At 38.2% G+C, this 144,179-nt stretch overlaps 3 protein-coding genes and 2 pseudogenes across 3 annotated transcripts; 3 read left to right on the forward strand and 2 right to left on the reverse strand.

Annotated features, from left to right (window-relative positions):
- Positions 1 to 11,596: 11,596 nt before the first annotated feature.
- On the reverse strand, positions 11,597 to 12,146 carry LOC100726614 (zinc finger protein 706-like; annotated as a pseudogene).
- Positions 12,147 to 13,774: 1,628 nt separating this feature from the next.
- Positions 13,775 to 42,866, forward strand: Fndc7 (fibronectin type III domain containing 7). Its single transcript, XM_023561250.2, has 13 exons — positions 13,775 to 13,955; positions 14,425 to 14,443; positions 19,107 to 19,361; positions 20,185 to 20,445; positions 23,708 to 23,965; positions 26,502 to 26,756; positions 28,318 to 28,575; positions 29,158 to 29,412; positions 30,648 to 30,902; positions 32,680 to 32,940; positions 35,619 to 35,648; positions 41,934 to 42,000; positions 42,087 to 42,866. The coding sequence occupies exons 1-12, from the start codon at positions 13,872 to 13,874 to the stop codon at positions 41,960 to 41,962; spliced, it is 2,220 nt and encodes a 739-aa protein (XP_023417018.2). The 5' UTR covers positions 13,775 to 13,871; the 3' UTR covers positions 41,963 to 42,000; positions 42,087 to 42,866.
- A 2,610-nt stretch (positions 42,867 to 45,476) lies between these two features.
- Stxbp3 (syntaxin binding protein 3) lies at positions 45,477 to 95,803 on the forward strand. Its single transcript, XM_003479191.5, has 19 exons — positions 45,477 to 45,619; positions 57,383 to 57,432; positions 57,992 to 58,073; positions 61,167 to 61,243; positions 67,791 to 67,869; positions 69,410 to 69,510; positions 74,608 to 74,762; positions 76,729 to 76,819; positions 80,267 to 80,391; positions 82,467 to 82,562; positions 82,855 to 82,912; positions 84,771 to 84,836; positions 85,437 to 85,517; positions 87,120 to 87,258; positions 87,545 to 87,651; positions 87,940 to 88,032; positions 88,774 to 88,859; positions 93,917 to 94,068; positions 95,103 to 95,803. Exons 1-19 carry the CDS (start codon positions 45,571 to 45,573, stop codon positions 95,195 to 95,197), a joined length of 1,782 nt encoding a protein of 593 aa, XP_003479239.2. The 5' UTR covers positions 45,477 to 45,570; the 3' UTR covers positions 95,198 to 95,803.
- On the forward strand, positions 52,464 to 52,563 carry LOC111754305 (U6 spliceosomal RNA; annotated as a pseudogene).
- Positions 95,804 to 100,713: 4,910 nt separating the features above from the next.
- Aknad1 (AKNA domain containing 1) lies at positions 100,714 to 143,232 on the reverse strand. The gene is made up of 14 exons (XM_063255310.1): positions 142,960 to 143,232; positions 137,964 to 139,060; positions 135,906 to 135,945; positions 135,604 to 135,752; positions 135,423 to 135,485; positions 130,373 to 130,506; positions 125,650 to 125,806; positions 112,155 to 112,246; positions 108,999 to 109,096; positions 106,087 to 106,206; positions 105,895 to 105,999; positions 103,939 to 104,020; positions 102,493 to 102,613; positions 100,714 to 101,743 (listed from the first exon to the last, which is right to left on the reverse strand). Exons 2-14 carry the CDS (start codon positions 138,945 to 138,947, stop codon positions 101,612 to 101,614), a joined length of 2,277 nt encoding a protein of 758 aa, XP_063111380.1. The 5' UTR covers positions 138,948 to 139,060; positions 142,960 to 143,232; the 3' UTR covers positions 100,714 to 101,611.
- Between the last annotated feature and the right edge of the window lie 947 nt (positions 143,233 to 144,179).

The raw sequence follows: 144,179 nt of genomic DNA on the forward strand, positions 1-144,179 counted from the left end.
CTGAAATTGTTCAATAAATTCATTACCTAGATTACCTAAATTACTACCCAAAATTACCACATAAAAATTGATATTTGCCAGGAATGTTGTTTATGTCATAATAATTTTCTTAACTCATTTTTTAAAAGTCATTGCACTGGACCATTGTTTCTCCCTCTTTTTTTTTTAAATTTTATTTAAAGAAAGACCAAATAAAACAGGTAGAAATAATACATACTTTCAAAGAAAAAATAAACAGTAAGAAATCACTAGTTCATGATTACATATTGCCCTCTTACAAATAGTTGTTCAAGAGCATGGTGGCTCCGGTCTGTAATCCCAGCACTCGAGAGGCAGGAGGATCATTGAGTTCCAGACCAGCCTAGGTTACAAAGTGAGCACATGAAATGAAAAAAACATATAAGACCATTGTATAAGGAGTTCTACCATAGTTCCTGTGTTGTCTCTTGTTATCTTCAATAGCATTGTCTATATCATCAGACATAGTATAATTGAATATAGTAGTACATAGCAATATTAATAAACACAAAACTTCGTAGATAGTGTAAAACTTCAAAAACAGGTAATAGTCAAACCAGAATGGGTATCATAGTGAATCTTGTCCTCTTCAGAATAGTTGCCTGTATTCTCAGACTTGATACTCTCAGTCATAACAGTTTTGAATAAAAATCAAACCAAACAGCAATCAAACAAACCAGATTTAACTAAGAGTAGTCATGATAAAACAGTATAAGTTTTACAGGGCTCCAGATTAAGTTAATAGGAAATTAAAGATGATTACTCTACTATATCCTGTTGTTTTTGGGATAGCTGTCTGTGTCCTCAGATCTAGTGCAAGTAGACAAACTGAGACCGAATAAAATCTATCTAAGCAGAGCAGTGTGAGTAATATGGGTTTTAAATTCTGATACACTATTAACAATATCCTCTGCCATCTTTTTTAAGACTATTCCTCCCCTTTCACTCCCCCAGAGTACAATGTGAATTTTTGGGTCTCACTAACACCCTCAGTTTTTAGATTGGGGGGGGGCAACCTGCCATTTACCTGAGTGGTTCCAAACCTTCTCCCTCCTGGACTTGAATCTCTAGTTGTATTCCTTTACCTATTAAAACTATCTTTCCAACCTATCTTCAGGTACTGGTTGAGTTGCCCCTATTACTCTCTGGTTCCCTGTCACATAAAACGTTGTTTTCTCATATTTGATTTTCGGTCCATAAACCCTTTTTCAGGTCAATTATATTTCCTATAAAGAGCATCTCAGTGGACCCTGCCTCGTGATCTACTCTGCCTGTGCTTCTCTTTTTTTTCTTTTTCTTTTAGTGTACCAAGGCCATCTATATTAGAGATTATAGCCAATCTTCTCTTCCTCATTTCTGTTGTGCTCTTTTTCTGCCATTAGTTGTCTGCTTTTCTTTTTCATTCCACTTTCTGCTCCACTCATTGAGGCCTTTCTGCCACGGTTCCTGGAATCCTGGTACTTTTCTTTCTCTTTAGAATGTCCTTCAGTATTCTCTGTAGAGCTGGATTGGTGGTTGTGAATTCCCCCAGATCTCTTTGTCTTGGAATCATCTTGTTTCTCCATTAATATCTAGAGACAGTTTTTCAGGGTACACCAATCTGGGGTGGAGGTTATTTTCTTTCAGGGCTTGGAATACTTCGTTCCAAGCTCTTCTTGTTTTGATGGTCTGTGTCGAGAAGTCTGCCATGAAATTGATGGGTTTTCCTTTATAGGTGATCTGTTTCTTTTCTCTGATGGCTTTAAATATTCTGTTCTTATACCAAATTTCTGGGATCTTGATTATTATATGCCTGGGTATAGCTCTGTTTTGGTTGTAGGTGGTTGGAGTTCTGTATGCCTCATACATCTGAATATCATTTCCTTTTCCTATGCTTGGGAAGTTTTCCTTAATTATTTCTGTGAATAGCCCTTGTAGTTCCTTTGTTTGTACTCCTGCTTCTTCATTCATATTCTTTATTCTTAAGTTATAGATCCTCTTGTTGTCTTCTAGCCTTTGTATTGCTACTGCTTGTTTCCTTGTTATTTTTAAGAAATTTTTCCTTTCACAATCACACATTGCAAGCCTGTCTTCCAGTTTGGATAATCTATCCTTAGTTTTTTTCAAGCAGTTTTGCCAGCTTTCAATGGAGTTTTTAATTTTCTGGTAATCTCTTTGAACCTGCTTTATGTATCTTATGTTTTCTTTATATTCTTCATTAAACATTTCTCTCCTTTTTTTGTGTGCTCCTCCATTCTTCTGTCTGTGTCTTCTTGAGAGGTGCTTAGCATTTCTTTTATTAATCTACTTATATCTTGCTTTACTTGGTCAAATATTTCACTTTTGAACTCGTCTATGAGTCCCAAAGATATCTCTTTGTGTCCATTGATGCCTTGTCTGATATTGTGTGTTTGTTGTCCTCAATCTCTTTTGTATTTATGTCTCCTGGATCAATGTTCTCAAGGTTGGGGGCTGGGGATTTTTTGTTGTTGTTGTTGCTTCCTCTTCTCATGTTTTTGGTTTCTTCCATACAGGCATATAGAGGCGGTCCCAGTTCCTTTCCTTATTGGTTATGGTTCTTCTGAAGTGCACTGGCTAGGTAATTCTGCCCACTCCAATGTGTTATTGAAGTGCAAACAGGGGCAGCATATGCTGGTTCCTCCCCTCCAGATCAGTCAACCTGCTGAGGCCCTTACTGTGTTAATGTGAGCCGCTCATAGGGAATTGGTTTGAGACAACTTATCGGGTCTCAGCCAGAGGCGTGACCCAGGCCAAGATACCCCACCAATCTATTCTGGGAAGGGAACAACTGACTGAAGTCACTGCTTTCCTTGTTCTTGCCAGTCGTGCCCAATTCCAAAATGTCATTCCATTGGTGACCCTTTCCCGTGCAAGGGTTTTATTCCCGGCACTCACTGCAGATCAATGCAGGTCCCTTGCTGGCTCCGTTCTCCGTTGGGCTTGCCAACCTCCAACTTCAGTGCAACTGCAATTCAGGGCAACTGCAGTTCCAGCAAGTCAAAGCAGTGGGAATTCAGACACACAAGAGCACGGAATCTTAGCTGCCTTAATAGTAGCCCCAGGACTGCATGTTTGACTGTTTCTATTCACTTTAGTTTCTTCCTGCATTGAGAGGATCTATCTCCTGTCTGGGACACTCCACGATGTGTTATTTTGGTATCTGAGTTGTCTGTCTCAGGGAGCCTCTGTATTCTGCTCTTATCTATCCGCCATCTTTACTGGAACTCCTCTTTCTTAAACTTTCTACCATACTTCCTTTAAAATTCATGTCATCTGATTATACTATCTACCATCTCTTGATTGTTCATCTCATCCATAGACCTTGGGAGATCCTCCCCTAGTACTTCAAATACTTACAGAATTTAATGGCCTTGCTGTAATAGGGGTCCTCAGTGTTGCCCAAAGGCCATGTATTGAAGGCTTAGTGCTTAGTCGCTGGTGCTACTGGGAGATGGTGGAACTTTTAGAAAGAGAGGTACAGGGAGAGGAAGTTTGGTTACTAGTTCTATTCCCTTGAAGGGAACCCAAAGGTACCCAACCACTTCCTGTTTCTTTGTTTACCTCTGCATAAAATGAACAGTTCTGCTTTATTACATATATCCCACTATGATCTACTTCTTCACAGATCCTGTATTAGTCAGATTTCCTGGTGGACACTACCAGGAAAGGAGGAAAGGTTTAAGTGGGAAAATTCTGTTCACAGTCATCTGGCCATAAGATGGGAATGTCATGGTAGAAGGACATGCTAGAGCAAAGCTGCTTAGTTCCTGGCACCTGGAGAGCATACCAGGGGAACAGCACCAGAGGAGAACAGGCAAGCGACCACATCATATATAGTACCCAAGAAAGGATATGCCCCCTTGGCCTACCAAACACACCAGGGAGTGTGTTTTAATGACCAACTAGGCATTTATTAATCTGATGAAGTTCAAAAATATGGATTAACAGTCACAGACCCAAAGGTAACTGGCCCAAGAGACCATGGACAGAAGCCTCTGAAAGTATGAACCAAAATACACTTGTCTTCATTTTTTTTATTTAACTGCTATTGTTCCTGTTCTAACATCCTGTTCAGCAGTTCTTAGAGTCCCCTAGGTCCTTCAGTCTGTTACCCTTCCAAGCTTTTCACTCTCCTCTGCAGTGAGATGCCTCATCTTGTTATTTCTCACTTCATTTTCATTACCAAATAATACAAATCAGTTCTTTAATAAACATCTCAACCTCCTTGCTGTGGTCTCTCTGTAGCATACTTGACTAATTATACACAAATCCAAGTGAAATACAACTCATCCTACTCTTAGTTTCCCCAGCAATGACTAAACATGATGAGAGAAAAGATCACTACATTGCTTGTAAAGGGAATAATCTAACAGGAAGAGATAACAATCATAAATATATACGCACTAAATATCAGTGCACCCAACTATATAAAACAAATATTAGTGGAAAAAATCAAATAAGCACTAATATAATTGCACTGGAAGATATCAATACTCTATTGTCACAAATAGATGAACTAGGTAAAATATTAGCAATGAAATATTAGAACTGAACCAAATTTTTGAACAAATGGACGTATTGATGTCCACAGAGTGTTCCATCCCACAACATCAAAAGTCACATTATTTTCAGCTGCACTTGGGGTAATCTCCAAAATAGACCATATACTAGCTCACAGAACATGCTTCAGTAAATGCAAAGGAATTGCAATGTTCCCATTTATACTATCAGAGCACAGAACAATGAAATTGGAAATCACTGTCAAAGGAACCACAATAACTTCATACACACATGAAAATTAAATAACACCCTCTTTAACAACCTATGGGCCACAGATGAAATTAGAGAAGAAATTATGCAGTTTCTACAATTAATAATGCCAATACAGCATACCAGAACTTATAGACACAATGAAAGCAGTCTTATGAAGGAAATTCATTATGGTGAATACCCATATCAGGAAAACAGAATAAGCTAAAATAAACATTTTATGTTGAACCTCAAACTTGTAGAGAAAAAAAAAAAAAGCAAGTCAAGCCCAAAGCTCATCACAGGGAGGAAATTATTAAGATCAGAGCAGAAGGGCTGGGGATTTAGCTTAGCAGCATAAATGCCTGCCTTGCAAGCAGGCAGTCGTGAGTTTGATCCCTGGTATTGATAAAAACGAAAAAGACCAAAAAAAAAATAATAAAAGATCAGAGCAGAAATCAATTCAATGAAGACTAAAAAATCATACAAAGAACCAATGAATTGAACAGTTGGTTCATTGAAAGATTAAATAAAATTGACAAACCAATAGCCAACCTTATCAAATAAAGGAAAAATTTAAATCTATCTAATTAGAAATGAAAAGGGTAAAATAACAATGCAACCCTTAAAAGTCCAGAAGATCATTTATACCTACTTTGAGAAATTGTATTCTAATAAAATAAAAAATGAAATAGATAGATCCCACATGAATTAGCAAAGCTGAATCAAAAACATATAAAAGTTCTAAATAAACCAATATCGATCAATGAAATTGGAGATGTAATTAAAACCCTGCCAACAAAGAAAAGTCCAGGCCCTGATTCACTGCTGAATTCTACGAGAAATTTAGTGACACCTAGTACTGCTACTTCTCAAACTCTTTAATGAAGTTGAAAGGGAAGCAATACTCCCAAATTCATTTCTGGAAGCAAGCATTATTCTGACACTAAAACCAGAGAAGGACTCAACCAAGGAGAACTACTGTCCATCCTTCCCAATGAACATAGATGTAAAAATCCTCAATAAGATACTGGCAAACAGAATTCAACAATTCATCAATAATATTATACACCATGACTAAGTGTGATCCATCTCAGAGATGCAGGAATGGTTCAACATATGTAAATCAATAAATGTAATACACTATATTAACAGAGCCAAGAACAAAAACTGTATGATCATCTCAATAGACGCAGAAATACTTTTTGACAAAGGTCAACACTCGTTCATTAAAAAACCCTGTAGAAAATGGAGTAAATGTTTTTTTAACATCAATTTCATAAAAGCCATCTATGACAAACTGACAGCCAACATATACCCATAAAACTTGAAAACTGAAAGTTTTCGTTCTAAACTCTGGAACAAGACAAAGATATTCACACTGTCACTATTCTTATTTAATATAGTTCTGGAAACATTAGCCATAGCAATTAGACAAGAGAAATAAACAAAAGAAATAAGGATAAGAAAGAAGTCAAATTATTATTTGCAGATGACATGATACGTTACATGAAAGACCCCAAAAACTGCATCAGAACAATTCTAGATTTAATAAGCAAATTCAGTAGCATAGTATGTACAAAGTCAACACTCACATAGAAACCAAAAAGTAAAAGAAACAGAGAGAGAAAAAAAAAAAGAAAAAGAGAAAGACCTAGGAATAAATCTAATGAAGAAAGTAAAAGACCTCCACTGAAAACTATAGCACTCTGAAAAGGGAGATTGAAGAGGATATCAAAAAATAGGCATACTTTACTCTTGTGTAGAAAGAACCAATATAGTGAAATGGCCATACTTCCAAATGATTATACATATTTAATGCAATCATAATCAAAATACCAATAGCTACATCACAGAGTTAGAGACAACAATCGTAAAATTCATTTGGAATCAGAAGAGACCTAAAATAGCAAAAGTGATCTGGGCAACAAGGGCAAGGCAGGGGCCGTCACAGTTCCTGAATTGAAATTATACTGCAGAGCTACTGTGATTTTAAAAGAGACAGAGAGAGAGAGAGAGAGGAAGGAAGGAAGGAAGGAAGGAAGGAAGGAAGGAAGGAAAAAAGAGAAAGAAAGAAAGAACAAATGAACGAACCAGCAAGGTACTGGAAAAAAAAAAAAAAAAACCAGACCCAAGGATCAATGGCACAGATTAGAAGATGCAGAAACAACTCCAAACACACTCATTTACCTTATCTTTGACAAAAGGGACAAACACATTCACTGGAAGAAAGATAGCCTCTTTCATAAATGGTGCTGGAAAAACTGACTTTTCACATGCCATACTTTTCAAGTTGTACTAAAGTCCATATGGATCAAAGATCTAAATACTAAAACAGAAACACTAAATCTGCTGGAAAATAGAATAGGTAGAACTTTTGAAGACACTGATATAGGTAGTTTTTATGAACAAAACCCCGACTGCACAGGAACTATCACAAAAAATCACCAACTGGGATCTCATCTTATTAAAAAACTTTTTCATAGCAAGAAAAACTGGTAACAGAGTGAAGAGACTACCCACAGTGTGGGGAAAATATTTTGCCAGCTATTCCTCAAAGGACCACTATGTAGAATATACAAAAAAAAAAAAAAAAAAAAAAGCCTCCAAAAAAATCAGACCTTCAAATTTAAAGACCCAATCCAAAAATGAACAGACACTTCTCAGATGAAAAAGTAGAAATGACAGTGTTCAACATCACTGATTATTTGAGAAATTTTAAATTAAAACAATGCTGAGGCTCCATCCAGCCCCAGAAAGAATGGCTATTATCAAGAAATCACCCAATATCAAATGTTGGCAAGGTTGTGGGGAAAGGAACCCTTCCCCACTGTTGGCGGGGAAACAGACTGGTGCAGACTGGTGCATCCACTCTGGAAATCAGTGTGGGGATTCCTCAAAAACTAAAACTAGAGGTTTCACTTGATCCAGCTGTTTCCCTTCTTGATGTCTTCCCAAAAGAATTAAAAGCATTGTACCACAGCGATACAGGCACACCCATGCTTATAATAGCACAGTTTTTAACAGCTAAATCCTGGAAACCACCCAAATGCCTATAACTGGTGAAAGATAAAGATGTGTTTGTTTGTTTTTTTTTTAAACAATGGAGTACTACTCTTCCATAAAGAAGGATTATCTTGAGACATTTCTAGCTAAATAGATGCACTTTGAGGACATATTCTTAAGTGAAATAAACCTGACATATATGTCTAACTACCAAAGTTTCTCTGGTGTGAGAAACTGAAAGTGTAAGTAAGGACCAAAATACATCATAGATATTGTGAAACAGGAAGAAAATGTTCAAATGGGAAGGGGAACTAGGGATGGGGGAGGGAGAAAGAAGGAAGGAAAAAAATTATGAGAAAAGAAGGAAAAACTGGAAACAGCTTTTGTAAGTGGAGAGGGGAGGCGAGGTTGAAGGAGGGGCAGGGGAGTGGGAAAAAGAATCAAGCTGTGTCATGGACAGGTACAAATTCCCAACGATCAATGTGATCATTATGTATGTACCAATACGTGTAATTAATTTAAAAAAAGAAAATGGGCATATAAGGATTAAATTAAAGAGGAACTAGATTTTCTCTAAACCCAAATGACTGTATTTTGAGAACTGTCCTCAGTAGATGCTATCCCGTCTCAGAAGTGCCAGGTTAGTAGCATCCCGCCCCTAGCAAGGGTCACAAGGCCTTCCTATACCTCCCTGTTCCTGAAGCAAGGTCTTGCTGACCTCAGACCAGGTTGGGGGGTAGGGGTAGTCAAGTAGCCGGCCCCCCACAATCTATCACGTTGCCTGGCCCCAACATGCACCATGCAGCTCGTCCCTCCAGAGCTGTCAGAATTCAGACAAGGAGCACGGAGATTCTTTCATCCTCCAGTCACTGGACATGGCTACTCCACGTAGGGAGTGTGACCCAGTACGAAGCACGCATCAGCCAAGGGCAAGTCAGAGAGAGACTCAGGGGGAGCTGGCACCTACGGGCTCTCCTTGCAGCGGGGGTGAGGAGCTCACACTGTTGCAACCAAGCCTTTTCTCTCTCAGGCCCTTTGTCCTTCTTCTTCCTCTGCCTGGCATGTTCCTTTCTTAGATTTCCAAAGGACAGACTTCCTCCCTTCCTGGAGGCCTGCGTTAAAGCATCTAGTTCCCAGATAAGTCTCCCCTGACTGCTGTATACAGAGTAGCACTCTGTTCTTTAGTACTCTCTTCTGTTACTCTGCTGGGTTTGTGTGTGTGTGTGGGGGGGGGGTTTCCATAATATCTTGCAACTTGATATATTTCATCACTGTTCTGCTTATTTTGGTCTTACTCTACTAGAGTTTATACTCCATTAGTGCAGGGCCCTGATTTATTTAGGATTGTACCTCAGTGACTAGAATGCTCTTTGGTATACAATAGAGAAACCCAATATACATTCACTGAATGTAGCAAAATGCCTTGAATATATATTGAACTCAAAGGTAGCTGGGTGGTTTAATGGAAGTTTAAGAGTTTGGGGGTTAGACTGATTATTTAAATCACCTTTATGTATAACTGATGTGAAATAAATCACACCTATTTAAGATGAACTAAGTGTGTTTTGACATAGGTATATATTCAGGAAATCATCACCATGATTCAGATAATGAACATACCTCCCATACCTAAGTGTTTCCTGTTATACTTTTAGAATCTCTTTCTCCCACCCTTCCCATCTCCAGGCAACCATTGATTTGCTTTCTGTTTTTAGAGTAGTTTGCATTTTCTAGAAGCATGCCATCTGTATTCTTTTCTTACTTTTTTTCATTTCTTTTTTTACTCTTTCTTTCTTTGTTTCTTTCTTCTTTGAATATAGCTTCTTTCATTGAGTACCATTATTTTGAGACTCATCCATGTTGTTATATATGTGATAGTTCATTCCCATTTTTTTGCTGAGAAGTATTTCATCTGTTTATCATTCATCTTGGTGGATGAACATTTGGTTTGCCTATAGTTTGGGAATTAAAATAATATAACTGAATATTTATGTATGTTTTTGTATGAACACATCTTTTCTTTCTTTCTTTCTTTTTCTTTTTTGTGTGTGTGTTTAAGAGACAGATTTAGTAGGCTGACATAAACCCAAGAAGGTCCCTCTTTCGAAACATCTTACTATTAAGGTTATTTTGTCAAGTGGTTTGTCAGATTCATTAGAAGTGCTCTTAAATTGAAGTATGTCCCAAGCAAATGAACTACAAAAGCTATTCAGAGAAATAATCCAGGAGAATTTCCCTAATTTAGCAAAAGGTAAAGATACTCAGATGTATGAGGCATACAGGACCCCAGCCACCTACAACCCAAACAGAGCTACACCCAGGCATATAATAATCAAAATTCCAGAAATCCAATATAAGAACAGAATATTAAAAGCTGTCAGAGACAAGAAACAGATCACTTACAAGGGAACACCCATCAGAATTACAGCAGACTTCTCGGCACAAACCATCAAATCACAAAGAACGTAGGGGGGAATAATTCAAGCTTTGAAAGATAACAACCTCCAGCCAAGATTGAGATATCCTGCACAACTGTCCCTAGAAATTGATGGAAAAACAAGGTGCTTCCAGGATAAAGAGGAACTAGGGGATTTGCAACTGCCAATTCAACTCTACAGAGAATACTGCAGGATAGTCTAAAAAAGGAAAATACCAAGACTTCAGAAACAGTGGCAGAGAGGCCACAATGAATGGAGTAGAAAGCAAAATGAAGAAGACAAACTGACTACTAATGACAGAAAAAGAGCTCAACAGAAATGAGGCAGAGATGGTTAGATGGTAGGAACAGCTATTTTGGAGAAAACAAGACATCATAATAGCTAGTGCTGATTTAAAATCATCTTGTTTTGAAGTCTTATCAAGCTTTTTTTCTTCTGTCTCCATCAGTCTTAACAGGTTGTATCTTATTGGATTTTATCATATGTGATAATATAAACAAAAACTTTTATAGACAAGGAGATTATACAGAAACCATTGTTCATTTTGTGTTAGTTGATTCTAAATACCCTGTAATACTATCATTTCCTTGAACGGTTTTACATTGTCTTGATATGTTTGATGCTACAGTATACGAAGTTATACTCAAAGACTTCAAGGAAAGAGACACTTATGGTAACTACTTTTATGTCGGGATTATCTTGTGGTGAAACACTATTTTGCTTAAATGGTTATGTTTTGACCTGCACTGTTTTGTTGTTATGCCCTCTTTTATGTCAATATCCTTTCTTTATTATTTACTTTTTTATTTTTATCCTTTTAATTAAGGGAAAAATAAATTTAAAAAATAGCAGGATATATTATAGTAACCCACATTGATTTCCTATTAACTTGATTTGAAACCCTGTATTGCTCTCATCATCTTGTTTTGACTGATTTTCCTCTGTTTTGCTTGATAGCACCAAGTTCGAAAGTATAGGCAACAACTATGAAGACAATAAGATTCATTATGACGCCCAATCTGGTTGACTATTACCTTCTTTTGAAGTCCTGTAATGTCTCCAATGTTTTGGTTGTATTGATTTTGTTCTTTACAGTTTTGTTTAATTTTATTATAACTGATGATATAGGCAATTCTTTTTAAGATAGCAAGAGGCATTATGGTAACCATTGTTGATCACCTTGTATTTTGTTTTTACATTATGTATTCTGTCCATCCTATGTCCATCCTTTTGATTTGACTGACTCTGTCCTGTTATGTCACATTTGGTCTTACTCTCTTCAAAAAAAAGTAATAAGAACAGTGGGAGTAATAAAACCCAAAATGTATAATTGTCATTGTAAAAGAGAGGAAAAGAAAGTGCTCTAAAGGACATAACTGCATGTATTTTTTTGTTGTAAAATCAAAGTACTACTTTATTAAATGAGTTATTTTACATGATATGAACATCAATATAATTACAATTGTAAAAAATTTTTTTGTAACAAGGATGGGCTGATTTTCGGATTTCCAAATCAGAGTCAACTATACATTTACACAGAAGTGTCTGCTTGAAGCCCAAAAGGGAACAGCATAAAAATGAGTGTTTCTGTAGCCCCTTTATTTTTGCTAATCAACAGTTTGTTAGAAAAGCAGCTGCAGGTTTGTTACCTGAGGTCTGAGACAGTAGAACAGTCAAAGGTGTCATGAATTCACCTGTAAACAACTCTATGCTTGCACATCAGCCAATTCTGGAGAAAGTGGGATCTTAGGATGCTTGCTCTCAAAGTGCTGCTTGAAGGTCTTAGGGTCTGGCATTTGTGTCCTACAGACAGTGCAGGTGTATATTAAGGCAGCTTGGCAGCAGCCTTCTGATCATGCCCTTGCTTCTTCTTTTGTCCAGCCTGATTTTGGCATTTTTCTGCTGAGACTGAATCTTCTGCTGTTCGCGAGCCATATCCAGGCCGGGACAGTCTTGCGGGAGGGGGGGGGGGTGCCGTGCAGCGCCAGATGACCAGGAGGTCACGGAAGAAGGAAGGGGTGAGCGCCCAGCACCGCTTCGGCCTCCTTCACCCTTCGAGAAGGGGAAAGAGAGCCGAGAGCACAACAGCCCGCGCCTCACACACCTGCTGCCACAGTCGCGCGCCAACTGCATGTATACTTAAGTGTATAAGATAGGTAACCATATTACTGAGTTTTGTTGGATCATTGAACAGAACTGTTTGCAGTCTCACTGTTTGAATGTCCACTCTATATGCTTTAATTTTGTAACTTGAACAACTATTTCTAAGATGACAATATGTAATCTATTAACTAGTGACTTCCTACTGTTTATTTTTTCTGAAATTCTGTATAACTTGTTCCCTTTTCTGTTTTTTTTTTCTTTTTTCTCCTTAAATAAAATTTTTTTAAAAATTGAAGTATCTGCCCTTTCTATGTGTGTAGTTTGTGCATGTGAAGTTGTTCTTGCAGTGGTTCTCAGTTTTCTTATGCTCTACACTCATTCAATTTTGAACATTATATCCTAAGTCATAAGTGGGTTTTCCTGTGTACAATTCATTCTCTTTTTGTTCAGCTCACTCGTGATTTTTTGCTTTTGCTTCTTGCCCCAGGATTTGCCTTTATAATGATTCTTACTTGTTCACTAAAGGGCTGGGCCAAAAGTAGGCAGAATCTATTGAGATCATAATTAAGAATTTAATAGCAGACTTTGATTTTCAGAGAATATAAATTCCTTTACAGCCTGCAGGTCTGATATTTTATTTTTGGCTACTTGATTTTCAATCACATTGTCATTATGCCTTTATAAAAGCTTTATTATATTTTTTACATTGTACTAATAGTTGGAAGACTTGGTGTCTAGTCCAGGTTATACTTAGTTTCTTCAGGGTGCTCTTGAACTCACTGTATAGTGTAGCCTTGCCTCAAACTCATCACAATCTTCCTGCCTCGGCCTCCTATGTACTGGGATTACAGGCGTATGCCACCATGCCTGCCTTATGATCCATTTTAATTATTACTGTTTTGTTTTGGGGGGACACAGTTTCACTATTGCAGTTCAGACTGGCCTTGAACTCACTTTGTAGCCCAAACTGGTCTTGAACTCACAAGGATCCTCCCACCTTAGCCTCCTGAATGCTGGGATTACAGCCATGTGCCACCACGCCCAGCTTTTGATTAAATTTTTTTGATTATATTTTTTTACTACTGTATCTCCATATGTGGAACAGGCTGTTATGGACCCAGGTGGTTTTCCTGCCTCATCTTCCCAAGTAGCTAGGATGACAAGTATGTGCCACTGTGGCTAGTTTAATTCCTAAATATGAAGTAAAAACTGGATCAAAGTTCATTTTTTAATTTTGCTTTTTTTGGTGCTGGCAATCGAACCAGAGCCTCAAACATGCTCCCGAATTGTTCCAGCATCATTTGTTGAAAAGGTCTATCCTTCTCCTGTGATTACCTTTCCACCCTTGCTGAAAGCCAATCTGTTTGGCATGGCTTTCTTCAACTCTCTCTTTTTTTTTTTTTCCCATTCTTTGCCGGTCTTTCAATGCGCCTAGTTACAGGTCAGCTTCATACCAAAGTGGAAGAGCAACCCTGCAGCGTCCCTCCCAGGATCACAGCGGCTCCAGCGCTGCCCTCAGGGGTCCAGGTGGACACGAAACACTTGGTTTGGTGCCACATGAGTGTTATGCCCACCAGAATGGCCAGAGAACCTGAGAGAGGTTTGTCTTTGATTGGATTTGTTCTCGTCTGTCTTAAAACGGTGAGTTCACCTTTCCAACCAACCCACAACTATTTAGGGAAGAAAGGAGGCACATTCATTATCTTTCACTTTTTTGTGGGAGGTAAGAGGGCTAGAAATCAAAATACTTTAGGATCATATCAAGATTATATATGTTTGCATGTCTGAACTGTGATATACTAGAACAATGTTATTATTATATTTAAGAACAAAGATTTCTGAAAAATCTGTCACTGACTTCTGACCTAGTTCAATAAGCAGATTCAAAGGGAAAAAATGCAATAGTAATGTGATCTGTCTCCAGCCTCTAAATTCTATTTAGGATTGCTTTGTGGCAGGCTCGAGTGCTGGGAAATGAGTCGTGCAGAAAAATACTTGGGTGAAATCAAAGATCAGTCACATTTTGTGTAGAAGTATCTGATAAATTTAATATTGCTCTGATATTCTGTTTTTCCCTATGATTCTAATTTTCTTAATTTTTCCGTTTCAGGTTGTTTCAGCCAAAACAGGTAAAACTTTCTGACATGCAACTTTTCTGTCCTCATATTTGATTTTAGTTGCTATTGTTAATTCATGGGGCTACTCAGAAATATAAAGGCTGTAGTAGGGAGAAAAAATCATTTTCCAAGCATTTACAGCGAGTGCTAACCTTTGTGTCAGGTGTTGGGGAGACAATAACTGGTACAACAAATAAATGTATCAAACTTAAAAGACAATGTTATTGTTAAGTATTGTGATGTGTCAAGTCACACAGCAATACAGTTTTTTCATACATACTTATAAGCAACATATTACAATAGTAGCCATTCTAGTCAAAGAAAAATCTTATATGTCTAATTTGTATAAATTTTCTTCTTTGTCTTGTAGGAAATTAGAGGAGAAAATTAGAATTTTAAAATTATTCTCTATTTCAAAGGAAATTTACTGCTCCTAAAATTGCATGCTTATAATGTAGATGTTTGGGAGACTAAAGGAGGAGGAAAGTTTGGGGTCAGCCTGGGCAATACCGAAAGACTCTCAAAAGCAACAGTAACAATGATGATTCAAAAGATAGGCAATGATGAGTCAAAGCTGGAAAGGGCTTTCTTTTAAAAAGATTTGATCACTATTATTAATGAATGACTGAAGGCAAAAATAATTTCTCTAGAATCTTCTGCCAGCTCATATATTCTAGAAATTTTAGTCCCAGGATAGATATTTATGCTTAGAGGTATAGATTACCTATAGAACCATATAATATCAACTATTTCAACAATAAACTCTGAAGTGATTCAACACTGTCACAACAAAGGATATAATGTCATGACAATTTTAAAATTTGGTATAAATATACAGCTGAGCTATGAAATTTCATAAAATCCTTGGATATACAATACAGTTGGTTTTTAAAAATTATTATTTCTTGCTCTATTCTTATTCATTTACCTTTTTCTTTCTTTCTTTTTTTATTTTTTATTTTTATTTTTTGAGTGGAGGTTAGGTAGGATCTTGCTATATAGTTCAGGCTGACCTTGAACTCATTATGTTAGCTGAGATTGGCCTCAAACTGCAGCTGATTTTCCTGCCTCAGCCTCCAGAGTGCTGGGAATTACAGGTATGGGTCGTCATGCCTGGCTCTTATTTACCTTATTAAGAGATCTTCAGGTCTGACCAAGAAACTATGGGAAGGACTGCTTGGCTGTATTCAAAGTGATTTAGTTTATTTTTTTGCAGTACTAGGCATTGGACTCAGGGGCTTAAGTGTGCTATGTTACCACTAAGCCAACTCTTCCTAAATTTTCCAGGTTCTTCTTGAACTTGTGATCATCCTGTCAAGCATCCCAAGTAGCTGGAATTACATAATTCTAGTAGCAATTCCAGTAGCTGGAATATGCCACTGAATTTGGCTTATGTTATATCTTTATGTCGTTTAAGATGAACTCTCACCATATTGCCCAGGCTGGCTTTGAACTCTCAGGCTCAAGTGAGGCTCTCTCCTAAACCTCCTGGGTGACTTAACTTCTAAATGATTTTTAAAATGACTGGCTCTTAGTTAACTGGCTTTTAGCTTTGTTGTCTCTTCCAAGGTCCCTGAACACTCAGGACACAGTCCTAAGAACAGTCCTCCTTTGAGTTCCTATAGCATCGACCCTTTGGAGATGAGAGAAAAGAGAAGGTCACAGTGAGATACAGAGGATTCTGTTATTGACTCATCCTGGTTTTTCAGCAAATGTGATCTGTGTGATTTATACTGTACAGAAGGCTTTATCTTGGACGTGTGTGTTTAGACTGCTTTTGAGCCTTGGCATGAGATGTTTATGCATAGCTGGCCTTTGGGGTTTTGTGCTAGTTTAGATCTCTGAGCTGGTAGAATGCACAGATGCTGAGAGCCAAAAGGTTTTATTTCTGGCTGATCTGAGTGGTCAGATGCACATCAAGGGAATAACATTTTCTCTTCCATCAATCTGGTCAGACAGTGTGTTAAGCATAGGAATAAGAAAAGTGAGAAGGAGCTGGTGCTACTTTATAAGCCTAATGTTTGTCACTCAAGCCTGTCCCTCTGCCCCTCACTTTCAAACGGGCGAGTGTAGAGAGTGGGACTCTGATACTTTCCATCAGCCTCCCCCAGTCTTTACTAATGATACACTAATGTCCCCAGGGGTTGGGGCTGTAGCTCAATGGCTAAGTGCTTACCTAGCATCATGAGGCTGGTCCCACCTCTCATTTTGGCCCCCACAAGTGAGCCTCAGACTCACTCAGACCTCAGTGTGTGGCCCCACCACTTTCTCCTTACCTCAGATCACCAGCTGCTGACACACTCGAGTTCTCCCACTTAGACCCTGCCTCTCACCTCACATTTCCCCTGCCCCAGGGAGCTGGTGACATGGGTTGTCATATCCTACAGAGAAGTAGAATTTACATCTGCTTTCCTGGTTGATGCTGGTCAGAGCCTGTGGGAGCCAAATGTAAAACAGGCATCCTGACTTTTTCTCCAATCTATGCCAAGGCTGGACTTGAACTTGTGATCCTCCTACCTCTGTCTCACAAGTAGCTGAGGTTACAGATGTACACCATCATGGCTATCTCACACACACTTTCAATGTGCATTGCATACGTTATTTCACTTAATCTTTAGAATAATCCTAAAATATAGATATTTTATATTTCAAAGTAAATCCTAAAATGGAGATATTATTAATATTCCACATTTCTCAAATAATGAAGCAGACTAAAAAAGGCTAAAATTTTGCACATGTTCACATACCAAGGTGAAAAAAACAGAGTTGGGGCTCAAACCTAGAGTTCCTGAATCCAAACTCTTTGCTGTTTTTCATCATATGACCCTGAGTTTCATTCTGCAGATGCTGGCTCCTGGTATGACTCCTAGCAAATGTGCCACTCCTGAGTCAGTTCCTTAGAATGATTGTAGGACAAGTTGCATGGCATTCTCAAGTGCTGTGACAGGCCTGAGGCAAGATAGTCTGTGACCTGCTAACCCTTTAGGCCCACTCCAGGAATGCACTGTCAGGCCTGTCGTGTACTGTGTGTAGCTGATTTGTTTATCATTTTCTCAAGAAGTTAGTCCATTATAGTAAAACAGGACTGGCTGTCACAGGAGATACTATCAATGAGGGGGGACAAAGGCAACAGGAGTTGAGAGACATCAGAAAATTAGTACATAGGAAAAATGATTGGGACAGCAGAGACGGGATATATGGGTAGGAAGAAAGGGTAAACCCCTCCTAGGCGTTCTAGTCTGCAAGGACCAAAAGAGGACATAGGCCCTTCCTGCAGAATCAGCTTCCACTGGCAAATGGCTATCTCAGGTCTGTATCTTCAGCCAGCATATAACCCTCATGATTTTCTTTTGATGGTAAAAGAGACATTCCTGGATGATGTTCCAGGAATATCTGGCCACCACACAGTGGAGACTTTGTTCATTTTTGCAGCATGTTTATTTCTGATAGGCTGCCAAAGCCAACTCTCTGGGCTATTGGTACAGAAAGAGAAGGTTTTCTGTATTATGCACCAGGGATTAGGCTGGAGGAAAGGAGAGTATTTATTCTGTATTTATTCTTTCTTATAGTTTATAGTTTTGCTTGTTTATTTTGCTCTTTAGCTTTACTTTGGCATATAGTGATTTTGCCCATCAAATGGCCAAGTGCCAGTCTAAAAAACTGTCTTTGAGACAGGTCTTACTGTGTTACATAGGCTGCTCTTGAACCCATTGCTCTCCAGCAGTCCTCCTGCCTTACCCTCCCAAGCAGCTGGAATGATAGGTACATGGTGCTTTTCATCCCTTCCATCCTGCATTCAAGACATTTTCAAGTCTGTATGTCTATGAAGCAGTAAATTTAATTATCATGCTGTGCTTCCACCCCATACCCTAAACCTACGAATGCTTTGTATAAACTCATGACCTAAATATTCATATCCCTATGACAAACCATCGCCAAGTACACAGGAAAGAGAGACCATAATATCTCATTCTTATCCTGAGGCACATGTTTGGATAGGAAAGAGAATAGCATTTATTTTTATTTTATAGATAGAAACCTAAAAATTGTCCCATTCCAATAATAAAATGTAGTATGGAGCAAGTATAACAAAGGACTGAATTCTCCTTCCTTCCTCCATTTGATTAAATCCCATTTGGGAAAAGTGCAAAGTACTTGAGAGAGTGACCACAGCGACTGGGGCGGTAGAGAGAGGTGGGTCCACTTGGAAGCTGCACAGCCAGTTTAGGGACGGAGCTGACATCCGTGGAAAAGCAGCCTGGGAAATGTGCGGACTGCCAAACTAGAGTAGAATCCTCTGGAATAAGGCTCCTTTGGTTATTCTCTCCCTCCTCTTGAAGTTCTTTCCTGTAATTACTTCCCATTCTCATTTAAAAGTACAAAAAGTGCAAAAGACCCCACAGGTAAATTGGAAAACCCTCTGAAATCTCATCACTGCCTAGGAGGCTTGAGCTTCCAGCTCTCTTCTGAAAAACAACTGTACCTGCTCTCTCTCTCTCTCTCTCTCTCTCTCTCTCTCTCTCTCTCTCTCTCTCTCTCTCTGTCTCTCTCTCTGTCTCTCTCTCCCTGGGAAATGAGGACACAGCTTATGCCTAAAGGATGGCACAAAAATGATTTTGTTTGCAGAGGAAAATAATTAAAGAAGTAACATTCACCACTTCAAAATTTCTTTCAGCTCCTGAAACACCTACTATTGATCAGGCATATTCAAAAATCAGCAACAGTATCACTGTAGAATGGGCTACAGTGCCAGGGGCCACCAGTTACCTGCTCAGAGCTGAAGATGGGGATACAGTCATTGAAACCATGGTGGCCAGTTCACCAGGCACTGTGACGGGCCTGAAGGCTGCAACCTTGTATCAAATCACCATCAGATCCATCAGTGCTACTGGGAGAAGCCAGGCATCACCGCCAAAGCAGGCAAAAACAGGTAGCTAGGCATTCGTCTTCTGTGACCTGGACCATTTACACTGGTGCTACAAAGGAATAATGTAACTGTAAGTGCTATAGTTAAGGGCTCAGAAATGAAAATAATCAGATGATGTTTTGTGGCAGCTCAGACATCTGAAGAATAGGTTGGTGTTTAAATGCCTGATGCTTGACTTCAGAAAATAAAGCCCCCTTCTGTGCATTTTTAAAAGCATTCCTGTGCAGGCTGAAAGAGGGAGGTAGGAGGATTACAAGTTCAAACCCCGCCAGGACCATAACGTAAGACTGTCTCAAGGGAAAAAAAGTATATCTTCTTTTAAATCTCTGAAAAGGAGGAATTTTAAATCATATCAAATAAAGGACACATAGAAAGACTTTTACTGCTATTTGATTACCTAGCACACATTAACAAACAAAAGCATTTAGAATTTATAATCAATATTCATTACATTGATTTGACAAAGTTGAACTTAGACATTTCTGATAAATTATATACACATTAAAAAAGAATACTCCATCATTCCTCCCATTGATTTATATTATTACAGGGATATTTTATCTAATTTATGACTGATTTGCAGTTCAAAGTGGTACCTATTATTTGAACCTGCCCCATTTCTCTGCCACATTACTTATGATTAGTACACATTTAAATAGCAATTATTTAATGGAATCCTGCCAAGAATCCTTTTACAAAGCCAGTAGCTATTTCACAATATGGATAATCAATCTCAATTTACTTATTGCTAAATACTTTGAATTATCCTCCGCTGGGCTTTTGTGACACATTTTTTGGTCTTTGTTTCACTTTGTTGTTTTTTTAGTGTTGGCGGCACCAATTCTAGAAGTAAGCTCTCCAAGCCCAGATTCCATCCTTGTGCAGTGGGAAGCTGTGTATATGGCAATTGGATTTTCCGTGTCCATTATGCAAGCCAATGGCTTGGGTAAAATTTGGAAAGAGAATACTACAAACACTTCCTTGACCTTCAGCAATTTAAATGCTGGGACTCTCTACACCATAAAGGCCTATGCATGGAATGCCAAGGGGATCCCAGGTGATGACTCCACCTGTAATCAGAGAACAAGTAAGGAGTTCTTGTCTCAGCCTCAAATAATCTCATTTTTGATTAATGAGGAAATTGTGCATTGCAGCTACCAAGAGCAACATTAAGTGATAAGTACAGAGCAGCTGGCAGCAGCTGTTTTTAAATTTATTATGAAGTTATTTATAGTGTGTTGACTCTTCCTTCTCAGCAGTTTAAATGCTTACTGCATGGATAAAGAAACGCAGTGAGAATACATAGAGATCTGCATGTTTTCCTCTGATCTCCAACTCATCCGCAGCATGAGCATTCGATATCACACAAAAGGAGGTTTACCCAGCACCCCTAGTCTCTTGTTACATTCAGGCCAATTGTCCAAACAAAAAGCATTGGGCCTAACCAGAATTTATTCATCCCAGAGACATTTAATGAGTGTGCCCCAACTCGAGGCCAGTACTATTCCAAAGGTACCACAGCAAACAAGAGCGAGTTTCTCAGTCCTGGTGCTTTATGCTGTGATGGGAATCAATGTTTTAGATTATTTCTCAAAGGCCTTAACTTCGACCTAAGGCTGACATAGGGCTTCCCAACCCTTCTCCAGTCACAGCATGTGCTTTATCACCATCTCAACCCCAGGAGCCCCCTGAACAGGGGATCCCACTGCATAATAACTGACTTCCAAACTGAGCTGCTAAAATGAGCCAAAAGAAAGGCGATGGCATGGAAGCTTTTCCTTCTCTTGAATAAATTGTCCCCTACAGGCAATATGATCTAAACAGAGACCAAACTCTCACCAACTAAATTAACCAGATTAGCTGTTTTAACTATTAGAAAGGACAAAGGAAAAGGTGGGAAGAAATCAGAAATATTCCCTTCAACTTTCGCTGTTTGGAGAAGAATGGAAACCCCATTGCCTACGGGCCAAGGCAGAAATACATGGAGAGGAATTTGCCTTGCATAGTGTTTCTATGGGGAAAAACTATAGCAAGTAGCTATGGTGATTTGTCATATGGGTTTGAAAAGTTGGAGTGTCTGTGACAAACCAGGCAGCCTGGGTCATTTCCTCAGTTCTCTCTCTCCCTCTCTTTCTGCTTCTCTGTCTCCCTCCCACATGCATCTTCCCACCAGTATTTGTTGAGGGGCTACTTTGTGCTATGCATAATTTATCTGATAGGAATACAAATTCAAATAAAAAATGATACCTACCCACAAAGAACTGATCATGTTGAAGGGTGCATAAATCATTGATCACAGTTCTGTGTAAAAGTGCTTTGATGTAGCTGTACAGGCAGAGTGAGATACACAGGCTGGTGCGTGGACAGTGGATTGGACACAGAGAGCCGTCTGGTTCCCTGGAGTCTTTCTTTTCTTTTGTATCTCAGTGTTTTCAAACTTAGAGTTTGGATGTAGCCTCTGTCCTGGTTTGCCTGGGCTGCTGAACAAAGCATCGAAAGTTGGGTAGCTTTAAAGAACAGAAACTGATGGCTCACAGTTGTGAAACTACGTGAGTCTGAAATCTAGGTGTTGGAAGCACTGGTTGCATCTGAGGGTTATGGAAGGAGGAACTGTTTAGGCATTTCTGCTGAGCCTGTAGGTGACTACATTTATGTTCATATGACATTTCCTCTGTACTTGTATGTCAGTGTCTACTTTTTTATTTTTATAAACACATCTTAATGAATAACATCTGCTATGACGCCATTTCCAGATAAGGTCACACTCTGAGTGTCCTAAGGGTTAAGACTTCAACATATAAGTTTATGACAGTCTTCCCATATTCTACTTATTTTTCCTAGTTCTCCCAGGCTAGGAAATATAAGTTGTCTTAAAATACTGTAGGCGACTCTTGCCAGCCGAGGGCTGAGCAATATTCCCAAGCAGACCTGCCTCTATAAACAAGCTGACCATGCAGTGAAGGAAGGAGCCTGCCAACAAGGCCCAGAAAAGAAATACATCTGGTGCTTCCCTTGCAGAGCATTGGTTGAGTCCCACTGTCCTCAGCCAGGGCCTTTCCTGTGTCCTAGTTGTGTTCAGAGGATGCTATCTCTGCTCAGAGGCTGTCCGAGCCACTTCCAATGGTTGCTGCATGCTCTTCACTAGAGCAGAAGTTCCAAAAGAGAACTGAGGCCAGTATTTCCTCAGCTCAGAGAACATCTCAAATGTTTTTGTTTTGTATTTTGAGGCCAGGTTACACTATTAAATCTAGGCCTGCCTTGAACTTGCTGTGGAACCCAAGGCTGGCTTCAAACTTTTAGTTCTCCTGCCTCAGCCTCCTGAGTGCTGAGTAGAATTCTATGTGGAATTACGGAAGTATATCACCAAGCTTTTTGAATGGGATAACACTGAAGAAATCCAGACATATTTTATAGGAATGAGAAGGAAATGTTATACAGACACAAAGGCTACCTTGATAGGTGATCATTATACTTGATGACTTGAGGCCCATCTTTCTTTTTTTCTTTTTTTCTTCCTTGTTTCCTTTCAAAAAAATACTGGAGACTGAACCCAGGACCTCTATCCTGAGCTACATCTTCAGCTCTTTTATTATTTTGATATTAGGTTATGCCAAGGTGCTAAATTGTCCAGGCTGCACTTGAATTTGTGATTGTCTTGCCTCAGCCTCCCAAGGGTTCTGGGATTACACGCATGTGTCACCATACCCAGCTTTTTCATTCTTTTTGATTAGAATGGAGAGCAATTTTGTTCCGCCAGAAGCAATTATGACTTAAAAGCTATTACAGTAAAGTCTTAGCAGCAGTTAAATATAAAGAAGAGATACGTTTAGCTTCATTAATCAATAATAGAGAAAACATTTGACTCATAGTATAATAATATGATCATATGGCCCTTTTGGTTTATTCATTTATTTTTTTACTTGTTTTTTTGGGGGCTGCTGAGGATCCAACTCAGAGCCTTGTGATGCATAAGCACTTGATTTACCATTCATAGCCCCCTGGTAACTTTGTTTCATTCTTCATTCATTTGTTAAATGCTATATTCATTCATGTGTGCATATAAAATATGTGCCTTACACTGATTCTACTGCATTCATTTTATAGGTGAGAAAGTAACAAGTTGACCAACTGATATGACCAAGGTCACATAGATTAAGGGTTTGCATTGTTAATGGGAGATGCGTTGCAAGCTCCTTAAGACCCTGTATCCCAATCATACTCTTTGAGCACTTACATTTATCTAACTACTCTATAAGAGCACTTTGCCCTCTGAGCTCCTTAACATTGTTTAGCTAAATCTTACTTAGGTTCTTTACTATAAAATGTTAATTTTTTTCTCCAAAACATAGGTCCTCATGCCCCTGCCAACATTCAAGTCTCTTTCGACAGTGGGGCTCTGAAGGCATCGATTTCATGGACACCAACGGAAGGAGCTTTCAACTATACCGCAATGGCTTTGAGTGACTCTTCCGAGCTTAGCTGTAGTACAACTGTCAGTTCCTGCAGCATCTCTTCTCTCCAGTGTGGCGCTGAGTACCTGATTTCCGTTTTAGCAAGTAATAATGCCGGATTTAGCAAGTCTTCTTCAACACAGAGCCTAAAGACTGGTATGTTTCTGCAAGGTTGGCAAGTCAAAGTGCCAACCATAAGGAAAACAGGTTTTCCCAGTGTTTCACAACATTCTGCAAACAGTGAAAAGTAAAGCTGTGTTGAAATGAATGTGTTGAATTGGACATTCTCGTGAGTTTAAATATTGATAAGGAAACCTAGATGTCATGTACTGAGAAGCACAGATTCTGTATTTGAAAATTAGGGGCTGGAGGTTTAGCTTAGGGGTTAGGGGTTTAGCTTAGCAGCACAAACACCTGCTTGGTAGGTGTGAGGTTGTGAGTTCAATCCTCAGTACCAAAAAAAAAAAAAAAAAAAAAAAAAAAAAAAAAAAAAAAAAGAAAGAAAAAGAAAAGAAAAGCAAGCAAGAAAGAAATTAGGAGTTCTGGCTCTTATTCTAGATTGCTTTTTAGTTTTTTTCTTTTTTCTTTATAAAGTTAAGACAACTCTAAGATCCAATTGGAGTCATACATAGCTCTAACTATGCAGTACAGACAACCTCCTCTTCTTGACCTCATGTTTTATGACAAAGACTTGGTGGAAACTATTTTTTAAAATAAAGATGGAATACTTCTAGTTCCAAATGTATTCAGATATTTTCCTATTTAAAGACATAAAGATACACATATGTGGAAGTTTATTCCTATATTTAAAAGTGTTTATGTATTTTGGGAATTAAAACTAGTGTTATATAAAGACCTACTTTGTCTAAGACATTAATATATATATTCTTCAATTCTATGACAACTTAATGAAGTGGTCTCTATTATGTCCCTTTTCAGATAAGAAAATCAAAGCTCAGAGGTTAAATAATGGTTTCAAGGACATTTCAATGAGAAATGGATTCAAGCTCAGATTTATCTGATTTTAACCTTCTAAACCAAAGAAAATGTAATAATGTTCACTTATCCAAAAGTCATAATTATACCATTCTAAGTTAAAAGGCTTCTGAGCAAGGAGGAAAGAGTTATCACTAAGCTTGTGTACTCTATTCCATAGACAGAAACAAACAGCAACAAAAACAAAGTCAACCCCCCAGACCCATGATTTCTTCGTGTTACAAAAATTGTAGTGATTTGGCTTCTCTTTTGACAACTACAATTTAATGTGAATGGCACATATGCATTGGTTATGAGGATAGCATCAAAGAAGAAATAAGAAACACTTTCAAAAGCACAGCAGTTTTGAATTAGTTATTTAATACAGAAGAGGACCACCTGGTATTCTTAATTATTAGATGCACTTTTAAAAGATCTGGAGAGCTTTTATTAAATCTTGATACCTAGGTATCTTAGTTACCTTTCTCATGCTGAGACAAAATACCCGACACCCAAAGTTAAAATGAGAAAGGCTTATTTAGCTCTTAGTTTGTAGAGGTTTCAGTCCATAACCAGCTGGCTCCAAGGCAAGGTAGGGCGGCAGATGGGCAGATAGGCAGAAAGGAAACAGTTTACGGTGGGCAGAAGGCAACAGCAAGCAAGAGACAAGACAAACTTTTTCTGTCGCTAATACTGGATGTCTACAGGGATTAGGGTGGTGCTAAATCAGTCAGTGGACTGATTTAGTAATCACCCACCCTTAATCCTAGCACCCTTATCCTAGCATTGAATCTTAAATCAATCACATACTTTAGATTCAACCACCTCTAAAAAAGCCCCACCTATGACTGTATGAGGTTTTGCAGGGACATCTAGACACAAGCCATAACACCAACACCAGGTGCCACCTAAAACCAGTTGAGCTGAAACTACTGGTAATAGAGTCTGGATATGACTATTTTGTGAAAACTCCCCAGTTGATTCTAACGTGCAGTCAGGGCTAAATCCTATTGACTAGCCCTGTGCACTTATCTGTCCAAGAGGTACACTGTAGTTCGTTGTATATAATATAATCAGTCTTTACTTTGAGAATAACTTTGATTTATTAATAGAAAAATTATTTTAGAAAGTGCTGTGGTTTCCAGAGGCCCAGAAATATGTAATATATTAGGAAGATTTCCATTAGAGATGACTAAATTTTTAAAAGCATAGAGCAGGCTGGGCGTAGAGCACTTGCGTCACTTCCAGAGATGAAAGGAGTTGTTGGAAGGCTTAACAAAACGTTAATAGAAAGCACAATGAGTAGCTACATTTTTATCTCCAAAACATAACTTCTGGGGTATTTTCTATTTCACTCACTTCAAATTGGCTGCATCTCTGAGTGAGGTCAAATGTTTCAACAAATACTCTAAGAATGAAAATCTCCATAACTTAAAATGACTAAAAATCTCTGATGGCTCATTTTAAATATTGCTCCAATCAGAAAATGTGGCTAGGTCCCTGGAGTTTGTTATGGTGCTTAGGCCCTACAGCACATACTTGGTTCTGTAAAGAAAATTTTCTAATTTTTCTGGTGCATAGTTTTGAGTGTTGTACATCAAATTTAATCTATAACAAAACTCAGAGTTGCTGATTTGGATTGTCTTGAAATCTTGAATAATTGCAAAGAAATCTGTTGCAATAGCCTTACAGCTGCTTGTTATTCATCATTTCCTAGTTGCTTGTGCACCTGGAAGAGTGACAATCCAAGAAGATCCCCCTGGCCATCTGTCTGTGGCTTGGTCAAATGTTGATCTGGGTGATTACTATGTGGCTTTTGTAAAGAGTGATGATGGCTTGGAAGTACACTGCAATACATCCCTCACCCAGTGCAATTTCTTATCTGAGTGTGGTTTCACTTATTTTATTAGTGTTTTTGCCTATAACAAGGCAGGACAAAGTCCTTTGGGTGATGTATTCAATTATACCACAGGTAAGTCACATCTGATGCTTGAAAAGGTAGTTTCTAGTTCACTAAAGTCAGCAGCAGAAAGTGGATCATTTATTTTACGTACTGATTCACCACCTGGAAGTCATTGTAGGGCCAGGAAAACAAAGTGAATGTTTTGTCCCATGTGCTTTGACTAAGAAAAGTTGGCTTTGTGGATGTGGGCTTAGAAGACTATAAGGTTAAAAAGTGAAAAGAGAGAAAGGAATGCAGCTGTTCCACCCTGCTCTAAAAAACTGAACCTTTCAGAAATGTCTACTCAGTGTTCAGGTCTCTGGTAGCTTCTGAAGGGGATGCAAACTCTTCGTTTTAGGGCTTCACTTGTTACCGGTGACTAGAGAGACAGACACAGCGGCCAAGATGCAATATAATTTGAGAGTTTTAAATTAGGACATGTGGGTTGAAATCTTAACTTGACCACTAACTCATTCATACAATGGGGAAATGGTATCTTCCTTGCTGCTTAATATCCCCCACTACCAAAGGGACAAAAATAACATAAATGTGAAAAGTTCTTTGTAAATGATAAAACAGAATTCAAAAATAAATTCTTTTTGAGACAGGGTCTCACTAGGCAGGATGGCCTTGAACTTACTGTGCAGACTGGGCTGGCCTTGAACTTGCAGTAATTGTCCTGGCTCAACCTCTTGAGTGCCGAGATTACAGGCGTGCACTACCATGCCTAGATTCAAATATTTTAACATGACTTTTACCATTACTGTCACCATCTCCTGGGTTTAAGTCTTGTATTAGCAGGGATTATGTTTTCTTTATCTCTTTGTTATCAGTGTTTATTATAGTGTGATCAGCTTGTAAGAGATATTTGAGTTTTGAAGAATGAATAATGCCTTAAAATTTACAAGAAGAATAATACAATTATATAAAGATACTAGCTGGATTATAATGAATTTTACCAGGTTGGGCTCTAAATAACTGGTTCTTTTGGAATTTGGAGTAAGAGACTATCAATAAAATCTCAAGAACAGAGGGGAACCTTCCAGAGGGAGTGGCCTTGAACTAGCATTAAAGAATGGGTGGAATGTAGGTGGAACAGGATATCATTTAGAAATCCCAAACTGAGTTAGACATTTATCAGTGATATTCTATGATCTACTAATACAATTATATCCCCCAATGTACCTCTGCTTTATCTGATTTAGTGTCTGGAAAGACTGATAGAATCTGAAAAAGTGGACTAAGTTTGACTGTGTCAGGTAGAATAAGGGAAAGACTCTTAGTAGAGTCTTCTAGGCCTAGAGAAGCAGGAGCACAGGTGAGGTAGGGGATTGAGAAGTCTGACCTGGCAGGAGTGGAAAAAGCACAGCTGAACATTACAGCTTGCATGCTTGAATGTCATGTGAGGACTTATCCCCTGTGCAGTGAGGATTACACCCCATTTGAAATGGAACAGAGCTGGAAGAGGCTCCTTGCAGTAGTTTGAGAAGACAGTGGCAGAGGCTCTGGCCATGGGAAGGTCAGGACTCAATGAACCCTTCTGATGGCATTGCTCTTATACTGACTTTGGTTCTCTCTGCTCTGCTTTCAGCTCCCTGTTGTCCCAGTGATATTAACCCCGTGTTGGTGTCTAGTGACAGAGTGGAGATCATCTGGTCTCCTGTCCGTGGGGCCGAATTCTATGAAACCAAGGCCATAGCTGGGTACAGTGTGGTAGAGTGCAATGACACCGCTCCTGCTTGCACCCTCTCGGCTCTGGAGTGTGACACCAAGTACAATGTCACAGTGTATTCATTCAGTGAAGTCCAGAGCAGCAACATGTCATGCACCTCCCGCTTTATCACTACAGGTACTATAGTGTAGCTAGGCTTTCTTGCACTGGTGTCTGAATGATTCCCCTCCTCCCCACCCTGCTATGTGCTTCAGGTCCAGCCTACAACAAGACTTAGAAAAAGTTTAAATTCCATTAACTGCTCTGCGGGGACCAATATAACAGAGCCTCTGTTATACTGAGGAGAGGCAGAAGGCAAGGTGGAAGAAAAAGATGGAATGAAAGAAAACCAAAAAGAGGACCATGGGGAAGGGGAAAGTTTTGTTAGCAAGTGCCTGAGCCATTTGGTTCTTTTTATCGTTGAGGAACTTGCCTGTACACACCATGAAAGTGTGCAAATAATGTTTGCCTCAGTTAGTTTTTCCTTTGAGTGAAAAATGCTCTTAAATATTTTCCAGATAGTTCAACAATGCAGAAATCTAACACCCTGTTTCAGTGTCAACAGTTTTCTGCACAGAGGCTCTATGAATTTGGCTCACAAGCATGGGCCGGTCAAAAACTATGGTGATCTTATTTGGGGGAAAATGAGTTTTACATTGAATGGTACAGATCACAGTTTTTTGTCTCAAGCTGTTTCAAGTAATAACTTAAATCTCTTAGCTCCTTGCAGTCCTGAGATAAAAAATATTTCCATGGATGCATTCTCCACAATTAATGTGCGCTGGCAAGCCACTAATGATGATGCCATCTACACAGTGACTGCCCAGGGGGAGAGGGGGCTCTATCGGTGCAGCAGCAAGGGAGAGGCCTGTACGATGGGGGGCCTGCCCTGCGGCTCAGTGTTCTCTGTCACCGCTGTGGCTGAAACAGAGATCGGACGGAGCCTGCCCAGCTACAGTGTGCCCCTGGAGACAGGTATGTAGCAACCACCAGCCTGAACGCTGATTACCCTGGGACCTTAGGAATCACTTTAAGACAGAAGCTTTATTTAATCTACCTAGGTGTATCAGAAATACAGTAAGCATGAGAGTCTTCTAAAAAGCCCAGGTCTTAGAAAACAGAACTTTCAACATTTTACAAGTTCTGTAAAAAGATCACCAAAAGACTCTTCTATGTGTTACACTGGCATCAGAGGACTCTGCAAAAGCATTTGGTAGAGTTTATATTCTCCCATGATACGATCTATCCAAACAGCTAATAAGTAAATCAAATGAGATGATTTATTATCTCTTTGACTCAGCCTGTTCATATCTTCCTCTAAAAAGTGCTGTCTAGTTTTCAGGCACTTAATCAATAAGTAGAGGATAGGTACTCACTGGGTGTTTGTATTAAGGTAACTAATGCTGCAAACTGTTCAGTGAAGTGCTTGGTGAGTAGTGAGAGATTCACCAATAAAACTCACTGCTTTAGAGCCTTGTGTGTAAATGAAATTTAGCAAATTACTTTATTTCTTTGGACATTATTTTCTTGTATGTATAACAATAGATGACATTTTGGGTTGCAAAAATTAAAGCACCAAAAAAAAAAAAAAAAAGCAGCAGAATAGAGAAGATGCTAAATACACACAAAGGTTCTAAATATCCTACATCCTATAAAAGAATTCCTAGAAAATTGAGGTGACTGTGGTTCTTAGAGGGCTAAGAAATCAAGCTTTTTTTAGCTCAGCGGCATAAGCACCTGCCTTGCAAGCAGGCGGTCCTGAGTTCGATCCCTGGTACCGATTTAAAAAAAAAAAAGAAATCAAGCTTTTATAGCAGTAGTATATGATGAAATTCTCCACAAAAGCAAAATATATTTTATTGAGAATGCTATTAAATATTATTGAGAGAGGAGATTAATGCAACCATTACTTTAAAATTTACCAACTGGAATTGTTCAAGTTGGGGTACAACAAAGGATTTCTTTCTTATTCTGAAAGAAAATAAATTAGGGAGTTTCACGACCTGTTAGTGCACTCTGGTTCTTGGTGAGATATTTACTGTTTAGTTGATGTAATAAGAGTCATGAACAAAGACAATTTTTGATTAACAATAGACAATATGAGAAATTTAGAATATTGGATAAAATACAGGCAAAATATCTTCTTGGTTGTTTTTCACAGATAATTTCAGTAGAAATAAAGTTCCACGTTTTCTTTTTTCTCATTCAAGTGCCATGCTGTCCTGCCGGTCTGACAATAACTCAGGTCACCCAGTCGGTAATCAATGTGAGCTGGACTTTTGATACAGTGGCGCAAACCTATGTGACAGTTCTGGAGTCACACATTGGACAGTCTAAGTGTCACACCCATCAGAGTCACTGTCTCCTGGGATGTATCACATGTGGCATCAACTACACGGTGGCATTAAAAGCAATTAGTGCCTCTGGGTTGACTTCAGACTGCACCTACCAAACTTACTTCTCTAGTAAGTGCATTCTTAACTCTAGTACTAGAGTACAAGAGATGACTCAGTTATTCGAAGTCCAGGCACAACTTCTCCTCATTCAACAAGATGCTGCCACTCCATGCAGCTTGCATTGTAAGTGTATGTTTTCTAAAATGTTTACGATGTCCACCTGACTTTGAACCTGAACCCTTCAGAAAGTAGGTTCTGCCTGTTGGTAGTTGGTAAATTACCTTCCCTGGTAACAAGTTTCAGGCATTTGCTATGGTGTATTTTTATGCAACATAGAGACCTGCAGCACTCAGCCCAGTGGTTTTCAGAGACACTGGATCATCCATTCTATTTGGTTTCCATTGTTTTCTTCTAATATTATTACTATGCCACCATTTCTCTCTTTTCCAAGCCTTTCCAGCTCCTTCTATGGTTTCTTATTTCAACAGGCTGAGAAAACAAAGGTGTCTGTCTTTGACGGTGTTGTATCTTGCTTTTCAGAGATCAAACCATTAGAAGATGACAAGGGGAAGTAAAAAAGGTGCAGAGCTAGCAAATAATATCCCTCTTGGGTGATTCTAACCTATTAAAGTGGCTGCTTCCAGTTTTTTGAAAAAAAAAAAAAAAAACTGTTGAGAGTGCTTGTCAGGTTTAAGGAGAAAGAGTACAGTGATGGTTTGTATTTCTGCCCAGGGCAAGGGATGGAAGGCTGAAATATAATTTTGTCATGCTGGGGAGAGGATAAAAAGTTTTCAGCTGCGAGTCTAAGTTAGAAATGGCTTCTTATAAACTGTGCTGCCCTATTTTCCACAATTCTGTCTCCTCCTCGGTAAGAAAAAACAGAGATAATAATAGCTTTCTAGCCTATCTTTCAAAGTTGATTTTGGAATTAAAATAAGTTATAATGTAAGAGCATTTGTCATGTGCCACACATATATAAGGTGGTTTATATTTTCTTTTGACCCATTCCATTAAATTTGCTGCCTAAACTCTCACCTTGATATCAGGCTCTAGGAATATGGCCCATTGCTTTTTTGTGTGTGTGGTGATCCTCCTGCCTCAGCCTCCTGAGTACCAGGATTACAGGTGTGCACCCACCCCTGCTTATCTAGACATCTAAATTTTTAAAAGAATATATCAAATAATAATTTGAAAACTTTGAGGTCAATAACAATTTTTTTTTAAAAAGTTATACAACAGCATCTGTATTTTAGTTATGAGAACTTCACCATTTGGTGCCTTGCACTTGTCACTTAATGCTTGACACATAATGCCTACTCAAGGTACTTAGAAAGAGGTCCCATAAAAGTACCTGATCAGCTAGCATGGGTGAAGGATTGAGCAAGCAACATGGCCACCAGCCTGTCATGGAAATGGCTGCTCCGAAGGCATCAGGCTGCTCAGCTGAGGAAAATTATTTCCAATTACAGCTGAGTTCAATAAATTATATTTAAACTTAACTCCACTAAGATTTAAATGAAACTGTGGCATTCTGAGGGGTCTTGACAGGATCTCATGCATCTGACTCATAGTCTGAGTCATACACAATACAGGAGCTCTGCCAAGTGTGGAAATTTGTGAATCACCATTCTATATTAAAAAGCCCCACCCCATACCACCCTCACACATGGATTTCTGATTCTTCGGCACAGCATGGAAAAAACTTGAACTTCCCACAAATCTTTCTCTACTCTGACCAGTAACTAGTTATACCATTAGAATAGCTTATTTGTATTTTTTTCCCTCTGTAATAACCAAGGCCATGATGTGAGATGCTGGAATAAGAGATTCTGTCTTTGTCCTCCAGGTGCCTGCTGCCCTTTGGGGGTGAAGTTATATAGGTTGGGCTCTAATGGCATCCGGATCCACTGGCAAGTCTCCAGAGGCTCTGCCAATTACAGCACTGACCTCTATGGCTCCAAAGGCATCTTCACCTGTGCCCCAAGGGCTGGTCTCAGTTTCTGCGATGTCACTGAGATACCCTGTGGGGATGTGTATACTGTGATGGTCTCACCAGTTGCTGAAACAGGACTGAAGCTTGCTTTCTGTCCAAAAAAAATATATTCAGGTAAAACAAGTTATGATCCTTTACTTAAAACTAACCTTCAACTCAGATCTGTGAATTAAGACTCAGGGAAGCCATACTTACTTACTATGTGTGAAATTTCTATATGTTGCCAGGCACCCCAAATTTCTTTGTAAATGTGATGCTTTGTTATTATTTAGTTAGCAAGTATTCTTCTCTTCCCTTTCCTTTTCTTCTCCTTGGGAAAAGGACCAAATATTTGCTGCTATTTACCATGTAATGGTAAACCAAATCATAAATGATTGGAGATTTTGAGACAGACTTTTGACATAGTCTTAGAAATAATGCTAGACACCATGGAAAACTGAACGTTAAGAGACTTGTGATTCATTTGCACAGATTGGGAATTATGAATGAGGAAAATTTAGAGAGTCAGAAAAACTGAATTTATAAGTCATAAACTAGGTTTGGAAATGTGAATGGGCAGAAGAGCTGTGATCACAAAACATGGCTGGCAGCAATGCCATCTCTTCAGAGTTAGTAGAAAACTACAATTTTACTCTGTGTTCTATCCCAATACCCTCTGCTACACTGCCCAGGACATAAATAATAATTTTCATTTGTTTCTAAAAAGAAAGGAAAGAGATGACAGAGCCCTAGAAGTTTGTAAGCAAATACAGGAAGAACAAATGATTCACAAACTTTTACTGATAGCCAGAATGCATAATTTCCAACTAAATACAGGGGATGAGAGGTTCAAGTTGGCTTTGATGATGGAACAAGGCTAGCTCCTCCTAGAAGAACATTTTCATTGTCCTTGCATGTCATGCTCTGATTCTTTGTTGTCTTATTATCTTGTCTACAAGACAAGCTGACTCAAAGCATAGTCCTATGGGAAGAGACAGGAGCATGCTCGTAAGGTGAGGATGAGCTCTTGGGAAGAGGAGCCTATAGCTATTAATAATAATTTATTACATTTGCATAATATGTCACTATTTATCAGGTGTTTTCATATTCCATATCTCATTAAATGTTCAAAGTAACCCCAAGAAGTAGATTCAAAAGATTTTGTTATCTTCAGTTTAAAAATGAGGAAACTTGGAACAGAGGCTTCCAAATCTCTCTTTGCAAACTTGTCTTTTTGTTTGGGGTTTTGAAACTTTTTTCAAAATCGGGATCTTACAATGTCACCCAGACTGGCTCTGAATTCCTGGGCTCAAGCGAGCCTCCTCCCTCTTCCTTCTCCTCCTGAGTAGCTTGGACTACAGAAGTCTCTGGTCCAGTTGTTTTACTTTTATACTTCAATATCTTTAAAAGTTTCCCATTGCTTCACAGAATAAAATCCAGGCCTCTGATCATAGTATTCAAGGTGTCTTACCTTCTACCATCTGTGCATCTGCACCTGTACCATCCAATACAAATTTAACACGGGCTATGTATGAAAATTTAAAATTTTCAAGCAGCCAAATTAAAAATGTAAAAAGAAATAGGTGAGATTAACTTAGTAATATATTTTAGTTAAACCAATACACTTAAAAATATTATCACTAATAATCAGTTTACAAGTTAAGATACATTGCATTTTTTATACTAAGTCTTTGAAATTTATTATGCATTTTATACTTGCAATACATCTCAGTTCAGACTAGCCACATTTATTGGGCTCAGTATCTTTGTGTGTCAAGTGGCTACAGCATTGGATAGTAAAATAGTCCCCTCCTCTGGTCTCGTGGCATGGAACCATTCACACACACCTGCCCCAGCCATACATACAAACCACATTGTATCATATTTCTGGGCAAATGTATTACCTTTTTCTCTGCCTGACATTCTATCCCACTTCTACCAAGCAAACTCCACCTGCCCAAATCCCCCCTCATCTGTGAAGCCTTCTCTTTTTCTCATAAGCTAAATTAGCCCTCTCCTCCTCCATTTACAACCTCATGGCATCCTTACCTTTACCACAACATATTATTGTGAATTGAACATGTTCCATCTCCTCGGATAAGTGACTCTATCTCTGATTATCATTTATTTAGCTTCTAAATGTGACCAACATGTTTTAAATTTAACAAATAACCAAATGAGTTTAAGTGCCAGTGATCACACAGTTAAGTGAACAATGCAAATATTTTATTTTGTTTTTATTTTTCCTTTGTGCTTTAAGGTCACAATTCAACCTTTAGAGAGTCATTCCACTGATAGCTTGTTTGTCACTAGAAGTCTTGGTGGGTTGGCACTCTGATACTCTTTGATGGGGGTGACATCTCAAGCTTGCAGTTATTTTGTTTCAGGATTAAGTATCTAGGCTTGAATTTATAATACACAATTGCTTAGTCTCCCCTGTAAAAACTATGACTTTGCCAGAAGTGTTTTGTTTGTTTCAATGTTGGTGAACAGGGATTCTCTATTCAATTATAGTGAATATTGATTGAATGCTATGTGTCAGTGCTAACCTATGAGTGTTACACGTATTAATCCTTTTAAGCCGTATAACAAACATACATACGAGGTGGCATACTTACCACTTCACAGATAAAACTGAGGCACAATGAAGTGACTAGAGTTCAAGGTCCCAGCACTAATAGGTATCTCCTCTTATCCCCCAAATTTGTTCTTATTTATTCTTTGCTTCACTTTCCTTTTATTTTCTGTTATATCTTTACCATTTTAAAACATCAATAAGTATATTTTCAGTGCTTGTATTTTTTTTATTACAGTAACATGTTCTGGAAGTACACTTGGAGTGGGTAAGTCATTTTTTCATGGTTAAAGTGGTAAAGAATTTTCATTGTTCAATTCTGGAGCTTCTTAACAAAGTCAGGTTGAATACTGATTCTGCAATTAGTCAGAAAGGCAAAGGATTTCTCTTTTTGATACAAGGGCATTCCTGTCCCATACATTTTTCTCCTCTTTCCTACTGGCACCCTCAGATTCCACTGCCTGATAGGGATTCCTTGGGATTCTGAAATCTTTTTAGTCTTTTGGCGTCAGAAGATGGAATTTAAATTTACAGAAAAATGTAAATATTTTCAGAAGAGGCATTCCTTAATCCCTCCTACTTCAGAAAGTTGTTTCCAACAGTGGAGAACTTAAAATTAACCAATGCCTGCATTCTGTCCCTGGAAAATCTGATTAACTGGTCCAAGGTAAAGTCATCAGGATTTTTCTTTTATCCAGTTCTGGGAACTGAGACCCAAGTCTCTCCACCACTGATCTACATTTCCAGACCCTTTTAACTTTTGAGACAGAGTCTCACTAAATTTTCCAGGCTAGAATCAAATTTGTGACCATCTTGCCTCAGCTTGCCAGAATGCCAGGATTACAGGTATGTGTCACCATGCCTCACCAAGTATCAGGATTTTTAAAAGCTTCTCAGGTGACTTTATAAGGCCGCCAAGGCTGAGTATTCTGGAGTGGGACTTCTAAAACATTTTGCTCCTTTGAACCAGTCATGCCTTGTTAAAACTAAACTCTGCTTTGGTAGGTATGGCAAAGCTTGAGATAGTATTTCTAGCAAGGTCCAAGCAGTGCTGGTGATGCTGAGGCTACTGCTCTGACCATACTTTTAGTAGTCAGGTGCAAGAGAGAATCTCTTAGTCTGCTAAGAGCAACAATGTTGACTTCTGGTGAATATACCCAGAAGGGGAAGAGGGGTGCCGAAGGGAATGAAAATAACCCTCAGTGTCTGCTCAGTTTTGCTTAGGCTGATCCTGCTTAGACTCTTGGTTGCTCCCATGGAGATGATTTTTGGGCCAGGCAAAGGAGATGACCAGGAAGTAGCATAAGCACTTCATGAAGAATCCTTGTCACACTACTGTAGGAAACAGTGTGGTTCAAAGCCTTAGCAAACCCCCCAGAGAATATGATCAACCCCAAACTACAGAACTCCCCCTGCTCCTAGGCAGACAAGGCTGATTTCAGAAGGCATTAGTGGAGCTGAAGCCTTCCGGCCAGCAGACCCCAACTGCCAGCCTCCTGTGGGGGTCAGCTCCCCACCCAGTGACTCTTCAGTGACAGGGCTTGGGTCTGGGGTCCATCCCCAGTCTGTCCCCTGGGTTCCTTTCTTCTCCTAGTCCACTGCTTCTCTAAACACAGCAGGGCACATACTTTCCAATCCCTGCTCTAACCCCCACCTACAGGTCTAAAATAAGCGCAATCTCCATTCATGTTTCAAGAGTTTTTATTTCCTATGACTACAGGAAAACAGACGTGGCATAGTGAAAACAAACTGAGGAAACTTCTAATTGTATAAAAAATTGCTTTAGGAGCTGGGATTGCAGCTTACTCAGATGTTCAAGACTTTGTGGTTGAACCCCTGTACCACCACCACCAAAAGAAAAATGAGCTATTGTTAAAAATCTCCCAAAGTTCTAGTGACTTTGAGCCCTGATCATCAGGGAAATGAACATAGATTTATATATGTGTTCTTAGGAACTATTTTTAGTATTACATTTGTTTTCTCTTGTAGTACTAAGACTGAACGCAGAGATACTCTACCACTGAGATAAATCCTCAGCCCTTTTATTTTTCCATTTTGAGAGGTCTTGCTAAGGTACCTAGGTTAACCTTGAACTTGTGATTCTCCTGCCTCAGTCTCCTGAATAGCCTGGATTATATGTTTGCACCACCTTGTTCAGTTTATGGCTGGTTTTTTTTTCTTTTTTTTTTTAATTATATTTAAGGAGAAAAAGAAAAAAAAAGCAGCAAAAGGTACAAGTTATACAGAATTTCAGAAAAAAAATAAACAGTAGGAAATCACTAATGTATTATATATAGTCATCTTAAAAATATTTGTTCAAGTTACAAAATTAAAGCATATAAAGTGGACATTCAAACAGTGAGACTGCAAACAGTTCTGTTCAATGATCCAACAAAACTCAGTAATATCATTGTCTATCTTATATACTTAAATATACATGCACTTATACCATTTAGAGCACTTTCTTTTCCTCTCTTTTGTACAATGACTATTACACTTTTTGGGTCTTATTACTCCCACACTTCTTATTACTTTTTTGGAAGAGAGTAAAACCAAATGTGACATAACAGAACAGAGTCGGTCGAATCAAAAGGGTGGACATAATAGATAATGTAGAAACATAATACAAGGTGATCAACAATGGTTACCATAATGTCTCCTGCTATCTCTAATAGAATTGCCTATATCATCAGTTATAATAAAATTGAACAAAACAGTAAAGAATGAAACCAACAGAACCAAAACATTGGAGACATTACAGGTCTTCAAAAGTAGATAATAGTCAACCAGAATAGGCATCATAATGAAGTATGAAGTATCACTATCTTCACAGCTGTTGCCTAAACTTTCAAACCTGGTACTATCAGGCAAAACAGAATAGAGGAACATCAGTCAAAACAAGATGGTGAAAGCAATACAGGGCTTCAAATCAAGTTAATAGAAAATCAAAGTGGGGTACTATAATATATCCTGCTATTTTTTATTTATTTTTCCCTTAATTAAAAAGTAAATAATAAAATGGAGATTGAGATAAAAGAGGGCATAACAACAAAACAGCGCAGATCAAAACATAACCATTTAAGCAAAATAGTGTTTCCCTACCTCTTCTTTTATGTTCTTTATTCTTAAGTTATAGATCCTCTTATCATCTTCTAGTCTTTGTATTATTGCTGTTTGTTTCTTTGTTATTTTTAAGAAGTTTTTCATTTCATGCTCCCATATTACAAATCTGCCCTCCAGTTCAGATAATCTATCTTTAGATTCTTTCAAGCTGTTATGCCAGTTTTCGATAGAGCTTTTAGTTTCCTGGTAATCTCTTTGAACTTGCTTCACATATTCTATGTTTTCTCTATTTTCTCCATCAAACAATTCTGCCCTTTTTTTCTGTTCACCCATTCCACCATCTGTTTTTTCTTGGGTAGTGCTTAGCATTTCTCTAACTATTCTGCTTATGTCTTGCTTCAGATCATTAATAACTTCATTCCTGAACTCGTCTAGGAGGCTCTGGAGATAGCGCTTTATTTCTATTGGTGCTGTGTCTGCTATTGCCTGTTTCTCAGGATTGGGGGCCGAGGGGCCTTTCTTGTTGCTCCCTCTTCCCATATTCTTTGTTCCTTAAATACAAGCGTATATAGGAGGCCCAGCTTCCTTCCCTGTTGGCCACAGTCTGTTTGAATTGTGCCGGCTAGGTGTTCCTCCCCACCACAGCACACCAGGGAGTTACGGACCAGGCAGTCTATGTGGGGCCCGCCCCTCCAGGTCAATCTACCGAAGGCTTCACTGTTAGGGTGCACCTCCAGGCACTGGGACCTGGGTTGTGCTAGCCTACTGGGTCTCAGCCAGCAGCATCACATAAGCTAGGCACTGCTCACCAATCCCACTTGAGAGGGGGATATGTGACTGAGGTCACTACAGCGCCCTGTTCCGGCAAGTCTGCCCAGTCCCAGAATGTCCTCTGTTGGAGCCTCCTAGACCGTGGAAGAGTCCCAGTTTCCCTCACTCACTGCAGGTCAATGCACAGCTCCCCACCCATCCCACTCTCAACTCCGTTGACCGATTCCTGTTCTCAGAGCTTTCGCGCATCTCTCTCCCTGCCGAGCTGATTCAGACACAGCAGTGGCGGCAGGAAACCCAAATTGCGTCTTCCAATGGCGCAGGCTCCAGCTTCCACGCTGAGGCGTTATCTGTTCCTGTTATAGCACCAGGATTGCATTCCCAGTTGGATTCTCTCAGCCCAGTTCGTTCTTGGGTCAGCAGGGTATATCTATTCTCGCTTAGGATTCCTCACTCCGCACCATTCCTGGATTCTAAGCTGGGTCTCTCAGAGAGCTTCGGTAGCTGCTGCTATCTGTCTGCCATGTTCTTCCGGAAGTCAGTTTATGGTTGTTTTAAATAGGTCTTCACTAGAGGTAGAGCGAAAGGGGAGAAATGTCTTTGGGAGCTTTCAGCAAAAGAGGGGTAGTACATTATTTATTGATCTCTCTTTTTTTGTTAGAAGAGTTGCAATATTTTTCTTTCTTTCTTTCTTTTGTTTTGTTTTGTTTTGTTTTGGTACTGGGGATCCAACTCATCACCTTGTGCTTGCCAGGCAAGTGCTTGTGCCACTGAGCTAAATCCCCAACCTAAGCAATGCTTTAAATAAATTAAAAATAAAACAAAACAAGCTGGAAAACTATTGTTTCCAGATCTTTCTACTTAACTGCATCACCAGATAGCCTGTTAAAAAGATGCAATCTCAGGCCCTAGCATTACCTACAAAATCCTTAAGTAATTTGCATGTGTTCAGCTGTGTGAAGCCTTTCTTAGGTAGTGCTTCTCAAATGTTAGTGTATGTCAGAACCTCCTGAAAATTAATTAAAGAATACAGAGGCCCAGGCCATATCCTGCCACAGTGCTTCTGTGTCTTTCTATCAGGTTTGTGAGTGATTCTGATGTACAAAATGTTTGAGAAGTCTGCCTCAGGTCTCCATTTTCCCTGTTCTGTCTTTTTTGGGTTGCAGTTTATCCTCGCTCTTCCCTTCTTTAATCAGCCTCTGTCCAACGAGATACTTTAAAGAAATCCTGCAAGATTCACAAAAACAAAGCACTCCAGGTCACTTGAGGGCCTCTATAGTCTTGCAGAAATCATTATATATAGGAGGAAGTTCTAAATTGTTGTTACCAATTTCAGCATCTCCTTCCAATACACAGCACAAGTCAAATCAGGACCCCTGCTGACATGGGACTTAAAGGTATGCTCAGGGGAGCCTTAGAAATCTTGCTAGCCTAAGGCTTTTGGTCTTCCTTGACCATTGCATTATCCTAGACTTGCTACCTGCATGAACTTTCTAAAAATTAGATCTAAATTCAAATACTGATGATATCATTTGCTCTTAGCTAAATTATCTCAATTCTAGGCCTAAGTTTCCTCATCTGAAAACTGGAATACTAATCATTCCATAAAATGTAATGAGGATTAAGTGGTCACAATGACAGGCCCATAACAAGTAGTAAATTCATTGTAAGTGGTAGTTATTAATTGAGGATAAATTTAATTTCATTGCATAGTCATATCATGTACCATTTATTTGCTTTTTAATATGCTACTTCTATTAAAGGTATTTACATTTTAGCTCCAACTTTCTTTTTTTTTTTTTTTTTTTTTTTTTTTTTTTTGTCTTTTTCTTTTTTATCCAGTACCGGGGATCGAACTCACAACCACACACTTGCAAGGCAGGTGCTTATGTCACTGAGCTAAATCCCCAGCTCCTGTTCTAACTTTCATAATACTATAATTCATTAGTTCTCAAGTGTGGTCTTAGGGCTAACAGCATCAGCATCATTTGGGAACCACTTAGAAATACAATTTCTGGGACTCCACCAAAAACTTACTGCTGACTCAGAAATTCTGGAGATGGGCCTGGTCACCTTTGTTTTAACAAGTCCTCCAAGTGACACAAATACACTCTGAAGTTTGAAAACCATAGCTCTAATTCAGAAAAGCTACTTCAAAGCTGGAGACTGGATATAGGTTGTAAAGAAGAGGAAATCAGTCTATCTGAGGTGATGAGTGGAGGGGTTTGTGTCTGATTTCACTCCATGGGGCATCCTTCACCTTCAACATCCAGTCTGTTTCTTATCTGCATATCCCAGGGAACTTTGAGGGAATTTTCTCTCTGAAATTTCCTTGGCAGACAATTTTATGTTTCCCCTAAACAACTTCCTGAATTAATGAAATGTTGGAGCTCCATGAGGAACACAGCAAGTTGCCCTGTGGATGGAAAGGCAAGTTTCCTGTCCTGAGTCAGTAGTCAGAGTTCAGATGCTCCTTTGGAGGATTCATTTCATGAAGCAGGAGAAGGATCACCCTGGTTAGTTGAAAACTGCTGGTCAGTTTGAACAGTTTCCCTTTACACAGTTCAGATTATTTCAGTTTCCTTATTACTTGTGCAAAATACTGTATTTCAAACCAACACACTAATAAAATCTCAGTGACATTTCTCTGCTTTTAGGTTAAGAAAATGTTTGCATATTTAATTCATCTTGCTCTATTTTCCTTCCCCTGTCTTTCCAGTGATTTACAGAGGGAAGAGTAATGCATAATGATACAGCAAGTCCCAGATAAAAGCAGACTTGATCAAGTAAGTAGTAGTAATGTAATTGATTTTGTGTGATTCCACAGTAATTTTTGCCTTTGTTTTAAAATTTCTTCCCATTTCTTTTGCAGACTTGTCTCAGTTATCAGTGAGTAGATATAAAAAAATCTATTAGAATATAAAAATCCCTATAAGATAGCAAAGATTCCTTTGCCCTTGAGGAGAGCAACTAACTGACTGTCGCTCCTGAGGGCAAGATCAGGTGTGTTACCACCTGCCAAGAAGTTGAAGCTCGGCTGCAGAGAAGACTCAAGAGAAATGAATCAGAAAATCCTCTGGAAGAAAGCAGAGCCTGGAAGCAGAATAACTCTGCTTAGCAGAAATTCCAAGATTTCACATCCAGAAACACTAGTCTTCAATGCATCTACTTCATGAGTATTTCATTAACATCAGCACTTGCTGTGCAGCCCACTAGCCTTTCAAGCCTGGATGTGTGCACTTCCAGAGAAGTCAAGCCAATCTCAGGAGGGCAGTGCAAAGCCGAGACACACCTCTACTAGGACTTCAGCTTAGGTCAGACAGCAGCAGCTGTCAGGGCAACCTGTGGTAACAAATGGTTGTTCGTTGCAAGTTAGGGGGGAAGCTGAGCTGCTTGCAGGGTTTGGGGAGCCAAAGTGACACACGATTTGACATCTAAGGGAGTGTCTGGAAAAGCTTTGCTAGAAGGGTTGCAGTTGTGCTTTCTGGGTGAGCAAAAATGTCAGATGGAGGGACAGCCAAAGGTGAGAGTTGAGCTGTGACAGAGGAGAGGGACTTCGATCTTGTCAGTTGTGTTCACACATCCCCATTTACACTGTACCGCTTTTTTCATCTTTGGAGAGAAAAGGCAATGGTATATAACATAAATCTGTTGTACTGAGAAAAGTGTTTGTCCTTTTTTTGTTGTTCTTTTTTTTTTTTTTTTTTTGGTCTTTTTTCCTTTTTATCAGTACCGGGGATCGAACTCCTGACTGCCTGCTTTCAAGGCAGGCACTTATGCCACTGAACTAAATCCCCAGCCCCCAGTGTTTCTCCTTTTAATGTTCTTTTTAACCCAATTAAAAATAGTTTGAGCAGGACTTTTGTAACACACACACACACACACACACACAGACCTATGGTGTTTACTCCACCCAATGCATGGCTTTGAAACCTGGAATATCTTTGGTTAAGAACAACTATAAAATGCTGCCCACTGGAAATTGCAGCATGGAGTTAGATTGGAGATTGGCATGGAGGTTGGCTAAACTTATGTTTTCTTTCCTTTTTTGAGATAATTTAAAATACTCTTCTCCAAGAAAGAAGGTAATGTGTCACTGATAGATTTTCCCTGAAGTATCTGTACTTGAAGATGAACCAAAGACACGATCCCTAAAAGTACAATTGATGTGCACAAGAGCACACACAGAGAAAGCCTGTGTTTCATTCTCTTTTATTCCTAAACACTGGTGACTGAACAGGAGTTTGGTTGGGCTAGATGTATCAGCATCACTTGGAAGTACCGATTCTTTTTTTTCTTTTTTTTTGGAACGGGTCTTACTATGCAGTTCAGGCTGGCCTCAAGCTCACTTTGTAGCCCAGGCTGGTCTCGAACTGGCAACAATCCTCCCTCCCGAGTGCTGGGATTACAGGCGTGAGCCATCACGCCTGGCTTGGAAGTACTGATTCTTCATGTAGATTCCTCAGCAGACCAAATTCAACAGGCCTGGGAATCTATGTTTTTAACAAGTGATTTTGGCAGGTAGCCACATTTGGGAACTTTTTTCCTTCAAAGCTGGGTTTTGAACTCAGGGCCTTATACATATTAAGCAAGTGCTCAAACACTGAACTGCATCCCTACCCCAGGTTTGGGAACTGTCAAGGATTTGCCTCCTTAAGCTATTCCTTGAAACACAGTTTCAAGGTGGGACACTAAGAAGCTATAGGCTTGAGGTCATGAGGAAGGATTGGTGAGATCCAGAGGGTTCAGAAAAAGTCCATGCCCACTGAGGGCCTCCCTGATGATATAGAACTTGGCTTGCATCATGGGGAGTTATGGGGGCCTGTGTGAGACTACATGCTGAGCTCAGTTGCTAGCAAGGTGTGCCCTCTAAATGGAGTTGTGATCATGTCCAATTGGGACAGCCAAAGAAAACAGGCAAAGACCAAATAGAAGGCTAGGATCTTTGGTCCCAGAGGGACTATCTGCTTAGGCGTCTAAAGGTGAACTACTTTGGTCCATATTCTATAGAAGACAACACAGTCTATGTTGCACGAAGATAAAACTAATTTAGTTAACATGATTCAAAACTGAAAAGCGAAAATAATTTAAAGTACATTTAAGGAAAGACAAGGCCCTAGCTTCTATTTCCACATAAACCTCAAGCAAAAAAAAAAAAAAAAAAAAAAAAAACTATTCATTCCAATTTTATGATTGTTTTTATTCTCCAGTCTCCTTTTCTTTCCTAAAAATTGCAAGTCATCACACAAATTAATTGCTCCACTGCTTTCTGTGTGGGCCACTAACTGTGCATCCTTGGCAATTAGTGTAGCTGCATTAAATCTATTTGCTTTGAGGACAATGAGATAATCCAACCTGTATAGTGATGGCAAATTATAAGCATTCAATAAGTATAGATATTATTAGCAGTAGTGGTTACTAACCATTTACACTGTATGTCCAACTCGAAATTAAAACTATTGCTTCTTTGCAAACCCCTCTAGGAATGTCTACTTTTTGCCAAAGTACCCAATGATCATCTCTTAGGGCTGTCAGCAACTAAACTGATCTAATTTATAATTGATACACTTTCAACTCCCCAAATCGTTGCTTCAATCAAGTCTCAGCTCAAAGCAACACCTCTGTTAATCAGCTTTCAACAATAATTTTGTATCTAAAGCATTGATAGCCTGTTTTATGTTTGTTGCACACACGTTAAATGATAGCTTTCTGGCTATTTTATATTGTATTCACAAGGCATTCACTTTTTAAACCGATGTTTGGCTACCTACAGCATGCCAGCAATTGTTTTTTATTAATTGGACTATGAATTCTTCTGGGAAAAAGGTGTCTCTCATTTCTGAGTTTCCTAAAAGCTCAGCACACAATTCTAGGGATACTAAAGGATACGTCCTAGTTATACGTAATTATTGTGTTCTTGAAAAATGAGTAAAATTTTTTGTGGGAAGGTAGATTTTCCATCTAACGGTTGAGGAACCTACAGAGTGAAGTCTATTATAGATCCTTCGCAAAGCATTCTTTTGTAAAGCGAAGGCTCCTGGCTTTCTCTTGTGTCAATTCATAATTTCGCCAATTGTGCCAGTTCACAACCTGTTGCCCATCTTCGCTTTCCGATGCAAAAGGACTTCGAAACTCCGGCTGCGGTACCCTCCTACAAGGGGTAGCCCTCATCCTCATTAATATTCCGCCTGCACTGCGCAGCCTCCGTCCAGGCGTGGGCGGTGATCCCCGCGGTGACGCACGTGACGTCACCAGAGGGCGAGGTCGGCAGGGGGCGGGGCCTCCAAGTACCACTTTCCGGGCCAAAGTAGGTTGCGAGTGGGAGGCGGTGGCTGCTGTCCTGTAGATCTGGGAAGATGGCGCCGTCGGTGACGGAGCGGGGGCTGAAGAGCGTGGTGTGGCAGAGTGAGTGCGGTGGGGTTAGGGGCTGAGAGGAAAGACTAGAAGGCCACCGCGTCGGGCCTTGTTTTCCCGCTCCAGTCCAGCAGCCTCTCGGGGAGCCACCACAGCACTTGTTGCTCTGGGACCCGCGTCCCTCTTAGAACTCCTTCCTGCTTCCCTACTCAGCTCTGTTTCTTGCCAGCATCGGGGGTGGGCGGGGCGCGACCCGTCTGAGCCTTCTCGCTGGGGTCCGGCACCCGCTTGCCCCGCGGAAGCCCCGCGTGGGCGAGTTGCACTGGGCGTGCGCTGTCTTGCGGCTCCTGCGCCCTTGCTCCGCGCTCGCCTGGCTCCGCCAGTCCGGGATGTCTCCCACCCGGGACAATCTGAGCTTTGTGTTGCTCTGTCCTGCCTCCTTTCGCACACTTGTGTCCAGAGGCAGCTTATTCATGTATTGGGGAGGAATTTACTACCAAAGTACCCTTTAAAAAAAAAAAAAAACTTTACTGTTAAACAGGTTTCTGTTCTCTTATTTCTGGAGATGCTTACATGCTAAAAACTGCATGCTGTGACAGCTCCGAGCATAGCCAGAGCAAAGCTAACCTTCACTTTTCCCTTACACGCGGGCCACTCCCTGCTGAAAAATCACACTATTTGTTGGTTACTGATGTTCTGCCATATCCTCCACGATTTTCATAAAAATTACTCCAGACCTACGCCTGGCAGATTAGGGACGGAATGAAACCACCCAACAGGAAGAACCAACATTGTTTGGCATTGCTGTGTTGAAAGTAATTATGGTCTAGTAGTAGAAAAGGAGTAACATCTAATTAGTGTTTCTTACTCCAACTTGTTGAACAAAGAACAGAAATGATTTAGTTAACACAGTTCAAGGAGTTATGGAGTTCTCGTGCATAAAATTAAAAATCCAGATTAGTAGCTGGGATATTGGTTATCATATAGCAGACCCTAAATAGTATAAATAATTGTATAGTGTTTAAAAAGATGAAAAAATAAAGAGAAACATCAAATTATGTTATTAAAAATAACTTTAAAGTCAACATTTGTTTTTCAAGATCACAGTAGTTGGTTTTTTTAATGACAGTATTAGCATAGATTTATACATTCACTCCTAAACATTTTATTTGTAAAGTCTCACTGTACAGTATTGCTAGGCTGATCTTGAACTTGTGATCTTTCAACATTCCTGGTAATTGGGATTATAGGCCTCTATCCCCCACCGTGGTTTGCAGGTGTTTAAAATCGTAGTGACATATAAATACATGGGTATGAAAATGGACAGCACATTGTAATGTATAAATAATTTTCAAGATAAACATGGTGTTTCAGCATTTATCAGGGAAAAAGAGGTTGACAGTAATGCCAGTCTTGACAGCATGGAAACTAGGTGAAAGGAAGAGTGAACAGATAATAAAGTACTTCCTTGTGCTGTTAATTTGAGGTAAAGTGTTCGGATGGAGTGTAAGATAGAGACACTGAGTGGAAAGAAAAAGAAGGTTGTAAAGTGGTTCTTTGAAACTTTGTGTAAGTAGGAACATAACCAAAAGACAAGATGGTAATAACTCAACGTTTATTGATAAAGCATATATATTGAGAAAAGGGAGCCTCTGAGTTCTGTTAACAAAATAAGAAAAATCCGAAAGAAATGTAAAGGGAATCTTCTGAGATAACACAATCATATATTGCTGGGTTGAGGATACAGTACAGTTAAGTGAAGATAGCTAATTCAAGAATCTTGAGTTTACCTAGAAAATGTGGAAAGTAGGGGTTTTTTGTTTTTTGTTTGTTTTTGGTACCAGGGATTGAACTCATACTGTGAGCTTGCAAAGTAGGCACTTGTGCCACTGAGCTAAATCCCCAGCCCTGGTACACTATTTTTGAACATTTATTCTATGCCAAACACTTCTTTGCATACATTAAAATTCATGAGAATTAGTGTTTCTGTTTCATAGATAATTTAAACTGATAAAGCTATTGGCATAATATTATTCATATAGCCAAAAAGAAATTTACTCAAAATGACCAAGGACTGATGAATGAATTAAAGCAGTAAGAAGAAATAAAATACTGATAGCATTGCTGAATCTTAAAAACAATATGTTAAGTAGTAGGAGCTACAAAAAGAACACATTTTATGACTCCATTTATATGAAATGTTCAGAATAAACAGATCAGAAAAAAAGTAGATTCAGTGGATGCTTATATCTGGAGGGGAAATTGGAGGAGTGGAGTTTGTTTTTTAAGTAATGAAGATATTTTCAGAATGATTTTGATAATATGTTTGACTTCAAATATAATGGAAACCATTCAATTGTAACTTTTACATAGGTAAATTATATAGTATGCAAATTATATCTTTCTAATGCTGTTAAATTAACTTTAAAAACAGCTATTTAATTGAGATCTAGGAATTACACTCAGCTTTTTTTTTTTAACTACAGAGTTCATGTTTGACCTGTCAGTGGCTTCTCCCCTTAAAGCTTAGTGAAAGGTCTTATTTTATGTTCATCTTATTGTAGTACCTTCATAGCTGAGCCTCTGAGCTCTTGCTTTTTCCCATTCCAGCAAATAGTTGCCAGAATAATTTTTGTATAATAGTATGTGCCGTGATCGGGTGCTTCTTTTGCTTATAGACCTGCAGAGACCTCTAATTGTCTAAAGTTAATTTCAGGGTTTGTTTTTGGTTGTTGTTGTTGTTTTGGTATCGGGAAATGAATTTGCCACCTCACACTTGCTGGGCAGACTCTTGTGCCACTGAGCTGTATCTCCAGATTACTTTTGAAGATCTGTAATCTGGCCCCAATCTGCCTTGTTATTCTTACCTACTTTCACCAGCATAATCTTGATTCTTCTATCTTGTCCATTCTGTTTAGTCATCTTGCAATCTTTTGACTCCATATCTTATCATGATGGTCCATGGCTCTGTCTAGATGCTTCACTTTCCCTGTTCTTCACCTATCCGTTTTAGCCACCCTTTAAGTCAACTTAAATGCATTAACACTTTCATAATGGCTTCTCATTTTTCCTAGCTTCTAAGTTTTCTGTAGCTTTTAATATACTCTTCTTGGATGGCACTTCTTACTACTTTCTGCCTTGATAAATTTCTTGAAGGTAGGTACACTGTTGTTTTACAAGGCTTTAAATTCCTAACAGGCTCCAGGGCAGTGGTGGCAACCTATGGCATGTGTGTTACTGTTTTTCTTGTAAGACAAAAGATGTTAATACATGAATTATTTTTTTTAAATTTTATTTTGAAAGTATAAAACAGAACAAGTCAGAATAAAGCCAACTAAGATTGCACAGTGAAATTGGTACAGAACTGCACAGCAGGTTACCAGGATAACAGTAATAGGTATCACAGTATATTTTGTTATCTTTATAATAGTTGTTCTTTCAATCACGTATATCAAAATGAGATGAAAGGTAGAACACTATAGAACTTACCAAAACAAAATATTGAATAGAGCAGTACCATTAACCAGAAAAGAGCAAAACAGTAATAAAAATATTTGCCTTCAAAGAAATGGTAGAACGAAGTCCCCCTTATTTGCTATGGTCAACCTCCCAGGAGAGGCTCAGATTTCTGGTTCCCATTTGCTAATGGGCGGTGCGGGGGGGGGGGGGGGGAGAAGGAGGATAGGGGAAGTGGGATATTTGACTATAGGCCATGCAGGTTCACTATTGCTTAGGAGGGAGGTAGGATGGACATTTGGTTTCACAGCGTCCTCATTTCCAACATGGCTTGGATCTCAGGAGCTGCTGCAGGTTCTCCCCCTGGAAGGGGTGCAGTCAACTAGACCACTGCCGCTTACCAGGGAGGGGAGGTGCTGGCTTGGCTTCCAAGAGTCCTAAGTTCCAACATGGCATGGATCTCAGGAGACATTGCTGGTTCTCCCCCTGGAAGGGCTGCAGTCTGCCACACTGCCTCTGCTTACCAGGAAGGGGAGGTGCTTGCTTGGCTTCCCAGAGTCCTAAGTTCCAACATGGCGTGGATCTCAGGAGACACTGCTGGTTCTCCCCCTGGAAGGGCTGCAGTCTCCATGAATTATTTTCTAAAATAAAACAGTGGGTATTCAGGTTTAATTGCAATGGTGGTACTTTGTGATAAGTAAGTGGGTTTTAAGTTGCAGTTTGGGACACTGCCCTATGGGAATGTGAGGGATAACAATGAGTTCTAAAAATAATTGACTCAGTTTTGTAGTTTTTGCCTACTTTTTACTAACCCCATTTGTCCAATATGATTGAATTCTTAGAGTAATACAACAGTAGGAGACAAATTCTCACCTCCTTCAAGTTTAAATTGAAGTGAGGAGTAACCGAAAATTAACAAGTAAAAAATAAACAAGCATGATTATTTCAGTCAGTGGTAAGAAGGGAAGAGAGGCTACTCTAGATATGTGGGTTAGGAAAGGTTTGTCTGAGTAGGTGACATTTGAGTTGTAACCTAGAACTTGAGAAGGCTTTAGCCTTTAGAGACCGTCTGAACCCCCTCAACACCTTTTTTATTTTTTTAAACAGTCTCACTGTGTGGCCTGGACTGGTCTCAATTCACAGCAGTCCTCCTGCCTTGGTCTCTCCAGTGCTGGATTAAAATCATGTGCCACCACCCCTGACTTGAAACCCCCCCCCCTTTTTTTTAAATTAGATTGTCCTGGTACCCTTCAGCTCTACATAATGATCACATTGATCATATTTATACCTGTACATGATATACCTTGTTTGGTATTTCCCCCCGACTTTCCTCTACCCTCCCTTCATCTCCTCCTCTCCTTCCCAATTACAAAGCTTTGTTTCCACGGAAAACCTCTTTTAAAAAAACATTGCAGTGTTTTGAGTGTGAAAAGCAAGATTTTGTTTATAAAACTAATTCCCATATTTAAAAATTAATGAAAGTTTCTAGTGCATATTTGGCACTTTTGCTACAGGAGAATGGTTATAAAAATAACTGGTAAAAGATTTTTTAAACTTTTTGATAAAATTTATTTTAAAACCAAACATGGCAAAACAAAAGTAACTATCTATAAAGTGAGTTCAACAAACTGGTAACATTTCTGTTTCTTATTCATGATCTTATTCAGTAGTTTATTTTGTTTCATGTATAATCAGTAGTCCATGTAAGATCTAATTTGTATTTGTCACATGTTTTAAAGGAATTTTCAGAGCATATAAAACTGGGTAAAAAAATTAAAAGTAACTAGAATATGCTTATTTGAGCCCATTGTTTACATATTAAATTATGGTTTTTTCCTTTTTTCACATCTTTCCTCCTAATGCTTATATAGATCCCAACTTTTAGTATTACTATTTATCATTCTGTATTTTCCATACACATACATATGCCCCTAGTACTGGATTGAATGCTGGCCCTCATGCATGGAGGCAGGTGCTATAGCGCTGAGCTATATTCTCAACCCTTTTTATTGTGAGACAGGCTTTACCTAAATTGCCCAGGCTGGCTTTGAACATTCCTGCCTCAACCTTAAGACCACTGGATTATAGATTTGTGCTACCTTGCCCAGTTATGTGTGGTTTTTTTTTTTTAGACAACTAAATGTTGCAACAGTATTTTCCCTGTTCATTCAAAATCTTTGCAATTAACTTTTGTGTGTGTGTGTGGTACTGAGGATTGAATACAAGGTCTTTGTACTGCAGTAAATTCCCAGAACATTTTAATATTTGTATGTATATACATACATATCTATTGTGTTTATGTATATGTATAAATATCTATTTATATATAGATATGTGTGTATATATACATATGTATCTATATATGTATGTGTATTTTATATATGTACTGTGTTATATATATATATATATACTTTTTTTTTAACTTTAAGGCATGGTCTTGCAAACTTGGCCAGATTGGGCTTGAATTTGCAGTTCTCTTGCCTCATTCTTCCAAAGTGCTGGACTATAGTCTTGTGCCACTACACCCAGCTGTAATTAACATTTTAAACTACTTTCTAGAACCTTAATGTGGCAGCAAATTTTGATGCCAGAAGAGAATAATCCTCCTCCCTGCCTTTCTTTATAGAGACAACCACTTGTAGGTTTTCTAAAATACAAGCTTGCACAAAATTGTTTGTTTTGGTTTTAGTCAGTTATCTTTTTGTGTGTTTTCATTCTGGTCACTTCCTCTTTTAAATTTAGTTTGTTGAGTAATTTATTTTTAGATTTTTATTTTTATTTATTTTTTTTATCAGTACCAGGGATCGAACTCATGACCATGCACTTGTAAGGCAGGCGCTTATGCCACTGAGCTAAATCCCCAGCCTCTATTTTTAGATTTTTAAACAGTCATTCACTTTTGAATATCTATCCTATTCTTTGACCTCCTAGAAATCACAATAAGGTCAAACAGATGCACAAGTAGTAAATGCTGGATTAGCACTATGAAAAATTTTATGGTAGAAGAGAGGAAAAAAGAAATACTTCCTATCTGAGAATAGAACAGGGAAGACCCAAAAGAGCATTTAAGATGATGCTTGAAAGACAGTAGTATTTTGCCAAGCAGGAGACTTCTGGGCCAAATCCCAAAGGTGACAGAATATTTGACTGTTTATAAAAAGGGAACCAGGACAAAGAAGAATGTGGACAGTTCTTTTTGAGTGAGTACAGAGTAATGTTCCTGGGGATAGTAGGGCGTACAAAAATGTAGGTTGGAGCCAGTTATGAAGGGCCCTGAGTGCTGTGCAAAGTAGTTTGGATATTCTGGGCAATGGAGAGTCATTAAAGATAATTTGTTCCTCTCCTTTTCAAACAATAGTCACCAGGAGTTTTGGCACTCTGTTAATGCCATAAATGAAGCGATTTTCTGGCTCTTAGTTTGAAGGGAAATGACTTACACTTGCTTCAACAGCACATACACAAAAATTTAAACAATACTGAGAAAATTAGCACGCCCTCTGCACAAGAATGAAATGACTCTTAAAATTAAGTATAATGATGAAATATGTTAATGCTAAATGTACAACTGGATGATTATTGTTTTTTGAGAGAATCTTGCCGCATAGTTTAGGTCGGCCTTAAATTCCCTCTGTAGCTCAGACTTGTCTCAAACTTGTGGTGACCCAACTGCCTCAGCCTCCCCTGTGCATGCCACCACGCCCAGCCAGTCTTCTACTTTCAGGACATACCAGTTGAGACTAGCTACATTTCAAGTGCTCAGTAACTGTGTGCCAAGTTTCTGTCAGCTAGGACAGTGCATGTACTATAACATTTTGAAGACTGTGGTGAGTTTGCTTGTCTGTTCAGGGACTTCTCATCAATACGTTCCATCATAATTTTTTTTTTTTTTTTTTTTTTTTTTTTGTCTTTTTGAGACATGATCTTGCTAGAGTTCAGGCTGGTCTGGAACTTGCACCAGTCCTCTTGCCTCAGCTTTCCAAGTGCTGGGATTTATAGGTGCACCACCATGCCTGCCTGTTAATTTCTTAAGAGAAGGATACAAATAAGTCTTGTAAGAACAAGTAAAATTATACTTAGGTTCTTTGAGTTATAAGGAATGAAGTTACCTTAAAGGAGGAAGCAGCATACTATTTCAATTTCTGAACTTTGTGTGAAACAATGTTTCCCTGTAGAGATTAGAAATCAGTGTGTTGAAAGATATTATGGTTGAAAGATATTATGGTTAAGTATTTTAAGTTTTTAATCATTTCTATAAAATTATAATCTTCCTAGCAAACAATATATAGCCATCTTAATTAGTATTTGCACTAATTCATATCTTCCCAACTACAATAAAACCTTCCAGGTAAGTGTCCGGTCTCTGAACTGGACCCTGCCCACCTAGGAGAGAAAAAACTCACCAAACAGATCTCTTTTTCACACCTGGGGGAGCCAGATAATAAAAAGGAAGTTGGCAGCTTCCTCATGCAGCTCAACAGTCTTGCAGCGGTCCCCACACAGTTCAACCTCCAGATAGCTGGTTCCACAAAAACCACGAGACATGCTGTGCTTGCCAGCACCCCCTGTACCCAACACCTCCCTATCACCACCCTATCACTTATAACCTTAGACCCTCTACTCAGAGACCCCAAATTTTGCACCCCCTTGGAAATACTTTCTTCCCCTGCCTAAACTCCCCTGTAAAAATTTGCCCTTACCCCTTGCTCAGGGCCAAGTCTTTTGGCCCAGCCGCACTCAGTCTGCAATTAAGTCCTAGCATATTGCTTGAACCTCGCCTGTGTCAGTGGTCTCATTGTGCCTCGGTTTACCTAACAATGTTTTATGATGAGTATTAGTAACTAAAATACTTTTAACTTCTAACAGCAAATATGTGGTTTTTTCCCCCTCATACCAACCAATTATGCAACTCTGGACACCAACAAGAATATCTTGCAGTTAAGTTCAATTCTGACACTACCTCGTGTCACTTAACTAGTGTTAGCTAGTTTTGGTCTCAGTCCTACAAGGCTATCCTCGTGCCAGTAGCAAGTATCAGGTTTGTTTCCCAGGTTACTCACATTTTTCTCAGTCTTGGCTACAAAATTGGGTTTGCACAATCCACTTTTAGATTCAATAATTTATTAGAATGGTTCACAAACTAGAAAACACTTTATTTAATGTAACCAGTTAATTGTAATGGATACAAATGAACGTGCAGATGAAGAAATATGTAAGATAAGGCCTAGAATGGACTGGTGCACAGGAATTGTCACCTCCACAGAGTTGGGCGCCCTATGCCCCCTGCATAGTTCACCCAACTGAGCTGCTCTTCATATTCTCCCTTAGTGAGTTTTTTAAGGTTTCATTGTGTTGGTGTCATTGATTAAATCATTGGCCACTGATAACTGGACTCCATCTCTGTCCCTCTTCCCTCTCTTTGTGGTGACCAGAAGCTAGCTCGGTGTCCTCTCTCCAAAAATCGTGTCATTAGTGCACTGTAGTCACTGTGTCACTCAGGAGATTCCAAGGATTTTAGAAGCCTGTGTATGAGGAACGAGGAAAAAAGATTTAAAATATTTTTATTATACTAATTACACCCTCTGTTAGAAGAATAAAGCCTGAGGCAAGAGGATTGTGAGTTCTTAAACTACATAGGAAACCAAAACAAAAACAAAAACAAAAACAAAACTGTCATTTTTTTTATCATGATGTCGAAAACTTAATGGTAAATTTCCCAAAAATGTTAGTATAAATAGAAAGCCAGATGTGGTAGTGCATGCTTGTAATCTCAGGGCTCAGGAGGGTGAGGCAGGAGGAGTGCTGTGAGCTTGAGGCCAACCTGGGCTACACGGTAAATTCAAGGCTAGGCTGAAATACATAGCAAGACCCTGTCTCCAAAAAAGAAATTAAGAAATAGAGAAGCTTAAACAAATCATACACTGCCGCATTAACAAGGATTAATGAAAGAAAATACTGTAAATGGTAGTTTAATTCTATTTTATGTATTATATACTATATATTCAAAATTAATTGAACATTAATAAAATGTTATATATGGGAGATCATCTCATAAAGTGGAACAGATATTTGTATGCATTGCCTACATCTGTTTTTTTTTTCTTTGCCCTGATAGTTAAGGATTGAACGCAGAATATTAAATACTAAACTATATCTTCAGCCCTTTTTTTATTTTTTGAGACTGGGCCTTGCCAAGTTGTTACGCTTGAACTTTGAGTTCTCTTGTCTCAGCCTCCCAGAGTGCTGGGACTACAGACATGCACCATCACACTTGGCCCTTCATGTACTCTTTACTACATAAGAGAAAGATTTTGTTAATCCCTAGTCCACTGAAGCAATTTAAATATTTAATTTTGAAAATCAGTGCAAAGAACACATTAATATTTATTATAAACCAAGACTAAATATTCACAGCTGGTGTGTTAGCCTACAACTGTAATCCTAATACTTGAGAGGCTGAGGCAGAAGAACTGCTGTGAATTCAAGGCCAGTGTAGGCTACATAGTGAATTCAAGGCCAGCCTGGACTGAATAGTGAAACCCTGACTCAAAAAGCAAAACAAAACAAATAACAACAAAACCCCAAAAATAAAAAAGTAAAAAGAAATATAATGTTATAAATCAGGATAAAATGTTTATGCAAATCGGTCAAAAGCAACATAACATTGAGCTCCTTAACTTTTCAGAGGTTTTTAAAAGAATATTTTTATTTAAAAATGTTTTGTTTGTTTGCTACTGGGAATCAAACTGATGACCTTACATTTGACAGGCAGGTGCTGTGCTGCTGAGCTACACTGCCAGCCCTATTTAAATTCTTTTTTAATTTTTACTAGTACATGTTTGCAGTACATAATTACATTTACTGTAGGGAGTTGGTTCATGTACATAGCGCATCTCAATCTTTTTTCCCCTACCCTCTTAAAAAAATTCCTTGCCAGCATCAGATTCATTAATTTATTAGTCTTTATATACAGTTATTTATCATATGTATGTATTGCTGTCTCAGAAGTAGTTATTCAGGTTACAAAATCAGAGCAATAAAATGAACAATTGAACAGTGACAGCACGAACTGTTCTGTTTGATGAACTATCAGAGACTCAGTATGGTTACCTGTCTTGCACACTTAATCATATATTCAGTTATGTGTTTACCTGCAGGTTGTTCTTTCCTTTCCAGCGCACAACTAGTGATTGTTTCTTAATGTTATTTTTTTGAAATTCTGTATCATTTCTACCTTTTTTTTTAAAATAAAAAATTACTGTATGTACAGATTAATAGCCAGACTAACAGGCCAAAAACAAAAGCAAGGTATACTTTTTCTGGATTTTTTGTTTGTTTGTCTGTGTTTGTTTTTTGGGGTTTTTTTGGTTTTTTTTTTTTTTTTTTTGGTCTTTTGAAACAAGGTCTTGGTACATAGTCAAGGCTGGCCTCGAACTTGTGCGTGGCCCTCTTCCTGCCTCAGCCTACCAAGTGCTAGAATTGCCACCACGCTGGATTACAATAACTTTTCCTATTGTCTGTCTTTTACTTTGTAGTTTATTTATATATTGGGTTTCTTAAAAAGAGAAACCATGCATTATTAAAGTTTGTAAGACTAATTTACTTCATGTAGTAATGTATTATGGTCTCAGGATGCATCCATTTTTCTACACATGACTCAAGTTTATCCTTTATGGCAAAGAAGTACTCCATTGTGTATAATATATGAGTGTTTTCTTTTTTTTTTGTACCAGGGATCAAACTCACAACCTCATGCTTGCCAAACAGGTGCTTACATCACTGAGCTAAATTCCTAGCCCTCCACTGTGTGTAAATACCACATTTTGTTTTTCATCTGTTGTAGGCTGCTTCCAAGATTTAGCTATTATGAATTGTATTACTATAAACATGAACATGCATACGTGACTGTGATACAATGCCTTTAACTCTTTTGTCTTTCCAAAGATTTTTTTCATCTTGTTTATTGAGGATTTAAGTGAAATTGAAAAAACCAGATAAGATTATACTTTCAGAAATATTTTTCAGTATGTGTTCATGCACTAAATATATGATCCCTTTTTGTGATGCTCTTATCTCAAATTTAAAAATATAAGAAATGTCATATACATGTACTTACTCCTCACAAGTAATAATCATTGTGTACTGCAAACATGTACCAATGAAAAATTACAGTTTAAATGTACTACATAGGTTAGGTATTAAAGGTAAATTTTTATTCCAGGTTTAGTAGATACATATGCTTTTATGTGATTTAACAAATGTTCAAATTGGGATTTTCCTCAGCTACTTTGAATCTTCTGAGTAGTATACTACATTTATGTTTATTGAGATTCCTAAATAATTTCTTTTCTTTTTAAACAGAGATAAAAACAACAGTGTTTGATGACTGCAAGAAGGAAGGCGAATGGAAGGTAGAATTGCATACTTTGCTCTTCCGTTGAGGAGTGCAGTACATTGTTCTTACAATATTTCTATAAGAGTATAGGATCTGGAAGCACACTGTTCACCTTCAAATCCTAAGTTCACCACTTAGTAGTTGTAGCTTCTTTTGCAAGTTTCATGATCTTTTCTCTAGCTCTGTTTCTTTATCTATAAAATAAGGGTAATAATAACTCCTATGATAGTTGTAAATATTAAGTACAAATTGCTTGAACCAATAATTCTGTAAATGGTGATTTATAATTTTAAGAAAATTTGATATTACACATAAGGTGTATTTTAAATGGACAGCCTCTAATTCAAAATAGAAATTTTCTATTTGCTTACTTAGATACAATACCATATTATGTCTGTTGAGAAAAATAAATGAAAGATAAAAGATGAGCAGATATTATTTCACCTTCTGTCTTGATATTTTAATTTCATGTTATGAAAGAGTTAGAAATTTGAGTTGATTTGAGGGCTGATATTCTTTTACATATTCTTGACAACTGCCTGCTTATATGTTTCTTTATTGGTATTTATTTTAAGATAATGCTTTTGGATGAATTTACTACTAAGCTTTTGGCATCATGTTGTAAAATGACAGATCTTCTAGACGAGGGAATCACTGGTAAGTGTTACTAATTTTTCTCATGAATATTTTTTTATTCTGACCCAGAAGGTTTTTGAAATATTCGGAAATTTCCAGGCTGATGGTATATGCCTGTACTACCATCTCCCCTCGGGAGACTGAGGCAGGAGTATCACCAAAAGTTCAAGGCCATCTCAGGCTACACAGTGATTTCAAAGCCAATCTTAAATATATAGTAAGACCTTCTCAGAACCAAAGAAACAAACAAACAAATTTAGGTAGTAGTTGTCTTAGTCACTTTTCTTGTCACTGAGACTCAGTATGTGTTGCCCACAACTTAGGGGAGAAGCTTATTTTGGTTCTGTTTTAGTCTGTAGTGGTCTATCTCCAAAGCAGCAAAGTGTGGCAGAGGGGTGTGGCCATAGGAAGCAGAGGGAGTCAAGGAAGGAACAAAAATAGGTGAGAATGCTCTTCTAGGTCACCCTCAGTGACCTGCCTCTTTAGACCATGTCCCACTTCCTAATGTCACATTTACCTATAGACTCATTAGTGGGCTGACCCACTGATGATGATGAGTTTGGTGAGTGTGGTGACCATGATACAGTCACCTTCCAAAGCTCCGCCCGTGATTGCATGAGGCTTTGCGGGGACGTGCAGATATAAACCATAACAGTTGTTTCTTAGGTGATATTTTTCTTATGGCTCTAGTTACAGCACTTAGATTTGATACTGTTCTTTCTCTGTGAATCCCCAGAAAAGCTTTTCTAAGTTAGATTTTTGCCAAGGTAAGACATATAATTAAGGGCCCCATCCAAGACTGAGTCAATTGTTTTGTTGTGGTTCTTCTTTAATTTTTTATTATTACATTTACTACTAAGAGTTTTGTATATTGAAACTTCATCTCAGTGTTCTGATGTTTGTAATTCTTTCCTTTTTTTTCCCCCTTGTGTGTTCGTGTGTGTGTGTGTGTGTGTGTGTGTGTGATACTGGGATCAAATCCAAGACCTCATCTAGGCAAGTGTTCTACAATTTATGGTTAAATTTCCAGTCATTGTGGTTTTCTTGAGTTGCTTTTAAATAGATATTAAGATGTCTTAAAATCAACATTTGTACATAATGTATTTAAAAATATGTAATACTGATCTCGTAAGTTTCTTTATTAGCTACATTGTGTTTAAATCAGTTCTAGTATAAAAATTCAAAATACAGTTCTCAAAAAAATGATGATGCCACAAGAAGTTAATTACACTTATGAGATAGTAATTTGCATCACTTTTTGAGGAAAATAACTTATACTTAATCATATTATCCTTAACTTCATTATCTATTAACTCACTTACTTAAGTTTGTTCTCCATAACAACCCTAAAAAGCTGCACCAAGGAAGCAGACTCAATGGAAATATAATTTTCTTTAATATTTTGTATCCTAATATATGTACCCACCATCGCTCCTAACTTACAGACAGTCTGACCATATGATATTTATAAAAAACTAATCTCAAAAAAAAAAAACTAATCTCTACTGTATATTCAATTTGTGGTCTTTATAACTCTCAGAGAGAAAAGCTCTTAACTAGAAATTAGAAGATTAAAGCATTTCTTTTCTACTACTGTCTTGTGTAATTGGAAAATACAGTGAATATTTAAATTTAAAAATATTTGTTACAGTAAAAGATACATTGCCATTAATCCCCCTGAAAATACTCCCACCCACACACTTTGAGCACACTTATCTCATTATTCTTGCCATTTTCTGAAGCAGTTTTGGAAATCCCCTTAAATGAATGTTTTTACAAGATGTAAAAAATTCAAAGAAACCTGCCACTGAGTGCCATCCAACAGAAAGTCAGATTTGTAATATTGTGTTGTGTCCCATTTTCCTTTACTTTTTTTTTTTTTTTTTTTTTTGTACCAGGAATTGAACTTGAGACCTTGCACTTGCCAGGCTGGCACTATGCTGTTGAGCTATATTCCCGGCCCTGTCCCATCTACCTTTTTTATTGGTTCTGGTGACTTCTGACTCTTTCCCAAATTCAAAAGTGACAGTGAAAGGCAGACATCATGAATCAATTCAGAACATCGAGGCAACCCAACAGCATAACCAAAGATAAAAGGCATCCATAAAACTGCCTGAAAATGTCATAAGAACAATGGGATTAAGTGTGTTATAAGTGGTAATGGGAGGAGTATTTTGAGAGAGATTAAAATGGCAATGGGTCTTCTAATGTAATTTTAAAAAATTTAAACATTCATCATATTTGTTGGTGATAGCTCATAGATAAGGGTACTAGTCACTTTGCTGTTGGTAGGACAGAATACCTCTAACCCACCACTTACATGAGGAGAGGTTTATTTTGGTTCATAGTTTTTAGAGGATTTAGTCCATGACTGGTTTAGCTCCAAGGGCAGGTGAGGGCATGGCAGAGGACAGCAGCTCACTCCATGGCACCCAGGAAACACAGAAGGGAGGAACAAGGGTCAAGAATATACCTTCCAAGGCTGGGCATGGTGGCACACCCTGTAATTCCAGCACTCTGTGGCAAGAGGATTGTTTGAGTTGTAGGCCAGCCTGGGCTATATAGTGAGTTCAAAGCCAGCCTCAACTACATAGTGAGACCCTGTCTCAAAAAAAAAAAAAGATTTCAACTCTGGAGTTAGATCTGGGTAGGAAGCCTGCCTATTGTACTTTCCTGTGTGATTAAGCAAGTTAATAAGCTCCTTTCAACCTTAGTTTCTTCATTTCTCACAGTAGTATTACAGTGTAGCTGGTATCATATTTGCTATTAGTAGAATTATTTTTAAATGTTTAAATTATTTTTATATGTTCTAATTTTTAATATATTTTTGGGGTTTCTTCATGGCACATAGATTGCTTGTCTTGGTAACTTACCTATGAAATGACCACTTTGTGTTTTTTTTCTCATCATGAGAATGCAGCGTGGCCTACGATTTAGCTTCATATTTTCAGTATTTTTTAACTTATCAAGTGAAAACAAAATGTTCAATCCAATATGTAGATGTGTTTTCTTGTTATTGTAAATATAAAGTGCAGTAAAATTTATTTAATGATATTTTTCATATGTATAATATTTGATTATATAAAAAGACTCATACTTCCTTTCTTTTGTTAGTTGTAGAGAATATTTATAAGAACCGTGAACCTGTCAGACAAATGAAAGCACTTTATTTTATTTCTCCAACATCAAAAGTGAGTATTACATAGTGAAAGTGATCCAAATATGTTATATACATGTATGAATATACCAAAACAAAACTCAGTATTGTGTATAACTAATACATGCTAAGACAAACAAAAGTACTTTGAACTTTTAAAAACTGAATCTTTGAGCTGGGATAAAACTCAGTGGTAGAAAGCACACTTAGCATGTACAAGCCTCTGAGCTCAGCACCCCCTCAATTGTATTCTTCACATTTTTTCCACCATTGCTATGATTTGCTAATAGAAAATTCAGTATTATAAAATACCCTTTATTAGGAAAATATTACCATAAAGTACTTTGCTTAAGAAAGATTTTTCTGGTAGAAGATTGTTTCATTTCTGTTCCTTCCAAAGAGTAAATGAAAGATTTCCTTTCTTTTTCATATATGAAAGCAGAATTTGACTGTATAAAACGATAGTTTCTTTTCATAATTTGTTATTCATGTAATTTCTACTGAACCATAACTTTTACAGAGATAGAAATGGCAATAAGCTTGCTGTGGTAGAACATGCTTAGAATCCCATGTTTTTCAGAGACTGACACAGACGCTTCACAAATTTAAGGCCAGCCTGCACAATTTAGCAAGACAGTAGTCAACGTAAAATTTTTTTTTAAAGTTTTTTAAATTTTATTTAAAGGAAGACTAAACAAAACAGAAAATGGGTAGAAATAATACATACGTTCAGAGAAAAAAATAAACAGTAAGAAATCACTATTTGTCCTTTTACAAATAGTTGTTCAGGGTACAAAGGTGGAACATATAAAGTGGGAATTCAGACAGCGAGACTGCAAACAGTTCTGTTCAACTATCTAACAAAAACTTAGTAATATGGTTGTCAATCCTATACACTTAAACATGCATGCAGTTATCCATTTCTTCATTTATGGTTGATTTTTTTTTTAATTGGTACTGGGGATCGAACTCACGACTGCCTGCTTGTAAGGCAGGTGCTTATGCCACTGAGCTAAATCCCCAGCCCTATTTCTTCATTTATGTTGAGATTAAACAAACTAATGCAGGCTAAAGTCATTCTGAACAAAGAATAATAGTATTGCTGGATTTCACATCATGGCACTCCGGGATCAGCACTGGGTACTGTAGTGTGTGTGTGTGTGTGTGTGTGTGTGTTTTAAAGAAAGACTAAACAAAACAGAAAATGGGTGGAAATAATACATACTTTCAAAGAAAAAAAACAGTAAGAAATCACTAGTTGATGATTACAGGTTGTCCTCTTACAAATAGTTATTTAAGATACTAAAGTAGAGCATATAGAGTAGGGATTCAGAGACTTCAAGCAGTTCTGTTCAACTATCCAACAAAACTTAGAAATATGATTATTAATCCTATACACTTAAACATACATGCAGTTATCCATATCTTCAATTACGTTGAGATTAACCCAAGCAGGCTAATATCACTCTGAACAAAGAATAATACTATTGCTTGGTTTCACATTATGACCCTCCAGGATCAGCACTGGGTATTTTACTGTCTCTTTTTCTTCAGAGTATCTGTTCATTTCATCATGTGTCATAAGATCAGTTCTCACAAACTGTTGATAGATTCTATACATGCATGAGAGTCTTAATATGTATTTCTATCCTTTCTATATTAGAGGGAGAAACAAAACAAAGCAAGACAAAACAAAACATAGTCCTATAAACACATGAAACAAAAAAGACATATAAGACCATTGTACAAGGTGTTCTACCATAGTTCCTCTGCTGTCTCTTGTTATCTCTAATACAGTTGGCTATATCATCAGACATAGTATAATTGAATATATCAGTACATAACAGTATTAATAAAAATAACTTTGTATATAGTATAAAACTTCAAAAACAGGCAGTTATCAAACAAGAATGTGTATCATAGTCTTGTTACCTTCAGTGTAGTTGCCGATACTCTCAGACTTGATACTATCAATCATATCAGTTTTGAATAAAATCTGTCAATACCAAATAGCAATCAAAACAAACCAGATTTAACTAAGATCAGTCATGATAAAACAGTATAAGTCATACAGGGCTCCAGATTAAGATAATAGGAAATTAAAGATGATTACTTTGCTATATTCTGATGTTTTTGGGATAGCTGTCTATACCCTCAAATCTAATGCAAGTAGACAAACTGGGACAGAATAAAATATATCTAAGCAGAGGGGTGTGAGTAATGTGGGTTTTAAATCCTGATACACTATTAACAATATCTTCTGCCATCTTTTTTAAGACTCTCCCTTCCCTTTCACTTCCCCAGGGTACACTATGCATTTTTGGGTCTGACCAAGACCCTTGGTTTTAAATTGGGGGCGGGGTAACCTGCCATTTACCTAAGTGGTTCCAAATCTTCTCTCTCCTGCACTTGATCTCTAATTGTATTCCTTTACCTATTAAAGCCTATTCACAAATACTGGTCTAGTTGCCTCTATTACTCTCTGGTTCTCTGTCACATAGGCATTGTTTTCTCATATTTGATATTCAGTCCATGTTCTCTTTTTCATGTTAATTATATTTCCTATAAATAGCATCTTGGTGTACCCTACCTCCTGATCTACTCCATGTGTGGTTCTTTTTTTTTTTTAATTTAGTGTATCAAGGCCATTTATATTAGAGATTATAACCAACCTTCTCTGCCTCATTTCTGTTATGCTCTTTTTTTGCCATCAGTTGTCTGCTTATCTTCTTCATTCTGTTTTCTGCTCCATTCATTGAGGCATCTCTGCCACTGTTGCTGGAATCCTAGTACTTTTCTCTCTCTAGAATGCCCTGCAGTATTTTCTGTAGAGTTGGATTGGTGGTTGCAGATTTCCCAAGTTCCTCTTTGTCTTGGAAGCATTTTGTTTCTCCATTAATTTCTAGAGACAGTTTAGCAGGATATATCAATCTGGGTTGGAGGTTATTTTCTTTCAAGTCTTGGAATATTTCGCTCCAGGCTCTTCTTGACTTGATGGTTTGTGTCGAGAAGTCTGCCGTTTTTCCGATGGGCCTTCCTTTATAGGTTATCTGGTTCTTGTCTCTAACAGCTTTTAATATTCTGTTCTTATATTGAATTTCTGGGATCTTGATTATTATATGGCTGGAGTTCTGTATGCCTCATACATCAGAATAACATTTCCTTTTCCTATGTTTGGGAAGTTTTCCTTAATTATTTCTGTGAATAGCCTTTGTAGTTCCTTTGTTTGTACCCCTGCTTCTTGATTCACATTCTTTATTCTCAAGTTATAGATCTTCTTGTCATCTTCTAGCCTTTGTATTGTTACTGCTTGTTTCCTTGTTGTTTTTAAAAAGGTTTTCCTTTCATAATCCCACATTGCAAAACTGTCCTCCAGTTTGGATAATCTATCCTTAGCTTCTTTCAAGCAGATTTGCCATCTTTCCATAGAGATTTTAATTTCCTGGTAATCTCTTTGAATCTGCTTCATGTATTCTTTATATTCTTCTTCAAATGGTTCTCTCCTTTTTGTTCCTCCCTTCTTCCATCTGTGTCTACTTGAGGAGTGCTTAGCATCTCTTTTATTAATCTTACATCTTGCTTTACTTGGCTAAATATTTCAGTTTTGAACTCATCTATGAGGTCCCGAAGATATCTCTTTATGTCCACTGGTGCTGTGTCTGATACTGCATGTTTGCTGTTCTCATTCTCCTTTGTATTTACCTGTCTTGGGTCAATGTTCTCAGGGTTGGGATGTGCGGACTTTTTGTTGTTGCTTCCTCTTTCCATCTTTTTTGTGTCTTCCAGGACGCCCCAGTTTCTTTCTTTGTTGGTTACAATTCTTCTGAAGCACGCTGGCTAGCTGATCCTTTCCACTGCAGTGTGCTAGTGAGTTGCAAACATGGACAGCATATGTTGGCCCCTCCCCTCTGGATCAGTCAAGCTGCTGAAGCCTTCACTGTATTACTGTGCACTGCCTCCCCTCCGGGTCAGTCAAACCTCTGAGGCTTCACTGTGTTAGTGTGCATTGCCACAATAGGGAATTAATTTCGGATAACCTATTGGGTCTCAGCCAGGTCTCGTGATCCAGGACTAGCTTGTTCCACCAATCTTGTTCAGGAAGGGAACAACTGACTGAAGTCACTGCTGCCTCTTGTACTTGCCAGTCCTGCCCAGTCCCAGAATGTTGTTCCCTGGAGTCCCCCTTCCTGTGGAATGGCTCCATTCCCGTCACTCACCACAGGTCGATGCAGGCTCCCCGTCAGCTCAGCTCTCCGTTCAGCTCTCTGTTCGACTGGCCAACCTCCGCTCTCAGTGTGACTGGGCCTCCAGTGAGTCGAAGCAGTGGGCCCTCGGTGGCTTGGCAACTCACTTGCTGTGGAGGGAGCGCTGAACCTTTAGCTGTCCCAATAATAGCACCAGGACTGTATTTTTGATTTGTTCTTCTCACCTTAGTTTCTTCTTAGGACAAGAGAATTCATCTCCTTCTGTTCAGGGCTCCCCATACTGTATTATGTTGAATTCTAAGTTGACTATTTCAGGGAGCCTCTGCAGCTAGCTCTCATCTATCTGCCATCTTTGCTCTGCTTCCTCTTTTGATTACTGATGTATCCCCTGTGGTTAGAATGGTACTTGTTCCAAAAGATATTGAAGAGCTGCTTGGAGCAGATAGCCAGCATACCTCAGAGCTCCAAAGTAAAATTTTTAAAAGGGGCTGGTGATACAGCTCATTGGTAGAGTGCTTTCCTATCATGCTTGAAGCCCTGGGTTCAATCTCCAGTACTACCAAGGGTGGGGGGTGAGGAGTTAAAAGAAATAGCCCTGATCCTTTCTTTATCTTAGTGATTTCCTCAGTGTACATATATATATATATAGGTGCATGTGGATATATACATGTGTTTGTTTTCATGTTAAAGGAATGTCTTCAGTTTATAATCTGTTACAAGATTTAACAAATTAAATTGAGGCAAAGTGAGACCCAAACAAAGCATCAGAGTCCTTTAGTCTGTACAGTATCTGAGAATGCATTTTCTATACCTTCTTTTGCTCATTCTTATATAGAATATAATTTGGCAATCTCAGTTCCATTTTACTTCTAATTCTAGCAATAGTAGGAAAAAAAACCCCAAATATTTACTATTTACTCTTTACATATTAGCTGCTGTGACAAAGAGCTTTATCCATGATACAATTCCATAAGAGAAAATCCATGATTGGAAAAAATACAAAGGAAAAGCACCATTCTTCACCTAGTAAATTGGCGTAAGAATTTTACATATATAATATGTTAGGCACATATATATCACATATTAGCTATTTTAGCTGTCAGTGGGTAATGGAGCAGAAAATGCCATATATTGCCATAGCTAAAAGCTGGATACAAAATTGTGCACTTAGTAAAGCAGGAAAGGCTTCAGAGAAAATGACACCTGAATGTGATTCCCTCTTACAGACAACTCACTCCACTTTCTCTTCCTGTCCAGTCAATTGCCACCTAGTCCTATGGGCCCCTGTGTGCAGATGAGGCTTTGGGGTCCTTAGGAGCACTGTGAAGAAACATGGCATGAGATTTGTATCCTCATTGGTTAGGAGAGCACTTGGAAAATAGCATCAGAGTTCCCAGATAAGAATCCTAAAGCAACAGATTTTGGGAAATGTTTACTGAGGGAAATCTGTGAATGCCAAAGGAGAGATCAATTGATATCTCAAAAAGACCCTTGGGCTTTATTTACTTGGCTTTAGTGGTTTTGCCTGCAGGAAGGGAAACCTCTTGTGGAGCTACCTCTGGTTCAGATATTATAGCATCTGAGCCTAAGCTTCAAGTGACTTGACAAAGAGAAGCAGCCACACAGCTAAATAGGTCCCACTGTCAGAGAAAGTTCAGTGAAGTGAAGAAAACATCTAGCTAGCAAAATAGAACTGCTTAAAAAGAATGCCAACTTGAACAGAAAAATAAATAGTACACATACAGAGAGTTTAGTATGGCACCAAAAGCAGTTTTTAAAGCACATAGTGTGATTTATTAATTAATTGGAGAAGCTAATTACCATTTGAATTTGAATTAGTGTCTCAGAAAATCAAAATAGAGTATCTCAAAGTAAAAAGAAAAAATCTTGGAAATCTTGGAGAGGCTTGTAAGATAGAGACGTGATCTACAGAAATATAGTTCTAGGATTTCCAGAAGAATAAAAAGGAACAAATAGTGGAGAACTAATAATTAAAGTCATTGTTCTTTATTTTTGCATCCAGGTGATTATTTTCAAAACTGCCATGGGGAAGCATGTAGCAGCACCATATTACCTGCTTTTCCTCCTTGAAGTCATCCAAGCTTAGTGTCTTTTGTTCTAATCCCTTGACAGTTTTAGCTCCTAGTTTGTGGTCATTCTTTTTAATACTTCTCCAGTCATAAGTCTTGGTGATTTATTATTCATGTGAATGATACTTTCAGCATCCTGGCACCTTTAAAAATTGTTTATAACTTAAATTTCTAGCCAGTAAGGTTTTATTTTATCATTGAAATAAAATGATTTTAATTATTTCAAAAGCTAGTGTATTTCAATTAGTATTTTTAATAAGTATACTAACATCTAACCTTTTTTAAGTCTATAGATTGTTTCTTGCGAGATTTTGCAAGTAAATCAGAGAACAAATATAAAGCTGCATATATATACTTCACTGACTGTAAGTTTCTTTTTAAAATTTATTACTTCACTGTTTAAAGTCCTATTGCCTGTAAAATACTTTTTTTTATTATAATAATATCTGAGTATTAGTGATTTTATATTTATCATTTGTTGGCTAGAGTTAGGTTAGAATTAGGTTAGAATCTAAAAATGTAAAATTATACACATCTTAATTTATGTTATGGTGTTAGAAATTAAAGGAAACCTGCCCCAACTAGTTTCAAAAGACAGTAACTTTTTTTAATATATGAAGTAAGCGACTGATAGAGAGGGCCAATCCTTAAGTTCCATGTTAGAGGCAGGAGGAATTATTTTTAATCAAAGTTTCAATTGAGGATTCAATTAAATGTAAAAATAAGAGCCTCTAGGAAGGCACTAAGGAAAACAGCCATCTATTTGGCAAATACTAAAGAGAAAATCTGTCGTCTTTCTCTTAACGTGCAGGGTGTTCAAACAGCAGCTAATCTAAAGAATTACAGGGGCTGGGAATTTAGCTCAGTGGCATAAGCACCTGCCTTGCAAGCAGGCGGTCTTGAGTTCGATCCCCAGTACCGATAAAAAAAGAAAAAAAATAGATCGAAGAATTACAGAGATATCCAGAGACACAGTTTTGTTTATGTTATAATGCATTATATCATTGTATTTTTAAAATAAAATACCATTTATCTAAGTAAGTCTTGGTCTCTGGTATTAAACTACTCACTCTAGTATATTTTCCCTGCTTATTTATCTTATGCCTAATAGTAGTCTGTATTAAAAAGTTCATACCATAAGTATGTGGCATTTAAGTAACATTAAACAGAACTTTGTGTTTATGGAGTTGATAGAATGTAATGAATGTAAAGTCTTTTCTCATTTAAAGACTCTTGATGCTAAAGAACATCATGGTAGAAGACATTGGGAATCAGTGGTTGAATTTGTTGTCAGCCTGAACAATTAATAGCTGATATTCCAGAATAGATCTAATGGAGCTATAAGCACTTGAGTGAAGGGGGAGGAAACCCAGGCACTATATTCTAGAATCTCCTAGTTTAGAGTCAAACTTTTTTAATGTTAGAAAAGGTTCCATTATTTAGAGAATAATTACTAGTCAATATGATATGGTAGATTACTTAGTAAAAGACTTGGAAAAGTAGTGTAGATTTTATCTTTTTCATTTTCATTTTTATCAGTACCAGGGATCAAACTCACGACTGCCTGCTTGCAAGGCAGTTTCTTATGCCGCTGAGCTAAATCCCCAGGCCCCAGTAGTGTAGATTTTAAGAAATTCCTTAATGCTACAGTTGATTAAATCATGAGTTTGGATATGATTTCCTTTCTAACAATTTCAGTTTGCTGAGTTAGCAGATCTCTAAGGAAAATATACTTGAGGTTATAGTGGATATAAAGGGGGAAAATGAAATTTCTGTTATAGTTCTTTTGACTTCAATTTATTAGTCTATAACCCAAAGAACAATTTGTATTTATCTCTGGCCTCATAGTAAATTACTTTGTAAAAACCAGTAATTAATAAAAATGTTGCTTTTTTTCTCTCCCAGTTTGTCCTGATTTACTCTTTAACAAAATTAAGACATCTTGCTCCAAGTCAGTAAGAAGATGTAAAGAAATAAATATTTCCTTCATTCCACTTGAATCTCAGGTACTTTCTATTTTTATTTTAATTTTAATTCATGATGGATTTTCAAATATGGTTTTATGGGGCTGGGCATAAGTAGATAAGTGCCTGCCTTGCAAGCAAGCGGTCGTGAGTTCGATCCCTGGTACCGATTTTTAAAAAAAATGGTTTTTTTTTGTGTGTATGGTTTTACACATTTGTTAGGCATATCCTAGATTGTTTTATATGTATTTGGTAGATTTTTTTGGTAGATTTTCTTTATGTAATCCACAAATGAACTGTTGAGATTTGTTGTGCTCTATATTCAGTTTGGATTCCAACATTTTATAGAATTGAAATAGTTCAGCATTGTTTGGAACTGTGATATTTTGGGGATAGAAAGATCCTATATAAAGGATTTCTTTTTATATTTCTTGCAAAAAATGATGAAGGGAGAAATATGAGCAAAACACTGAAATACAACATTAACAATGAGCTTATATTTCATATTTGCCACTAAGTCATCTATTTGTCAAGTTAGAACACTACTAGATTTTTTTTTTTTTTTGTCTTTTTCCTTTTTATCGGTACCAGGGATCAAACTCACGACTGTCTGCTTACAAGGCAGGCGCTTATGCGGCTGAGCTAAATCCCCAGCCCCCAGAACACTACTAGATTATGAAATCAAGAAATTTGTGAGCATAATCTTTGTTAGATAGTGTTAAAAGTAGTTTTAGCTGGCTTTTGTATCTATTCATGATTTTAAAACAAATGTTCTTTAATAACCATTCAATACAATATTATATAAATTATTTTAATATATAAAGTTGAAAGATTTTCATGTTTTGGCTTTGAAACAGTTGATGATAGCAGTAATCACTATTGTAATAAATTGTTTGTTAGATACTTTTTTGGGTGCTTTACATAACTGTGGTCCTTTAACCCTGACTAGAGCCCTGTAAATAGTTCCTCTGTTTCTGTTTTAAAAATTGGAAATTAAATATGTGAGTAACTGATCCCAAATCACACAGCAGCGCACTGTTGAGATTTGTTGTGCTCTATACTCAGTTTGGATTCTAACATTTTATAGAACTGAAATAGTTCAGCATTGTTTGGAACTGTGAGGCTAATATTTTGGGGATAGAAAGATCCTATACAAAGGATTTCTTTTTTATATTTCTTGCAAAAAATAATTCTAATCCATCCAAATTGTAAGATTTGAGATAACTGTTTAACATTAAAATTTCCCAAAAGATTCCTTTAGATTTATTCCTTTAATATATCATATAAAAATGTATAAAGTAAAAATGAGCTTTCTAAAATCATGTGGGGTAAAAAACAGTAGCATGATAAATGTTACATTTTCAAGACATCTTGCTTCCCATCAAGTTAGTATAGTTTTAGTTCCAGAATTCAGTGAAATTATGTAACTGTTACAATTGGGGATATTTTGTGTGATACCTAATTCGATGAGTAACTTCTCTTTGAATACTATATATAAAGAAATTTTGAAAATTTTCATTTTTCCATCTATGAAACATAACCATTTAAGGTCCTATTTTTTTTCCCTAAGTTTGTTTTTATTTTGGTGCCGGGAATTGAACTCATGACCTTGCGCTTGCCTGGCAGGGCACACCACTGAACTAAACCCCCGGCCCTACGTCTTTTTCACTTTATTTCCTTAGTAAACATCCTAAGATAGTTTAGTTTACAAGTTTAACTGTTTTGGAGAAATTACAGTGAAAATATGTTGGATTTTTGTTTGCATGTAAACACAAATGAAATACTACTTTGAACTCTCAGCAGAAGCCTCATGACCATTATCAAGATGATATTCAGAGAACATTGCTAGATTCATAGTAGTCTACTGTGGAGTAATGTGCTACCCTCATCTGAGTATTATAAAAGATACAATATATCTACAGATTTTGAAAAACATTATTTAAGATTAGGTTCAACTGCGACCAACAGAAAAAACATAAATTTTCAGTTACAAAAAATTTTTTTTGGTACCAGGAATCAAATTCAGGACCTCATGCTTGCCAGTTAGGCCCTGCACCCCTGAGCCATATCCCCAGCCTCTTTTTTTGTCTTTTTGAGACAGGGTTTCACTGTGTAGTTTAGGCTGGCCTCGAACTTGCAGCAATCCTGGCTTAGCCTCCCGAACGCTGGGATTACAGGCTTGCATTATCACATTTAGCAGTTACAAAAATTTAAACAAGAAAGTTTATTTCTTGCTAATATGAAACAAGTCAGGAAATAAGGCACATAACTTATGTGCTGGTACTCCAAACTTGTCAGGAGCCTAATCTAGGCAAGGCCTTCCTGATCCAATATAACTGTAGAATTATTATATTTTCACTTAAAGTAGTGAGATGAACAGAGTGAAAAAATAAAGAATTTTAATTTATATTTTGTTAGCTAAAATTTAGTCTACACGTAAGTGCATGAGAAACTAGGAAATGTAGTCTTGTCACAGGGCATAACATGGCCATTCCCCCAGTGAATTGACATACAGTTACTGAAAAATAATGCACTTATTTTTTTGTTGGGGAAACATTATACAGTTTGCCACAAAAAGATTATTTCTTATTAGGAAATGAGAAAACATTTAAAGAATGGATAGAATTTCATAAGGTAGTAATGAAGAAAGCAAGAGCGTTCTAAGAATTTAAATGCAAAGATACGAAAGCAGAGAAAGATAGGAGAACAGCAAAAATATGAGCTATAAGGCATGATGGCAAATAGATAAGGGCCTCAGGTTAGGCTTCAGATCCAGCCAGGAGTAATGCCCCCGCCCAAAAAAAGCTGGTATAAAGAAAACTTACGGGGCTGGTCCTAAAATCCTAAAGGAAAATTAAGTCCTAGCAATCAAGAAATCACTGAGGTGAAATTAGTAGTCAGGGATGCTAGTATTTCAAAGAAGCAAAATTGGAAATTTAACATATTTAAAAGTTAAATGGAAAGGAAGAATATTGACTCATTTCTTATGATTTCATAAGTCAAGAGATTAAAGAAAGATCTCTCCCTCTCCTCTCTTTGAGAGGGTTTAATGTAAGTAATGTTACCATGTGTACATTAAGACACTCAAGATGGAAAACACTCAAGAATATGAAGGAGGGTACTTTAAAAAAATCTAAGTAGAGATAGCGTGAAACTAGCTATAGGTTAGCATGTAGAGTAGAGGGAATGTGGAGCTAATTGTGGGTCATAGAGATGGAGAAATATGATAGCAGTCTAAAAGCACCGTGATGGTTTCAGTGGTGGTGGTGTAAAGTGGAGAGGAGGAAGAGGGAAGGAAAGGGAAAAGTGCTAGTGTAGGATGCATTGAAGTATTAGATGACTTAGATTAATTTAAACTTGTAAGAACTCCCCTGCCCCTCATCTCAATGAATTTGTAACAGATATCATCTGTTGTGATTTGGCTGGAATTTTGTTATATCTTTGCCTGCATACTGGGGCTGAAGCTGAGGAGTGGTCTGGGATATAGCAGAGGGAAAAGAGAAAATGCTTTAGCCACACAATGGTTTTGTGGTGATGGTGGTGGTGGGTTTTTTGTTTTTCTTTTGTTTTCAGCATGGGGTTGTCTTGGTTACTTTTCTCATTGCTGAAACAAAGTGCTCAATGTTCAAAATCAAGAGTAGGAAAGATTTGTTTGCCTCACACTTTATAGAGCTTCCAGTTCAGAGTTGGCTGGCTCCAGGGCAGAGTGGCATGGGAGAGGGACATCACAGAGGAGAAAGAGGTCATAGCAGGCAGATGGCAGCAGGCAGCAAGCAGCAGTGACAAGCAACAGCCTTCTGTCTGTCTGTTGAATTTTATCAAGGCTATTCCTGTTAGGGCAGGTAGCACGCACACCCTTAACGTAGCATCATACTGTGAAATCAATCCCACTGTCACATAGTTTACCTCAGCGTCACACACCTTAGATCTAGCACTTCTGAAATCTACTTACCTATGATTGCCTGAGGCCATGAGTTAAATCTAGATACAAGCTGTAACAAGCAAATGTTCTACTACTGAATTGTATCCTCAGCCCTATACAGTGTTTCTTAAATCCTTGTGTGTAAGTAGCACATGTGTTTTCTATCCATATTCCAATTACCTGTGGATGGGAAAAATAGTCCCATAGGGAAAAACTTGTAAGGTAGAGCAGTAAATATATTAGAGCAAATAATACCTATATACAATGGGATAATATACTATGAAAAAGTTGGGTGCTTCCTGGCAATTAATACAGCAACCTTGCCTTGGAGCAGCACAGAAATAAATGAATTGGCCACAGCTAATTCTCAGCCTATGTTCAGGCTGCTGCTGTTGTTGATGATAGTTTATGTTCAGAGAAATGAATGAGTTTGTGTGAAAGAAAATATAAAGAAGTTTATTCAGAATTCATTACTTAAACTGTGATATTTTATTACTTAACTACTTTTGTGCTTATGTTATCCTCGGTTGAGAGGGATTAGTATTATTTTTAAAACCCAAAACTTAGTTTAATAGGGAACTCTCAACACTATTTAGTGAGTTGCTTCTTTTGTATCCTTCAGATAACACAGTAACAAAAGCCTCTAACTCAGTTCCCTGTACATAAGTAAATGAAAGAATTTTAGTCAACCAAATGAATGAAGATTTTGATGGTAGTCGTCATTGTATTTATGGTTAAGACTTGTACCTGATACAACAACATACCATTTTGAGAAATGTATCTTTAAGGACATGAAGTGTCTATGCTAAAGAATTGAAAATACTTAATAGTGATAAACTTCTAGGTTTAATGATCTAAGCCAGTTTTGGCTTTATGGTAATTTCTGCCAAGTGTTACATTTTTGACTACCTCAGATTCCTACATCTGTTGCATAGGTAGTGAAAAGCAAACAGTACAATCTGTTTATGGTACAAGAATTGAAGGAGAAAGATAGACTAATCAGGAAAGGAGAGTGAAAAAAGGAATAAAGGATGAAGTCCAAATAGCAGAGGAAAAAGATTTGATTATGGCAAACACACAATTGTTTCAGGAAATAGCATAATTAAATTAGTGCAAGTCCTTTTTCTTTAATGTCTCAAATCATAGCTGCATATTACTAGGTGTATTTTTTAAATTAGTTCTCTAGATTGACAGTAACTTTTTTTGGCCTCACTTAGGTGTATACTCTTAATGTACCAGATGCATTCTATTACTGCTATAGTCCAGTCCCTGGGAATGACAATGGAAAAGACTCCATCATGGAAGCAATGGCTGAGCAGATAGTCACAGTATGTGCTACTTTGGATGAAAATCCTGGAGTACGATATAAAAGGTAAGACACGGTAGTGCATCTAGGCTGTAGGCAGTGATATCTCTGTGCTTTTTTGTTTTGATTTGTAAAACACACTTTCCTCATACAATTATGCTGCTTTCTGTATAGGAGATTTAAAATTAAGGCTTAAATTCCAGATTAAATATTTCTGTTACTGAATTTTAGAGTTTAAATGTGATACCAGTCACATAGTTCCCCCCCACCCACCCAAGGAATACTTTAGAGGAAATGTCTCTGTTATGTAAGGAATACAGTCTTGTACTTACTGTTTCCCATTAAATTTCCACCAAATTTAAACTATCTGGATACTTCTTTATAGAGTCTAAGTATCTAGGGCCATTGTGGGGTTGTTTGTTTTCTTTTGAGACAGGGTCTTGCTGTGTAGACTAGGCTGGCCTTGAACTCACCATGTAGCTCAGGCTGGCCTCCAAACTCTTGGCATTTTTTTCTGCCTCACCCTCCCCAAGTGCTAAGGTTACAGATATGTACCACCATGCCCAGCCATTCAGTGGCCATTCTTACTGAATTTTAGAATTTTTTTTATTCTTGATCTTACCAAGGATCAAGACGCAATAGAATTTTTTTTAAAGAAATATAGTTTAACTTTCATACTATATATTTTTATTTGTTTACTTCTTTTTGAAAATGAAGTTTTCTGTAAAGTTGACTAAAGTAAAGTCATTTTCCAAAATGAGTACCTGTTTAACCTAACCAGGATAAAATAAATAGAACCTTAACAGCATCTTGTCAGCAACTTGAACACTGAGATTTCGTCTTAGCCCAGAAAGAATGGCCACCAGCAAGAAATCAAATAACAAATGCTGATGAGGCTTCAGAGAAAACATACATTTTTGGTGGGGATGTAAATTAATGTAACCACTGTGGAAATTGGGTAAAGATTCCTTAAAATCTAAAGCTAGAAATTCCATTTGACCCAACTACTTCCCTTCTAGGTACCCTGCTTAAAGAGTTTGGTAGCAGCCACAATTCATAATAGCTAAGCCTTGGAAGAAGCCAGTACATCCATTAATAGATGAATGGATAAAGAAAATTTACACAGAGAAGTACTCCTCTACCATAAGGAATAAACTTTTGTCATTTTCAGGAAAATGACTGCATTTTGAAACCATAATTTAAGTGGAATAAATCAGATACAAAGCTTAAATATCACATAGTATCTCTTATATGAGAAACCCAAACTACAAGTAAAGAGCCAAATACACAACAGATAATAGGAAGCAGGAACTTAGATCTTGTTCAGATGGGAAGGGGACCAAGAGATGGAGGGTAGGGAGTGGAAGGAAAGGAAGGAGAATGGAAAAAACTCAGATGTGTATGTACCAACACCCCATAAGGAATGTAATCATCTACTGCAAACATGTACTCATAATAAATGAGAACAAAGAAAAAACCTATAGACCAAAAAAAGGGCGGGGGGCTGTTAAAGACATCATATTACAGGGATACATGCATACCCATGTTTGTAGCAGCCACATTTCATCATAGCTAAATCTTGGAAGCAGCCTATATGTCCCATCAACATATGAATGGATAAAGCAAATGTTGTACTGATACGTAATAGAGTATTACTCTGCCACTGAAAAGGATAAATTTGATTTGTAGGAAAATGGATGCATCTTGGGACTACAATGTTAAAGTGAAACCCAAAGTATAAATAAATAGTAAAACAAAAGATATATAACAGGAAACAGAAAGACAGATCTTTTGCAAAAGGGAAGAGAACTGAGATGGAGAGCAGGAACGGAAAGATGTATAAAAATTAAGATAGGTTATATACATGAACCTACTCCCCATGTAATCATTATATATTGCAAAGATGCACGAATAAAAATTAAAATTTAAATTTTTTTTTCATTTTATAAATAAGTTGTGTGGTTTAGCCTTACAATTCAACTTTATGATATTGAAAGAAAGATAATTGTTTAAATATATTTTCCATTTTTAGTAAGCCTCTAGATAATGCCAGTAAGCTTGCACAGCTGGTTGAAAAAAAACTTGAAGACTACTACAAGACTGATGAAAAGAGCCTAATAAAGGTAATATATAGGGGCTGGGGATTTAGCTCAGTGGCATAAGCGCCTGTCTTGCAAGCAGGCAGTCGTGAGTTCGATCCTTGGTACCAGTAAAAAGGAAAAAGACCAAAAAAAAAAAAAAAGAAAGGTAATATATAAAAGGCAAATGACTGCACATAAAGTCTTGTTTTTATAAGCCAAAACAGTTTATTGATTCATTTTTTAGGATTGATGTGGTAATCATTAACATAAACCTCCAACACTGATTTGAGAACCATTAATGTAAACATTAGTGAAAATCTTAGGAAGCAGTGTGTAGTCTTTAAGCATTGGTGTCCATATCTTAACTCTGCCATGTAATTCATAGTTATATTAATTTGGGCAAATAATATAAATTCCACCTAAATATTCTTTTATATAAAATAGGGATAGTAAGAGGGTATGTATTTTATAAGTTATTGAGAGGGTTAAATGGGTTAATATTTATAAAGTCCTTGGAATAATCATTTCCACTGAGTTAATATTTAATAAATGTCAGACTTCCTGCTGTTACTCACTGTAACCTTGAGTTTTTTTCACCTATGAATATAGATAAAATCATAAGTACCTTTATATAGGAGTTTAATAAATGATGACTGTTAACATTTTATAAGGTAATATAATGTAATTGGAGATTAAAGTTGGCCTGGGGAATACCAGCTTATAGGGTGGCGAGAGAACAAAAAGCCTGAGGACACTGACAGAGGTGGTACCAGAGGACTGGGAAACCATACTACAGTAGCTGGAAAACGGCAGGAAGAAACTGCCCATAGTTCAGAAGAAGAAGCTACCAATTGTAGTGCTGTGTAAGTGCAGTGAGAGAATAGACTGAGCGCAGTTGGGAGCATAAGCTGGAGCTTGGAAGGTGCCCTGGAGGAAGAGGAGGTCCTTGAGCTTCAAGAAACATTGTAACACAGAGCTCATTTTAGTAGCACATATACTGAAATTAGGACAATACAGAGAGTAGCACGGCCCCTGTACATCAGTTACACAAGCCTAAATATTACAGTTTTTCATATATGAGAGACCCAAAGTATAAATAAAGAGCAAAATAAAGGATGGATAACAGGTATCAGGAAGATAATCTTTTACAAATGGGAAAAGACCTAGAGATGGGGGTAGAGAGGGAAGAGGAAGGAGAAGTAGAAAGAATTAAGATGTTTTATGTTTGTGTACCATGTCCCTATGATGAATGTAGTCGCCATATACTGAAAATGTGCTAATGAAATTTTGTGTAAAAAATTATGATAAAAGAGGGAGTTGGTTGCTTATGTAATAGGCTTCTTTGGATAGAGGTATAGAAAAGAGGAAAAATTTACTGTTAGAAAGCTTCACAGGAATGAAAAGAAAAAAGAAACTGCATCAGAATAAAGGATTTTAGTTTAGATGCTATGTTACTTTAAAAGTTAACATTTCTGTATTGGAGGTATAACCAAAGCTGTTGTTCTGGTCTATTCTGTGAAGATCGAATAGTTAAATGTACATAGCAACTAAGTAAATGAAAGGAAAAGATATACACTCATTATGTTAGTAAATACCTGTTCAGTCCTTCTCAATTTCAAGAGACAAACCACAAACTCCACAAAAAAGCAACCTTGGCTTTTCTTTCTGCCTAGGAAATTGTGCTGCCTTCAAACGCTTGATGTGTGTTTTTCTTTAAAAGGCCTGATAGGGGCTGGGGATTTAGCTCAGCAGCATAAGCGCCTGCCTTGCAAGCAGGCAGTTATGAGTTTGAGCCCTGGTACCGATAAAAAAGGAAAAAGACAAAAAAAAAAAAAAATCACTTAAAAGGCCTGATAAAATGTCATGTTTTGAAGCCTTTTTCAAAGGCTTTCCTGACTTGGGATAACAGATACTTCTCCCTACATGCAGGCATTAAGTTCCAAGCTCTGATACAGCACTTACGTTTCACAATCTTTTTCCTGTCTATATTTCTGAAGACTCATAGGTCACATATATTGTGGGCTCTCAGTATGGTTTTTTATCTTAATTGACATCAGTATAATTTTAAAATAGCACAGAGGTGAAAAACACAAGTATTCACCTAAAGTAAACTTGAGTTTGAAATTCCATTCTGCCATTTACTACCTATAAAGTACTTAATTTCAAACCTTAATACCCTGAATATCATATATAATACCTGCCGCACCCTAAAATAATAACAGGAATTAAATGAAAAGTTATATGTGTACTTGTCATATAGCAAAATGTTTAATTACAGTGACACATAAAAACCCATGTTTATAGCAACTGTAACTCATAATAGCTAAATTTTGGTTTAGGGTCTTTGTTTTGTTTTTAGTTTTTTTGTACCAGGGATCAAACTCAGGACCTTGCACTTGCCAGGCAGATGCTTATGCTGCTGAGCTATATCCCCAGTCATAACAACAAATTTTGGAAGCAGCCTATATATCTATCAACTGATGAATGGATAAAATAAATGTTGTACACTGTGGAGTATTACTCTTGTCATAAAGAAAAATACACTTGAGTCATTTTCTGGAAAATGGAGATACCTTGAGACCATAATGTTAAGTGAAGTAAATCTGACACACAAGCCTAGGAATCCATGGTTCCTCTTATATGAGAAGCCCAGTGAAGCTGAGTGTAGTACACGCCTGTAATCCCAGAACTCAGAAGGCTGAGTCAGGAAGATCACTGTGAGTTCAAGGCCAGAGTGGGCTACAAAGTGAGTCCAAGGCCAGCCTGAACTGCATAGCGAAACTGTCTCTAAAAGATAAAAATAAATGAGTAAAAGAAACCCAATTATAAATAAAGAACAAAATAAAAGATAACAGGAAATAGAAATCTTAAGTGGAAAGAAAATCAAGACATGGGAGAAAGAGAGAGAAAGGAGATGAAAAAAAGAATTAAGATTGTTATGTACACATGGACCAACTCCATATGAGGAGTGAGAACATTATGTACTGCAAATACTAGTAGAAAATTTTTTAAATGTCTAGCATAGAAGGCTCAAGTGGTACCTGCTGTGTATAGCATATATCAGTTTTAGTGTTCATAGAGTTGAATTCATAACAGAATAGACAGTACAAGCCAATTGTTACTTTTTAAAAGGAAAAAGTAAGAATATTATTAATTACAGCTCCTTAATGTAAATATGAAAGTGTTTAGTTATACACTCTTGATTTTTGCCTCAGTGTACCTTTAAGATTTTCCTATTTTAATGTAACTTCACATTGTAAAGGAAATTAACTATTCTGTTGTGTTTTTAGTGAGGAAATAGATACAAATTTAAGAAAAATCTCCTTTTTTTGTCTTTTCCCTTTTTTATCCGTACCGGGGATCGAACTCATGACTGCCTGCCTGCAAGGCAGGCGCTTATACTGAAATCTCCTTTTCTAAGATAACAAAAATGTGTTCACAGAAAAAAATTGAAGTTTCTTAAGCTAATGTTTTTCCTTATTATTCTAGGGTAAAACTCATTCCCAGCTCTTAATAATTGATCGTGGCTTTGATCCTATATCCACTGTCCTACATGAACTGACTTTTCAGGCAATGGCATATGATCTACTACCAATTGAGAATGACACATACAAGTAAGTGTAACTTGAAGGATATATAAATTCCTTGTACCACACATGAAGAAAGAATAGACACAGTTTTACCATTTTGGTACTTATTAACTACATCTTGATATAAATATACTCACTTTAAAGCTAATGTCAAATAAAAAGCTAAATGAAATAACTTTTCTATAAAAGAATCATTTTACTTACCTTTGTGTATCATATATATATTATATATGTACTAATTAAATGTTTTTCAATATCATGTTCACTAAATCCAAATTGACGTTTTTCAGAAAGCTAAGATTTATTGCTTGAGCACAGTAGTAAAAATGAAAATTAACTTCTGAAATTTTATGTTTAGCTATGCTTAATGTGATAGTTCTAAAACAATATGCAATGTTTAACAATTTTTTTTTTTTTTTACTTTTTTTTTTTTTTTTGTCCTTTTCTTTTTTATCAGTACCGGGGATCGAACTCATGACCACACACTTGCAAGGCAGGCGCTTATGCCACTGAGCTAAATCCCTAGCCCCATTATTTAATATTTCTTAAACCAAATATTGTTAAAATAATTTTGTATATTGTATTTTCATTTGCACTTTCGTTGTATACTGTTTTCTGAGTTATTTTTTATACTCACATTAATTAGTGACATAAGGTATATCGCTATTTTTCTAACATAATGTTCTAAAAATTACATTTTGAATTTCCAGGAACAATGATATTTATCTCTATTATCTTTTAGGTATATAAACCTGCAGTGCTCAAGAGATGTAGGAAAAAATTAATAAACAGTAAAGAATTTGTCCTAGACTACAGATAAAAGTTTTAGACATTTTGAACCTAGCATTTTAAAAATGTATCTCCCTAGGCTTATTGGCAAGAAAAGCAAGGTTTAACTTTTTAAAAGTGAGAGACTTACTAAAAATTAAAAAATTAAGTTAGCCATACTCCCTTTCCTGGAATAAAAAAAGTCAGGGTAAAACTTAGATGGGAGCACAATTTCCTTAATTCCTTGTACTCTATCACAGTTTTTTTTTTTTCTGTCATAGTTTTTTAATATGAGATGATTTAAAAATAAAGTGTTTCAGTTCCTTCTATGTTAATCTAAAAGTCAACTTTTTATTTTTGTTTTATTTATTTATTTATTTTGATACAGAGTCTCACTGTGCAGTTCAGGCTGGCCTTGAACTCACTTTTTAGCCCAGCCTCAGTCTCCTGAAAGCTGGGATTACAGGCATGTACCACAGGGCCTGGCCCTAAAAGTCGCTTCTTGACAGTTCCTTCTTAATATGTTCCCACCAATTTGAATCACTGATGGAACATGTGTGACTGGCCCATTGGAAGGCTTATCCCACGTGATGGGACTGTCCCATGCCCCCTTCTGGGACAGTCCCATGCCCCCTGCAGGGACAGTCCCATGCCCCCTGCTGGGACAGTCATACAGGTACCACTGATGGTTTAGAGCTCCGTGGCTGTGAGGCATACAAATTACAGCCTGCGGTGAATGTGTTGATCCTTTATTCTCAGTGCAAACTCAGCCAGTTGTCTACTGGATAATACTACTTGGAAAGCCGGAAGAACATTGTTCTCAGGTCTGTGTGTCCAGATCTGAGGTCCAGATAACATCCTTTGAACCGCTCCAATTATAGTCTTCTATAGCAGCAGTCTTGCAGTTTATTCAGACCCAGAATTTTCGTCATCTCCTCTCTCATATCTTACTGCCAATCAAGTCTAAAATCATTGGATTCATTCATAAGTCTTTATAGATGTATTTTCAAAATATAACCAGAATCCAAACTAGTCCAAGTCAGTATAATTTATTATTTGGTTCATTGCAATAGACTTCTAGCTGATCTCCACTGCTTCTTCATTCTTTGGGATCTCTTTAGTCTCCCCTCAACATAGCCAAAAAAAAAAAAAAAAAAAGGCATTGGTAAGACCTTGGTCAATTTTAATCACTGCTTTTTCAGAATTACTGGGGTTTTTGTTTTTGTTTTGTTTTGTTTGCAGTTTCTTTTTCAGAATTATGGAATGTAAAAATGTTACTTCCACTTTTGGAGGAAGAAATCTGAAAGTTTTATGCATCTGTCTATTTGTAGGTATAAAACAGATGGAAAAGAAAAGGAGGCAATCCTTGAAGAAGATGATGACCTCTGGGTCAGAATCCGGCATCGGCATATTGCGGTTGTGTTAGAGTACGTGAAACCTTTTTAAATTTTGGTCCATATTTTTAGGGTATTAAGTGTTATATTTTATAACCTCAAAATAGTTTTTGTAAAAGAATTGTGTTTAGCCGGGTGTGGTGGTGCACTTCCATAATCCTAGCACTTGGGAGGCTGAGGAAGGAGAATTGCTTGCAAGTTTAAGACCAGCCTGGGCTACAAAGTGAGCCCAAGGCCATCCTGAACTGTGTAACAAGACTCTGTCTCATAAAGGCAAAAAAAAGAGAAAGAATTATATTTAAAGAATTCTTTTACAATTTGACAGAGAAATTCCAAAGCTTATGAAGGAAATTTCATCAACAAAGAAGGCAACAGAAGGAAAGGTAAGAGCCTTACCTAATTTTCAAAATAATGATAAAGATGAATTTTAAATTTTGTTGCCAATTTTTATTACATTTAACTTTCCATTTTGGAAACATTCTTCACCAAAGTAAAGAAAATAAATGTACCCATCATCTCATTTCAAAAATTAGAAACATTTTGTTAGTCTTCCTTCATTAAGGTTTCTTTTAGAAAGCTATTTAAAATCTTTTTAAAGCATATTTTATCAGTGTGTTGTTGGTATTTTTTATAAGGAAATAATGTATGTAAGTAAAGCATACAAATCTTAAATGTATACTGGTTAGTTTTTCTTATTTATGCACTTACGGGACCACCAACTAAATCAAGATACAGAATATTTCCCTCATTCCAAAAAGTTTCTTATCCTTTCCCAGTCATTGCCATCCTGCTAGAAGTGAACTCTTGTTCTGATTTCTGTCATCATATATTGCTTTTGTTTGTACTTGAATTTCATATAAATCAAATCTTGTGCTATATGGTTGCCTCCTTCACTCAACACTAGAATTTTTGAGCTTTGCCAGTGTCACATATTTCAGTAGGCTTTTTTTTTTGTTCATTTTTGTGTAGTAGTAATATTATGTTTATACTGTCTTGTGTTACCTAACAACAGGATATGTTCTGAGAAGTGTGTCATTAGGTGATTTTGTCGTGGTAACATTACTATATAGAGTGTGTTCACATAGACTGATGCAGCTGTAGTGTTGTGAGATGGTATGATCTTATGGGCTACCATAGTATATGTGGTCCATTGTTGACTGTAACATTGTTTAATGCAGTACATGACTGTACTACAACCTATGCATCTTTTCGTTTTTTATGGATATTTTTGTTCATGGTTTTTAATGGACACATGCATTCTTTTGTAGATATATTGCAAGTAGAATTGGGTTACAAAACAGGATTGCATTTATCTTTAGTGGGTAAAGCCTTAAGTTCTACAAAGTGTTTGAAATGATTTTCACTTCTGTGTTTTCATTTTGTGAGGTGGTATCTTACTGTTTTTAAATTTTCTGTCTTGATTTTCATACTATCCAGTATATGAGTTATTTTATCTTCTATAAGAAGTCTTTGCTTACCCCAAGATCATTAATATATTCTTCTAGGTTTTCTTCTAGAAGTGTGATCATTTTAGCTTTTACATTTATGTCTGTAATTCACTTAAATTTTGGCTTACAGTATGAAGAGTACACATTTATTTTAATTTTATATAAACACCCAGTTACTCAAGAACTATTTATTGAAAAGACCATCTTTTTACCACTGAGAGGTGGTAATGTATTTGTTGTTAATCAGGTGACTATAAATGCTTGGGTCTACTTCTGGATTTCTTTTCCTGGTCAATTTGTTGATTCTGGTGTCTTTTCGAGATGGGGTCTCACTATGTAGTTAAGGCAGCCTTGAACTCACTCTGAAGCCTAGGCTGGCCTCAAACTCACATTGATCCTCTTGCACTGGCCTGAGTATCACTATGTCCAATTACCACACCTATCTTAATTAGTATACTTTGTGTTAGTTTTGAAATTTGGCAGCATAACTTTTCCAACTTTGTCCTTTAAGATTGGATCACCTTCTATGCTTTCCTTCCCTCAGAGCTGTTTTTATCCATTGCCTGACAGCTATTGTCCAATTTTATTTTTGTTTATGGAGGAGCAATAATTTTGATATTAGTTACTTTATGGTGACTGACATTAGAAACCTCGTAGTATTTTCTTTTAAAAATTTGCCAAAAGTTAAAAGTTAACTGTGATAATGTTTAAAATTCTGGAATTAAAAGGTTATAACAAAATTATAGAATAACAGAATCATAAGTTTGTTTGACATATTTTTTATTTTTCCTAGATATCACTTAGTGCTCTTACCCAACTGATGAAAAAGATGCCCCATTTCCGTAAACAGATTACTAAGGTAAGCAATGTTGTATATAATATGATTTATTTGTAGTTTATTGATCTATCCAATCCTATAGTTAGGCTTAGCAATAAATTTCATGGAGTACTTGTTAGTTGTCCTCTTAAACTTTATAGCTGAGAAATATCCCAAATATGTGAGCTTCCAGTAACTTTTTGTACATCATCATCTAGTTTTATTCAAATCTAGATTTATTCTTGAACTTCTTGATCATTGTTTTAACAACTGAACACAATAATTTTAAGTTTTACCAACCTCACAGGAATATTCAACTCTAGATTGACCAATAGTTGTTACTCTACGTGCGTCTTTAAATTGTTTTGGACTAGAGGTTTAGCTCAGCAGTATAAGTGCCTGCTTGACAAACGTGAGGTCATGAGTTTGATCCCTGGCACCAAAAATAAATAAATAAACTTAACAGCATTTAAGCTCTGTGGCCAGGTAAAGTTTTTCACTATTGTAGCTTTTTTTTTTTTTTTTTACAAATCTCTATCAAAATAACTTTATACATTTTACCATATTGCATCCTCGTCAAATTACTCTAGTTGCCAAAAAAATAATTAAAAGGCTTTAAATAATGTTTCTTTTGTTTTTCAGCAAGTTGTTCATCTTAACTTAGCAGAAGATTGCATGAATAAGTTCAAGCTTAATATAGAAAAGCTCTGCAAAACTGAACAAGTATGTAAGATGTCAGAAATACCTACATTGATAAGAAGTTTATAGAATAAATTTTATAAGTTAAAATGCACAATTTTGCTCACTGCAACCACTGATTTTAATAGAATTATAGATTTGTAAAAGGAGACCTGCCAATGCAGTATATAATGCATAGTAGTTCACTATATTAGTCAGCTTTCTGTTATGATTATAAACACCTGAGATAAGAAACTTATAAAAGGTCACAGTTTTGTTTTTTGTTTGTTTTTGTTGTTAATATTGGGGATCAAGTACCTTGTAGATGCTAAACGTGCGTAAGGCTTGTAATTTGGGGGTTGAACTTGTTGTTTTTTAGGCTGTGGTGATATAGCATTTCATGATAGCACTATCTTACCACAAGCCTAAAATCAACAAACCTGCAAAGCAAAACTGTGCACCCCATGGCCGAATAGCAAAAGAAAGAAGGAGGCATGGATTCTACATAAGCATCAGGGCACAGCCTCCAGTGAGCCAAAGACCTCCCACAAGCCCCAGTTTCCACCATCTCCCAATAGCACCGCACTAGGAGTCAAGCCTTTAACATATAGACCTTTTTGGAGCAGTCCAGGTCCAAACTACAGCACCTGTCAGCCTTAACAAGCAGCTATGTAATAGCAGTCCTTTCTCATCTGCGATTAGCATTTTTGGCTGAATGGTGTGTTTTAAGTTTTTGGAGCCTTATTTTGGGCTGACATTGTTGGCAGGATTTAATTCAGGAAGTGCAGCATTGAATGTAGGCACATTTTAATTGTTTTAAGCTTTTTATATAATGCCTCAACTGATAAGAACATCATGCTCTTAACAAAAAGTGTTAGAAGATGCAAGTGGCATGTACTTAGGGTTCTAGTAAAACCAAGTGTAAAGCCAAATGCCTGTAGCTACTGGGGATGCTGAGGCAAAGGGATCAAGTGTACCAGGCCGGTCTGTGCAACATAGCAAGACCCTATCTCAAAAAGGAAGAAAATATGTTTTAGTAGCTACATGGCAAAGTTAAAAGGAGAAAAGTACAATTTTAATAATATGTTTAATTTAACCTGATACACCCAAAATATTATTTCAGCATGTAATCAATATAAACATTACTGGTGAGATATTTTACACACTTTTTTTCATACCAAGTATTCAAGATGCAGTGTTATGCACCCATAGCACATTTTTATTCAGATTGACTACACTTTGGGTATGCAATAGCCACATGTGGCTGGTGGCTTGAATAGCATGTGTTTAGGATTAATGATTTTTTTCTCTGATTGATTTTTTGAATTTTTTACAATGGTATAAAAGTGATGTCCACATTTTCCTATGAAATGTTATCAATGTTCCATTAAAATTTGATGATTTAATAATAGGTACTTTTCAGAGCCATGCATGGCACATGCATGTAATCTCAGAACTTCGGGAGGAGGATCATAAGTTCAAGCATGGATAACTTAGTGATTTAGCAAAATAAAAAAGTACTGGGTGTGTAGCTCATTGTGAAGACCTGGGCTCAGTATCCAGTGGACCCTCCCAGAAAGAAAGGGGTATTTTTAACAAAAGACTCAATTTGAATTTTAGACCACTGACTATTTTATTTTCATTAAGGACCTGGCACTTGGAACTGATGCAGAAGGACAGAAGGTGAAAGATGCTATGCGAGTGCTCCTTCCAGTTCTACTCAACAAAAATCATGATAATTGTGACAAAATAAGAGCAATTCTGCTTTATATCTTCAGTATTAATGGTAATGGAAATTGTCATGAGTCATTAAAATACCCAGTTTTAAAATCACTTTTTAATTATTGATTTAAAACTGATCTTAAGAGAATCTTTGAAAACTTATGTATAGTGGCTTAAGTCAGAGTTAGTTAAGGTATATGTTTAAAAAAATAGGAAATTGAGAGAAGACTAAACGGATGCTATGATTGAACTGTCTGCTCTTTTAAAAACTTTATGAATGCTACATAAAACCTAGAATTGATTGCAGTAACAATTATGTAATTGTGTGTTCATGTTTTTGCATATCTAAGGGACCACAGAAGAGAATTTGGACAGGTTGATCCAGAATGTAAAGATAGAAAATGAAAGTGACATGATTCGAAACTGGAGTTACCTTGGTGTTCCCATTGTTCCCCAAGTAAGAAATTTACATTGTTCATGTGTGGTGATTTGCATTAATTATGTTTTTTATGTGGCAATCCATGTGAATAGTCTTAATATCACCTTATAATTTTTTATCATTAAGCAATTAAAAATTTTATCTTTCCCATATGAATTAAGTATACTTTTTTAATGAATTTATATTTTATGCCAGCTGTTGTAATTGGCTACTTACTTTAATTGGCTGGTAAGTTCAGTATCTTTTGTAGGAAGCATAATAATCATATTACTGAGTAAAATCATGATTTTCAACTTTTTCTTCTAGTCTCAACAAGGCAAACCATTAAGAAAGGATCGGTCAGCAGAAGAAACTTTTCAACTTTCTCGATGGACACCTTTTATCAAAGACATTATGGAGGTAAAAATTATGTTTCTACTTACATGTGGGTACAGCGTCACTCCTTGAGCTCACTTGTCAATGCCACTTGCATTATCATGCTGTAAATCAGTGGCCTCGACTTATTTGATCATACACACCTGATTACTAAAAATATGAGTGTGAATCTAATATGTGTATTTTATATATATATATCTTAAGTATAGCATAAAGTGTAACACTGAAAAAAAAGAAGAATTTTTGAAAGGAAAGAAAACTTCCCACATCTCACTGAGTTGTCTTGAGTATTCCTAGGCCAGGTATATTTTGGAGGCAGTGCTTTGAAAGGCAAGGCCTTGGTGGTAGGTGAGGAGGTAGTAATTAGAAACATGAGCACACTAGAGCTAAATGGTCCTCAAACCAAAGCAAGGACATCTAACTGAAGAAAGGTCTGCAGTACATTTTGGTTTAGTAAGTTTAAAAAAAAAAAGATGATACCCAGTTCAAGGAACCCAGACTATATAGCTCAGCGTCATGGTGCCTGTCTGGCAAGTGCAAGGTCCTGAGTTTGATCCCTGGTTCAAAAAAATTAGTAATAATAAGAAGTAAATGATTGCATTGTTTTTAAAGCAGTATTTGTAGGTTTCAAAGGAAGGTCTAATTTTATAAAATGTTTGTTTCTTTAATGTTCATTAGTAGTAAATACAAGTTTTGACCTTGATGCATAGCAAAGTCCTGAATTTACAACATTTTCCTTATGGTGTTAACTCTTTTGTTTCTTAGGATGCTATTGATAATAGATTAGATTCAAAAGAATGGCCATACTGTTCCCAGTGTCCAGCAGTGTGGAATGGTTCTGGAGCTGTAAGGTAAAACTTATAAATAAAAGTCAGTGAAATTTTTATTATGATTCTACAGACTGAAGAACTGAAAATGCTGTACAGTTTCTCCTACTGGGCAGTTCTCTTTATAGTCACATAAGAGGTAATTTTGTAAACTTGTTTTAAATGAATTCTAGTAAACAGCATGAAAATGTACTTTATTATAAAAAACATGAAACTAAAAAAGTCTCCTCTCTTTTTTTTATATAGTAGATACATTAACCCTTTTGGTAATTTTTGTGTGATTAAATATTTGAAACATTCAGAAAGATACAGAGAATATTATAACGCATACCCTTAACCCAGAGCCCAACAAATAAATTATAAATGCAATTCTAACTTCCTTGTATATCAGTTTCTGACTTTATTATTCTTTCTTCCTTGTTGTTTTTTCCCCCGGGGTCCCAGGAATCGAACTCAGGGTGTTGTAGTTATAAGGCAGGTGCTGTACCTCTGAACTATATCCCCAGCCCCTGTTCTCTCTTCCCTATCCTGAATTTGATGTTTATTATTAACCTTTATGTCTTTATGCTTTTTCTACCCATAGTTGTATCTTAAACAGGATTGTCTCTTGGTCTTTGGCTTTCAGCAGTTTATCTATGTTCTGTCTGGCTGCTGTTCTATTTTTATTCTACCTGGAGTTTGTTGAATTTATTAGATTGGCAAATTAATTTTCATCAAATTTGGGGGCATTATTTTTCAACTGTTCTTTCTGTATTTTCTTCTGAAATTCCTATCACATATGTTGGAAGATTTGGCATTGTTCCATGGGTCACTGAAGCTCTATTTTCTTTCATCTTTTTTCTCTTTTCTTTGGATTTTGTAGTATCTGTTTAGCTTCAGATTCACTAATTTTTCTGATGTGTCACTTCTGCTTTTGAGTTCATCTAGTGACTTTTTCATTTCAGTTATGGTACTTTTCATATTTAGAATTTCCACTTGTTTCCTTTGTAGCTTCTATTTCTTTGTTTCTTTCTTTTTTTTAATTAGTGATGCACAATATCAAACTCAAGGCCTCACTGATACTAAGCAAGCATTTTACTACTGAGCCATATCTTCAGCCCTAAATTGCATTTCTCATTACTAGCATATTTTTTCTTAACTTTTTATTTTACTTGTAATAACTGCTTTGAAGTTACCAAATTCAAAATCTGGATCTAGGATCTGATTTTTGAGCATTTACTCTTGAATGTCTTTTAACTTCTCAAGTACAAAAGGTGGTGGTCAACGTGCTTAAGAGTTAGACTGGGGGCTGGGGATTTAGCTCAGCGGCATAAGCGCCTGCCTTGCAAGCAGGCAGTCGTGAGTTCGATCCCCGGTACCAATAAAAATGAAAAACTAAAAAAAAAAAAAAAGAAAGAAAGAGTTAGACTGCACTGGGGATTTAGCTCAGTGGTGTAAGCACCTGCCTGGCAAGCGTGAGGTCATGAGTTCAATCCCCAGTACCAAAAAAAAAGTACAGGCTCAACCCAAAATCTGGTCTACCCAAGGTCAGTTTATATAACTCCTTTTTCCCATAAAATGAGTCATACTTCCCTGTTCTTTATATATCTGCTTTTGATTAAGAATTAGACCTTTTAGATAATTTGTTAGAATTTTAGATAATTTGTTAGAATAATTCTGATTGGGGCTGGAGATTTAGCTCAGCGGCATAAGCACCTGCTTTGCAGTGTATGGTCGTTGAGTTTGATCCCTGGTACCGGTAAACATACAAAAAAAAAAGAATAACTCTGATTTTTTTTTTGTAGTAATATGTATGGACTTAAACTACAGAAGCTTACTCTCTCTTTATGCAGCCATTAATATCTTTGTTGAGTTTTTTAAATTTTAATTTTTTAACTTGACTTGCAGTGATTACCTCGGTGCCTAGTAGTTTAGAAGTCAGCAATTGAATTGAAATATACAGAGAAACTTCAGAGTTTGTGCAGTGTTCCTTCTCTGCAGATTGTCTTGAGTGGATTAAGGAATGTATTCCAATACAGCCAGCGCTTGAATCTTCTGGGATTTTTTTTTTTCTCTTTTTTCCCTAGATGTTCTGAGGTTTTCCCTGCACATGTATAGTCCAACATGCTCATGATGCTCAAGTTTATCTTGGCCTTCATTGGATTACTCACTTTTAAGATTTCCTGTTAAGTTTCTGACCTGTTTACAGTGCGTCACAAGTTTAAAGTGTACCATTAAGCTACCAGACCACCAGGTCTTCCTGCTCTGAGCCAGGTGCACCTTTTTAACTGGCAGTACATGAAGACTTGGTGATCCTGCCAGTAGCAGTCCAATTGAATGAGGTCTTCCAGGCTACTTTTCAGTGTCAGCTTTAAGTCAATAAAGCAGTAGTTTTCTCAGCTGGGATTGGGGAAGAGGTAAGTTGTAGCCTCAGACTAGAAGGTCATGTATTGACCAGGACCTTTCTTACCTAATAAATTAAAAGATACTCACAAGTAAATGCTCAGTTTGTTGTCTTCCCATGGTCAATTTCTAGTTGATTTGAAATGTTTTGGTTTGGGGGTGTTTAAAATTTGTTTTGATTTTCTCAGAATTTCATTCGGTTTATATACTTGTTTGTTGGAAGGGACTCTCCTAACTTACCTTATTCCACCATGACCATGAGTCCTTTTTATGTTACTGTTATGGCTTGTGTTTAGATATCCCCCCAAGTTCTCAAGGAGTCATAGTGGGACTTTTCGAAGGTGGGTGGATCTAGGGTGTGCGACTACTAAATTAGTCTACTGATTGGCTTGGCGTAGTTCTGGGTGTGGCTAACGGGATGGCCCACTCCGATGTGAGCGCTACTGCCCTAAGGTGTGTAACTTAGATGGAATATAAGGGGACAGAAAAAGAGTTTTGCCATCGCTGGCTGCTTACTACTTCACTGCTGGCTGCTGTTTCCCGGCCCTGTGTTGCTGTGCACTGTTTCTCCTCTGGGATGCCCCTCTTCATGCCACCCTGTCCCGGAGCCAACTGACTGTGAACTGAAATCTCTATAAACTGTAAGCCAGAATAAACCTTTCCTCCTTTAACTTTAGATGTTGAGTATTTTGTATTAGCAACAAAAAAACTAAACTGTTTTATTAAACTTCATGTAAAAGATGTCTTAATATATATTATCCTCCTGCACCTGCCATGTTTCCTTTATATTATGTGTGTGGAATTTATCCCAGATTCATAGATATATAAATCTTCACTGCTGATTGGTGTACAGTTATATGAGTATCACAGTTCATCTATTTTCCACATGCTGAAATCAAAATTTGCATTGAGCATTCCTGTACATTTACATGTATTGAGTTTAGAGCTTTTCTGGACTGAGGAATTTCTCTTTAGTTTTTTCCCCCCTTCTCTCCTGGTTTGGAAGTAGTGTAGTCTTGTGTTTTTTTCATATAACAACTATCTTTAAAATTTTAATACACATATTCATCTCAACAGAGCTTGAGACTGATTAATATCTTTTTCTTCTTCCTGAACAACACAAGAACCTTAGGCCAATCCACAGCAAACCAAATGACTCTTACGTTTTCTTTCCTTTTTTTTTTTTTTTTGGTACTGGGGATTGAACTCATGACCTTGTGCTTACCAGGAAAGGGCTTGAGCCACTGAGCTAAATCCCCAGCCCTAATTTTTTTAAAAAACATTTAATTTTTCCAAATGATTCTTAAATGTTACCAGGTACTTTATTTTTTTCAACTCATCTTTTTTAATTCCAAATTTAATTATCAGCATTATTGTTATTTTTTATTTAGGTGTGTGTGTATGTTATTCAGTTACACTACTCACCACCCCTTATACCTTTTTTTGTGGGCAGTTACCTTCCTTCCAAACTGTTTCTATAGAAGTTACTTCAGTGTGGACTGTTGGTAGTCGTTATGGTTTTGCTTCTTTGAAAGGCTCTTCATTTGGTCCTTGTTTTTCCCTACCAGCTTTAGCCAGTTATGAATTCCTACATACACAGTTCTGTTTACCCAACACTTTTAGGTAATATTCTGCTGTCTCAGCCCTCAGGATGATGGGGGAAGGGTTTTCTGTCAGCCATGTCCTTTGTGGATAATTTGCCTTTCTTCAATGCTTCTTACCTTTGATATTCTCCAAATGATATACATTACATTTATGTAAGGATTTGTTTTCTTTCCTTGTGGATTATTCCTAAATTTGAGAATTCATCTTTGAAAACTTCTTCAAATATTGCCATTTCTGTATGCTCGGTTTTCTCAAATTTATTTTGTCTTCATATCTCATGTTTATTTCTTCCTTTTATGTTTCATTGTGAAAATTTTTCTTCAGACTTAGTTTTTAATTCTGCAGTTCTCTCTTAAACTGTGATTGCTGTTAAAATTCTTTTTATTTTCTCTTTTCAGTGACCATTCCATTTTGGAAGTTGTATTTATTATTCAAATATGCTTGAATTACATAACTTTTCAGCAGTGTTTTCTCTGATTTTTTTTCCTTTCTTATTCAGTTTTTCTCTTTTGAAAATTTTAAAACCAAACTTGCATTTTTGTATGCCCTTGCTTTATTTTGTGCAGGAACAAAAGTATATTTTGTTCATGTTTCATCTTTCAAAACCAGTTACTTTCTCATTTTCCTGTTGTTTAAAGTCTCACCACTCTTTGAGTTGGTGGGTAGATGAAAATGATCTTGCCAGAGTCCAGGCTGAGAACATTATTAGAAGTTTACTGTGGCATCCTTATTGCAGGGCCTTAGATCTCATTTGGAACGGTAGCTTCCAAATGTGCAATAAAATGATCATTGAATACTTTCTTTTGTATACTAGCACAGATTTATAGCTTATAAGTTAATATATTTACTTATAAATGTATGTAAATGTCTATTTTTAAATAATTATTTTTCAAATAAAGGCTTGAAGTTACTAGTGAAGAAAAAAAGTAATTCTTATGCTCTAGAGCTATATTATCTCATAGAGCTTTCTGCAGTGATGAGAATATTCTCTGTCTCCACTGTCCAGCATGATAGTCACTAGCTTCAGGGGCTTTTATGTCTTCTAGCACTGTGGTTTTGGTAGTGTTTTGACTTTTTTGCTCTTTACTTTTTAGTGCTCGCCAAAAACCCCGAACTAATTACCTGGAATTAGACCGAAAAAATGGATCAAAGCTGATTATTTTTGTAATTGGAGGGATTACGTATTCTGAAATGCGTTGTGCTTATGAAATTTCTCAGGCATATAAATCCTGTGACGTTATTATTGGTAAGACTTTTGTTTTTCTCTTTTCTGCTTTTTTTTTTTTTTTTTTTGTCTTTTTCCTTTTTATCGGTACCAAGGATTGAACTCACTACTGCCTGCTTGCAAGGCAGGCGCTTATGCTGCTGAGCTAAATCCCCCCTCTTTTCTGTTTTTAAAACAAATTCTAAATGCAAAAATATACACATAAATTTTACTTGTGTTATATGTTTAAGACTGAATTATTGAATGAAAAAAATTATCCATAAAATGTATTTTATCTGACTTGCCGAAATTTTTTCCTGGTTGATCTTTTTAATAACTTTATTATTAAGTATTCTGATTTGAGGGAAATGAATTTATCCTTAAAATGTTTTACCCTATGATTTTGTTTGATCTGATCATTAAATAATTTTTGACACATCAATGCATTTGTACTTCAGAAAGATTTTGATTTTGTGGGCACATCTGGCACTGGCAAGACCTGTATGGAGTGGAGCATTAAGATGTCAGTCAGCTGGGCATGGTGGGGCACATACCTGTAATCTCAGCACTTGAGAGGTAGAGGCAGGAAGATCATCACGAGTTCAAGGCCAGCCTGGGCTACATAGTAAGTTCAAGGCCAGCCTGATCTATGTAGTGTGACCCTGTCTTAAAAAAAAATGTCAGTCAGTGCCTTCAGTAGATAAACTCTCTTCCTCCAGGGAAGTACAGTTTGAACATCAGCAACACTGCTTAGATGTTCCCTAATACTGAGTGACACTGTGGCAATTCTGAGGGAAAAAAATGCCAAGTTTTGCTTTTAGTATACTAACGTGTAGTACAAGACAGAAGAAACACTAGGATTGAGCAGTGCTTCTGAGGAATTACTGAGTATGCTCAGTGGTAAAGGAATGAAATTTTGTAGGACAGGGAGATTTCGGAAGATGTCAACAGAGATCTTACTAAAATGCTGCAGGCTACTACACTTTGCTGATTTGAAGGACATGACAGTATATTAAGCTAAGGAAAATCAGTTTAGGTTCTGGGCTCTGAAAAGTTCTCTCTTTTTTTTTTAACAGGTTCTACACACATTTTAACACCCAAAAAGCTGTTGGATGATATAAAGATGCTGAATAAACCCAAGGATAAAGTTTCCTTTATTAAGGATGAGTAGCTTTTTTTTAAAGAGATTTTATTATATGTTCAACGAAAATGAAATAAGATTATGCTATTATGTAATTTAAACAGTGTAAATATTTTATGCAATAATGGCTTTTCAATTACATTTCTTAAGGGACTGTTTAGGATTGTGTATTATGGAATTTGACATTTTTTAATAATTTAAATATTGTTGCTGCTTTGTAGATGATAAATATTAAAATGCTCTCTAAACAAAATTTTTTTACCTTTGAGCAAAATATATTAGAGTTATGAGTAATCTGTCACAGCCACTTGTGTATATACAAATTACTTGTTAAATACTTACTTGTCTCATGCTGAAGTATAGTTTTTGGGAAAGAATGATTTTAAATGAAGAACTTATAAAAAACTGTAAATGTGTATGTATGATAGAATTTCCTACAAATACCATTTGTCTTTCAACTGAAATTTTTGATGTCTTTATAACTTAATAATAGAATGATTTCACAGTGTACACTAGCTTTCTAAGTACTTCTAAAGAACACAGTTCTATGTAATTTTGAAATTATGTATGTTTAAATTACAAAACCGAAAATCTTGAATGTTCTTAGATAAAATAAAAGTATAGTTACAAAATGTATCCAAGTTTGTTTGTTTGTTTGTTTTTAGGTAGGAGGGGAAAGTTTAAAAGTACTAAATCAGGGTTACAAAGGAACAGAAAGCACCATAATTCCCACCAAGGGAATTCCTACTGACTCTTCCAAAAACAGCACAATTAATATGTATAAAGTTAGATAATTAAAGGCTGTCTCCTTAAATGAGTTTGTGTTATACAAAAGTAACATCTTCATTTCAGATCTCTCCTTTTACTTGACCTCATAGTGTTCTGTCATTTGGTGGACCATAATTTTATGTGTCACTCATGTTCAGAGTTTTGTTCTGACAAATAATTCTGTATTACATGGGTATGTACTTTTGCAGACTTACACAAACATTTGTGTAATATAAATCCTAGCGGTGACATAGCTTGTCATAGGATTTGTGTTTAAAATATTGACAGGTATCATTACAAATATTTATTGGTGATTGGAATTGAACTCAGGGCTTTACTCTTGCTAAACAAGCACTTTACTACTGAGTACTGAGCTACACCCTTGTATGTGCCTGGCTTTGCTTTGTTTTCTTTGTTTTCTTTGTTTTTTTTCTTTTTCTTCTAACAGGATTTCAGTTTGCAGTCCAGCCGGTCTTGAACTCACTTTGTAGGGCACACTAACCTTGAACTTGCAGCAATCCTCCTGCCTCAACCTTCTGAGTGCTGGGATTATAGGCATGTGCCACCATACCTGGCCTGCCACTTAAATATAAAGATATATATCACTTTTCTTTTTGGCTTTATACTGTATTTAGAATCTCTGTTCACTACAATTATAAATTTACCTATGGTTTGTTGTAAAATACTTTGATAGATTCTTTTTTTTACAGATTACTTTTATCCATGTGAAATTAATGTTAATGCAAAGGTGTATGTTAGACATTGTCTTTTATCGCTTGGTGTATATTTATTCCATGCCTCCCCACCTCATGTTCCACAGAATTAAAAAGCAGAGAGTGAAGTTTTACAGCCTCTACACAGGGTTCTTAACAGCTTAGATTCTGTCAGTAATACGCATTTGGTCAAGATTTTGAAAATAAGGAAGCAAAGGCCATCTTCTGTGCTGCGCCAGTGCACACAGGGCACTGTTGCAGCAACTGGACGTCAAGTCTTAGTGATCCCAGGTGTGGCTTAGGCAGTGCCACGGGGCAACAGCCGTAGCTTCCTGTCCTCTGGATTACGGGTGGTGATATGGCCGTGGCTCTTCAGTGTCTGATAGTCTGACTTTTTCAGTGGTTTCATAAAGACCTAATCCTATTAAAGCCCTTTTTCCTTGAAATACCTAGTTTATTTCCCACATAAAACCCTAACTGATGCAGAACTTGTGATCTCACTTTATTCTTTTCTGAACCGCCAGTTATTTTTTTGTGTGTTTACTGGTACAATTTAGATATGCATAATGAGAACAACCAGTTGTACCACTTTTATTAGGTAATCTGTTTGCTCAGCTAACCTAAAGTACCACCTTTATCATAGACTAAATTTCCATTTGTATTCTATTGTATTTCTAGATTTTCTTTTATTGACCAATTTGTATTTTTTTCCTTATCTATTTTAATTCATGAGATTTTTGTTTTTGTTTTTGTTTTTGTTTTCCTGTCTCTTTGAGACAGGGTCTTGCTATGTAATTCAGACTGGCCTTGAGCCCACTTTGTGGCCCAGGCTGGTCTGGAACTTGCAATAATCTTCCCACCTCAGCCTCCCAAGTGCTGGGATTACAGGCACGCATTTCCATACCCAGTTTGTGTATTTAATATGTAGTGGAAGTAATCTTTACTTCACCCAAATGTAAATTACTAATATTTTATCTAAAACTTCCTGTTAGGTTTTTCTAGATGAATGTGTTAATATCATTTTGTTGTTTTCCCATATGGGGTTATTTTGACATCTTCATTACATTTCTAAGTTAATTTAGGGGGAAAAATCAGTGGGACTGATGGTGGGGGCAGGAACAGAGGAGGTGGTCTGCCCCTCGCAGCACATTTTTTGGGGCAGCATTATAGCAGAGATTCGAGTACATTGAAATACAAATATTTTTCCATGTAGATCATTTTAATTTTCTATTTAAGTAGGTTAATGCATTTGGATATGTTGGAGGGCAGGAAATTGAAGGACTGCCTTGAACAACACAAACTCGGCTATGGCTCTGGGAAAAAATGATGTCTTTATATTATTAAACTTGATACTCAGGAGTGTGGAATGCCTTTTGTCTAAATCTTTACCTTCATAATGGTTCTTTAGAATAGTACATCTCCACTGAGGATTGCTCTTTGATGTCTTCATTTTTGTCTGAGACCCTTGAGTGCCTTGAATATGCTGCTAGGATTCGGACGTGTGTGGAATATTTAGACTAATCTTCAAGATAGAGAATCAGCTCATCAAATGCTTAGTGTTTGCTCATTTCCCCCCACAGAGACTGTGAACAAGATGGATTTGTTGCTATGACTAACTGAAATCACTTATACACTGTCTCTTAAGCATGGTGCTGCTTCCTTTTGAAATTTACTTGGTCAGTAAGTGCAGTATGCTCACACTGTTCAAACGTACAGTATTACCAAAAACTAAGGAGAACATCTTTATGAATCCTGTTTTAGGCCCTTGTCTTCTACTGGGCCAGGCTTACAGCAGCAATTCACAAAGACACAAAATTCTTGGATTTGAGCCCCTAAAGACCTGGATTCCAGGGGTTTAATGGTATAAGGTGTGATGTCTCCATATTTTGTATCCTCCATATTTGTGAATCCTATTAGGATGCAATGCAAATAATTTCTTCTAAGATCAAAGAAATAAAAATCTTGCTCCTGTATATAACAAAGTCGCTACCAAAACAATTGTTTTGGATAATAAATGTAAATAAATATATTTAGTATGAATTAGATCTATTACATAATTCATTAATAAGATTATAATATAAAGAATGACAAAAAGGTGAGTTTTGTATAACCTAATAGTTCACTAAAGTGGATAGCTAGAACTTTCTCCTAAAAAGGAGATAGAAAGCCTCCCACCAAGTCCTTTTTGTTTTCACTGAGTCTGGCATCTGCTGTTGCTTCTGGCAACTTCCAGCAGAGCCCGGCACCACACTGCTGCCAGGTGTTTGCACCACCTCTGCCCCCGGGCAGTGCTGAGCCCCTGACTCACAGCTTTATAAATACAATTTTACTTAACAAGCTAGGTTTTCTGGTTTATTACTGGAACAAAATTAGAAGAAGTGTTTACAGGAATTGACATGGTGAGGCAGGAAACAACAGACAGTACAAAGTCAGTCAGTTTGAAATTACCCTCTTAAATCAGGGTCTGGCGCTTTTCAGAACTCCTTCAAGGCATGGTCCCATTTCATTTCTGGTTTAGATCCTTGCACTGGTTGCTCATACTGTTCCCAAATAATCAAGAAAATATAAAATTACATTTAGAATATGGTTTAATAACGCAGAGATGGACCATGTTTTTAAATCAAAAAAGTAATGACACATTTCTATAAAGGTTTGACAAAGTGACACTTGCACATGAGTGACTTTATTCTGGTTTGATTTGGTTTCCTGAAGTCTAGCACAGAAGCTCAGTACAAAAATGACCCAGCTGGGCGTGGTGGCACATGCCTGTAATCCCAACGCTTGGGAGGCTGAGGCTGGAGGATCACCATGAGTTTGAGGCCAGTCTGCACTACATAGTGAGGCCCTATCTCAAAAAAAGAAACGAAGCCTAGGGATCAGAAGAAAAAAATGACATCCCACAAATTTTATGTAACAGAAAACACTTCTAAGCTCCCTTTTCTCTTGGAGCATTGCCTTTGCCCTCTTCCTTATCGTGCCACACACTCAGTTATCTCCCAGCTGACCTCTGCACTATCTCTTCCCAGATACTCCAAAACACTTTCAAAGCCCAAAGTTAAAAATAGCCTATTCTCTAGCCACCTAGACAAACAGCAGCTGCCTTGGTTGGCACAAAAATCTGAAGCAGGAATATATTCAGCTCCCTTGTCCCTGCAGAGCCAGACTCTGGGGGTTGGGAAACCTTTTACTGAGAGTGTGTGGTGTGCAATCAGGAGAGGGGAAAAGAAACAAAAATCTGCTGTTACTAAGGAGGTAATGAATAACTTTTGAACGACTAAGTCAAAAACCTGCTCTGGCCTTCTATGGGGCATATTACAAATTTAATCCCTGATTCTCAGTTTAATGGATTCTCTTTTTCTAAAATTTCATTAATGTAGGACTATCATTTTTACATGATTTCAAGAAATCTTTAAAGGTAATTTTATAATATTGTAAAGATGTCATAGCGTCATTAAGGAAAAAGTGAAGCGGGACTTAAAGAGTGATCTCTCTAAAGCTCTCCTTCTCTCCTGTAGTTAAAGAACTTCCTGTTCTGGTACAGATACGATGGGCAGCTATGTCCTGTAAACAGAGTTTATGTCATCTTGTTCTCCAGGATTCATGAGGCTCTGTCTTCTTTCGAGGCTGTGATTAACTGCTTTGTCTCGCTCCTGTACCTTGCTTGCCCCACCCCACCCCAGTTTGTAAAGACCAACCCCTCAGCCGAACGTATAAAAGTAGAACCTTTCATTGTTCTAACCCCCAGCACTGCAGACGGCTAGGTCAAAGTACGGTTTAAAATCCTGGAAATAAAACCTTTTCCCCCACTGGCCTTTCTGATCCCTTGAAATCTGCAACAAAAGTAGAAATTCGTTCTTTCCCCCCCAAGCCCCTGGTTTTATGTCCTGGAGGCCACTTGATTTCTGTGTATCTTTTCAGAAAATATATGTGCCCTATAATAAAATATATACAAGTTAGGTCATGCTGGGTATATTGTTAGGTATCTTGTTTTTTTGGAGGGGGTCATAATCTGCCTCATTCTTATGACTGGTTGCAGAATATTGTTTATTAATCATTATACTGTATTTAAGATTCATTCCCCTTGCGGATATTACTACCAGTGATCCAGTGGCCCTTGCTCTTGTATGCTGGATTTTTTTTTTTTTTTTTTTTTTTTTTTTGGTACCAGCAATCGAATTCACGACCTCAGACTTGCCAAGCAGGTGCTATGCCACTGAGCTACATCCCCAGCCCTATGGTGGAATATTTGAGTCATCTGGAAATTGCTAGCAGTGGAATCACTGGTAAGAAGGTAAGTGCTTTTAGAATTTGTACAGTTTGGTAGACACAGTCTCCAGCTTGTAACAGCTGGACTTTTTTCAGCTTTATGGTAGTATAAAATTGATGCGCCTTAAGTAGAGACTCTACTTTGAGTTCTGATCTTTCCCTGGGCTAGAGTATTGGGCAGAATCATCCTGTTCCGATGCTGGGCACTGGCAGCCATCCTTTGGTCACACGGAAACAACAGACACTTGTCAGTAAATGTTTTGCTGAGCAGTGATGTGGGGTAGGTTAGGTTTATTATATAAATTTTCAACTTACTAGGATTCATCTGGATACAAATCTCATAAACCAAGGAGCATCTGTGTGAACAAATTTGCTTCCTAAAAGATTTCATCAGTTTATATTTCCACCAAAAAATATATGAGAGTAATTCTTTTCCACATCTTCACTGACACAAACTTTAATTTTCTTCAAAGTAATACATAAAAGTAAATTTTATTGTTTTGATTTGGTTTCTTTTGGTTTTAAGAATCAGAGGTCCTCCCACCCCATTTAAATACTTTGTGTTACCCTTTTATGGTTTTAGCACTTTCTCTAAAAAGACATCTTTCTAAATTATGTAACAAGTAAAATATTTGAGGGAGGGCGTTGATCAAGTTCTCTTCGCATATTTTTTCTTTTTAAACTTAGCTGCCTTGGCTTAGTGTTTCAATTGATTCCTCCATCTCTGTGCTTTGGCCAGATCTTCTGCAATTGTTTTAATCATTTGATCAGTAGTTTTTTTCAAAATGCTTGCTGTGTTTAGGGCATGATCCAAAGCTGAGTTTAAAATCTACAAAGGAAAAGCCCACATACTTTAGTTATGTAAACTTACTAATATTTCTTATAATTAGTTTCTCCCATTATTAAATACTGCAAGATGAGATTTTTGGAGCATTCTGTTTTCCACACAGTTTATTTTTGTTTTTGTGGGTTGGTTTCCTAGGAAATCAGTCTGACATGGAATATATGTGTTAGGGAAAGAGAGAGAAAAGAGATCAGCACGTGATTGATGAGCATGAGTCAGAGGTGAGGTCAGCAACCTGCTGGGATGTTTGCCTACTGCAGAGAGAGACAAAAGCTCTTGGGGGCATTGGAGAGGTTTGGAGACCATAAGCACGGACAGAGCAAGCAGGAATACAGTGTGTGTGTGTGTGTGTGTGTGTGTGTGTGTGTGTGTGTGTGTGTACACATTTGAAAGTGACCTAGGGGTTAGGGTTAGTGGTTTGAAATAGGAAACTGCTGGCAGCCCTAACCCCAGAATCACTGGAACAGACTCCAGCCCTCCAATGTGGGCCAGGGGAATCCTGCAACTGAGGCACCACCCACAAAACACTTTCTCCAGCGCCTTGGAACCAGTTTAGGAGTAATACAAACCATGTGGCTGCTAAGGCTTTACGTTAATGCTGAGTGCAAATTGTTTTAATCAGAGCATTTTCTTAAACCGCAAACTAGAAAAACTTAAAAGCTAACAGTGCTGTGGTCCTTAAAACCAAACATACAAGCTGCAAGGATTCTATAAATATTTTTCTAAGTCCTCACCTTAGATTCTGTTTTTTTGAGGCTATCGAAGTCATATAATGATTTGCTTCCAGAAATTATGCAGGACTGAAATTGGGGAGGGAAGATTGCAGGATCTGCACTGTCGGTCTGTACATTTCTTCTAGAAAGCAAAAGCACATTGGTTCTGTGTAAAACACACCTAAAGCACACCTTCCTTTCAGCTCTGGTCTGGTGGCTCTCTGTGTGGAGTCAGGTGTCAGGACGTGAACACACAACATCGCTCTCCTAGAATCATGGGGCTGACCTTCAAAACAATTTATTACCATAATCATGGTGATTTATCCTTCCATCAGTGGGCTTTTTCTTAGCAACAAGAAAGGCAAGCCTTCCCACACAATTTTTATTTATTTTTAATTATGTTGGGGCCAACATGCTGCTTTGAACATTTATAAAACAAATGTGCACAAAAAAAAAAACCTGCCAGTTATAGGCATCTTGGATTGAGATCACTTTAGGATCAATGAACACATACAGCAAAAGGCCAAAGCTGCAGGAAAATAGAAGCACTCCTTTAAGTTAGCAGGCCCCCTAGACTACCCTAGAATTATGACTCCTTCTAATGGGGGGGATCCTGAGTCTAAACAGGTGGAATGGGGACCCCGCCTCTGTAGCTGCAGGGGCTAGTCCTATAGTCTTTGTGAGGAGCAGTCTGGGAGTTAGCCTTTTCACAGCCATGAATGGTAGCCCCAAGGGCTGCCACAAGTACATGCCTGTCTGCAGGTCTGTCTTGCTGCCGCTTTCACATCATTCTTCTGCTAAAATTATTTTGATACATACACTTGTGAGCAAGGTCATCTTTAGAAAGCCTCACTCTGAGTGCTGTGACTTCAGAGCCTCCCTAACCCCTCTGCCTCTACTACATTAACATGAGTTAGTTGTGCAGCTCAGCACATTGGATCTTCCTCACAGTGAGAAGTGATTCTGTGTCAGGGGCCCTATATAATAAAAAAACTGGCAAGATGTGGAAGTATGGGCCCGTGAGAAGAGCAAAGGCTTCAGATTGTTCTCTGCAAATACCTATTAGTCATCACTTTCAACAGAATTGATAACAGCCATTGTTGATAACAGCTCAGCTGAGTATTTGTTATGAGCCAAGTCCGAGTCTCAGTATTTATATGTATTGACTCCATTCTCAGTGAATTTGAAACTGTTTTACTCCCAACTTACATAGGGGTAAATGGAGGCACAGAGAAGGTAAGTAACATTTCCCAAGAATACAGGGCTACATAGTGATTTCAAGGCCACCTGAACTACACAATGAGACATTGTCTCAAAAAGACCAAAAAAAAAGTGAATGATTGGAATATTAGAAAGGTTTTGGTTATACTCATGGTCCTTCAACTTATGCTCTAGGTGATCTTGGGTGGATAATACATGAACACATTATTTACCCCTCACCAGTGATGGGCTCTCATGGATACTTACTTTCCTAATGCAGGCTCCCATTCATCTTGAAAGGATTGTGAATTCACTCCCTGGAAACATGGCTCTTTTGGTTTTGAACAAGCTGAAAATGTTAGTTATAATTAAATTCACAGCACCAAAAATGATCCCTAGTTGGTGGGTATGTATCCTTTCCTTTTCAGCATGAATTAAATATTTTCTAAGATTTTAATCATAGAAGAAAAGTGACAAAACAAGGGATTTTCTGTCAAGTATTCTAAATTCCTTAAAAAGAAATTCAATTTAAGAGGAGTTTCATCAGCAGAAGAGGCCAGGAGTTTAGTTCCCTAGTGTTCACTGTTGGATGTTGTCCGACTTCTGCAAGCTCAGCTACTTCACCTGATGTAAATGAATGGATAATAACTTCCAAGAGGTTGGATATGGGCTCCTGAAATCCTCTCCAACTTTAGGAGAAAGGATCCTAGGAGTCATTTACAATTGTGTTATTAAGGCAATTCCAGGAAACACAGACTGAACAGAAAAGGAAATGTAGCAGAGTCATCATGAAGGCAAGAAAGCCAGGGAAAGGCAGAGAGACAGGTCGGTGGTCCGGAAGTCTGCCTCCTCATTGTGAAGTCCTCTTCTCTCCCCTCCTTTCCCTGTCTTCTCCTTTTCCTGCTCCAAGTGCCCTGTGTTACTCACTCATGTCTAGTAACCAGCTTCACACCCTTCTAGGGGGTCCCATCAGACAAGGAAAACTAGGAGAGATTGTCCTTCGAACATACAAGATGGAAGCCAAAACGTTCAAATTTAGTCATGCTGACCGCTTAGCTGGGCGGTGAAGAACAAAGGCACCAACGAGCTCCATCTTAATCCTTGGTAGTCTCCAAATGTAACTTTGGGTCTTCTTGAAAATGTAGAAGCTCCAAAAGAGACACAGGCCAGAGGGCCCAGTTGAGGGCCAGTCTACAGATCTGCAGCATCAGACAGAGCACACTGTCTCCCAGATGGTGCTCACGGCCTGGCCTCCCGTAACAGCCCACTCCGTTTCTGTCAGCTTTAAATGCTGGAAGGCTCCTTATCAGCACTGAAGAAAAAGCTGCCTCCCTCTGAGCCACTCCACATTTTTCTAAGGGTGTTCCCATTTCAGTGACTTAGTTATACTTCTCATAATGCTTCGGAATAATGGGTCCAAAGACTGGAGAGAGTAAAGGAAATTTACCCTGTAGCTTCTGCAGTCTTAGTGACGGCTACTCTTTGACAAATGGGTAGATCTGTCAGCTGCAGGTAGGTAGAGGCACCACTGAGATCACTGAGGTAAACAACATCCTTTAGTCTTGGGCCTGGGCATTTGGGAAAGGTGAGAAACATTCTCCTTCTGTACTCTTATTGCCAGAAGGAAAGAGTGTGAGGTGTGAGAGAAAGGACGCGGCCCTGTGAGAGAGCCGGCCCGACTGTCATTCAGGGGGGAAACAGGAGGTACTGGTGTCCTTTCTTCCTCTGAGTTCTAGTAGCACACTTTGACCTTGCTGTTAGTACTACGTTTTGCCTTGAATTTCCCCCATTTGGGTATAAGTCTCAATTGGAAACTCTTGGAGGGAGGAGCCATATCTTCAGTCACTTCTATAAATGTTTGTGGGGTTTTAATTTTTTTTTTAAAGACAGCCAGATTTTACATAAAGAATTAGCAATGTGTTGTCTAAGGAGTAGAGGAAGTAGTCATGCGCTGACTTTCAGGAGGGAGGATAGGAAAGCTTTGGACATCATTAAAAGTGATGATTATTCAATCATTCGTCTAGCCAGAATTGATGATGTGCTGCTGACTTGTACCTAAGCACTTCTAGCACATGTAGCACGTAAAGCACATTCAAAATCACTTACCCCTGGGTTCTCATAGTGCCCGCCCCTGCTGAGAAAGCAGTGGCCAGTGTCCTCTGGGTTTCCCGCACTGGAGGTGGGTTGCTGACATAGATGGGACCATGCAGGAGATGTACTTACGAGGTGCAGAAATTTTATTTTCATCTAAGGAGCAGGGCTGGACAAAGGCATCTCTTCCACAATTTAAGTAATATTGTCCTGGGGTGTTGTATCTATAATGAAATTCTAAAAAGAAAATATTAAACATATAGTTTATGGCTTGGGAACAGCTGTCTCTACTTCCATCTTTTGGAGGCCCCAAGTCACTCTCACCTTTCAGTGGGTCCTTACTGGAGACTCTTGGAGAATTCTGAATGTCAGTCTCACAGTGTTCACATTTACTGTGCTGTGCTCCAGTGCTGGAATCAGAGAAGCTGGGTCCTGTATCACAGCCTCAAAAAGCCCAAGTTACACAAAAGAAGAGTGAGTTTTTGATAGTCATAAAACGTCGTGGAGAGTAGGGTTCTAACGTGCACGGTATGCACCCCTCTTCAGGTGTGTTACCAAGGGGAGTTGCCAGCATAGGGGTAGCATTTGTGGTCCCCTCTTGACACTGAGAGATATTTTAATAAGTAACAGTTCAGATATGAAAGTCTCAAACTGTGCTGGGGACATATAGATGCCAATGAGGGGATCTGTGGGAATGTGACTTGCTGAATTGTCAGGCAATCCTGTATTTCTAGTTGTTTTCCAGAGTTGCTCTGATGCATCCACTTTCTTTATCTCAGATGCTATTAGAGCCAAGAGCTTAGGTTTTGTCATCCAGGCCACTGCAAAGGTAGTTCTTCTCTATATCATATTCTTAAACCCATGTGAGAATCCGAAGCTTCACTTTGCCCCCTTAGCCTGAGAGGCTAGCAGCAGAGAGCTCATGCACCTGGCACGAGTCTGGAGCTTGTTGGGCAGTCTGGGGCTGTGGAGGACTCCAGGGAAGGCCAGAGTGTGGGAGCGCAGGGCTGACCCAGGAAGCATGTACCTCTGAATCATAAGTGATTGAATTTGGACACCTGGGTTGAAGTCTGGCTCTATCATTGTGACAGTTGAAAGTATATCCACAAATTCTTTGCATTCTCTTTAAAAGATGGAGCTGGGGCTGAGGGGTATGGCTCAGCAGATAGAAGACTTTCCTGGATAGAAGAGGCCTTGCATTTAATCCCCACATCAGAGGGGGCAGAGAACAGAGCCTAATTCTTCTCTCTGTAAACCTGGTCTGGATTTAGTGACTCACTTCTGACAAGTATTAATGATGGCATAAAACATCCAAAACTGGACTGTAAAAGACACTGAGTCTTCCAGGTACCTCCCTCAGATCACTTGCTCTAAAGCTGGCTGCTGGGTCATAATGACTCGCAAGCAGCCGATTGGGGGCGCATGTGGCAAGGAGCTGACACCTCCTGCCAGAGGCCAAGTGTGGGCGGCAGAGCCTCCTACCCCAGACAAAGCCATCAGAAGGCTGCAGCCTCTGCAGACATTTTGACAGCAACCTCAGAAGAGATTGAGCCTGATCCTTGCGGTTGAACCGCTCCCAAAATCCTGGTTCATGATTTCAAGCCATTAAATTCTGGGATGCGTTGTTACACAGCAATAGATAAGTAATCACCAGCTCTTCAACCCTGGCACATTATTCAACTTCTCTGAGCCTCCATTTCCTCGTCTGTGAAATAAAGAGACTACTTCCTACTTTATAAGGGTATTATAATAAATGCCGTACACTGTGTCAACAGTCACAACCTTTATACTTTTAAAATTGAGGGCCCTAAAGTGTTTGTGTTTTTGTGGCTTCATTTACCAAATATCATAACATACATCATTTTAGAGACTTGAGGTAGAACTCTAACCCTGAAATGGAGAAAAGCTATCATACAATGTCAGCCAGCTGCAGATGGATTGAGAAAGACATTTTGATATGTAAATGGCAAATCACTTTCACATTTAGAGCTTCCCTAGACTGAATGGGCAGTTTTGAGGATGTTATTTAGAGTTTTAAACTGAGACATTTAGGAAACATTGTATTATGTGTTTAAAATATAATAAAGGTTAGGGGATACAATTCAGTGCTAAAGCAATAATAATAAGAAGCCAGGGATGCTGGTGCATGCCTACTCCCAGCTGCTTGGGAGGCTGAAGACAGGAGGATTGCTGGAGTCCAGACAGTTAATGTTAGCCTGAAAAACATAGTGAGACCCTCTCTCTAAAAACTGAATAAATAAAGATTGTAAAATTAACTGCATGTTAACAAAAAATGCTTGAATGAAAATAACTTCACTTTCTGAAATTAAAGAAAGGAGAAGAGTATCGTTAAAGAATGGTGAGTATGTTACCTGGCCGGGTAGCAGGCAGCTGGGTTGTGTAACTGGATCTCCATCAATTTATTGCAATATTGGCCTTGCAGGCAAAAGGGAAGAGTGCGTGTCCTCTCTGAAAGGTCTCAAGGGAACCTCAAGGCCCTCTGACCACACTTTGACCTTTCTGTGATATAGCATGTGGTATACTAAGTGTTAAATCCAGGAAGCCTGCTGTTATTCTTTGAAAACGTACCACCTACGGAGAGTGAGCTTGGAGTCAAGTGAGACCTAACAGCATGCTGAGTGGAACGCAAGGCTGAGAGCCAGGGAGGGAGAACATAAGTGGCTGTGCCAGCTCTCTGGCTGCCAGTTTCCTCACTGTTCGGGCTCAGAAGACCTCTCCCACCTACCTGTCACCCCGGCAGCCCCGCCGGAGGCTGTTGCTCTGCTTAAACTACTTTTGGAAAAAGGATTCTGTGACTAAAATCAGTGAGTTCCATGCTCTGGTGCCCTCTGTACTCCTCCCAGATCTCTGCTTCCACAAAACATTTACGGACAGTTGGCAGCAACGCCCACGTGGCCTGTGACCTTGCCAGGTGCAGTTATGGGTCACGCAGGAAGAGGAGGATGGGAGATTGAGGACACGTCCCGACTAGCTCCGTGGAGCCCTTGATTCCAGTTAGGTATAGGCACTGGCACTTCACCCAACTTAATCACATCTGATTTAAAGCCATCTAGTTATTAGTCGCATACATTTGGAAATATATATATATATATATCACCCCAGTATGTGGTATGAGATTGGAGTAGCAGGCAGCAACTTGGAGCCTAGCACGAGCAGAACCCCACAGAGAGGCACCCTGAAGGCTGAGTGCCCACAACCCCAGCCCCTCAACCTACCAAGAGTTGCACCTTGGTACAGCACGTTTTCATGGATGATGATTGAAAACCTGCCACAGTTGATCCTTCTGAGACCGTTTCTCTCCATCTTTTGCTTCCTAGAGAAAGTTACATAAGATCTCATAAAATTATGTACATTTCTAATAGAGACAGGGAAAGTAATGGCAAAAAGAAACATTAAATTTCTTATATCAGAGCCTGGACTAATGTCTGCGTGGCCTGTCATCCTCAACTAAGAGGTCTCCCTGGTCCTTTTGGAAAGCTTCTTGTATGAAATTACATCTAGCACAATTTGGCCTGATAAGAATATGTTTATAAAACATTAAAAATAAATGTTTTGTTCCACAAAGGATAATATTTAATCATCACATAGACATCATAAAATAGAAAATTATAGTATGCAACTATAAACATTGATGTTTTCTTCACACCTATGGCTAAAAATTAGTTTTTATGTAGCGAAGAAGCTATGCTACACATCAGTACTTAGCTCTTTAAGTACTGCTAAATGTATCCAAGATGTCCAAAAAGTGGGTTTTGTGGGTCTCTGCGGGGCTCTACCTGTCTGAGTACATGGAACAATTTTAGTTATACAGTACAAGGTCACCAGGGGGCATCAGAAAGAAGCAAATACCATGGCATTTATCAAGAGACCGAACTGTGTGCAGCTCCAGCCCCTTCCTTCCCAGAGATCCTAATTCTGCTAAAGGAATTCTAATGAATCACAGTTCTTAACCAGGCCCTCACTCAGCCCCTGGAGTAAAATAACAGGCCCAGGGAAAGCTGCGCATTCTGAGCTCGGAGAACTTCAAGACAAAGAATCCTGGCACAGGGAAACCGATTGATTCCCCACGGCAGGGTATTAACTAGGGATATTAACTGTGATAGTCAACAAACTCCACACACCGGCTGTGCCTGGGTCTGTGCAGCGCTGATGTGTGAGGGTGTGTGTGCGCGGGGGGGACCCTGCTTGGGGCTCGAGGGGTTGGAACTGGGAGCCAGGCCCTTTCCTCTTGGAAAAACATGCTGCCCTTCTGAGTCACATATTTTCTCACACTTCATTTTCTGTCCCCACCCTCCACTCCTGCCGCATTCCAACATCTGTTCTCCGAAGCAGAAAATTTGGAACTTGCTCAAGTGAGTGCAGCCCAGTGTATGAATTGGTCTGCTCTTTGAAACTTTTCTGTCCAAACATAATAGCTGAGGGCAGCTCTACTGGAGAATGCTGTTTTCAACTGGATAAAGTAGCTAAAATAGACTCTTAAATGCAGCATTTTACATCAAAAATAATATAAAAGATAAATATTACATTTACCATGTTTACATTGAGATGAATGTATATTATTTATCTATATTATTCAATTCACAAATTGTACATCAGCAAAGTAGACAAAAGAATACATCCCCCATCAGAGAGATATCTGATCTTCTGACAGAATAAAGAGGATATACATAGCCCTGCCTTCAGTTAACAATTGCTCAATAATTATATGCTTTACCCAGATTTCAATTTGTAAATTATGTCTTTCTCCTCATCAGTCCAACAGGGAATCCACTGACTTGGTTGGATGTGCTTGGTTGTGCTTTTTTTCTGCCTTGTCCATTAAAAAAGAATACATTTAGCTGGCCCTGGGGCATGCCTATAATCCCAGCACTGGGGAGGCTGAGGCAGAAGGATCCCTGCAAGTCTGAGGCCAATTTGAGCTATATAGTGAGTTCAAGGTCAGCCTGAACTACATGGTAAGACCCTGTCTTGAAGGAGAGAGAGAGAGAGAGACAGACAGACAGAGAGACAGAGAGACAGAGGAAGAGAGAGGGAGAACATTTAGTATGGAACGTTGGTACCTCTGTTGGTATTTAAGTGGTTCTATAGGGTCTAGACTAGGAATTCAGAATAAAAACATTCAGTACTTTAAATGTGTACTCTAAATGTTTTAATTTTAAATGTCAGTTTTGAGACAAGTTCTCACTAAATGCCCAGGTTAGCCTCAAACTTTCAATCCTCCTGCTTAGTCTCCTGAGTACCTAGGATTACAGGTGTATGCCACCACCAACAGCCTCAAAATGTTTTTATTGTACTTTAAAACTTTCTTTGAAAATGCAAACTCAGACCTTAATAAATAGGAACAGTAGTCCTGGGAGGACTGGGTGAGTGCCCTTACCGAGTGCCCCTCCTACAGGAGAGCTCACTGCTCAGGTCTGACAAGGCAGTTTGACACAATGGGCCGCACCAGATGACACAGTAGTTTTTAGCACAGACCCCATGCTGTTTCTTTTTTTAGAGGCAGAAACTCAATAAAACACTATGGCAAGTGCCCGTTCTGGGGGTAATGTTTTCTAACTGGAAATGCAGTCGTTCAGACATTGTCCTTCTGCATCCATCACAGCTCACTGTGCACTTATAAGAGTAGTTGCTGAACAGCTCTCCCCGTGGGACTCCTGACCTCTCAAAGGTGACTTAGCCACTCTTTGTTTAGTCCATCAGGCTGGCACCACTCATGACTGATAGATGCTACAAATGATTGTGAAGTCAGACGGGCTAACAGTTGATCTAATACATGTTCCAAAAATGCTCAGGATCTCTCCTTAGGATTTTACGCATTGGATTTGGGAGATTTCTTGCTTAGAAATAGAAGAAAATCAACCCTAAGAGAAACAGAGGCTTATTTCTGGGATTGAGGAGACTGGGACAGGTGGGACCCAACAGGGAAGGCTTTGGCTTCAGGGAGCAGACAGAGGGAGCTGGTCTACAGCAGGAGAATAAGAATCCCCTCTCTGGGCGGTGCTCCAAGAGCCCATAGGACCACCCTCCTGTGATGTTACTGTGATTCCTCACCACAGTGCTTATGAATCCTCTGGAAAGATTTGGTTCTTACCAGAACTGTGCTCCTGGAGATGCTTACATATAGGTGGAGCAGAAGTCTGTATATTATTTTAAAATTCCCCAGGGACTTTGATTTTTCCCTCGCATAAATAAACCAATGCTAAAAAAACGACTGCTAGCAGATCTGTAAAGTTGGGAGAGAAGCTGGGCTTGGTGCCCGGGTCTGAGATATATGCTCCCTTCACTGGCCAGTGTTTCCATGAGCTGCTGCCGGGTGTTATCCAAGACCACCTCCCACCCATCCTGGAATTGCAGCAGCAGAAAGCCCTCACCAATCCAGGAGTCGGCAGCAGAAGGCACAGCTTGGATTCGGTGCCACCATCTCTGCATGCTGCTGCTTTCCCGATGCACCGCTGGGGTCCTCCTGTGCCACAAAACACACACACAGGTGGTTGTGATGGAAGATGTGACTCATCCCCGAGGCTGCACTCACAGAGCCCAGCATGCCCCAGAGGCCAGGATGACTCACTGGCAGGACACCAGGCTTTTGCTAAGCATCGCTTATAGAAGCGGCCTCAGAGGCAGGCTAGAGGACACGTTAGCGCCAGTGTATCTGGCATGGTCTGGGCTTCTCACAGCTTGGGCTTCAAGACAAAGCTTCAGTCCAGGGTGAGCTTTTTTCTTTCTCCAGATTTTAAAATCTGGGTGCAAATTAGAAAATACCTTTCCTGTAGTTTCAGATTACTCCACCCTCCACCAGAGGATGAACAGATTTAGGAAGATGTTTCATTTTTGTTTTGTTCTGCAGTGCTAGGGATGGAACCCAGGCCCTTGCACTTGCTAAGCAAGTGCCCCACCACCGAGCCACACCCCCAGCCAGCGGGTAATTTTCAAGTCAATCTCACCACTGGTTAGTAGAATTCTAAAAGCTTTTCCAAAGAAATGTATTCAGCTATGAAATAAAACAGGGTTTAGGGAATGTGTATGTCCTATACAACTGGCTGTGTCCATTTTTAACACAAAATAATTCTACTAATTCACTGAAAGGGCTGACACCTCCTGTCAGGTATTTCTGACTGTGATCTTATGCCTCCTGTAAATAGAAAATAAATGTACTTTTCCTGCCATTATAAACAATGCTGGTGCAAGTATCTTTGAGCACAGAACTTTTTCCACATTTTAATTACTTCCCAAGGAAACATCTGGGCCAGAGGTCACGAAAATGTTTGTGGAAGGGCAGGTTTTTGCCAAATTGTTTTCCCTGAATTTTATAGATTACAGAGCCACCTGCAATGTGAATGGCTCAATTCTACTGCAACTTTCACAGTGCCAGGAACTGTCACTTAGAAATGTTTTTAATGTAAGGAGTTGCCTGAAACACCAGAGGGGGCTCCGGGGAGTCCCACGGGCCTGACTGGACCACACCTAGTGATCTTTTATCAATCCAGTGAACTGAGGATACATGAGGTGAGTTCCAGTGTGCTTGTGCTAGCTCAGGGAGAGCTGTGGACCATCGCTCAAAACCTGGAAATATAGGAAAATGACAAAATGAAAGACCAAAATGCAGTCTCAAATCTCTAGCCCATCCCAAGAAAGCCTAGGAGCCATGTACATAAAAGAAAATATAAGCCATACACCTGAAATGCCTGAAATGATATCAACTAAAATAAAGAAACAACTCTGGGAAGCTATAAAAAAACTCAAATCAGAAATAATCTCCCAGGTAAAAGAAGAAATGATAAATGTAATGGAAGAAATGCTGAACACATCTAAAGAAGAAATAGTTAATAAATTAGAGGGACAATGCAAAAATATGGAAACCTTGAATGAACAATTTAAGAAACAGAATGCATGAAGCAGACTCAAAGAGATATACAGGAAATAAAAAATTCCATTGAAAGTTGTCAAAACTGCCTCAACGAAAGAGAAGATAGAATTTCAGACTTTGAGGATAAGATTGCAGCTAGTGAACAGGAAAGGAAAGATCTTTTAAAAATAACAAGGAATCAGAACATGGCGGACAGATAGCAGCAGCTACGGAGGCTCTCTGAAACACCCAGCTTAGAATTCAGGAATGGTGTGGAGTAAGGAATCATAAGCAAGTGGAGATATGCCCTGCTGACCTAAGAACAAACTGGGCTGAGAGAAACCAACTGGGAATGCAATCCTGGTGCTATAACAGGAACAGAAAAGCCTCAGTGTGGAAGCTGGAGCCTGTGCCATTGGAAGCCGTGATTTGGGTTTCCTGCCGCGCGGTGGCTGCGTCTACATAGGCTCGGCAGGGAGAGAGACGTGCGGAAGCTCTGAGAACGGGAATCGGCGAACGGAGTTGAAAGCAGGACAGGCGGGGAGCTGTGCATTGACTTGCGGTGAGGTGAGTGAGAGAAACTGACACTCTTCCGCAGTTTAGGAGACTCCAGCGGAGGACATTCTGGGACTGGGCAGACTTCTGGGAGTGGGGCACTGCAGCGACTTCAGCCATGTACCCGCCTCAGGCGGGATTGGTGAGAAGTGCTTAGCCTACGTGACGCTGCTGGCTGAGACCCAGTAGGCTAGCACAACCCAGATCCCAGCACCTGAAGGTGACCTGGAGGGGCGGGCCCCGCATAGGCTGCCTGGTCTGCAACTTCCTGGTGTGCTGCGGTGGGCGGGAACACCTAGCCAGCACAATTCGATCAGGCTGTGGCTGACAGGGAGGGAAGCTGGGCCTCCTATATATGCTTACATATATAAGGAACAAAGAATATGGGAAGAGGGAGCAACAAGAAAGGCCCTTCGGCCCCCAATCCTGAGAAACAGGCAATAGCGGACACCACACCAATAGACATAAAGCGCCATCTAGAAAGCCTCATAGATGAGTTCAGGAATGAAGTTATTAATGACCTGAAGCTAGAAATAAGCAGAATAGTTAGAGAAATACTAAGCACCACCCAAGAAAAAACAGATGGTGGAATGGAAGAACAGAAAAAGAGGAGAGAATTGTTTGATGGAGAAAATAAAGAAAGCATAGAATACGTGAAGCAGTTTCAAAGAGATTACCAGGAAACTTAAAAACTCTATCGAAAACTGGCATAACAGCTTGAAAGAAACTAAAGACAGACTATCTGAACTGGAGGACAGATTCGTAATATGGGAGAATGAAATGAAAAACTTCTTAAAAGTAACAAAGAAACAAACAGCAATAATATAAAGACTAGAAGATGATAAGAGGATCCATAACTTAAGAATTAAGAACATAAAAGAAGAAGTAGGGACACAAACAAATGAACTACAAAAGCTACTCACAGAAATAATCCAGGAGAATTTTCCTAATTTAGCAAAAGGTAAAGATACTCAGTTGTATGAAGCATACAGGACCCCAGCCACCTATAACCCAAACAGAGCAACACCCAGGCATATAATAATAAAAATTCCAGAAATTCAATACAAGAACAGAATATTAAAAGCTGTCAGAGACAAGAAACAGACCACTTACAAGGGAACACCCATCAGAATTACAGCAGATGTCTCTGCACAAACCATCAAATCACGAAGAGCATGGGGGGAAATAATTCAAGCTTTGAAAGATAATAATCTCCAGCCAAGATTGATATATCCTGCATAACTATCCCTGGAAACTGATGGAAAAACAAGGTGCTTCCAGGATAAAGAGGAACTAGGGGAATATGCAACCACCAATTCAACTCTACAGAGAATACTGCAGGATATTCTAAAAAAGAAAAATGCAAAGAATCCAGAAGTAGTGGCAGAGAGGCCACAATGAATGGAGCAGAAAACAAAATGAAGACGATAAACTGACAACTAATGACAGAAAAAGAGCTCAACAGAAATGAGGCAGAGAAGATTGGATGATAGGAACAGCTATTTTGGAGAAAATGACATCTTAATAGGTAATACTGATTTAGTATCATCTTGTTTTGAAGTCTCATCAAGCTTTTGTTCTTCTGTCTCCATTGGTCTAAACAGGTTGTATCTTATTGGATTTTATTATGTATGATAGTATAAGCAAAAACTTTTAAAGACAAGGAGATTATACAGAAACCATTGTTCATTTTCTGTTAGTTGATTCTAAATACCCTGTAATGCTGTCATTCTCTTAAATTGTTTTACATTGTTTTGATATATTTGATGCTACGGTATACAAAGTTATACTCAAAGATTTCAAGGAAAGAGACAATATGGTAACTACTTTTATGTCAGGATTATCTTGTGATGAAACACTATTCTGCTTAAATGGTTATGTTTTGATCTGCGCTGTTTTGCTGTTATGCCCTCTTTTATCTCAATCTCCACTTCATCATTTACTTTTTTATTTTTATCTTTTTAATTAAGGGAAAAATAAATAAAAAATAGCAGGATATAGTATAGTAACCCACTTTGACTTTCCATTATCTTGATTTAAAGCCCTGTATTACTCTCACCATCTTGTTTTTTACTGATGTCCCCCTATTCTGTTTTGCTTGATAATACCAGGTTCGAAAGTTTAGGCAACAGCTGTGAAGATAGTGAGATTCATTATGACGCCCATTCTGGTTGACTATTATCTACTTTTGAAGACCTATAATGTCTCCAATGTTTTGGTTTTGTTGGTTTCGTTCTTTACTGTTTTGTTCAATTTTATTATAACTGATAATATAGGCAATTCTATTAGAGATAGCGGGAGGCATTATGGTAACCATTATTGATCACCTTGTATTATGCTTTTACATTATCTATTATGTCCACCCTTTTGATTTGATTGACTCTGTTCTGTTATGTCACATTTGGTTCTACTCCCTTCCAAAAAAGTAATAAGAACTGTGGGAGCAACAAAACCCAAAATGTGTAATAGTCATTGTACAAAAGAGAGGAAAAGAAAGTGCTCTCAATGATATAACTGCATGTATATTTAAGTGTATAAGATAGATAATGATATCATTGAGTTTTGTTGGATCATTGAACAGAACTGTTTGCAGTCTCACTGTTGGAATGTCCACTTTACAAGCTTTAATTTTGTGACTTGAACAATTATTTCTAAGATGACAATATGTAATCCATTAACTAGTGATTTCCTACTGTTTATTTTTTCTGTAAATCTATATAACTTGTACCCTTTCTCTGCTTTTTTTTCCTCCTTAAATAAAATTTAAAAAAAATAACAAGGAATCAGGAAATAATTCAACAGTTGCAAGATGATGCAATGAAAAACAACATAAGATTGATAGGGATAAATGAAAAATAAGGGGACAACACAAATGATATCAAGAGGCTGTTTACAGAAGTAATAGCTGAAAATTTCCCAAACACAAGAATGGAAACTGACAAACGGATCAGTGAAGCATATAGAACTCCAAATAGCCATAACCAAAATAAAACTACACCCAGACATATAATAATCACCATCCCAGAAATACAACATAAAAAGAGAATATTAAAAGCTGTTAGAGAGAAAAGACAGATCACCTACAAAGGAAAACCTATCAGAATCACAGCAGACTTCTCAACACAAACAATGAACTTAAGAAGCGCATGGAGTGAAGTATTTCAGATCCTAAAGAAAAACGACTTCCAATGCAGACTGATGTACCCTGAAAAACTATCCTTCAAAATGTATGGAGAAGTAAGATATTTCCATGACAACGAACAGCTGAAGAACTTCATGATCACAAAGCCAACCCTGCAAAGAATACTGAAAGACATTTTAGATAGACATAGGAAAAAAAAACCACTAAGCAATGCAGACAATTAAACAGAGGGGAAAGATAAGGAAGCAACAGCAGAAAGGTAACATGTCAAAAGTAAACCAATAAATAACAGTTATAACCATTAATGTAAATGGCCTCAATTCACAATTAAAAGAAACAGACTGGCATAATGGATCAAGAAACAACATTCAACCATATGCTGTCAACAAGAAAGCCATCTAATCCAAAAGGAAACTCATAGACTGAAAGTCAAAAGATGGGAAACAATACTTCATGCAACAGGAACAGGAGTTTAAATTAATAACAGAGACTGAGAAAACTACAAAGAATGAATGAATCAAAGAGTTTGTTCTTTCAAAGAATAAATAAAATTGATAAGCCCCTAGCCAACCTTATTAAGAAAAGGAAAGAAAAAACTCAAATTCATGCAATAAGGAATGAAAGGGTGAAATCACTAGAGAGTGTGTGGAAATACAGAAGATCATTAATACCTATTTCGAAAACCTCTACTCTCACAGGTTCAGTGACACAGAAGAAATGGACAGATTTCTAGAAACATAAAATACCAAAACTGGGTCAAGAAGATGTAAAACTGCTGAATAACCCAATTTCTATTAATGAAATTGAAAATGTAATTAAATCCTTAGCAATAAAGAAGAGCCCAGGCCCAACAGATTCACTGCAGAATTCTACAAGAAATACAAAGACTTAATGCTGACACTCTTCAATGAAATTGAAAGGAAAGTAATTCTTCTTAACTCATTCCTGGAAGCAAATATTACTTTAGTACCAAAACCCGAGAAAGACCCAACTGAAAAAGAGAACTACAAGCCAATCTCCCTAATGAACACAGATGCAAAAATTCTCAATAAAATATTGGCAAATACAATGCAGCAAATCATCAAGAAAATTATACACCATGACCAAGTGGGATTCATCCCAGAAATGCAGATATGGTTCAACATACATAAATCAATAAATGTAATCCACCATATCAATAGAGCCAAAAATAAGAATCACATGATCACTTCTATAGATGCATAAAAAGCTTTTGATAAGGTCCAACACGTATTTATGATAAAACAAACCCTACAGAAAATTGGAATACATGATCTTTTCTTCAATATGATAAAAGCTATCTATGACAAACCAACAGCCAGCATCATATTAAATAGCCAAAAACTAAAACCCTTTACCTTAAAATCATGCACAAGACAAGGATGTCCATTATCACCAGTCCTATTCAACATAGTGCTGGAAACACTAGCCAGAGCAATTAGACAAGAGAGAGAAATAAAAGGAGTAAGGATAGGAAAAGAAGAAATTAAAATATCATTATTTGCAGATGACATGATACTCTACATAGAAGACCCCCAAAACTTCATTGAAAGACTCCTAGATACAATAAATTAATTCAGTAATGTAGCTGGATATGAAGTCAACACTCAAAAATCAATAGCATTCCTATACACTAACAACAAAATCACTGAGAGAGAAATAAGAGAAGCCACACCCTTCACAATAGCATCCAAAAATATAAAATACTTAGGAATTAACCTAACAAAAGAAGTAAAAGATCTATTCAGGGGAAATTATAATACCCTGAAAAAGAAGTTGAAGAAGACCTCTGAAAATGGAAAGACATCCCTTGTTCATGGATAGGAAGAATAAATATTATTAAAATGGCCATTCTCTCAAAATTGTTATACAGATTCTGTGCAATTCCAATCAAAATACCACTGGCATACCTCATAGATCTAGAGAAATCACCCCTAAAATTCATCTGGAATGAGAAGAGACCTAGAATAGCAATGACAATTCTAAGCAGCAAAGGCAAGGCAGGAGGCATCACAATCCCTGACTTGAGGTTATACTACAAAGCTACTGTAATAAAATCAACATAGTACTGGAATAAAAATAGACCTGAAGATCAATGGAATAGATTAGAAGATACAACCACAACTACAAACACATTCAGCTACCTTATCTTTGATAAAGGAGCCAAACATGTTCACTGGAAGAATGACAGTCTCTTTAATAAATGATATTGGAAAAACTGGCTTTCCATATGCCAAAAACTAAAACTAAACCCATGTCTATCACCATATACTAAGCTAAAGTCTAAGTGGATCAAAGATCTGAATATTAAAACAGAAACACTAAATATGTTGGCAGACAAATTAGGTAAAAGTCTTGAAGACGTAGCAGTAGGTAGATAATTCATGAACAGGAATCAAACCACATGGGAAATATTTCCCAGAATCAATAACTGGGATCATCTTATTAAAGGGTTTCTGCAAGTCAAATCTCCAGCATAGTGAAAAGAAAACCCACAAATTGGAAAAAATTCCTAGTCAACTGTCCCTGAGACAAAGGACTTCTGTCTAGGAACATATAAAGAATTTTTAAAAATCAGATCCAAGAAATTAAAAAACCCAATCCAAAAATGGGCATCTGAGATGAATACACAGTTCTCAGATGAAGAAATACAAATGGCAAATAAATACATGAAAAAATGTTCAGCATCATTACTCATTAGGGAAATGCAAATTAAAACCACACTGAGATTCCATCTTACTCTAGAAAGAATAGCCAGGATCAAGAAAAGTACCAACAACAAATGCTGGAGAGGCTGTGGGGAAAAAGGAACTCTCCTGCACTATTGGTGAGAGTTTAGACTGGTGCAACCACTGTGAAGGTCAGTCTGGAGATTCCTCAAAAAGCTGGAACTGGAGGTCCCATTTGACCCAGCTATTCCACTTCTAGGGCATATTCCCAGAAGAACTGAAAACATTGTACCACAGTGATATATGCACACCCATATTTATAGCAGCATAGTTTGTAATAACCAGATCTTGGAAACAACCTAAATGTCCATCAACTGAGGAATGGATAAAAAAGATGTGGTATTTTTATACAGTGGAGTACTACTCAGCTATAAAGAATGATCACATTGAGATATTTATAAATAAATGGGCACAGCTTGAGACCATACTCATAAGTGAAATAAATCAAACGCACATGTATGAATACCATATGGTCTCCCTAGTATAAGAAATGGTAAGAGTACATAAGATTTTATGGTAATCTTGGTTCCCCATTACATTGCTTTGAAATCTTATAATGTTTTCAATTCATTGGTTGGAATGGTTTTATTCTGTTTTGCTTGATTTTATTATGTGTGATTGTAAAAATAGCTATTTTGAAGAAAACAAGACATTATGGCAGCCTTGCTGATTTAATATCATCTTGCTTTGAAGTCCTTACCACGCTTTTGTTCTTTCGTTTCCATTGGTTTTATCATGTTGTGTCTTACTGGATTTTAATATGTGTGATAGTATAAACAAATTTTTTATGGAAAATGAGGTATTATGGTAGCCATTGTTCATTTTCTGTTCTTTGGTTTTGAATACCTTGTAATACTTTCATTCTCCTGAATGGTTTTATACAATTTTGTTATGTTTGATACTATTGTATATGAAAGTATGCTCAACTATTTCAAAGAAAGAGACATTATAGTAGCTACTGTTACTATCTGGTTGTCTTGTTGTGAAGTGCTGTGTTGCTTGCATTGTTCTGTTCTGATTTGCTTTATTCTGTCCTCTTTTGTTTTATTCTCTTTAAAATAAAAAGTAAGGAGGAGTTGTGTTAATTAAAGTTGTGCGATTGTGCTATAAAAGAAAAAAGTTTCTCCTTGTGCTATTCATTGGTTGTATTTCTGGTATGTGACTTTTTAGTTGGTATCCTCTGTCCACTAGTTTTTTTGAAGGGCTTTGGTAATTTTTATTGGTTGATACAACTACAGTATTTGCTGATTGTTCCTTAGATTCTGCTAGGTGCTCTTTACACAGTCTTTTTCTTATCACTTCTCACCAGCATTGCCGCATTGCCTGAATTTTAGTGATGAATAATCAGAGTCTCAGGGAACTTAAGCCAATGTCAAGGTCACATGGAGAATAAGTAGATGAGCTGGGTTTGGACTTTTACAATGCGGGTCCTATGCTAATTCTGCTCCTTCATGTATTTCAGCACTTGATAAAATCAAGATTTCAACACTGGACAAGATTTTCTCTTTATATTTTGTCTGCCTTTAAAAACCATCAATTGTGGTTTCAGCTTTGCAAACATAGAAGTTAAATGTTGGAGGTGTGACTGGCCCAAAAAACAATGAAAATAGATCGAATTTTATAAATAGTCAAACATAGATACAATGAGAGCAGTTTTCAGTAAGATAGCGCTTGTCACTTAGCAGAAGTGGAGCAAAAAGGAAACAGCATATGGGGTGGGCTTTAGTTGGAGACACTGACCTTCCCATACCCTGGTGGCACCTATAAACTTTCTAACGGCCAGTTCATCAGAATGCTTGCCACACACCTTTTGAGCTACTTACTGCAATGCTAAAATTTCATTTAAGGAAGTAACCAACTACAGATAAAAGTTTACAGGTAAGTGCTGTTACTTGGTGCCATATTTATAATAGCAAATACCTGGAAGAAAAACTAAATCCCATCAATAAAAGATTGTCTAAATGAATCAGAGTGTGTCTGTGTAATGAAATACACCTCTCACATATGGTAGTAGGTAGAGCGGAGATACATGCAGCATTTTAACTGCTCATTAAAATGAAGCTGAAGTGTTATTCTAAGTGATGAGAGACGGCCACAATGCGAAATGAAAAATGTAAAATACAGCATAAAACTCTGGCATTATCCTGATTTTATAAAAACATGTATGCAGGAGAAAAAGATTGTAAAGATATACGCTAAAAAACTGGCAATATTTTTCCTTAGAAATTTGTTCTTCATATTTTTAACTGATTTCTGTGGCAGTATCACATTTATAATTTTAAAAATGAAGTTCTTTCCCTCTATTTTTGTGTTTTCTTTTATCACTACTAAGTCTATAGTTTTCCCTTGCACTTGACACGTAAAACAGATTTGCATTAGCAGAAGAGCTGAGGTATCTTCCAGAGAGAACAACAGGCCTTTAACAGTCCTTGTCATCTGCCCTGGCAAGTCTTACCTTACCAAGCTATTTTTCCTTTACAAAAACCTTTGCAAACAGTAACCCTCCTCATATTGCTATCATTTTAGATCCAGGGGTTTTAATCCCATTACTTCTAATTCACTCAAAACAAAATAATCTCTGGAACCCTTGCTACTCAAAGGGTGGTCTCCATTTCAGCACCTAGCAGCTGATTAAAGAGAAGTGCAGGGTGGTTGCAGGCTCACCCCAGTCCCACGGAGTCAGCATCTGCATTTTAAAAAGACTGCAGGCTATTCCTAGGCACAGTGAAATAAGAGAAGCTGGCCTAAGTGCAGGAACCCCCACTCCATTTCTCCTGGGAACTGAAAAAGTAGGAAACATCACCAGCACTAATGCTCCTGTGATGAGCCTAAGAACCTAGGATGAGAGGTAGCTTAATGACAGAGCAAGGAGAAGCCCTAGCGTCAAACACAAGAACCAGCTATTCTCCAAGATGCCAGCTGCAGAATCACATTTGAGTAATTAACAAAATGAATCCAGAACCAGGTCACAAGAAATTGCCCCAGAATCAGAAGTCAGCTTAATGTCCTTTTGGTCTGGCTGGTCCTAGGAAGCCACACACTTACCTTTAGGTAAGTAGTTCAAAAGTAAATAAATGAAAGACAAGTTTGCATATTAGAATCAGTTCTTGAGCCACCTAGGAGCCCATTTTACTTGGCTTCTCATTATCTGGCGAAGTCTTTGGGAATTCCCATGGTCCTCCTGGGGCCTAAGGTGGACTGATATGGGATGGTGTGCATCCTCTGGGCCTCCTTCTCCTCATTTCCTCCCCCGCTGCTCCTGGGACTCTGCCCCAGGGTTACTCCAGCTTAATCCAGCAGGCCTGAGTCAGCTTCTCTTGTGAGGTCCTAGGGTCCCTGGGGTGGGGGCCAGTCCTGCCTGGGGCACTTCTGTCCCAAGCAGCCCCACATGAGCAAGGCCAAGAAGCTGGCCAGGGTGCCTTTGGTTATCTGGGGACAGCACACACAGGCCTGCAGTCAGGGTTGCTGCACCACTAGAGGTGACTCAAAATCAGGTCAGGATCCCTATGACCTTAAGGCATTATATCATCCTTCCCAGAGTCCCCTTTCCTCACCCAGTTACCTCCTTAACCCAGGACTCAGATCAAATGTCACCTCCAACCACCTCTGTCTTAGTAATGCTGCCCTCCTTGCTCAGGCCTCATTACTTAGTAGCCTGGACAGCTGGTCCTGTTGTAAGCACTTTACATATACTCATTTAAACAGCATGACAGTCCTGGGAATAAGCATTATTATCTCCATTATCCAGAGGAGGAAACAGAGCGGCACAGAGAGGTTGCCTAACTCTCCCAAGATCACAAAACAGATAAGTAACAGAGCTTGGATTTGAACATAGGCAATCTGGCTTCAGAGTCATGTGGAATGTGTCACTCCTGCATCACACTTCTGGCATTCTATATTCATATTCAGTTCTGTTTGCTAAGCACGGGTCTCCTTCATGGAAGTGTAAGTATCATTTGTCTTCCTTATTCACACTGCAGCCTGGATACCTAGAAAAGTGCCTAGCGTATAGCATCAAATCATGCTGAGTAACATAGACTACTAGTAAGCTCTCTCTTCAGGGCTACTTCATCACAAAGTTATAGAATTATTATTTCACAAACATTATCATAAATTGAGACCAAGGAGAGAAGTGCAAATTGAGACCTGAGGGAGCCACTGGGTAAATGGCCATGCTGACCCCCAGGCTCCCTTCCACCACCTTGCACTAGCACAGTTCAGGCCTAGCAAGAGGATGCGCTGTGAACCCTGGGGGTTGCTTGGGAAGCACTGAGATCCATAAATTCTTCAATGGCTTTGGGCCCCTGTATGGAGCCTTCACTGTAAGAAGCATTTAGTCAGATGTTCAAGGCATGAAGATGAGTACCAGAACACAAAGAAAAAATGAGACCCAGTGCTGTGGGAACACAAAGGCAGGGCAAAGAATTCTGCTTGAAGTGGGAGCTGGCTATCAAAGATACACAAACACCTACCGCTGAATGGCCTTGAATGGATGAGGCCTTGACTGGCTGAGATTTTGCCAGGCAACAAAATGTTTGGAGGAGTTAAACACACTTCCTTGGAACAGCTAACATTTATATAAATCATCTCATCTTGTTGTTAGTTTGAACGAAAACCTCATTCAAGTTTTGAATATCAGCTTCAGGTCGTATCTTCAAATATTGAATGCAACTGCACAACCATTTTAAGGTAATTTATTTAAGACTCCTAGGAAGATGGTGGAGTGGTGGGCAGCGGAGAAAGAGGTCTCTGAGAGTTGTTGTCCAGACACTGGAATACAGCAACATGAGGAGAGAAGGAGGGGAGTGGGTTCCCTGGGCCCAAGAAGGATCTGGAGTGAGACTTGAAGCCCATGGAGAGAGGTAAGAGCATTATTTAGATGACTCAGTGTCTCCACACTGAATTTTAATTTAGTCTAAAAAGTTCTGATAGTTCAGCCTATAGAAGCAAAGTGTGATTGATTTGAATTTCCAATCCTAGATATAAAGATAATCCAAAAGAACTTCACTTGAGAGAAGGAAAATACGAAAGTAGTTCCAAAGGAAATAACTACTTTGTTTAGTGTGCTATTCTTGATTTAGAAGATGTAGTGTAAAACTATTAAGAAAAAATTTTCCAGTCACAATCCATCAAAGTTTTGCTCTTATCCAGAAGAAATAGCTCTTCAGTGGTTTATTAGTTTAAACTGTATTGTTATATCCTAAACTAATAAGATATTTCAAAATCCAACATTTGAAATAATTTCCAATTGTTAAAAACTGGTTCCATTGTAAATAATATGATTCATGGAACTTTGGAAAGTTTTGTGTTGATGAAATAGTAAAATAGAATTCATGGCCGGCTGTAGTGGAGCATGCCTGTAATTCTAGCACTTGGGAGGCTGAGGCAGGAGGTTTGCTGTGAGTTTGAAGCCAGCCTGCACTACACAGTGAGTTCAAGGCCAGCCTGAACTACATAGTGATCCCATCTCAAAAAAAGAAAAAAAAAGAATTCATCAAATCTACGCATTAGAAGTCTACATGTGCACAAACACTGCCTTTCCTGGCACAAAATTAGGCTTTGGGTTTCCGTATTACCTCATTTGAGGATGAAGACAGTGTAGATGCCAAGTCATCTGGGATGGCTGAAGAATTCACAGGAACAAAGAGAATTGAAGTATATTTGCTTTCATCAATTTTCTCTTTCACGTCTTCAAGTAGCATCTCCAATTTGAAGATTTCACCTTCCACTTCTCTGGGTAAACATAAACAAAAAGGTGTCTTCTGGACTATGTAGTCAGTGTGGTAACTATGACAACAGTTCCTGGAGATAGTGGTGATCTATATTATTAATGCAGCTTGGCCTCAGAGGGCAAGCGTGATGACACCTGGCTGGTGTTCAGGTTATAGTTTCACTCCTGGATCCTGGGCTCTAGTGCCCATTTGGTGTTCAGGAGCTGTGTATACTTTGGTGAATCACTTGTCTTTCTGGGTCTTCAACTATGCCCTGGGATAACAATACCTCACTTATCGGTATCCAATGATGTTGTGGTCCCTTACAGTTCTAAAAGCTGTAATTCCGTGGAAATAATTGTCGCACAAATTTTGAAAGAGGGCGAATTTAAAATATGTGAATAATTGATAAGCTTATGTATATATGTACATGTGTATAGTATATGAACATTCTTTATCCAACACTCGTCTAAGTAACTGTCAGTTAAATAGGAAATAAAATGAAAATTAGAGGTAATTTAATACTGGATAGTAAGTAGGAACTTTTGAAAACCAACATAATGCAGTTAAACCAGTACTTGGGAAAATTTCTCTGTTTCTCTCTCTTTCTCTGCTTCCCTTCTCCTCTCTCTTTTTAAAAAGAGACAGCGTTTTATTATGCTGATAAAACTGCCTTGAACTCCTGGGCTCAAATGATCTAACGTTTCAATTTCCTAGTAGGTGGGACTAGAAGCTTGAGCCACTGCTTTCAGCTTAACTGAGGCTTTGCTTTTTGGTGGTGGAGGTAAAGTATAGGACCTTGTGCAAGGTAAGCATGTGCTCTACCACTGAGAAACAGTCCTGGTCCTACAATTTCATTTTGTTTTGTTTTTAAGGCGCTAATGCTAAGTGTAGTGGTGCACACCTGTAATCCCAGCACTCAGGAGGCTGAGGCAGGAGGATCACTGCAAGACCAAGGTCAACATGAGTTACAAAGTGAGTTCAAGGTCAGCCTGAACTGTATAGCAAAACCTTGTCTCAAAAAACAAATGCTACTCAAAAAGTTCAATAAACTAAATATTTATAACAAGAAGGCAGAATGAAGAGCACTATATAAAATAAATCTAGAAAAATAGAGATATTGATACAAGTACAATAAATGAAATTTAAAAGAATTTGATCGATAAAATGAACTATTTTTTTCAAAATACCTGTCAAAGAAATTTGGACCAAGAAATATAAAGCATATTAAGAATGAGAAAAGAAAAATAACAAGAAAAGCAATTTAAATCGGAAGGGACTGAACAACTTCATATAATACTTTTAAATCCAGGAAAAATGGGCAGGTTTCTAGGAAAATGTGACTATTAAAATTTGTTCAAAAAGTTAAGAAATAAAAGACCAGAAGAAAAAGACCAGGGAAAAGTAAAGATAATCAAAAATCCACCAGTAAGATGGCACAAGTTCAGGTGGGATTACAGGTGAATTCTACTAAGACTAAGTGACAGACATTGCCCATAATTCATCACTTCTAGGACATGAAAAAAAAAAATTCCCGACCCACTCTGTACTTCAACATTAAGATTTTATTAACATTTTACACTACGCTAACAGGTCACAGTAGAAAAACTAATATATTTCTAAATCTCATTTGATTTAACATTTTCCTAAATTAAACAGTAGCAACCACTCCAATTCTCAAAAGCTAGAAATGAAAGGAAATGTCCTCACTGAAGCTGATCTGCTTGAACCCGCAGTGACCATCATGCCTTAGAGAATTCCTGTTACTCTTAGGAACATGAGAAGAATTCTCTCTTTCACTAGTCTTATTTGCATGGTATTGTTCTGGCAAACCTAACAAATGAAATAAAGCAATAAATATATATACATATACATAAATTATAGGGAAGAAAAGAAAGTATAAATATTCAGGGAGGAAACTTCTCATCATTATTTTCAGATGTAATGATGGTCATTCCTAAAAAATAAGATAATGAAGTTAAAATCAACAAAACACTAAGAATAAAATTGCCTAAGTAGCCCACAGAGGTCAAATATACTATTTTACATTTCCTAGAGAAATCATCTATATCAATTAGAGAAAACATCTATTGACAATACTCAGAAAAACTGCAAAGTAATTAGGAATAACAAATATACAAAATCTACATGAAGAAAATATGCTGCTGAATGGGAACAGTTACTGCAAAGATCTTAATTCTTTCCAAACTAATCCATAAGCTCAATGCAATTCTAAATAAAAATGTTCATGAAATATTGTTAAGGAAACTTGGTTTGACTATGAAGTTTATGAGTGAGAAGAACATTGCAACAGTAGTAAAAGAAACTTTTAAAAAGAATAAGCATTTCAAAATAGAGACTGCAGCGATTTAAAAGCATGTGGATAATGTAGAAATAGAAACAGGTCAGTGAGGGAACAGGCCCAGTGCCACCTGCACACCGAGGTTCTGTGTGTGACGGAAAGTTCCTTTCCAGCCAGTGGGCAAGGGCCGTAAGTGCCAAGACAAAGGGAAACTCAGATGATTGGAAATACTGGAAAACACATTTTAATCTAGCAGGCTGATGAGAGTGAAGCAAGGAACAAGGAGAGACTAAGAATTTCAGAAATGAAACATGAGGGCCAGGGATTCAGCTCAGTAGCACAAGTGGCTGCCTGGCAAGCAGGAGGTCATGAGCTGGATCTCTGATACCAAAAACAAAACAAAGGTGAAATGACAGAACAAGGCCTCCAGGTAGACAACCGAGAAGAGCTCAAGGTCATGGCTCCGAGGGGAAGTAAATGCAGAAAAAGGAGAATACTTGGAGATGGAGAAGACGTTTTTCAGAGAATTCTTGATTTTCTCTAGGTAACAGAAAACAAGATTGCACACCAAAAATATCAGAGAGAAGAGACTAAAATGACTATTGGACTACATTCGGGTTAGCAAGATACATACACAAACAAACATTTTTACATATTGTCCATGTATGCATGTGTGTGTGTGTGTATGTGTGTAAGAGTGTGTGTGTGTGTGTGTGTGTGTGTGTGTGTGTGTGTGTGTGTGAGTGTTGCTAGAGGTTGAACCCAGGGCCTCAGGCAGGTTAGGCAAGGACTCTGCCGCAGAGCTACACCTTCATATTACCTTTTAAACATTATAATAAGAAAGTTTTAATAAGAGCACAGCAACTGGGAAAACAAGTGATTATTCAATAAATTTGCAGAATTCTTGTCCCTACAACGCTATCCACTTTAGCCTGAACTAAACATTTAGAAGATTCTTGGCACTTCAGGGCCCAAGGAATATGTGGGATTCTGCCTATTGCCATGTTGGCGCATGGGGAAATGAGACCAGTCTTGAGCCAAAGTGCCTTTGCTTGTCCTGAGGTAGCTTTAAGTGAGTTTGGGTCCCTCCCTTTCCTCAGTGTTGAAAGCTTCTCCCGTATATGGGGTATAATTGCAGTTAAAACTCTTTTGATTTATACTCATGCCAAGCAGTGTGGTTGTAACTAGGATATAAATAAAGTGTTATATAACTTTGGTTTCAATGTGCATAGAAATGATGGTCCAAGCAAGAGATTCTTTGGAAACTATATAATACTTATTTTATTGATTATAAAACAAGAAGGCAGAAGAGTGTGGAGATCTCTTTTTCCCATGGTATGGGGGGATAAGCTTTTGGGAAAAATCAGTATTAAAACCTCGTCCCTGATGTCTTATTACTCTGTTTTGGCCTAAAGGTACACAGAGGTTCTATTCATTCTGGAAAAGTAAAATTGTACCTCAGGAAAAACATCTCAGGATGCTAGCTGTGAAACATAAATCATTGAAATATTTTGGCATCAAGAATGATTCATGCTAAAATGCTATGTGTAGAAAGAACAAATATTAAGATTACTCACTGGATTCTTTAATTCATACCAGGAAATTAAATAGAAACAATCTGAGCCTGGAGTTCTGGAATGCATCTTAAAATTATTTGGAGTGGACAGAGAAGAGAATAATTCTGTGAAACTGGCCAGTTGGAAACTTTGAGCATTCACCCAGGTTTCTAACGTGAACAAATTCAGGAATCGTTTAACTTTAAGCTTTAATATTTTTCCTTTATCAGGATTTGTGGGTCCCTCACTACAAAATGAACCAATTATGATTCTCTCCTGCTCTTGCTTTTCAGAGTTGCCAATGGATGGGAAAGGACAGAAAAGACCAGAAAGGACAGAAAAGACCAGAAAGGTACAATAAAAGCAGAAGTGAGGTGAAATGGAAGAGGGAGGGGGCTCAGCAATTAGCTCATGAACTTTTCTAGGGCTTTCTCTTGCTCTTTGATGTCTCAGAACCAATTGAAATAACGTCCAACAAAATGCAAAATGGGGGCACAGTACCTCTGTCCCAGGAGACAGCTGTTCCATCTGGCTCAGTTGCTGTCACAGGACTATACACTGGATTCCATGCGGCTTGTGGCATGAGGTGCCACTTTTTTCACTGAAGACACAGATTATGTAGACCTACACCAGTGGCTTTCCTAGTACTAAGTCAGCAACTACTTCAGAATCCCACCTGCAAGAGGTGGCCTTCAGCCCTTCCACCTTCCACAGCTCATTCAAACCTGACCTTTCTGGATCAAAGTCACCGACAGCTGGGGATTCATGCTCGTGGGTTTGCTGCTGCAAAGCCAAGCGCTTCTCCTTAGTGGCCACAAACTCCTGCTCCAGCACTTCAAGATGTCCCTGAAGTTGCTCCAGCACCTACGGCAGTGAAGTTACTGGAATCATTCACAGCATGTGTGTGGAGTTGTTTTCCCAAAACACAGTTGCAGGAAAGCCCGACAGTAGTGTCCACCTGAAGGTGCCACTTCCTCACAACTTCAGTTTTTTGTGTGTCTGACATTTAAAATATAGACAACTCAAGAGTCACCTCGACATCCACAGCCCTCATAGCACACAGCTGAAAACTACATAATCCTGTGTATTTACAAAGTGCTTTCCCAATCCTTATTTAATTCACTCATCAATGTTGAAAATGTTGCAACATAGACTTCATAGAGGAGGAAATTGGAGCACTAAAAAGTATGACTGAAGCTGCATAGATCTTAAACAGAACCAAAGCCAGAAAGCCTCTGAGTCCATGCAGCTGGAGAGGAAGATCAGGGGGAAACAGCAAGATTTAGCCTGAGCAGTGAGTGATGCCTTGCAGATGCTGCACGTGCAGCCCCGCGCAGGTGGCTGTCTAACCCGTGCTGCTGAGTCACGTCTTGAAGATGCAGAGAGGTTCAGTGTCACATCCCAGTCCCTAAACACTCCTTGAGCCCTGCCTACATCCACCCTGTCCTGGAAGGGTGAGGCACAAAACTTGTGTCATGCACTGTTCCTGCTCTGAAGGGTTTCATCCACTGAAAGAAGAGACTGTAGGTCAGACTACTGTGGCAAGGCCCAACGGAAAGAGTGAGACTTAGATCAGGTTTACAGGATGCCCAGAAGGTCCACACTTGGCAGAACCCATGAAAGGAGATTAAGGGATGAATTGGAAAGACCCCACCAAGGGCAGGAGTATAGCACAATGAGGAAATAAGGCCAGACACAACAGGGTTCAAGTTCAGATTCTGTCACTTACTATGAATGATTTTAGTCAATTTGAACTCCTTTATACTTCAGTTTTTCATCTGTAAAGTGAATATAATATCTTTAATCTCATATTGTGGAAATTAAATGAGATAATTATTCCAGGAGCATAGTGCTCCTCTGCTTGCAATGGAGTTATGCCCCTATAAAGCCACTGTAAATTGAATATATTGTAAGTAGAAATACACTGCATACATCACAAGTTAGTCTGTCCATGAATATGTTCAAAATACTTGGTTGGGTAAAATACAAAGTTCATTTCATAATAAGGTGCTGAACAGCTGGTGTTTGCTGATGGCACACTGTGGAGTACAGTGTTGGTTAGTCATCCTTGGGATTGCAAGGCTGACTGAGGGCTGCAACTCACTACCACTGCCTGGTTTTGCAAGAGAGTACTACAGAGCATATCACTAGCTCAGGAACAGGTAAAAAGTCTATGTACACAAACCGCTTTTGCATCACGGTGAAGTTGACTAATTGTTAAGCTGAGCTATCATAAGTCAAAAACCATCTGTACACACTCAATAGATGGTAGCTGCTGTTATTATAAATTCTTAATAAGTAAGTAAACAGGAGTTTGGAAGCATATTGGCTAGAGGATATAAAAAGGATGAGTCTGGTGGATATTTTCCATTTTCTTTACATATTCAGCCTCCATCTTTCTCAAGCCTCAGCCAGGAACCTGACCTTAAATCAGCAGCATCCACAGGCTCCTGTCTGCCCTGACTTCATTGCTGTCAGCTGATAAAAGGCAGCACAAGAGAGAGGAGCTGGGGTTATTTCCTTCATTGCTTCTTCTCCGTGTCATCATGGATTGATTGTGTCCTCCCACCATGAGGCACAGAGCTTGCTAGCTACTCCTACAGCTACCGTGATCGTTTCTCTATTTTTAGGGCCTGGGGCCTGCATTTTCCTCTGCTTCTTCAGGAAGTAGGCAAAGCAGAGAGAAAGAGATGCTTTCCCATCCATTATTTGTTTCTCTCAAATTTCCCCACGTTGTTACAAAAGGATGCCTGTATCAAACCCTTCAGTTACCCCAATTTAGCCAGCCATCTCCTCCCTGCCAAGATTATGCCTCGTGCTGTAAACCCCACAGGCAATGCTGGAAATTCTGGCTTGGGAGATAGAGAAAATGTGATAAATCCTGGCTAAAACAGGTCTTGGAGAAGGACGAGCTGGAGTAGCGATGCCGGTGTTGGACAAGGAGAGTGACAGGGAGAATATGCTGTGTGAGTTAGGGTACCAGACACTGGGAGCTACAGATGAAAAGTTGAGACTGATTACTTAGCAACTGGTACCATGAAAGTATCCGTTAAAGCCATGAGAGAGAATTAGGTGTTCACAGGAAAGAGGATAAGAAAAAAGGAGCCAATTATGGATTCTAATTTAGGATCTGGAATTTAAAGCATGTTATATTTCCCAAGATATAAGGCATAAGTGTCTTGCATTTAGTTTTCATAACAACTCTGAGATGGGAGACTCGCTAAAGCATACTGAAGATTGTGTAACCACTGAGTAGAATTTGAGTGTCTGCTTCACATTGTGCTGTTCTGCTCCAACTGAGAAGGTGGTTTTAGCCTTGTCTGGCCTTTTCCAACAGTGAACTAGTGGGCCTGGAACACCCAGAGCACAGACTGACACCGTAAGGAGCCACCTTTACTGTCCTCACTCCTATCAAGAATCTTCATTTACCCTCTAACCACAGGACGGAGCTTCCTGAATTGAGGCCTCTGAAGGCTAGCACTGGTTTACCATTCTCCTTTGCTTTGTCCTTTAAAATTCTATGTTCTAGGGGCTGGGGATCTAGCTCAGCGGCATAAACGCCTGCCTTGCAAGTGTGTGGTCTTGAGTTTGATCCCGGTACTGATAAAAAAAAATAAAATTCTATGTTCTTTCAGTTCCCTAAATCCTGGCTTTTGGCAGAACCTTATTACTTACTTAGTCCCAGCAATCTGCCTTCCAGATATGCCACCTTGTTGAGCCTGGGCTTGCGGAAGAACCTTGTGACCTCTGACTGCCAAATCCAATGCTCATCTTATTTTCCTTCCTTCCTTGAACATTTGATGGTGAGGCCCACTTGCCTCTCCCTAGAGCCCTCTTTTCTCTTGGTTTCAACAACAGTTTACTCCATCAAGCCTGTTTCTGACTTCCTGGGACCTTCCCTTGGGTATCCCCTGCAGGCCACTCTTCTTTCCCTGCTCTCTGGTTGCTGTGCCTGTGTTTCTCTACTGTCTCCCTCTGCCTATTTCTCCTGGGAAATCTCATCTACACCATGACCAAACCAAATCAGTGTTTCTTGCCTAAATACCTCTAATGCATTTCTGTAACTGCCTGCTGGACCCCCACACTTAAATGCCCCATAGAGACCCCCAAACTTAAAGTACTCCCAAACTATACTTCATATCTTGTCCCCTGTCTGCTTCTCTGAAGTGGATCCTCCACTTTTACTTGTAACCACCGTTACCCTAGCCAGAAATCTACAATCCATCCAGCTTCTTCCTTTCCTATTTTCATTCCTTTCAGTCTGTTACCACTTTAAACCCAGAGACTTTTCCACCCCGCTCCATTCTCACCGTCATCCTTGGTCCACGCTCTCCTAACCTGTGCTGGATTAAGGCTCTGTGATCAGTCTCCCTACAGTCTTGCTGTCATTACGCTGTCTCTCTGCTTTAAATTCTTCCATGTTCCCATCACCTGGACTCAGCATAAAATCTAAGCTCCTTAGTATGACTTAAAAGCCTTTTGCGATGTGGCTCTCATCTGCCTCTCTAGTTCCCCCTTTCCACTTCAACACAGATACTCCGAGCTCCATCTGGTAAATTATAAGGCCACATAGAACCTCACGGTAGCAGCAGTTCCCGGCCCCTGCACCATGCACCTGCTGCTTCCTTTCTCTAGAAAACTTTGGCACTTATTCTGCCAACCTTATCCCTTTTCCTCCAGCAATGCCCAAACCACAAGTCCCTTCCAGGAAACCTTTCAAATTTCCATCAAAAGCAAGGGCGTGCCTCTTCTAGGCTGCCATGAACAACATCTAAGACATTTCTCAAGCAACTTTTTAGTTATTTGCTTAACAATCTGTTGTTCCTAGACCATAATCCGTTTGAAAAAGAAATTTGTTCATTTCCAAATCTCTTGTTCCTGGGACAGGATCTGGGACATAGAAAGTGCCTCAGAAATGTTTGTGGTGGGGCTGGGGATATAACTCAGCAGCATAGCACCTGCCTGGCAAGTGCAAGGTCCTGAGTTTAATTCTCGGTGCCCTTCTCAAAAAAAGAAATATTTGCAGAATGAAACAATGAATGATTCAATTAATATGGTGTATAAATGAATAACCAACTGCATCCTTGCATCTGGGTTTGCCTGGGTTTTGTCCTTCCTCTGGGACATCTGCAGCACAGCCTGACCTGAACCTTGAGCGTGTCTGCATCAGGACTTATGGCCACTCGCCTTATTGTTGACCCAAAATGCATCTCCTGCCCATTTGTAGCTCTCCCAGTCTTGGCCTTTCCCCCTGCTTGCTCCATCTCCTCTTCTTATGACCACAGCATTGACCACAATGTCACTGACCACAGTGACAGTGTAACTTAGCAATTTGATTAAATGCAGCAGCAAACAGGGATGTGAAACTGAAAGACTTTAACCTGAAAAGCAGTGCTTCAAGTCTGACTTTAAATGTTTTCCAAGTTTACCTATTGAGGAACCAACAGCAATTTTGATAACCTACATCTACAGAAATCCATCAGCTATGGGTCACCCTTTATAACGGTTCTTCTCTAGAATGTGGCATGATCCCCGATTTATTATGAGGTGACTGATGAAGAAACATATCCCCAAAAAAGAAAGAGTGCCGAATGCATATGGAAACATAATTCTAAGCTGTTGTAGGCCCAGAAAATAATATATTTTAATCTTCAGCCAAACATTTCTCACTATCACATTTTCATGCCTGTGGTAAGAAAGCACAGTGCTATAAAGTTATTTACATCTACCCATCTCAAAATCCCCAACAAACATTTTTAAAACTAGATAAAATTCATTACCAGTTTTTTGTCTTGCACATGGCAGAGAGAGTTCTGTTGTATTGTTTTGGAAAATTCTTGTATCTGCAGTGAAAAGATGTAATATTTCATTAATGGCATCGTCTCTGGTGTTTAAATTAATCAATAGTTATTTTTTTGTGTTTGGAATAACATTAAAAATAATAAGCTTTGAATGTATTACCTTAGTCTTCAGTTGATCTGTCTGGTCTTTTAGTTTCTGATACATCTGTTTCCCTTGGCATATATTTTGAAATATGGAAGAAGAATTTGAGGAACGCTCTTTCTGAGAGGCAGATGTCAACTTCAACAGATTTGTCTCTGATTCTAATCCTATATGAGAAAAAGTAAGCTCTGCATACCATTCATTTCGACTTACCACAGTTTTATTAAGCAGTAAAGATTATGGTAGTCACTGCATTTTACTATCTTTTTAAAAGTTTTCAACTATCTATCTAAATCAAAGAAGTTTGAAAATGCCAGTACCTGTGAGAAGTTCTTGGTGGATGTGCTCTGTAGACTCTATCTGCACAATTAAAGGATAAGAAAACATTACTGCTGAGATTGTCCAAAGGCACCATTATTCAGAAATTGTCAGTGTGCTGTGGTCATCCCCGAGGCAGCCCAGTGCTGTGGTCATGAGCTGCAACTCAGATGCTGAGGTCAAATTCCACTCCGACACTTACCTGCTAGGTATCCCAGGCAATTACCTCATTACTGTCAGCCTCAAATTTCTTGGTGATAAAATGGGGATAGTAAAGAATCTAACTCATGGAATTGTTATGAGGATGCCATAATAGTAGGCATATGGTAAGTACTCGGCAATACGTATCAGTCATTAATATAATTTTTGATACCAGTGTGTGAGTTATTCCAATATTTCTCCTAAAAATAGATCAGAAGCTCCACGAGGGCAGGGATCATTGTTGATGTTGTTACCAACTCTGTTGCTGGTGCTTTCACTGACACCGTTTTTCCAGGAATGACATAATATGTATTAAATTCCAAAATGTGTGTCAAGATAATGATTGATTTCTGCTCAACACAGGCTAACTGGACAGAGGTTTCAATCCCAGAGTGATTCACTTGGAGGTTCTTCCCATTGTTCCCAACACACAAATCTCAGAAACATGAATGCCCAACACACAAATCTCAGAAACATAAGTGGCAGTGGTCAAAACAGACTGGTCTTTGTGAATATCTTTGGTATAGGATGAAACTGTAGGATCCGGTTCTCCAACCTGAATTGACAAGGACTAGAAAATAGCAGATACCTGACTCCAGAGCCCCACTGCCAGTGGGGCACGGGCTTATATCCATTCTGCTTCTACTAACCATGAGGTACTGAGAATAGAGCATAATGCACATGTTCTCTTGTAAGCAGAACAAGAAATCCTGAGACTTTCCAATATCACAGGGGCGCAGATAGTTCTAAGGCTTTGGGAAGCAGCCCATCATGGCCAGGTGGTCTACTGGCCCCACAAGTATGTGTGTATGCAGTTTATGCTGAAATCTTCCATAGTGATCAGTTGAGGAAAAATGGGTTGAATAATGAGAGATGGAAACAGAAAGTCAGACAGTGCTGTTCAGTCCAGGACACCTTTTATTTAAGGCCTAAAAGAAAGACAATACAATCCTAGCAAGCTCCAAAGAACAAGAATGTTACAATGATGATTAAGGTCAATTCACTTTACTACTGATCCTCAAATAATTAATGACAACCTCATTCTGGGTTGGGATGTTGAGTGGAGATGAGAATATTGGATAGGGGGAAAAGGGAAATAACATTAAAAAGCATTAACAAAATCTCACATTAAACTCAGTTAAGTAACTAAAGGAATAATGTACCTAAGGCACCAACACCAATCTTTTCAGGAATGTTAGGAAAGATGAAGATAAGGTTGCTGCCCTCCAGAGGCTTCGAATCCAGTAGGAGAAACAGGTACCTCCAGATTATTAACAAGCCAAAGCAGGCTGAAATAAATGCCTGACAGAAGCACTCAACAAGCAAGGGTGGCTGTGAAAAGTCACATGGTCTGAGGGGACCTAAAAGAGCCCGTGAGAATGCACAGGTCTCTGATGAGTTGAGATGGAATTTTCACACAAGGTAGGAAGAGGTAAGAAGCTTCAGAGCCCGGAAAGAGGTTCCGGAGCAGCCAGATAACCATGGACAACTCCCAGAAGTGGAACTGAGCTTAAAATGGTAGATAAAATTTAAAAGAGTAAGTGGGGAGCCCCAAATTCCAACTTGAGGAATTTTGATCTTATCCTCATAGGTATTTTTGTGAGTATGGCTCCTAATTTTTCTCTTAAAGACCACCACTGGTTCAGCCACCACCCCAAGTGGTCTAGGGCAGTGGTGGCGAACCTATGGCATGCATGCCACACCTGGCACGGAAAGCTCTAAAAAGTTTCCCATCACTGATCTAAAGGGTTTGATGGAACCTCAGAGCTTGAACTGCATTCTATGCACCTTCCAAAAAGTCACCTTGACAGAGATAAGCAGTGGCCCACAATATACTTATAGAGACTATTTTCATTTACCTGTATGTGTTGTGAAGGTTCTGTAAATTTCTCTTTCTTCTCTGGTTGCTGCTTTCCAACACAGTTTGACCTAGACAAGTTTTCCAAAATGTCTTGCACAATTATTGATTTATTTCTCAATTTAGGAGAAAAGTTGGCTTGTTCAGCTATTGTAAGTGACTTATTGATTAGGTTATTTTTAGGTATTTGCACTTTGGGAGCAACCTTAGAGAAATCTGGGAGCTGGTAATGAACTTGACCTCTGCCATATTTGAACAAATGACTTGAGCTTGCTTTTTCAGTTACTTGTTTCTGGGGTTCCTGTCCTTCGCAACTTTTGTGTTTATCACTCACATCTGTGATTTTTGTTAGAAAATCTGAATTTTCTTGAGGGCTGCTATTTCCAATATCTACTAACTCTTCTAACTCAGAAGAATTTGGAGAACAACTGGGCTTCCTGCTGTTTTCACCATCCCTTTTAGGGCTGAGTTGGTCAGGGAATTCTCGGGTTTGTTCTTTTGAACAGAAGTTCTTAACATAGCATGAAGAAGTATTTGTAATAATAGCCACTTCATCAGTACTATCAGCATTACAGGTCTCTGGGAGAGTTTCACAATCAATGCCTTGACTTCCTAAAAATTGCTCCTTAAAAAGATGATGGAGCAAAATGTCAGAAATATTTGACTTTGAAGTATCTCCTTCATCAGCTGAAATATGAAATGTCATGGGATAATTTTTCTCTTTATCCCAGTTTTTGTCAACAACAAAACCATTTTCAGTAATTTTGCCCTGAGTCATGGCCACAGCTGTATCTGGGCAAGTCTCATTATGTGCTTCCCTTTCTCGAGGATCATCTTCTGTTAGCATAACTTGATCTGAGACACCAAGGATGTTATTTTTTGAGGTAAAATTGCCATCACCACACATCATCATTTGGGAGACAGTACCATCATAAGGCAGATCCTCCTGTTGCTTATAAGTTGTGTCTTCTGAAAAATCATCCATGCTTGTCTAGCCTGGTACCTCTTGTCCTCTGTCGCCTTAATTGTCCTTAGCGCCCTTAATTGTCACAATGGATCTTCTGGTTTTCACGGATAGTCTTCATTTTATGTCCTAATCTATAGGAAATGAGAACAGCCTCCATGTTAAATACATTAGAATAATGTCTGACGCTATGCTTATTCTCATGTTTATGCCAGAATAAAAAGGATATTTTGTTTATAAAACTCATCTGTAAACATAGAGACAGAAAGTTCAATCAACAGTTCACTCATTATAAATACAGTAGAATAATTTTTAAAAACTGGGACATATAGTTCTTGTTCATTAAATGTAGAGGAAACATTGATCTACAGTTAGTGATCAAATCTTTTCCATTTTCTCCTAGGAATACTATTTGGTATTTGTTCTCCCAAAATAAGAGTTTTGAATAGTGGTATAGGATTGTTGGAAGTTCTGTGGCCATCAGTCTTCCACATATCACTAACAAGTGTCTATGTCCTCTGCCACTGAAAGCTGGATTGATTCAAGCATAACCTCTATTTTCTCTGTTCTGATACTTTGGAAGAGAGTCTTATTTGATAGCTTCTTGGCCTTTCAGCTAATATCAACTGTAAAAAGAGTTTTCTTTTTAACTGACACATAGTAATTGTATGTATTGGGGCGTGATGTTTTCAAATATGTATATAAAGTAATCAAGTAGATGAATTAGAATATTCATAACCTCAGACATTTAATTTTTTGTGGATAAACATTCAAAATACTCTCTTCCAGTTCTTTCAAACACCATTGTTAACCACAGTCAGCCTACCCTAGAACATCAGAGCATAAGTCCTCCTACCCTAACTTGAAACGCATAACCAAACTTTCTCTACCCACCTTCAATCTTAGCCTCTGCCAACTTCTATTCTGTCTCTACTGCTATGGAATCAACTTTTTAAGATTTCAGGAGTGAGATCACCTGGCACTTGAGTTTCCCTGCCTGGTTTACTTCATTTCACATGATGTCCTCCAACCATTGCCCCACATTTGCTACTTTTTTCATTTGTCCTCCTGGATTCTCTGGTCCCCTTCTCCTGATTCTCCCTAGTGTATCTAAGAAAGGCAGAGAAGGACTGGCAGATGTATGACCAGGGAGGACAAATGGACTTTTTACATCTGGAGGCCATTCTGGAGCTACACAGCCCTCTTTTAATTAGAGCTTGGGCAGGAGCCTCTTTGGAGAGCTGCCTTCTCCTGAGCTGCCCTGTCCAGCTACCACAGTCCAGACAGTGTGGTGGCAGCAGTTCTGAGAAAGCTCCTAAAAATGATCAGCGGGAAGCCAGTAGTTATTCAGTATGAGTCAGTTTTATTTTTTAAAGAAAATTTAAATCACCCTTTTGGATATCTCTTTGATCTGTTAGCTTTTGAGACAACTACTTAGGGCTAGTAAAATTATCCCAAGTTTTAGGAGGAGTGACTGAGCCTGTCTTTTGCCCTGAGCTCCAGCCATGTTCTAAAGTTTACTGGCTTGGGTGGACGCTGCCACAGCTGCCCTCCCTGGCCCCGCCAATGATGGGACTGGCAGAGTGGATCTGTGCGTCCTTCCTCATCCAAATTTATATGCCCTAGGAACTTGTGAGTTATTAGTTAACCTCAAAAGCTAAAATAATATGTTTGATGAAAAAACTGAGCAAAGAAAAAAGGGAGTAAAAACTAAATGTGGTAAAGGCATCCATGAAACATGATACAAAAATCACAGTTTGATAGATAACATGCTAGTGTTAGAGAACTCAAATTTTTAAAAATTATTTGAAGGGATGGTAAGGAAGAATGTAACCACAGGATACTTTACATCAGTTCTAAAGGCTGGTGTTTACTATGAAATGAAGGAGTCTGCTCTTCATGAACGGAATTGTAGATTGCTCCAAACCAAGTTGAAGAGCTTGGGAAAATGCTTCCTGGGAAAGTCAAAGAGACAGTAGAAAAGCTGAATCAACAGATCTGGGTTTGAATTCTGCATTCTCTATTCATTATCTGTATGTCATCTGGCAAGTTTTTAGCTGTTCTGAGTACCAGTTTATTCTTCTAAAAAGATAAGAACAATTAAACCTGACCTACAGGACTGCTGGGTGATGAAACAAGGTAATGCAGGTAAAGTACTTGGCATGGTGCTTGACATAGAGGAAGGGTTTAGTCACTGGTATCTTAAAATAAACTTTAAGAGCCAAAACTAATCTTGGTGTTGGAATACTAAAGAATGCCTGGGAGCAGAAGACTAGCCACTTGTACTCCTAAGGTGATACTTAAAGGATAAAGGAAGGAATTTGTATTTATAAGGTCATCTCTAAAACAGCCTTAAAACTCTAAAATGTGTGTATTATTAAAGGTGGAAAATCACTCAATAATTTAAAATAAAGCAGAGTCTAATTTTTGAGGTTAAAAAATGTATATTTAAATGTCTATGGGGAAACAGAAAAGAAGACAAACTCTAATTTTACAAGACTTTTAAGGACCCAAGCTACAAAAAAAGTCATATTAGTGCACTCTTTGTATTCAGGGGACTCATCGCTGAGCTCCAAGCCGTTCTCTTGTTAACAAAAAAAAATATCATGGTGGCCAGATCTCAGTTTCAAAATAGTGTTCATTGAAACTGATATTTTTATTTTTGCTGCAGATCTTTAGAAAGAAACTCCACCAAAGATAAGCCAGAAGCCCAAGGAACTCTCTCACTACATACAGAAATAAAGTCTCTGCCATTATTATTACTATTATTATCATTATAATAGTAATAATACTTACAATAAAAATTGTACATTAAAAATATCAGGAGTTTTTTTTTCTAGAAAAAGACAATTCACATCTTTAGCATTGTAATGGGCATCTTACAGGTAGCTGGAGGGAACTGGTATGTCTTACATCAACACCCAGCTCAACCTTGGAATCCAAAGGCACCTTCCAAGAGAGTCCAACCAGAACCCAATAGAATATTTCTGTAGAGCCCAACTGGATCTCCTGAAGTCCAGGAATACATCTGAAGCCATAGCTTCTTATGCAGCTGTATTGACCATTGTGAGCTCAGCAACAGCTCATAGTCACTCCACTGAGCAAATGAGGCCTAGGCATCCCAGGAATCCTATGTGTAAAACCACTTCAGTCCAGGCCCTGAGCAGAGATGAACACCAAAGTGCTTGTCATGCTGACTGCGCTTCCCTGCGTGGTTTACTTCATTGTGAAGTCTAAATTTGGTGATGAAATACCCATCTAAGCTCACTAACTTGCCTCTTTAAGACAAGAAGATATTCATGACTGGAATGACTTTGAATCAATTAAGAATGTCTACAGATGGAAAAAACAGAACAACTCCATAGAGATTAGAGGCAAAAAATGGTCAACAAATCATAGTTTCTGCCTGGTAGGTGATATTTCTTCTATTTACACATTGGAGGACTGTTTTCATCACCAAAGAAAAGCGGGACACATAAACGTGTGAGCATCCTTTGTCTGCATCCCCTCTGTTCTGTGTTTAGAACTCTGCTAGCCAGGCAAACCATCAAAGGTGTCTGTGACCCAGCTGCGGCATTGTTTCCGCTCACCCCTTCCTTGCCTTCCTCCGCCAAAGTCCTGGTTAGAACCACGGCCTGACCCCTGTGGCCCCAAACCTAAGCTTCTGAATTTAACCCTCCTGAATACAGTTAAAAAAAAGAGTTGGGGCTGGGGGTTTAGCTCAGCGGCATAAGCACCTGCCTTGCAAGCAGGCGGTCGTGAGTTCGATCCCCGGTACCGATAAAAATGAAAAAGACAAAAAAAAAAAAAAAAAAAGAGTTGACTGTTGGAGGTAATAATTCGACAGTCCAAATTCTTCATGCTCCTCTCTGTGTTTGTCATTTAGAAAGTGACTGTCTTATAGTCAGGAGCTTTAAGGACATGATCCTCTCTTATTGTGTTCTGCACAAAGTAATATGCTAAGTCTTCAACTAACACAAAATGACAGCCAACATGAAGAGATAAAACAATGTCAATGGCAATAGACACTCACCTGCACCTTGGTGTCTCGACACAGTGCAGTGAACAAGGTGAGGGGCCTTCACCAGTGCACATGAGCAATCCTTTAGCCTAAATTGTCTTTTTTCTTTTTTCAGTAGCTGGAGGCTGACTTCAAATAATAGAACAGACATGGAGCTTCAAAATCATGGTGTGCTGCTGCTGGGTCCCTTTAAGCAAAAAATCATGTTGAAGAAAAACAAGGAACTTCCAATGTGATCTAAACTTCTGTCTTTTTTTTTTTTTTTTTTGTCTTTTTAAGAGCATTCAAAAATACTTAGCTTGACTCTGTTTTAATTTTTACATTCTTGCTATCTAACCCTAGCTCTGTCTGTCTATCCATCCTCAAAAGAAAATAGGATCTGGCTCAGAATATTAAGTCGTAAGCCACACCCAGGAGTCAGATATTCATGGGTTTTGTATCCATTGCATGGTGCTTCTAGATTCAAATATTTTCAAAGGTAATGTGATGAAAGCCCCTCTGCACAGGCTGCACTTGATATCACTGTGGTAATCCTATCGGTTCACTTTACCTCAGAAATGTGGGCTGCCCACAAATGCAGTGTCTCTAACTGTAACCAGATATCGTTCAGTGTGGCAGTCTGGCTTCATCTTGTCTTTATAGAGTGACAGAAGGGACACTGTGGTGGAGCAACAACTTGATCCAATGCTCCCTTGACAGCTAAGTGGGTGGATGTATTATTTATAGTCAGCTAAGAGAGATGGTCCTTCCTTTAGTGGGCGTGAGTATGATGACCAGCTGTCACAGATTATTTCGCCTGAAACTATTTTAAAAGTCAAGGAGAAAAAAAAAGTTTTGCAACTGTGCAAACCAGTATTAGGAGAAGTAACTTCTCAGTGTTTGGTTGGCAGCCTTTGCTTGTTTTCCTTGCTCTTTGGTCAGCATTATCTTTTTATCTAATTTTCTCATTGATAGAGTCCTGTAATCGGCATGAGTAGTCTAAATTGTACTATAAGCTATGGCCTTGACTGTGCTTTAGGCATATTTAGAAAACTCTTACCAGTTGATATTTTTCTTGTAATTTTTTTCCCTTTCTTTTGAAGACAGGGTTTCCCTATACAGTTCAGGCTGGCCTTGAACTCACTTTGTAGCCCGGGTTGGCCTCAAACTCACAGCAATTCTCTTGCCTGAGCCTCCCAAGTGCTGGGATTATGGGTGTACACTACCACACCTGGCCTCATGATAAATTTCAA

The sequence above is a fragment of the Cavia porcellus genome, unplaced genomic scaffold (genome assembly GCF_034190915.1).
Source record: "Cavia porcellus strain 051 isolate PalLab524CR breed Dunkin Hartley unplaced genomic scaffold, mCavPor4.1 scaffold_1, whole genome shotgun sequence".
Classification (NCBI taxonomy): Eukaryota; Metazoa; Chordata; class Mammalia; order Rodentia; family Caviidae; genus Cavia; species Cavia porcellus.

What these genes read in the sequence shown, in the direction of transcription:
- Fndc7 (XM_023561250.2), top strand. Translation starts at nt 13,872, where the DNA reads ATGAGTGTTATGCCCACCAGAATGGCCAGAGAACCTGAGAGAGGTTTG. An exon ending in CTCCCGCTTTATCACTACAG is followed by an intron (nt 28,576 to 29,157) that starts GTACTATAGTGT and finishes TAAATCTCTTAG; the next exon opens with CTCCTTGCAGTCCTGAGATA. An exon ending in CAGTGTGCCCCTGGAGACAG is followed by an intron (nt 29,413 to 30,647) that starts GTATGTAGCAAC and finishes TTCTCATTCAAG; the next exon opens with TGCCATGCTGTCCTGCCGGT.
- Stxbp3 (XM_003479191.5), top strand. Translation starts at nt 45,571, where the DNA reads ATGGCGCCGTCGGTGACGGAGCGGGGGCTGAAGAGCGTGGTGTGGCAG. An exon ending in ATGAAAAGAGCCTAATAAAG is followed by an intron (nt 76,820 to 80,266) that starts GTAATATATAGG and finishes TTATTATTCTAG; the next exon opens with GGTAAAACTCATTCCCAGCT. An exon ending in AATGGTTCTGGAGCTGTAAG is followed by an intron (nt 88,860 to 93,916) that starts GTAAAACTTATA and finishes TTTACTTTTTAG; the next exon opens with TGCTCGCCAAAAACCCCGAA.
- Aknad1 (XM_063255310.1), bottom strand. Translation starts at nt 138,947, where the DNA reads ATGGATGATTTTTCAGAAGACACAACTTATAAGCAACAGGAGGATCTG. An exon ending in GGTGACTTTGATCCAGAAAG is followed by an intron (nt 125,807 to 130,372) that starts GTCAGGTTTGAA and finishes ATGTTTACCCAG; the next exon opens with AGAAGTGGAAGGTGAAATCT. An exon ending in CAGTAAGGACCCACTGAAAG is followed by an intron (nt 106,000 to 106,086) that starts GTGAGAGTGACT and finishes TTTTCTTTTTAG; the next exon opens with AATTTCATTATAGATACAAC.